At 36.0% G+C, this 144,179-nt stretch overlaps 4 protein-coding genes and 2 long non-coding RNA genes across 6 annotated transcripts in view; 2 read left to right on the top strand and 4 right to left on the bottom strand.

Annotated features, from left to right (window-relative positions):
- The window catches only part of LOC121407580 (dysbindin-like), a 14,753-nt gene extending 12,749 nt beyond the window's left edge, over positions 1-2,004 (bottom strand). Inside the window, exon 1 of the mRNA XM_041598721.1 lies at positions 1,895-2,004. The gene's annotated coding sequence lies outside the window, so the exon portion shown is untranslated. The remainder of the gene's footprint in view (positions 1-1,894) is intronic.
- Positions 2,005-6,292: 4,288 nt separating this feature from the next.
- Positions 6,293-43,096, bottom strand: LOC121409691 (sperm receptor for egg jelly-like). The gene is made up of 20 exons (XM_041601599.1): positions 43,024-43,096; positions 36,797-36,958; positions 34,814-34,921; positions 33,637-34,284; positions 30,815-31,365; positions 30,098-30,328; positions 28,877-29,060; positions 28,373-28,525; positions 27,515-27,704; positions 25,616-25,857; positions 24,734-24,964; positions 21,490-21,635; positions 20,937-21,149; positions 20,354-20,479; positions 19,504-19,671; positions 18,435-18,686; positions 12,171-12,273; positions 11,314-11,631; positions 9,961-10,109; positions 6,293-7,143 (listed from the first exon to the last, which is right to left on the bottom strand). Exons 1-20 carry the CDS (start codon positions 43,094-43,096, stop codon positions 6,877-6,879), a joined length of 4,515 nt encoding a protein of 1,504 aa, XP_041457533.1. The 3' UTR covers positions 6,293-6,876.
- A 17,258-nt stretch (positions 43,097-60,354) lies between these two features.
- Positions 60,355-61,376, top strand: LOC121409410. Its single transcript, XR_005969144.1, has 3 exons — positions 60,355-60,364; positions 60,753-60,872; positions 61,342-61,376. It is a non-coding gene; the product is annotated as an uncharacterized LOC121409410 (long non-coding RNA).
- A 13,414-nt stretch (positions 61,377-74,790) lies between these two features.
- On the bottom strand, positions 74,791-120,331 carry LOC121407579 (polycystic kidney disease protein 1-like 2). Its single transcript, XM_041598720.1, has 27 exons — positions 120,119-120,331; positions 116,756-117,016; positions 107,508-107,663; positions 105,331-105,435; positions 104,609-105,007; positions 101,873-102,423; positions 101,069-101,296; positions 100,483-100,666; positions 100,024-100,167; positions 99,388-99,580; positions 95,866-96,107; positions 94,909-95,139; positions 94,182-94,327; positions 92,996-93,214; positions 92,534-92,659; positions 90,792-91,001; positions 89,339-89,599; positions 88,568-88,673; positions 85,797-86,108; positions 85,222-85,370; positions 84,620-84,850; positions 83,645-83,925; positions 80,816-82,091; positions 80,091-80,358; positions 78,559-78,830; positions 77,022-77,163; positions 74,791-76,803 (listed from the first exon to the last, which is right to left on the bottom strand). The coding sequence occupies exons 1-27, from the start codon at positions 120,180-120,182 to the stop codon at positions 75,551-75,553; spliced, it is 8,010 nt and encodes a 2,669-aa protein (XP_041454654.1). The 5' UTR covers positions 120,183-120,331; the 3' UTR covers positions 74,791-75,550.
- Positions 120,332-123,254: 2,923 nt separating this feature from the next.
- LOC121407578 (catechol O-methyltransferase A-like) lies at positions 123,255-130,928 on the bottom strand. The gene is made up of 4 exons (XM_041598718.1): positions 130,650-130,928; positions 126,196-126,360; positions 124,063-124,256; positions 123,255-123,707 (listed from the first exon to the last, which is right to left on the bottom strand). Exons 1-4 carry the CDS (start codon positions 130,867-130,869, stop codon positions 123,399-123,401), a joined length of 888 nt encoding a protein of 295 aa, XP_041454652.1. The 5' UTR covers positions 130,870-130,928; the 3' UTR covers positions 123,255-123,398.
- A 9,683-nt stretch (positions 130,929-140,611) lies between these two features.
- On the top strand, positions 140,612-143,911 carry LOC121407577. The gene is made up of 2 exons (XR_005968928.1): positions 140,612-141,593; positions 142,114-143,911. It is a non-coding gene; the product is annotated as an uncharacterized LOC121407577 (long non-coding RNA).
- Positions 143,912-144,179: the final 268 nt, after the last annotated feature.

The raw sequence follows: 144,179 nt of genomic DNA, 5'->3' as shown, positions 1-144,179 counted from the left end.
GCTATTGGAAATTTTCACACATTAATAATGCGAGCACAAAGCGCGAGCAGACAATTTTTTATATTGTTATCTGAAACTGGATATTTATTTGGAGAACAAGCTGCGTATCTGAATAAACGTGTGTTTGAGATATTCGACCTAGAATTTGGGTACTCTAAATACCTTTTTTTACCATGAAAATCAATAAAGCGAGCGCAAAGCGCGAGCTAAAAATATATGATATTCAGATCTGAAAAGGGGTCACTTTAAGCTCTGTATTGCAAGCACTTTGTGGAAAAATTGTGAGGTGAAAAAGGATAACAGTTAAAACAGAGCTGATATTTTCAATTATTGTTGCTTTGAGTTTTGACATAGGACCGGGATATTCTATAAGGACATTATGTCATCATAAGAAAATGATGACTATCTTCCTATTTCTCTTCCTAAGCATGAGAGCGCAAAATCTATTAATATTATGGCCTGAAAACTGGACATTTAAAGCACTTTTGTAATTATGCATAAGATGCATGAGTTTAAAATCTATCAATGCGAGCGCAAATCGCGAGCAGAAATTTATGATTGTCATCAAATGGTGATTTTAAGTAGTTTGTTTTAGAATATTGAGATATACATAACTCACTAATCAAAGTGCAAGCGTGCAGCGCTAGCTGATACTTTTTGACAATCTGACCTAAATAGGGATATTTTGAGAACTTCATGGAATACAGGAAAATATTAAATAGGTAACTGACAAATCAAATTTTGTGAGCGCGCAGCGCAAGCATAAATTGGTAATATTCAGACCATAAAACAGAATTTTTTACACTTTTAAAAAATCAATTTGTAAATAAAACAAAATAATGAAAGTTCAATTTCCCAGCTGAAATATGTTTTGTATATTGACTTCAGAATTTGATATTTTAAGGTCCATATTGAGCAAGATATCACCTAAAAGGCAATGCGAGCGCAAAGCGCGAGCGAAAATTTTATATCCCGACATGAAAGATTAAACAAAAATTAATTTCAAAGTCTTCCCCTTATCTTATTCACTCATCTTCCTCCTCTTATGCTTGCCTTCCTTCTTTTCTCCTCTCTTTTCCCTTTTTCTTTTTTCCTTTCTTTTCCCCTTTTTTTTGCTCCGCCAATAGGGGGGGCCCGGGCCCCCCCCCTGGATCCGCCTATGCCTGCCTGTGGCCTTGTGGGGAATCTACAGGTAGGACTATGGTATGTCAATGTGCACAGACTCTGCCACAGAGCACATACTTTAAAAATAATTGAAATATCACTTTTGTGACCAAAATTACTAATTTCCATACAGTTGCAATTTATTTTTCATTAGTAACTTGGGAATAATTTTTGTATTCACGAGAGCGCTCAAAAACTTGAACTTTGGGCATATTTTTGTGTACGCCCTCTATTGGTGGAAAGTAATATGGCAAGAAAATTTTCATTTTTTGATCTCTATTTTTAATTAAGAAAAAAATTATTAAAAGAATCAAATTTAAATCAGAGCAAAGTTGTATGATTATAATAACTTAGTGTAATGGAAACTGTCAGTGTAAAAAAAATCAAGCATTTGCCCCAAAGAAAGAGAAAATAAGCCAAACATTGCCACCCTTATTTTGCCACACATGGAGATATAACTGAGAACAAGGTTATATCATAACCTTGTTCATTGAATGAGTGGTCCTAAGTTAAATAGGTTGACACAGCACAGCAATTGCCAGGCAAATAAAATGTACAGCATGCAGCACGAAGCATAACGGGTGGGACTGAAACTAGTAGAATTCTATTGCCAGATCGAGACTGCTGTTTATGCTACCGTAGCTTGAACAAACAATCAATATCAAACACTTTACTTTATATAACAAGGTATCCTTTCTCTACTTGAAATAATACAGCAAGAGAAAATTACCTGTCAATCGGGGCAATTTGTTACCACTAACCTCGAGAACTCCGCTACGACCGCGGTTACAGCGAGATCGATGCATGCACGATCGAGAGTTTCGTCAGCCAGACCAAAACCTTCGGTTTCTGTTAATACCGGTACTTGTTCCGCTGAACTCCTTTGGTATGGCTCCACTCACCAAATACAGAGGATAAATTAAAAGAAAGTTTAAAAACTCCTCGAAACAGACGGTTTCCAGCTGTCTAGAGCTTTGCATGCAGCGATGTACCTTAGATCTAAGTATTTATGCCCATCACATGCAGTGATTAACCCCCCCCCTCGATCGTCAAATTGAAGTTAAGGAATGTTAATTAAAGGGGTATTCCAGGCTGAAAATAATATGGTTCAAACAGCTATCAGTCAAACAAAACACTAAAAAATGATCCAAACTGATCAGTATTTCTATATCTATGCATGTGTTCATAAATATTTAATTAGCAAATTGATGTCATATCCCCCACTTGTTCTTTTGCATTTATTTTGTATGAAATTATGATTATTCAAATTCATCCCCAAGAATGAAAAATATTAGATTGACAACTGATAGAACTTGAAGTCTTATTTTTATTATAAGGGTGATATACATACATAATTCATGTAAAACATAAGAAAACAGACAGTGGGAAAATGTCATACATACACACACACAATATACACAGGACAGCGATTAGTAGAAGTAAACTTATCATATATATAGGTGTTTGTACTCATGAGCCTAGGTAATGAATATTCATGATTTTCATAAAACTATTCACAAGAAATTGCTTAACTTTATAACCCTGTTATTTGTAATCAGATTTTGAATGAAACTTTCACCATTTCGCACAATTATTTTTTTTCTGTATAGACATAATTACTTTCAGACCCAGAGTACCTCCGGTTAATCCCCCCCCCCATGCAAAAAAAAAAGAAAAAAAAATATATTGCAAATTCTTCAACCCTTTAGCAGGAACAATATTATTGAAGTAATAGTAGCAGCAGCAGCAGAATCGAAGTAATATATTATAGTAGTTGTGTTTTTTTGCCAGAATAAAAGGGGTAACAGTATAATAGCATATTTTTTAAATAAATCTAAAAACATTTATTAAATCAAATTCCTGGTGGATTTAAGAAAGGAGAATTCAGTCATTGAATTCATGGCAGCTTGCATATAATTTGTTGTGCCAAAATAATGCAAAAAATGCCGTAACATTATTATTTTTTCATGTGATTTTGATGAGAGTGCTCTGGGGCTGTTTTATAAGACTAGTGTTACCCTTTCATGTGCTATTGCCCATTATATGTAGCTGGCATAAGAACATGTTCCAGTCGTAGTTTTTAAAAAGGAACATAACTTACAAACTGTTTCATAAAACACATCCCTAGCTGCAATGGTTGTTTAAGTTATTCTATCAATTAACCATCAATATATACTTGAATCAAGTCCCCTTTTAATGATCAGAATCATATTTTTCCTACATGTTTAAGTCTGTAGAAGGAAGTAACTTGAGCACAAATATAAAGAGTATGCACACATAGCACTTAGGAAGTGTAGGCAAAAGGTTGCTTTAATTATAAATCAAACATCTTCGGGAGGGGGGGGGATTTCATACAGCTGTTCTTAAGAGCGAATTTAAGAACTGGTGAACCTTTCTTGCATGCCATCTCCAATGAACATATTGGTGCATACCATTTACCACAATTTACCAGTCAACATACAAACTACTTTATGAAACATCCACCTGGGCTTGAGTTAATATCACTATTTTTCATATTTTTAAAAATTTCATGACAAAACATGCATATGTTCACAAGAATATCAAATCATAACTTTGACACAATTTGTTTCATATAGTTTGTCTTTATTCACATTTTCTTCAACAAAGTTAACCAAATAACATGTCGGAATGGAAGGTATGAATGAAATAAGATATTGCAAATATTAAGTTGTCATTAATACAATGATACTTTATCACCACCAAAAACTACCTTAAAGCTTGTGTATAGTTTTCGTAAATCCACCAAATGCACCTATCACTATTCCAATTCATTGATAGCTAATATGAATGGATATGCCCTATAACAGTTATGATGTGGAGGATATGAAATGAAAATGTGTTTTACAGGATAAATTTTGCGATTTTACATGGAAATTTAACTTGATCGGGTCACCCGATTTGTCTGTAACTTTTGGATATCTAATCACTAAATTTATAAGATAAGTGCTTGAATGCCCATTTTTTAAATTTAAAACAAGCATCGCCGAGAGAGGGCGCTATATCCAAAATTTGAATATTTGAAATTTTCTCAGAGAAGTGCAGTTGGAAAAATATCTAACGGTCTCTACGCTTCAGCAAGACTGTCATATTAGATGATATTCGATTATCAATCACATTATTGACCCTTTACCAAAGCTATACACAGGCTTTAAATAAGGTGGTGAATCATGTTATGTTGTACAGCATAAAAATATTCATTTTAGAATACCTCTTGTCTATATAAGAATTGATCCGAACTAATGATGTCATAAATAGGAAAATATAAAAGAGACACATGTGGGATTTACAATTAATATTTAAAAAACACAATTATTCAACAATTGCATTAGAATCCATCTTTTGAAACAAAACATTAATGATGTTCAACCCATCAATCAACATTACAGTAAATTCAAGACAAACTTAATTAGATTTCATAGATTGGAGGTGGATTTGTCCCAGAGTTGTTCAACCTGTGATTGAGTTGATCAACCTATGGTATATCATTCCATACAATTATGACTGCATGGTTTAATATTTCACATAAAATGACACAATTTACACTTAAATATTGTTCTTATGTTTTCACTTTGCAAATTCATCATGACAGTTGAGTTACTTTCATTTTAGAAAGTAATCCATATATAGACACTATTATGCTTGATTAGAGAGGAAATTACAAAGATGTTTAAACACATGCATCATACTTATATAGACAAACTTTTTGAAAGCATATAATGTACATTCACATTTATTTGTGTTAACTTATAAAAGCCTGAACTTAGTAAACTTAACCCTGAATAATTTTGGCCATGTATGATAAAATAAACAGCCATAAATCTCAAGTCATTTGCAGCAAACAATACTTTGGAAAGAATGACACAGAAAAGGGTCAATTTTGATTTCAGTATGAGTATATTACTGTCCATCCTCCTCAAACATCTATCATGCAGCAAAACTGGAAATTGAATGTATATGTATCTATTATTTAGCAGACCCTGGTATTAGAGAATGGGAAGATAAATATAATCCTAACATACACCACACTACATTGTATGCTGAATATTCTACTAATTCTATCACTGGAAAATCAAAACACTAACAATTTGCATATTCATGAGAATGAGGATTAAAAAAACTCTTGTATATGTATGTATATATATACTATATTTGCACAATACACTGGGTGGGATTCTGATTGCCTGGTTTAGTTAAACCTGGCTTAACTCATTCACCAATTCAAAAATTATTCTTATCCTGCTGCAAAAAGTTGTCAAAAATAATTCAATGATTCGAAAAATTGGAAGAAAATGAACATACCAAAGTAGAATGAATTTTGATTATTTTTTGGGTACATTATAATTGCCATCAATATAAGAGATGTAGGCCTATTATGAAGCCCAACATTCCATAGAGGTGTGGTTTAAAATTCTAGTTTAGACTAGGGATAAACCTAGGTTTAAGAATACTACCGATTATGTTTACAGTATTTTACGTTAATAATGCAGGAAGAATCAAATTCTGTAGCAAACACTCAATACTCATTCTACATATGACAGTAAATGTAATAGCAATTTTAGCTTTATATCATAATACATCATGCATGGGTTGACTAATTCATGAGCATATGAATTGAAAATTTGATGAGCATAGACATCACATCTTTAAAAGCACAATATTTTTATAAGCATCTCAATTTTCCCTTTAATTTCCCCAAGTTATCATTTTCTGTATTTTGGTTTTATTCAATTTACCATTATGTAGAAAACAATTTTATTTTATAAAGTAATACTAGAAAAATACACCTTTCCTTCATCCATGCTATAATAAATTATGCTATTATTCTAATCTCATAAAAAGCTACTCTTGAGTTCAATACTTTATGTAGATATTAACACTATAGGGAATTAATTTGTTATCATTAACATTATCATCATTATCTTTATCATTAAGATTATCATTATTATTACCATTAATAATTTCATCATTAATTTTATAAAATAACAAACATTATAAATATATTACTATTAATACTGTTATTATTCTCATTATTACATTACCATTAATGATATTATTATAGTTATTATTTACATTGACTTTATAATTAACATTATCATAAATATTATATTACTGTTATTATCATCATTATTACTTTTACATGAATGCATCAAATGAAACTCAGAAAGTACTATATGTTTATATCTTTAAACACTTCCTTGTTGTAATAAGCTAATGTAATGAAATGTCTACAAAAATAGATATATGATCTTATGAAATGGGAAAATCCTTAAAAAAATGCTCAGATGTGGTATTACTATGCTCAACAATATTTTGTGTACAAATTCAATAGGATATAATGCAGCCAAAACTATCAGAGACAAATACTCCTGTTTGTTATTGCCCTCTTACACACACAAGAAAATGTTTACCCATAAAAAGTCACTTTAAATGTTTGCACAAAATAAGTTTTGTCTTTAGTTCTGCAGACAACTCATGAGATCATCAAACATGGATTCATATTAATATAACAAATTTTTGAGAGGTTAATAGTTCAAATAGATTCATATATCAATGGGATGATTTGACTTACCATTTCTGATCACTATAAAATTGATTGTGAGCTTCACAATCCGTGCCTGATTGATGCATAAAAATGGGGCAAAGCTGCTATTTCTTGTAATCAATGTTATAGTCACCAAATTTGCTACAATGCTACCTATCAATGAAAATTTTTATCCCAATCAAACATCCCATACATATCAAAATTAGTAAGCAGTATGAAAAATAGCCTATTACGACCCAAAGGAAGAAGTGCAAGCCAGGATGTTCGTCGTCATGATGATGACTGTGACTGCTTTCAACAGGCATGGGATCGTTGAAAATAGTGACTTGGCTCGGTGGGACAAGAACAGAGACTCCCAAGAAAGTCAGATGATTGCATTGGCAGTGGGTTGAGGAAGGATTAGAGAGAGGACCGACCTGTAAAGAATGAATGATAAAAAGCAAAATAACACTTGACTATCAGCAGGAACGGAAATGACCAGGCCCATTGTATAGTTAATAACATTTCATTTCCATTTTCAACAATTAGGGTGATTCCATACGTGTCGTACGGGACATTTAGAGAATATTTGACAGTTTTTTTACAAGAAAAAACTAAACATATTCCAGTAACTATAGATAATCATCAAGTACTACCAGAGTGTTAGAAAAACCAATACTTAACATGACTTGAATTCCCATCCTGTATAATACAGATTTTAAATAGTAATGTGTCGTACGGACGCAGAAAAAGTGGCTCTTTTAGAAACCTCAAGTTTGTACTCAAAAATCTTTGAGTTGAGCAGATAAATTTCATAGAAACTGAACTCAAATTGACATTCAATTACCCAAGAACAAACACATCTATAAAAGAAAGCAAAATAAACATTCATGAATAAATAAAGCAGGTTATAATTTTCGAGAACATTGTGGCGTACGGGACATTCAAAATGTGTCGTACGGGACATCTCTAAATTGAAGCCAAACTTTCTTACTTTATGTCTCTTTGACTTCTTCAATCACATTATTTGGCTGATGATAATGATAATCCTATCAAACTAAGATATTCATTACGTTAGAAACCGCTATTAGCTGAATATTTCAGTCAATATATCATAAACAAAATAATGTGTTGTACGGGACACTTCTGTGTTGTACGGGGCACTTGCGTGTTGTGCTGGGCAGCCTGAATAAAAAAAATGAACTTTTTATCAATCAGAAGGAGCATTGCCCCTAAATTCTTCCTTTTTATGAAAAATCTTTTAATAAGTAGTCATTCAGGACAATATAATTAAGTAACCTCAATATATACAATCGGGAGCAATATGTTATAATTTTTTCATGATGGGAAATGTACAAGTGTTCACAGCATTTTGTACGAGCTGAAAAACTTGAGGTTTTGTGTGAAGTTATATTTTAGTGAATTAATTGATGATTTCCAAACACTATTCAAACAATGAATGAATGAAACTTTGTGTAAATTACGGGGCTAAAATGTTATAATTTTTTTATATAAAATGTATATCTACATGATATATGTCACAACTGTCACTTGTAATTCCACAAAATATTTTTTTTTCTAAAGAAATGCGGTTCTACTTTTTCAAACCCATCTGCATTTCATGAAACCATATGGTTTGTCTTATTTTCCACATTTTTTTTTAACTTGAAAAAAGTAAAGTTTCAATACTGTATATAAAAAATAGTGATCATCAAGGGAAGTCCAAATAGATGATCATGATGATTGATATATATTTTTTTTTACATCTTATAATAATTCCAGATTAGAATGCAAGAGGAAGTCATTTTCCAGGCTAGGTTGAAATAATTATAAAGGTTTTCTTTTCATGCTCAATGAAAAAAAATTAACCTGCTCTGATCAGTGAAAATCACAAGTTTAGCTAAAGGGATTCACAAAAGAATAAGCCTACATGAAATCAATTGAAATGTTTAGAATCACCTATTTCATGTTCTATGGAGATAAACAAAGTACTTTTTCAGTTCACTTTATGTTAAATCAATTAAATGAAATTAAATATGCCTACTATTTATGGTTTCTGAATCCAAATCCTGCAATTAAATGCATTATTATATTGTGTGTCGTACGGGACAAATTTTAATAGGACAATAATTGAAAAATGAAGGGCATTAATTAGATCCTTATGGGATAAATCGATCACCCATGAGTCAAAGAAAGAGAAACTGATTTTATGAAATTGCATCATCAAAAATAAAATTGTAGGAAAAACTTTTGCATTGTCATGTGTCGTAAGGGACATTGCCAAATATAGGTTCTGAAAAATCAGGGCTGCCCCTATTATGGATCATGAAAATGTTGTAGATATTATTTGGAATATTCAATGATATATTATTCTATTGACCTGCAATATTTTCAATCTTCTCGTGCTTTGCAAATAATTGTTTCAGGCGGTGTTTGTACTTGACTATTCAATTAGCAAAATTATTGAAAATTTAAAATTCCATTGTTTCCCCCAATTAAAACTATATCTGTCTTCACTTTTGGTTAAAACTCATAATTTTCATAAAATTTAGGTATCATAGTAACATATTACACTACTTATGACTTATTGAAAGCATGTTGAAATTTATGATATTTTTGAGGTTCTAGTGTGGAATCGCCCATTACAGTTTTGTACATTGTGACAAATAAATAACAAAATATATATTTCAAGTATCCCTGTACCAAAAGGTTGGAAATGGAGGAAGCTGCTAAAAAGCAGAGCTTGTTGAGTGAAGCCTCCTAATAAATATTCTTGTAGTTACATAGCATATACAAACATCAATCCTAGATCATTCATTGTAGAGGTTTATATCGTCCAATCAATCACAAATTATCATATAAATAAGTACATAGATTATTACTATGACTGGCATAGAATTACTAAGAATTAACATTACATTCTGAGCAATTAAAATATTGATAGCATATGATGAACAAGATAGTCAATAATGTACCTATTAGAAAGAAGGTGTACGAAATTTTGAAGAAAAAGAAAAGGTAATGGCAAACTGATTTCAAGCTTAGAATGTAATTCATAATGTTAATGGTATACATCAATTGGTTCCATTTAAAAAATCTTGTTAACACTGGTCAAGAAAATATATCACAAACCTGCTTTCAATTAAATTGTTACTAAAAAGTAGATCTGATTATAATATTTGTTTTGGGAGTTTAATGAGATGGGGTGTTACCAACTAGATTTCAAATACACTACACCCATGAAGATCCCATACCTTGCATCCTTCGCTGTCCCATCCTTCTCGGTCTTCATGCCAAAAAATACACTGTAAGGTGTGCATGAAAACAGAGAGTGTGATGTTGTCATCTTCATACTCGGGCTGATCTTTGCCATCATGCAACCTTAACATGATCCCATTTGAGGCTGCATCAAACACAGACGGAAAAAAATGAAGATGAGCATAGAAGTTATTTCTTAAAATCTTTTTGATGATGCAGGCTTGTCTTCTAGACAAAAACTTCCTCAATTAATGGTGTATATAATTCATGAATACTTATTTCCTATTAATGATTTTTAATTCATTTATTATCACCATTAGAAATAATATTGGTATTGCAAACAAAAATGATATAAATCATTTATATATACTGTAAGTACTACCTGTTATTTCATTTTAATTTCATTCACTATCATCATAAAATGAACCGTGATTCAAATTTTCTGAGGCAATTGATTATTTGTTTATTATTTTATTGATTTTTCCTTCTTTTAAAGTGCAGTAAAGTTTAATTGCTATTATCAGTTTTAGTGATAACGGATAAGAATCCAAACTGATTGACTACTTGTAGTACAATTGTTAATTCATGATGAGGAAACTTTACATTGAATAGAAAAGCATCCACTCGAACACTGTCCAGAGGAAAGCAGTAATTCAATAAAATTAATGTGTTGATTTGTTAATAGTCATAATTATGTGGAATGATATAAAAATAATACACTTCATTTAGGGTATATGTACAAATTACATGCATGAGGACAGGAGACATTTGGAACAGTTCTGCTTTGGGAGTTTTCAAAAGTGTGTGTGTGCAATTATTCTAATGTTTGAGCAAATGAAGTGTATTATTATTATTTTCATTGTATGTTTTGCAAGATAATGATGTGGCTCCTTGTTATTTGATGAACTATCCTTATTTCAAAACCATCAAGGTCAATGAGACTATTCATTGGTACCACTCATTAGAAAATTTTCCTATTGGATTAAAATAAATGACTGGTCACATGCAGAAGTGTACGCAGGATTTTTTTAAGGGGGGTCAAGCTGAATGAAATGTTGACAACCAAAAGTTTTTAGGTCATTTCCTACCCCCCCCTCAAAAAATAATAATAATTAGTCAAGTAACCCCCCCAAAAAAAACACCACCACTAATTTTATGTTGTTTCGTACCTCAAAAAAGGTCCTCACAATTTTTTTAGGGGGGGGGGTTTGGGTATCAAAAAAATTTAAGGGGGGGGGGTTGAACCCCTGTAACCACCCTCTGTGTCTGCCACTGGTCACATGGAAGATTTCAGCCAAAGAGGATCCACATCACCACTTTAAGAGAAGTATATCATTACAGATACCCACCACTCAAATCATTTAAGGGGATATTCCATGTGTAATTAGCAGGACTATCAACTGGTGTATTATCAACACTCAAAATTAGATGACTTCCAAGACAGCTTGGCTCCTGAGTATTGTTAATAGCTGTACAGACAGACAGGACCACCAAGGGCTCAGTCTCAGCCAAGATTGTAAGGTAAAGGGCGCCCTCCTCAGGCAAGGACGAGTGGTCAATAATAACTGAAGCCGAGGCATTCTTCGTAAGGTGCACCGCAATGGGATTGGTCAAAAGAGTGTCTCTCATTGGTATTTGGATATCGATATCCGCAGTCAATTCATGGACTGTAGTTGATTGAAATGAATAGATAGTTGCTGTAATTATAGAAGTTTCAATTAGTAACGAAATTACTGCATCTATTTCAATACACTTTGTAAATTCTCCCAACGGGAATTAGAATAGAGAAATGATAAAAAAAGGCCAATAACACATTTTCAAACTACTAATTTTCTCCAAACAATATACAATCAACATAACTGATTAGTGGTTTTGTAAATTTCCCAACTTTTCCCATAGAAAACACACGCTCATTAATACAATACGATTTTCAAGTAACCCAAATATTTCACATGCGTAGATGAGAAGCATATATTGTAATAATAGAAAATTCATCTCGGCAAAAAATTTCCATGTTTACTTTTAGCAGGTGTTTGTGTATAATGGTGTTAGTTTGATGAATTTTAAGAAAACATTGGGTTTGCTCTGACTGAATTCATGAAGTGTTCCCTAATACAATCCACTTCCATAATTCTGAATGTAAATCCTCATCAGAGTGCCTGGAGTCAGTTTGGTTGGCATGACTGCAACGTTATTAATAACTTACAGTCTAGTACATGATCCCCCATCAGCTGAATCTCTACAATACTGGACCTGACAGAGTCACCGCCAGCTACCCAAGGGAAAGGGTTCCTACTCCATGCTGCCATCTGAAATTAAAAAAACAGACCTTAGAATATCATTTTATTGTGTCCACATTTAAAAAGCTAGACAGACGCCCGGGGGGGGGGGGGCACTCGACCAAAAAAGTGGTGGGGGTGTGCCGCGGGCGAGACAAAAAACGGGGGCCTTGGAGCGGGCTTATTGTAAAAAGGAGGGTCCTCGGAACGGGCTTCTGAACGACAAATGTTTGTGAAAACGGGGGTCCTTGGAACGGATCACCAGCGTGTGAGTGCGTATGCATCCCTATGGAACGGTCATGTGTGCATGATGCAGTTAGCGCGGCCTCCGCCGCGGGAGCTCTGCGGCCGCTTTTCACCAAAATTGCGGCTCATTCAATGCTATCGGAGCGGCGTAACGAAAAATATGCGAAGCTTTGGAGCGGATTTCTCTCTTCTTTTTCTCGATAAGAAGAAAATGCTATGCCTTGGAGCGGCTTTCTTTGTTCTTTTTCTCAAGGCAAAAATGCTATGCCTTGGAACGGAAATTTGAGTGTGAAAATGGGGGTCCCCTCTGCGGCACATACCCACTATGCATTATATACTGAATGCCCCCCCGGGAAAGACGCCAACTGAATTATACCAATATCATAGACCATATTACAAGGTTTCCAATTGATAAAATTTATGAGTTGGCCATAACAAGAAAAGATAAATACCTTGTTTTCTACATTTGATTTTCGATCTCAATGATTAAAATATATTGTGCAACTCTTAAATCTATTTCATTTGAATGTGTGCTAGAGAAAAATCTGAATTTTATCTTCAATTACTGTACTGAAAAGTGCTAAAAATGAATATCTTTTAAATACATGTTTTATAAGTGAGAGTGCACAAAGTTGGTAGATTTCAGATTTTTTTTTTCAACTTCATGCATTGGCGTAATTTTCTATCAACGCTGTAATAATCACTTCTTGCATTCCCCTCTCCCCCGTGGATCTATGGGGTGATGTATGCTCAAGCTGTCATCTTTCTAAAATAAAATTGACAAAAGTGCAACAAGTATGCAACCTAGACTACACTTCATTGCATATGATATCTAAGAATGGTGCTGTGAAGATCAGCTAAAACTCTTACTCAAGAAATTTGTAGATCTATATTCGTTTACCTGAAGACATCCAGATGGGTATGTTCTATGAAGGTACATAAAGAGCCTAGTTAAACTCTCATCTTAAACTGATGGAGACTGACTGCACATATTGATAATATGAACCATGTACAAATGTGGCATTTACATTTTGCTCCCACTTATAGATTTGTTGAGCATTCTATTTTATTTAGTAATTCATGCCCGCCTCCCCACTCAAGTCTCCCTCTCTTGTTCCCTTTCATTCTCTTCTTTTCTCGGCCCTTTTCTTTATATTTTTTTTATTGTATTGTATTCATGTCTATAGGCATATCCCGCCCCAAGCCCTAGCGTTTAGGGTATATGCCTTCTTCTTTAAACTTAACATGTACATATTTATATTCTTCATAATAAACTGATTTTTGAATTAAATCTATGTTTATGAAAAATGTAGAAATTTGTGAAATGAAAGAAAAGAAATGTTTATTTGAATTGAATATATATGCTGGCTGGAATCTATGGAAAATATGTGCAATAGCAAAAATCATTCAGTTTTAATAGGGTTCAGAAAGCAACAATTATTTGTTAAAACCATCATGGGTAAAGTAATCCACATGGAGTATACAGCTATCTAACGCTAATATCACATCTATCTTAAGAATTACATAAATCTTCACTGTGATACATAATTATTTGAGTAGAAGTTTGATGTGATGTGACCAAAATACTCAGGAAATCAATTAATCTTCATTATCAATATCAAACGCAAGAACATTCATACGGGATATGATCTCATAAGATGGAGAGGGCCATTCGCAAAAACTGCAATGTCACCAACTCGCTCATTTGGAGAAATAAATAATTTTGTATGAATAACATGATTAAAGTTGAAAACATTTTGGATATGTTCCTATCTAATGAAGATAGCATGAAGAATATTTATCGCATCATGAGGAATCAGCAAATACATTAAGATCATTATCACTGTGACAGTATGACCCTTATCTTGTCGTCTTGTTAACATCATGGTGTATCTAATGAAGATAACATAAAGAGCAGTAAAATCCTCTGCACTTAAGAAATCAACAATATATTACATTAATAGTATGTGACCTCCGACTGCAGCATAACATGCAGGTACCCCAAATCCATCTACCATCAAAGTTTGGTTGAAAAGTGACTTACGGTAGAGTTAGGTGTCATAAGAGAGCGTGCGTGTGTGTTTCAGATTTGTCAGATGTATATCAATCAGAAATGATTATTTACGTCTGGGACCGACCTTTAACGTCACCATCCGAAAGACGTGACCAGGGCTCGAACCTCGACCCTCTGCATCAATTTGTAACTTCCCCACAGCTTGGATTACAGGCGCACGCCACAACGCCCAGAGAGTCTTGCATGTAAACTTTAATGTTGACCTAAAAATGACCTTTGACCTTACCATGTGACCTCCGAATGCAGCATAACATGCAGGTACCCCAAATCCATCAACCATCCAAGTTTGGTTGAAAAGTGATTTACAGTTGCAGAGTTAGGTGTCATAAGAGAGTCTTGCATGTAAACTTAAAAGTTGACCTAAAAATGACCTTTGACCTTACCATGTGACCTCCGACTGCAGCATAACATGCAGGTACCCCAAATCCATCAACCATCCAAGTTTGGTTGAAAAGTGACTTACGGTTGCAAAGTTAGGTGTCATAAGAGAGTCTTGAATGTAAACTTTAATGTTGACCTGAAAATGACCTTTGACCTTACCATGTGACCTCTGACTGCAGCATAACATGCAAGTCCTGCAAGTCCATCTATCATCCAAGTTTGGTTAAAAAGTGACTTACGGTTACAGAGTTAGGTGTCATAAGAAAGTTTTGCATGTAAACTTTAATGTTGACCTGAAAATGACCTTTGACCTTACTATGTGACCTCCGCCCACACCAAACATAATAGGCTTCTTTGCTATACCATACTCAACCTTCATGCCAAATTTGAAGACGATCGGAGAAGAAATGCAGCTGATAGAGCGCTCACAAGGAAATCTCTGCGGCGGACGCGGCGGTGCGATGAGGCCAAAACCATAGTATCCTCCGAACTCTGTTCGGGGGATACAATTATGACCCTCATAAAGTGATGTTAACACTGTACGGTATGTTACTATCTAATGAAGAGTAGTAAAACTCGAAACTAAAAACCCATCAAATAGATTAAGCTTATTATTTCATCATAACAAAATTACCCTTATTAAGTAATGATACAATTATGGAGTATGTTAATATCTAATAAAGATAGCATAGAGCAGCACAGAATTAGTAACTAAAAACCCACCAAATACATTAAACTTATTATTTCATCATAATACAGGTTTTTACCAATAAATAATAATAAATGGGATTTGTAATGCGCCAAATCCACTCGGCAGAGTCCCAAGGCGCAGTGAAAGAAAGAAAGATAAAAGTACAAATATATTAGTAATAGATTAAATTATTACCATTATCAAGTCATGATACCATAAATGGAGTATGTTCTTATCTCATGAAGATAGCATGAAGCACAGTAGAATTGGAAACTAAAATCCCACCAAATACATTAAACCTATTATTGTACAAAATTATCATCCTTATTAAGTCATAATAAAATTACGGAGTATTTTTCTTTCTAATTAAGATAGCATAAAGAATAGAAGTAGAAACTAAAAACTCATCAAATACAATGAACCTATTATATCATAATAATGTTAACACCTTTATCAAATCATACAAATATGGAATAGGTTCCTATCTAATTAAGATAGCATAAACAGCGGGAGAGCTAGAAACTTAAAACCCACCAAATACATTAACTTCCTTTTTCACCATAGCAATACCCTTATAAGTCATGATAAAATTGTAAATTATCTCCTTATCTAATGAGGATAGCATAAAGAATAGTAAAATTTGAAACTAAGAAACCCATCAAGTACATTAAACCTTTTATTCTATTTCATAAGAACGTTATCATCCTTATTAAGTCATGATACAATAATGGATTATGTTCCTATCTAATGAAGATAGCATAAAGAACAGTAGAATAAGAAACTAAAAAACACGAAATATATTAAACTTGTTATTTCATAACAACATTATCCTTATCAAGTCATGATACAATTATCAAATATCCTTCCTCCCTAATGAAGATAGCACACAGAGCAGTAAAATTGGAATTAAAAATGCACCAAATACATTAAGCTTATTATTTCATCATAACAACATTATTACCCTTATTAAATCACGATATAACTATGGAGTATGTTCCTATCTAATGAAGATAGCATAAAGTCACCAAGTCACCAAGTACATTAATTATTTCATCTTAACAACATTATTATCCTCATCAAGTCATGATACAATTATCAAATATCCTTCCCATCTAATGAAGATAGCACATAAAGCAGTAAATTTGAAACTAAAAACCCACCATACATATATCATCCTTATTAAGTCATGATACAATTATGGAATAAGTTCCTATCTAATGAAGATAGCTTAAAGAGCAGTAGAATTAGAAACTAAAAACCCACCAAATACATTAAACTTATTATTTCATCTTAACAACAATATTACCCTTTAATCAGTCATGATACAATTATAGGGTATGTTCCTATCTAATGAAGATAGCATAAATAGCAGGAGAGCTAAAAACTAAAAACCCACCAATTACATTAAACCTATTATTTTATCTAAATAACATTATTACTATTATCAATTCATGATACAATTACGCACTATATGGAGTATGTTCCCATCTAATGAAGATATAAATACAGAAAAGTAAAATTAGCAACTACAAAACAAAACAATCTTCATTGTCATGACTCCATTATTGAATAGTTTCTCTCAAATAAAAATACAATGAATATTAATGAGATGGGATCATGGGACCCACACACTTGTCCCAAAATATCAACAAATCTGCATTTTTTTTCATTGTAAGTATGAAAATTGATATGGAAATAAGCCCATGTTCCTCTTTAAAAAAATTGGTGCCACAAATACCACCTTAGCATGAACAATACACCTCATCAAATCTGTATTATGACTATAAATATATTATGATTTCCATGAGTATGTTCCTTTCTAATGAAGATGCCACACATATAAGTATACATGGTGATTATTATCAAATGCATGAATTTTCATGATTCAACATATTAATAATTTCCTTTTTCCAGTAGGGAAAGGGTCTGATTGATTTTGAATTTTCTATTATTTGGTTGTTGTTTTTTTACATAGCTTATTGATGCAGAAATAAAGAAATGAGAGCTGAACAAAAACTTGAACAATTTTGTAACAGACCAAAAGACCAACAGACTTAACAAGGAAAGTAATCACTAGGTCTCTGCCGAACTTTGTTCAGGTGAGACAAAAATGATATACACACCTTCATCTGGATGTCAAAATGTTCTAGGGCATTCTATCATAGCAGTAATAACATGGACCGGTCAAACAAAATGGAATGCTCTCCAGAATGGAGGTAGTAAAGAACTAAGAAACATTGTTTGATGTCGGTGAACAGAGCAGCAGGTAGGAGGGCACCAGCCCCTACCAGGATCTAGCTAGGAATTCCGGCGGGTGATGCAAAACTGTTCTTTTTTAAATTATGTACTCGGTTGTATTTGTTAAGATCTCTTTTTTAAATTATGTACTCGGTTGTATTTGTTAAGATCTCTTTTTAAAAATTTGTTTATATTTGTTGTTTGTACATGAATACATGTATCCAAAGGAACTGTTGCTTGGCTAGTGCCACGAGCGTCTCTGGATGGTGTGTGGGTTTGATAAGATATCACAATTATTATCATTATTATTATTAACTGCTATATAAAAGTAGAAAATTATCATTATCACCACCATCAAAAATATCTTCTTCTTTTCAACTGGGTGTTGTGGCAGGTGCCTGTAATCCAAGCTATGTGGGGAAGTTACAGACTGATGCAGAGGTTTGAAGTCACGTCTTTCGGATGGTGACGTTAAAGGTCGGTCCCGGAAGTTTTAAATCATATCTGATTGATACACGTCTGACAAAACTCAAATACACACACACACTCGAGTAAGATTACCTTGATTCCGACAACTGAGTCGTGGACATGTTCCATACTGTGATGAATGTCGTCCTTTGAAGGCATTCTAAAGCTACCAGTGGTCTCTGATCCCCTGAAGGTTGTCTCAGCCAGTTTGTCCTTGCTGATACTCCCCACTGCTAAGCTCAGTGTAGGCGATGTTATGATGGTAGCTTCTTCACTGGGAATCTTGCCTGCAACTATAGCATCTTGGATGTCACTGGTCGTAGACATGGCAACTTCCATCAAATTCTGTAAGGGAAAATAATATTGGCATGAAACGGTAGCCTACATTTATGAAAAGCAAGAATACATTCAATGTTAACTATTGAAGCCACGACATAATTTGGTATTGTGGCAATATCAAAGTCTGCATTTTTATTATGTATACCAACTACAAATGGTGAGAATATTTATTTTTATTTATATAAGTCTTTTTTAGTAGGGGGGCTCCATCAGCAGTTGGCATACTTTTGTCCTTAGAAGCCCTACAACAAAAATACAAACATAACAAATATGGGTATAAAAGTGTACAATGTAAATTAAGACAAACAAACTGTAAAAAAGAGAACACTATGCCAAAATAAAAGACTAGATAAAGATTCGGATTGAGCATTTCTAAAAAAAAAGTGGAATGAATGCATTTGATAAAAATTTTAAGACCAAGGTATGTCTCACCCAGGATTTTTACTTCATAATTGATAATGATAATGTCAATTGAAAATATGTTCATGTATCATTATGAATATCTAAATTTCTTGTAATAAAGGAGATGTGTCATAAAGAATTCAATGCTTGAGATTAATAAAGTTAGTTTGAACTGAACCGCTTGTAGATAACAATGCCCCAAGCAATGACTGTATGAAACTATTTACAATGATGTCATCTATAAACATCAAATAAAAAGAATTTGGCAAAGATCAGATAATTAATGGAAGATTCAACAATGTTTTTCCATATTTTTATGATGAATGTATAGAAAAGGTTCACTACAGAGGATTTATCTTCAAATCCCTCGAAGTCACAGGATCAATAAAAAGAAATTAAGGCCTCATCTCAAAGGCATTACCTTATAATGGTCTTCTTGTAGGTAATCCTCTGCAGAAATTAAGATGTTTGACAGCCCCTCAATCAGAATTCTACCAGCAGACTCAATATTTTCTTGAGCTTGGGTGCAAGATCCAGATTTTGAATTCAGGAATGATGTCATTTCAGTAAGAACATTTACAGCTTCCATCTAGTTTGGGAGAGAGGTTCAAACATGACTTTAATGAGAGACGTTAAACTTCTAGGCTCATATTAAATGTAAACCATACTTTTATATAGAATGTACATTGCCAACTCAAGTGGAAATGATTTTAATCCTCTTGCGAAAAGTTGTCAAAAAATTATTTTGTTTTGGAGTGAAAAACAAATAATGGCCCATATTCTGATGTCAGGTTTAACTTTGACTATGGTCAAACTCTGTGCTAAATTATTGGATTCAATGCATATCAAAATTGTGTACATTCCATGTTTCCCGATGCTTAGTGTGCCCTTTTCTGATTCTGAAATGTAAAATCTTATTTGACTTTCCAAGACAATTAAGTATAATGCGAGAGTCAAAGGAGCTGATATATTGAACCTTAACTGTTAACGATTAATGCCACGATTGGCTATCCATACTTAAACCCCAAATTTAGACCAGAGTTTGAACTGAACCAAACTTCAGAATAGTATACAATACATTCCATTGAATTTTTGCTAACATTAGCTCAATCACGATTAATGTTGAATAAAGAAGCCAAAACCTAGCATTCTACAGATGTGTGAAATAATTTTTTTTTAGTCCCGGGTAAGACCCAGTCTAATTTAATCAGATGGCATTATCATTTTCAATTATTTCATTCTATCTAAATGATTATATCATCTCTATTTACCTGCACATCAGTTAAAATTTCTTGATTGTTTCGAGTAATACAAGCAAGAGCAGCAGAGTTCTGTAGCAGAGAGGTCATTGATTCTATTGGCATTGCAGCAATAATGTCGATGAAAGAAGAACGAATCTGTGAAAAGGAATAAGGAGGCTGTACTCATAAGGGGGTATTATACACAACTTGATACCAAAGTGGACAAAATATAGCTATAAGCCACCGATTGATGTTAGTGTCAACATTGCTATTGAGGTTGGCAGTGATCTAGATCATTTCAAACTAGATCATGAATGACCACACAAGTATATGGCTGCGAGAAGTATCTGTAGCAAACCTGAAAATGGTGGACACAGGGGGTGGGGGTCAAAAGAGCTGAGACCCTTTACGGTTTGGTGATATGTTCTAGAATCATATATTATTCATAGCAATGGGTTCACACTTGAACCTCATATACACACATTCTTCTGAAGTAGAAAGATGAGAGATGGGCTGGACGGATGACCAGCACTGGTCAACAGAAAATGGACTACAAATGGACGGAATTTGGATTTCTTTTGCACGAAATGATTAATTTTTTTTGCATCCATACCTCTGCTCTGCTCCCTCTTCCCTCTTCATCCTCACTAGTAGCAACCTCTTCTCCAATGACATTAAGAATTGATCCGAGAACATGGATGACCTGTGCAGCTCGTCCAATGTCTCCTACGGCTAATAATGCGTGCACACTGGATCCAACAGACAACCTCATCTCCAGGTATTCCTGTTCAGTTGGAGGTTGGGAAAGTGTGGTCGGAGGATAAACCTGGAATTTCAAAGACAAATTGGTGAGTAAAAAAAAAAAGAAGCTTTCTCAACTTGCTTTATGACTTTGTAGAGTGAAAGCAGGGGTGGATCCAGGATTGACGAATGGGGATTGGGCAATAGCATAAAAACACTTATTGCCCCACTCCCACCTCATCCATTCAAAAAATACCAACCCAAGGTTACCCCCTTATGTGTTAATCACTTCCCACTTCCGTCACTCATTCATATATTCTATAAAGATATTTTTACAAAATAAAAATAGGTGATGGAACTGAACAGTATACGCTCTGGCCATGTATATAAATGGAATTTTCAAAGACAGAGTAACATACACTCACATTTGCGGTAACAAATATTGTTGTACTAGCCCCGTAGCAATCTTGAGCAATGATTTGTAGCAGTACAGTGTAATCATAAGAACTATCTCCAACTGGAAGATATATATCATCTATGAGCCCCTTGCTCCCTTCATACAGAAGAAAACCTGTAGAGTAATTCATATATTATGCAAGTATCAGAAAAAAAAATCACCAAATATTATTATATTTAAAATGTCTTGATATATACCAAATATTAAATTACATTTTCTTACTGCAATTAACAATAAAGATTGAGCGGTATCTGATATTCTAACTGTGTAACATCCTCAGAAAAAAAGGTGAACAGAAAATGGAATTCAGTTCATGATTACCTGCATCCATAGACACATTCCATTATACATTTTCCCATGCTCTCAGATATGTTAGACAGATATACCACAACAAGGTTTATTTTGGATAATAGGGTATCCTAGATAACTTCCTTATACTACTATATATACAAATTGTGCAGATGAATATTGATTTTCTTACTTATTTTCTTTAAAATTCATTTGATATTTTGTTTTGCGAATGTAAAAGGAGTCATACACCCCCTCTCTCAAAAGTGTGATGAGTGGATAATCATAACAAGTGGAGCACCTCTGGCAGTCTCACCTGCATTACGCAATTCAATATAGCCGCAGTGAAAATGACTATTGAATAATTCATCAAAAAAAAAAAAAACACCATACATACGATAGGCAATCAGTGAAACTTAAATACTCTTAGGTCCAAGTTTCATGAACTAGATCCAAAAACTTTCAAAGTTATGATGGCAATTCAACAAATAACGCCAAAATGGCGAAAGTTCATTGACCTTAAATGACCTTTGACCTTGGTCATGTGACTAAAAAACTCACGTAAGATGTTCACTGATACTTGATTACTGTTATGTCCAAGTTTCATGAGCTAGATCCATAAAATTTCAAAGTTATGATGACAATTCAAAAGATACCCCCAACTTGGCCAATATTCATTGACCCTAAATGACCTTTGACCTTAGTTATGTGACTTGGGACTCGGGCAGGATGATCAGTATTACTTGATTAAACTTATGTCCAAGTTTCATGAACTACCTAGGACCATATACACTTTGTAAGTTATGATGACATTTCAAAAACTTAACCTTAGGTTAAAATTTCAATGTGGATGCCGCCGCTGTCGCCATCGCCAACATCGAGAAAAAGGCAGTGCCTTTAGTCTCGCTCTGCTATGCGGGCAGGAAAAAACAGATATGAATAATGAACGAGTGGAATGCCTCTGGCTGTCTCACCTGCAGCACACGGTTCAATATAGCAGCAGTGCTGACTTTGAAAACTACTCTAACTCGCACAAGATGTTCAGTGATACATGGTTACTCTTATGTCCACTTTTTATGAACTAGACCAATAAACTTACACAGATATGATGGTTATTCAACAAAAAACCCCAACATGGCCAAAGTTCATTGACCTTACATGACCTTTGACCTTGATCATGTGACCTGAAACTCGAACAGGATATTCAGTGATACCTGATTACTCTTATGTACAAGTTTCATGAATCAGATCCATAAACTTTCAAAGTTATGATGGTAATTCAACAGATACACCCAATTCGGCCAAAGTTCATTGACCTTTGACCTTGGTCATGTGACCTGAAACGCGCACAGGATGTTCAGTGATACTTGATTACTCTAATGTCTAAGTTTAATGAACTAGACCAATAAACTTTCAAAGTTATGATGGTAATTCAACAGATACCCCCGATTCGGCAAAAGTTCATTGGCCCTAAATGACCTTTGACCTTAATCATGAGACCTGAAACTTGCACAAAATTTTCAGTGATGCTTGATTACTATTGTGTCCAAGTTTCATGAATCAGATCCATAAACTTTCAAAGTTATGATGGGAATTCAACAGATATCCCCAATTCGGCCAAAGTTCATTGACCCTAAATGACCTTTGACCTTGGTCATGTGACGTGAAACTCATGCAGGATGTTCAGTGATACTTGATTAACCTTATGTCCAAGTTTCATGAACTAGGTCCATATATTTTCTAAGTTATGATGACATTTCAAAAACTTAACCTCAGGTTAAGATTTCGATGTTGATTCCTCCAACATGGTCTAAGTTCATTGACCCTAAATGACCTTTGACCTTGGTCATGTGACATGAAACTCTAATAGGATGTTAAGTAATACTTGATTAACCTTATGGCCAAGTTTTATTAACTAGGTCCATATACTTTCTAAGTTATGACGTCATTTCAAAAACTTAACCTCAGGTTAAGATTTGATGTTGACGCCGCCGCCGCCGCCGTCGGAAAAGCGGCGCCTATAGTCTCACTTTGCTTCGCAGGTGAGACAAAAAACCCCAACATGGCCAAAGTTCATTGACCTTACATGACCTTGATCATGTGACCTGAAACTCGAACAGGATGTTCAGTGATACTTGATTACTCTTATGTCCAATTTTCATGAATCAGATCCATAAACTTTAAAAGTTATGATGGTAATTTAACAGATATACCTAATTTGGCCAAAGTTCATTGACCCTAAATGACCTTTGACCTTGGTCATGTGACATAAAACTCATGCAGGATGTTCAGTGATACTTGATTACTCCAATGTCCAAGTTCAACGAACTAGACCAATAAACTTTCAAAGTTATGATGGTAATTCAACAGATACCCCCATTCGGCCAAAGTTCATTGACCCTAAATGACCTTTGACCTTAATCATGAGACCTGAAACTTGCACAAAATGTTCAGTGATCCTTGATTACTATTATGTTCAAGTTTCATGAATCAGATCCATAAACTTTCAAAGTTATGATGGGAATTCAACAGATACCCCCAATTTGGCCAAAGTTCATTGACCCTAAATGACCTTTGAACTTGGTCATGTGACATAAAACTCATGCAGGATGTTTAGTGATACTTGATTAACCTTATGTCCAAGTTTCATGAACTAGGTCCATATATTTTTTAAGTTATGATGACATTTAAAAAACTTAACCTTGGGTTAAGATTTGATGTTGATGCCGCCGCTGCCGTCGGAAAAGCGGCGCCTATAAGTCTCACTCTACTATGCAGGTGAGACAAAACACACAATGCATTAGAGAAATAATCACAATACCAAATTACAAAGTCACTGATTTAGAATTATTTCAAACAATAGCATTGAGCAAAGTGAATACATCAATTTTGAATTAAAAAATGAAGGAAATGTGGTCATTTACCCTCTCCTCTGCCCACAAATTCTCCATTCGCAAAATCCACACGGTTGAATGAAACAATTCGATATGTCAAGGGTTTATCCACACTGATGAAACCAAACGATATCACAGTGAAATCAGTTTGGAGGGCATGTCCTTCTCTGGGTGTCACAACAAAACAGCCTAGTGCCGGTGGAGCATTCAAGTTGACAATGAACTCAGCGTAGCCTTCAGAATCAAAGGTAGACTGAAAGCCTGAAAATTGAAAATAATAATTTCTGATTAAACAATATACTGCATATAGAAAAACCTCTTGTGAGATTCATACCTTTATTTAAAATAATGTTTAGAATGAATCAAACATAAAATGCTGCATTGTGATTGGATCATCAAAGTATTTACATTTCAAATTGCCTTCTGTGAGAAACGGTCATCCAGTTGACTCCTGAGTGACCACTGTGGTAAAAGGTCAGCCAAGCGTTTCCTGGGTGACCAATACTGTTACAGGCTTCCTTGATGCCCATTGCTGAAAAAGGTAAACTAAGCATTTCCTGGGTGACCATTACTGTAACAGGTCAACTAAGCATTTCATTGGAACCATTACTGTAACAGGTCAACTAAGCATTTCATTGGTGACCATTACTTTAACAGGTCAACTAAGCATTTTTTTGGGGACCAATACTGTAACAGGTTAACTGGATGCCTTTTGGGTGAATATTACTCTAAAAGGGCATCTTGGCCGATTCATGGTTGAATATTAATACACAAGGTCACCAGCATGAATCCTAGGTGACCATTCCTGTAAAATTTCATGTAAGGTGACTCCTGGGTGAGTACAAGATAAAGTCTCACTCTAGATATGTCAAGGGTAGTAGTCAATTGCACAGGTGACTACCTGTAACTTACCTGTAACTCGTAAAGCAATGCCAGTGCTTTCAGAAAAGGAATCAAAGGTATGAGGTTTGATGACCAGGTAGGGTTGGTCAAGACCTGTTGTAGTATTGGTAGATAAGTCACTGAAAACTGTGCTGCCATCTGATTCAACACTCCATTGGAAAGACACGTCTTCACTGTTACAGTTGCTGCATGAGGCATGCAGGACAAGACGCTCGACTGTTGATAAGTACGTGTTGCAATTACTGATGCATCTGTAAATGAGGACAAGAAACGGTTACGTCTAATATGACACCATTCTTCTTCATTCAGTCTGTAATTTTAATGTTGTTTCATTCTCGCATGTAGTGTCATTAGTGTGGGAGCTACTTTGACCTATGACACAAGCTAAGCACTTCATTTAGAGAATTCGTCGCACGCACCACGAACCGTCCTCTCTGCGCAGATACAGTGCGCTATCGCGCCTCGCGATTTCACCACGAACCGTCCTGTGTTACGATGCCCACTGTGGTGTAAATAATTCACTTCAAGAAAATGTAAAGGTACGGGATGAAACTTAATTTGGAACCTGAACTTTTAAACGAATACACCGGTGAACAATTTGCTCTCCTTGTAGGTGCACTTATTGGAGGTTTTAAAAAAGTTTTTCTTTCATGCGTTTTCTGCAAAACTAACTTTCGCATCAAAGTGCGCAGAGAGGACGGTTCGTGCTGCATGCAACGAATTGATATCAAAATTCATTTTATTCATATATTAAGAATATTTAATACATGACTTAAATTAGAACCATTCAAACTAAATCATTTTGTCTTTTTAGATGATGTTCACAGCTGATATATGGACTAGGCAAAGACAAAAAAGTTAATAAGTACATCTATTCATTAAAAAATGTTTATTAGTGAAAGACAACCAAAACTTAATTTCTCACACTGTTATCATGATAAATCAATTATTTTGGGAGTTTATATAGTAAAAGAAATAATATTCCTTACTTTCATTATTAATAGCAGGAAAAAAATCTCCCTTATATGAAGATTATTTCTTGGGTGACCAACACACAGTCCCCAACATTCTTAATTGATTCGCCCAAGCAGCCAGCAATTGCTCAGATAAAATCAAAATTAATTTATCCATCTTGATGCAATACATGCATTGGCCACAAAATAGTACTATCCTCCACTGAGAAAATTATTGCCCAACATCCTATCATTTTTTAAATACAACACTGTTTTTGTTATTAAAAAAAGTTTATTTCATTTTCGGAAAAGCAAACCTTATTTCATTTTCGTACTAACGAACCCTTTTTTCATTTCAGACTAACGAACCTTACTTCGTTTTTGGATTAACAACCTTCGGAATTACAAACCAAATTTCATTTTTGGACTAATGAACCTTCAGAATCACGAACCTTATTTTGTTCTCAGACTAATGAACCTTATATCCTTTACGGACTAACAATCCTTCAGAGTATTCAAATCTTGGGAATAATGAACGTCATCCAGGGTAGCTTTCCAAAGAAATAAGCCCCAAAAGTTTGGTCTTTCTAATGTTTTAATGACTTATGAATTACATGGTAATTCCATATCTTTACAAGAGTTTGTGATCAGTGCAATTTTTTTTCAAACATGACTCAACAAGGTTCATTGAAAAATATCACCTTAATAGCTTTAATTAGTTATGACATAATAAATTATTCCACATTGTGCTACATTTGTGAACACGCAATTCATATCGACTATCAAATAGAAAAAAATTGCCAATTTGAGGACCATGATGGAATCTTTAGATGGGACCTCCCATATTACTTCTCACTATCCTGTGTTTAATTAAAATTGAATTATTAGAACTGAATTTTATTGACTTCACAAAGAGTTTTGCCCAGTACGTAGTTTAACATCTTCAGTAGACTACCTGATTTGTACGTCTGGTAATCGCCCCGACTTCAAATGGATTCTTTGTTTTGTTAGCCCAGATACTCTTCCCTCTTTCAAAACATTGAGCCAGAAATCCATTGTCACATCAGCATTAAGCTTGTTGGCCATTACAACCAATGTTGATGAGGTTGAGTGCATTAGTATTTCACCTTCAAAACATGCATCATCTATGGGAAGCAAAAGAAAATGATTAAAAAAAACACACCACCAGTTATGAGATAGAATTTCAGGTACAATTAGTCAAATTTTAATTGCAAATTTTGTTTTTGCTGTGGATTTGTATTCATTTATTCTCTAAACATACTGCTTTTCATTGAACATCACATTCAAATATGTTGTTTAGTAAAATGATAATTTTTTTTTGGGGGGAGGGGCAGATTTGGGGTTGGGAAGGCCCGTTTTTATTTTCATTTTGTTATCAAATTTACTTATTTTATAGACAATGAGAATGCTTAATTGAATATGAACTTATATTAAGCTCTTCCTAAGACAAGTGGATATGGGTGCACTTTTTATATTAAGTTTGGCTACAAATTGATAAACTAATACCAGTCACACGCACGTTGTGCTTACCAAACTGTGTGTGTGGTATTACTTATTCAGCGCAAACAAACAAAAATACCAAAATAAGTACTAGGTAAATAACAACTAACATACTATTATGTATGTATTATGTATTAACATACATGCAATTATGTTAATATAATCTATGTTATTTATGTATGCCCTGCTTGTTACTCAGATATGTCCTGGGCGCTCCTTTCTTCTGTTTGTATACATTTTATTCCTTTGTTTGAACGATTTGAATGTTAATAAAGTGATGAATTACTACTACCTATATGTTGCATTGCTTCATCCATAGACACGTACATGGTTTCACCATCAACCATTAAACAATACCACACAAAGGTCAGATCACTGGATGACCCATCAGTCACATCAGGGTCATATGAAGTTGATCCATTCACTACCAAACTGGACGATACACCTATTAAGTTCAAATAAAAAATAATAAACATTTGATGTGAATCAATTATTGGCTTTTAAAAGGCAATTTACAGAGTGCATCTACATCACTATTGGACACAATCACTGCTTCATGCGTAGATGTATTGCACCATCTCCACTCCCTGGGGAGCATTCAAGCCAGGCTCCCTTTCTCAAGTGCACACACGCTATTGAGTTTGCATTAAAAATGAACCCCTTCGTCTGCTACATAGATTGAGAAGACAATACAGCAAAAGCACATGTTGGTGTACGATGTTTGATGAAATTTGAAATGGTCTTTGAAATTTTTCATTTATTCCATTCACAAGAATACAAAAGAAAAGAGAAATACCATGTGACCTTGAGGCTCCACCATTGATAACTGCTACTAACGAGGATGGCTGGATTTCCAATCGAGTGGCGATATGTTCTTCAACAATGATTTCCTCTGATGCCTTTTTACGTGTTTCAGCTTTCAGATTTAAACTATGAGCACCATAAGGCAGAATTCCCCCTGGAATCGTCACTTGATGTGTCTGATGAGTGAGTATAGAGTATTTCTCAAATCATTTAAAAGGGTTGTAAATATGTTAAAATACAGAACAGATTGACTGCAAACTTACCTCATTGGCTTGATGTAGTGAATTTCAAGGCACATATTAACTGTCCATGGCTTTGAAGAATTGATGACTATTTTCTCCCCGAAATGTTAAAAATAATCCCTGTAAGCAAAATAGCCCCCTGTAGATTACCCTTTGGTTCATGCCAAAAGTAATTCGGAAGGACAAAATCAGGAAAAAAATGGCTCCTATACAAAAACATTGATAAATCAAGTGGGTATTGTGTGAAAACTGGGAGAAAAACCAAAATTTAAAGACAAGAGAACCATACATGGATGTACAAAAACAATACACATAATTCTACTAAAACTGGTGTTTTATATACCTGCCCTACCATGATGTGGTAAAACAGTTTCTGATGACTAAACAGTGTGTCTTTAACTTTCCATTGAAAAACAATGTGTATATGAGCATTGGACACAAGTTGAGGAAGTACTTTGCTCCACAACATTTTTCCTGATCCATTGCCACAGTGTGTCATTAACATGACAATTCAGTTCCTTACACATATAAAATTTATCTTTTATGTTTTTTTTCTTCTACAAAATGAATGTGTGTGAAGTCTCATGAACATTGTGCAAAAACTGAGAGCATTTTGCTTTGCAACATTTTTCCACCTCAATTTATTACAATATATCATTATCGTGCCAAAGGAGTACCCTACACATTTGAAAATGTATCTTGCATGTTTTCACTCCAAAACCAATGTGTGTCAAGTCACCATTGAGCAAAAATTGAGCAAGTAGTTTTCTCCTCAAGATTTTTCTCTAACATATTTTTCAATAATATGACAATACTGGTATAGCAATGCAATTCCCAAGACTTAAGAAAAATTGTCTTTCAAAATCCCCAAGATTTGCAACATACCAATGGACAGACTGCCAGACCAACCGACCTTGATTCTAGACACACCTCCAAAGTTTGTTTGGCGCCCGACATTGATATGTACTTACATGTGTGATCCTTTCAAAAACAGTAACTATGGCACCGTCAACATCTGATGTGACTATCCACCACTTCAAATGAGTGCTCATGGGTTCAATGCACCGTTCATCAATCTCCATATGGGCCATGACATGAATATTGAAAGCCTTGAAGTGTACACCAGGATACAGACTATTACACATCTCTTTGGCCTCCACGGTCAGACTGCTGATACATGATTGCTTGACTGTCACATTCACCTGCACAGATAAAATTATAATCAGATATATAAACATTGAAGATATTTTGAATCTAAGGGTTTTCCTCACATATGGTCTTAAGGCAGACAAGAAAGACAATTACACTAGAAACAACTGTTCAGGAAACATGGACATTAGATGAACAGAACAATTTGGAAAAGAAAACGTAAGATTTTCATGTTGTGATTCATCAGTTACAAATCTATGACCCCAAGATGTCATATACCACTTCACATTCCACAATCTTGGTAGAAATTCTTTTATTTCACTGATTAGTCATCTATATGTATTTTAATCATTGTAGAACAAATTCTTATAGGACAGTCACCAAAGGGCAGTTCATGAAAGGTGTCAGCATTGACTATATTAACAGCTTGGATAGTTTCAGTAAAATCCTTTGTTTTGATGGCCTGAAAAGCTATGGTCTCTAAAAATCAAAATTCTCTTTTTGGTGAAACATCGAAGTCTGCAATATTGTATACAAACCTTTGCAGCCAAAGTATGGAATACCCAAGAAGAAACTTCATAAGTGCCGAGCGAGGAATATCTGTGACTGAGAAAACTAGCAAAATATCCATCCATGCTAGACACACTTTCTGTCAAGGCACTGGGGACGTCACTCAGAGACCACGATCTTGGGTTGGTAGTCAAGCAGGAGTCGGCAGAGTGCTCAAAGCAGAAGGTATAACTTGAATGCTCGACGATGCTGTCTGTCAGAAGGGCGCACCACATTACTTGATTTGTAAAGACATGAGTTGGACAGAGTATATGGGTGGTGGGAAGTACCGTTGCATTTGCCGTGGTTGTAAGGTTGTAAGTCTTTCCAATGGCAGTTGCATCAATGGTGAAAACTGAAGGTATGGTTAGAGAGAGAAGCACTGCATCTTCAGAATAGACGGTATACTCAAAAGAGACACCTGACAGAAGGTCTGTGATGGACCAAATGATCTGAGATGAAATCGGTTGAAAGGAGCCAAAAATAGATGCAATAACAAGGATGGTGTCGTTGACCTGAAACATGTGATCAATGCTTGACTCTGCAGATATGGAAAGATCAACAAAGGGAGATACATGTAGAGTTGAGACTGAGATTTTTTTTTCCTGTTCACAAAATACAAAAAAAAAATGCAATCAAAGTGACAATACATCGTCACAACATCATAAAGTTCAATGTCAGTCAAAATAATATGAATAGAAGATAGGATACTATCTGAGATGAACTCAAATAAATTTTGCTGATAAAGTAAGTTAAATGGAGTGCCTTGCCAAGAATAAGTCATGCTTAGTATGTAACTGTTGAAAGCACATGAGGAATTGACAAATACTGTTTCCTGTTCAATATATGGCAGTATGAAAGTTATTCATTGAAAATATAGTTAACTGGCTTAGAAGTAAGATTTTAACACAAGACAATGATGGACATCACGGAAAAGGGGTAAAAAATTAACAGTTTCTTAATTGTGACCACAATCAGATTTACAGTACATTATTTTATCATTGTAATTCCTTCTGTTTTTCCAAATTTAATATCACTAACGTCCCCATTAAACGGAGATTTACAACTTTTTTCATAATTGAATCACATTTATAATTAACAAATAGCACATTTTTGCATAGCTTAGATCCTCCCATTGCTGGAGTATGCAGTATACAAAATATACATCTCTAAAAATGAGTGACTAAGTAGAATTTGAAGAAATATTCATTTCAAAGAGCAAAATCATGTTTTCCATCAAGCTTATTTTTGCCATTTTAAATGACATCCTAGTCAAGGAAAATGACAAAAGAATCAAAGCACAGTTTGTTTACTTGCATTTCTACTCTTGTCAGCAACAGATTAAATTAGATAAAGTATTAGTCAAGGTTTTATGAAAATCCATGAAATAGCAGAGTTATGATTTTTAAAGTTTGAAATTTGTGATGTCATATACGCATGTTATATAAGTTAGATAAATTTTATAATGAAGACTACAAATATTTTTCTTACAGAAGGGGCTATGGAATGATAAAGTCTGATGAAATTCACTGCAAAAATATAATCACAATTCAATTTTTTTTTAGAAAATGGCATTTTGGGGAAATTTACATCACATGACATATGGATGAGCTGCTCGTCTGTTACATCAAGAATTAAAACGTTAAAAATAAATCTCTTATTCTTTCACAGATTTTTATCAAATCGTCACCAATATTTTATTTATCTGCACTTATTAAATTATCATGGAGAACTTCCCCTTTAAGTCAACTTTACTTGTTTTATCAAACTATGGAAATACAAGTATTACAATAAACAAACTGAATATCTTTACTTCTTGTTCACTTTTCAACACTGAGGTGTCGCATTAAAGAACAAGTGGAATGCATCTGGCAGTCTCACCTGCATTCCATGATTCAATATAACAGCAGTGCTGACTTTGAATAGTTATTCACAAAAAATCATATGATGATAAAATACTATGTTCAATGACCCTAAATGACCTTTGACCTTGATCATGTGAACTAAGACATGTGCAAAATTATCAGTGACAGTTGATTACCCTTATTTCCATGTTTCATGAACTAGGTCTGCAAACTTTCAAAGTTATGATGGTAATTCAACAAATACCCCCAAACATATCAAGATTTTGTTGACCCTATTAAAATGACCTTTGACTTTGGTCATGTGACCTGAAACTTACATAGGATGTTCAGTGATACTTGATATATTTAAAAAAACCTAACCTGGTTAAGATATCAATATTGATTCCAACAACATGGTCTTTAATTTCTTTGACCCTATGACCTTTGACCTAAACTATTTGACCTGAAACTCAGACAGGATGTTAGGTAATACTTGATTACTCTTAAGTTTAAGTTTCATTAACTAGGTCCCTTTACTTTCTAAGTTATGACATTAAAAAAAATTATCATTGGTTAAGATATCAATGTTGACTATGGCGTTGCCATCCGAAAAGTGGCGCCTATCATCTTGCTCTGCTATGCAGGCAAGACAAAAATTGAATTTTCCAGAAATGCATTTAGATTTATTTTTCTAATCTAAATATTGCTAATAAAATTACTTTTCAGTACCTATTCATAAGTTTTTTCCCTTGACTCATCTTTTTCTGCAAGAAACATGAATTTAGAACTATAAATTTTCATCAAAAAACAAATGAAGATCTCAGCTTTAAAATCATCAAGTGGTTTGAAACATAACTGTAATTGTGATGTAAGCTATAATAATTCTGAATTTTGTGTTTCATGGGATACACTGTATTAACAATTATCAGGCAAACTTCTTTGTAAGTTAAGAATGTCAAAGTTCTCACCGACACTTGGAAAAAGCAGAAATTCGATTTGTATTATATCACTGAAGCTGCTTGTTCTACCCGTAGCAAAAGAAGTAAGATCAGGAATAACAGCTGTAATACTCATCCCTTCTATTGTGGTGGCAGGAATAGCAGTGGTTACTGGAATAGTAGTGGTGGCAGGCAAAGTAGTGGTGGCAGGAATAGTAGTGGTGGCAGGCATAGTAGTGGTGGCAGGAATAGTAGTGGTGGCAGGCATAGTAGAGGTGGCAGGCATAGTAGTGGTGGCAGGCAAAGTAGAGGTGGCAGGAATAGTAGTGGTGGCAGGCATAGTAGTGGTGGCAGGCATAGTAGTGGTAGCAGGAATAGTAGTGGTAGCAGGAATAGTAGTGGTGGCAGGCATAGTAGTGGTGGCAGGAATAGTAGTGGTGGCAGGCATAGTAGAGGTGGCAGGCATAGTAGTGGTGGTAGGAATAGTAGTGGTGGCAGGAATAAGAGTGGTGGCAGGAATAGTAGTGGTGGCAGGAAAAGTAGTGGTAATAAGTTGATGACGTTTTTTGCAGACACTTCGAAAAAAATGTGTGCGAGTACAAAAGTAATAGTACCAGTAGCTATTTGTGTGTCTTTTAGCAACGCAATCGCGTTTTGCATGTAGCCATCCGTGTCCAGCTGCCAATAGAAAAAAGGGACCATCATCAAAACACAGATATTTAGAAACTACTTCTTTAAATACTCAAGTTAAAATCTTTTCAATATATTATTGAATTATATCATTACATTTTTGACAGAATTTAATGTGATACCCTCCATCATTGCCAGAACAAAAAACATATACTACCCACCCAACTTCTATTTTTTTAATGAATTAATGAATTTGTAACCATAAAATCTGATATTACGATCATCATCACTCTAATATGCATGTACAGGAATGAAGATTGAGGTAGATCCCTCCAATAGTTCTTCAGTTTTCTAGTTCTCACTTACAATTCTGTCAATGCCAGACCAAACATACTACCCATCAAACTTTTAATAATGATTCAATGAACTTGCAGAAGATCATCAAATTCATCATCACTCTATGAAGTTTATCCCTTAAATGGTTATTAGTTATCATTTATGTTTGATAATGGTCTAGATGTGACCTTCAACCTAATGACTGCCAAATCTAGACAGAAACTGTTTCTACAATATTTACTTGTATTGCCAAAAAATTCAAAATCCACAGGAGTTCCATCAGTAAATTTCAATACTCCTTCATTCTCCATGTCGGTTGCCCCAATCCACACATAGTTGTTGATAAATCCTGAAAAAGATCATAAAATCAATATCATACATGTACTTGGTGGGTGTTTTATAAAGCTGTTCGTAGGTTAGGAGTGACTTTAAGATCGACTGGTGATCCTTTATGGTAAATGGTATACACCATTGGTGATTGTTTGACGTGTAAGAAAGGTTCACCAGTCATTCTTAAAGTCAATATTAACTTATGAACAGCTCAATGAAACAGCCCCAGGTTTGTTCACGTTACATGTGAAGTAATAAATAAAGTTCAAATATAGGGTGTCCCACTCAGATGCAGCAAGATAGCCACATCACTGACTGGGATTCTGGGAATGATGATCATTTTTGTGTGGTAAAAAAAAATGAACATGGAGCAGTTTACAAAAACCCATGACAAAGAAGGGGGAGGAAGCTTTGGAAAAAGGTAACATAACATGACATGACACGACACAACACATCTTTTGGCATAAGAAGCCGTGCTGTGGTTTTTTTTTTTTAAAGTCGATACGACAACTTATTAACAAAATAAATTATCGACTCTGATATTGACTCATGAATGCAAGAATAAAAAGGTGTCTTTAGTCAGATTGCAGTCCTCTATGCTAATGAGCAGATCAGCAAGATTCGTCAAAATGTAGCTTTTGTGACTGAATCGTCCTCCCAACAAATTCTTGGGAATTGTGAGACTTACTTTCTCAAAGAATTTAACGAAATCCTAAAGACAAGTAATATCAGGCCCCAATAGATGCCTCAAATCAGAATTTGGGTGGGTGTGTAGTGTCCTTGACCAATCAGAGTGCAACATTCTTTTCAAGCTGATGGAAAGGTGTTCTTGACCCCATTAAATCACATCTTCTTTTAAAAAGCATAGATCCTCTGCTCATGACGTTAACATCATTTGGGCTCAAACAAAATGATTTAAAATAACAAGTTTTGCCAAGAGAAATAATCATTTTATAGCATGTTTTATATCGATAGATTCACCTACACATAACCAATGTTTCGGATAAATGCAAACACATTATTACAGAAAGAATGATTCTTCTTTATAATGATAAAGATAAATTTTTCTCAAAGCAGCAATGACTGAATTAAAAGAAGTGTTTTGATCCAAACCAAGTTCCTTTAATATACACATTTATGGTCATACATATCACTTGGATGAAAGAAGCTCCTGTTTCATAACTCTACTGTCTACATTCATTAAACTATAAGAGAACTAAAAAGACCAATTGGTTTAAAGTAACTAGAAAAATACCAGTGACAACATAATATACAGACAAGTAGTCCTGAAAGAAAAAAAAGGTAGGTAAACTGAACAAAATGAGAATATTGGAATAGACTATAATTTCTGTCTTAGCAAGGATAGGAAAATTAATATAAATAGAAAGCACAACAAAATAATGAATGATAAAGTCTCAAAAGCTACATTTTCTTTTAATGTCAACATATCTACTAATAAATCTTCTTTGAAGATAATTGGAGATAGAACCTTGATTTTTCAAAATACTTCAATAATATAAGCTGACAAGATCAATGATCTTGACTCCTTGTCCATTCTACTAAGATCCAAGACCTTGTTTTCTTTCCCTGATATAATTTGACAAGATCACAGACAACATCTTGACTTTTTTGTGATAGCCATCTCATCTTAAGTGCAATCTTTTCAGCTTTCATAAAGTTAGCAATAATTCTGTAAAATATTTCTTAGACCAAAGATACATTAATTACCATTTTGATGCAAAAGTTTTTTGGCTGAGTTTTGGAACTGATCAAAATCATGTTGTTGATAATATTTAAGAAAAAACATTAAGACAATAACATGCTTTAGAGCACCTTTGGGGCAGGCCACTGTGAAGTGTGAACTGAGGTTTTTCAATTCTGAGCCAAACCTTACCCATTATGAATCCATCTTCCTCTGAACTGTGTATGCTAGTCAAATTAGCACCTAGACTTATGCACGAATCCCTGGCTTGGACCCAAGTTAGGAATTCTAAATGATAGAAGTAGCAATGTCCGTTAGCCGAATCATAGATCCATCTTCTTTCACAGCCATACTCTGACACAAATGCACAGACAAAGAATACATGCAAAGAGAATCAGCAAACATTTTAAACATCAAATCTTACTTGAAGATCTATATCTATCTACTATTATCATCTTTAGGGTGCAGAGGGGGAAATAAGTGATGTATTACTTTATGTCTACTTTCAAGGTAAATAAATACAAGGTATAAAATCTAGCAAGATTATGGTTTTATCTTAAGATTTAACATTTCAAGTTTTAATTCAAGAAAATGTGGCTGGGTTTGCTACTTGTCAGAATACAAATAGCTGGATTCTCCACTCATATCTCTGTAATTTAATTTTCTTTTCCATGAAGAAGATTAACATTTATACTATATCAAATTGCAAATTAAGCGATTACAAAGGCCTAATGGTAAACATGAAAAAAAAAGATCTAACAGTGTTATACCTCTACACCTTTAAATGGCTGCCCACTTAAGAATATATTACTGCGGCATGGGGAATAGGCTTATAATTCATATGGAAAGCCATTAAACTCAAATTTTCAAATGACATAAAAAAGTTGGAAAACTATATAGATCGATTCATGCTTGAGAATGAATCAGTGAGCAAAACACTGCCCACCTAACTAGTAAGAGTTAAAGGGGTACTAAGAAATGAAAATAATTGTATCTAAATAAATAAAGTAAAATTCACTGAGCAAAATGCTGAAAAAAAAGTTAGAAATAAATATTTTGTGAAACAGTTATGCTTGTAGTCATGAATTTTCATCACGTGGACTGATGATGTCATGTCCCCACTTCCCCTTTGCTTATCTTATTTTTACATGAAATCATAATTTCATATTTTTATGCATGTGTGTATTAAAGATCCTTCTCCTATATAATGAAATAAGTTGCAGCAATGAATGCATTAAATCATTGTCAATCCCATATATTTAATTCTTGGAAGAACAAATTTTAATAAAAGTAAGTTCATATAGAGGTCTAACATAAAATACAAAAGAACGAGTAGGGAAATGACATAAATTTGCTCAATTAATATTCATGTCTTCATGAAGATATCGTTGGCTGTCAACCAAACCATCATATCACACAGTGCAAACCTATTTCAGAAAAAATAGACTTGAATTAAAGTTAACTATATACTCTATTTTCCACATTTGCTCCTCAGCCTTAAAACAAATGCTTGACATTGGTAACTTTACTTTTACACAAAACCAAGAATCAGAGAAAATATTGCAAAACAGCTACATGCTTGTAATTTTGGTTTGAGTGGTTTAAATAGATATCCCTGTACAAAAATGCCATAGGGATACAACAACCCTGACCATGATTTCAATATGCGCGATCAAGCAAAACATTGCATCACTCTTTCATGTGCAAAGTCAATGCAGTGCAGATACTACTGTTTGGCTGATCTTGCATTTGCATATTAAGTACGGGCAGCTTTTGTTTGCTTTGCTACAGTACATGTTTCCTATGGGATTTGTGCATTTTATCAAAAATTTGTATGGCCTCACTGTGAAAATCCCCACGTATAAATTTGCGACCTAGAACTTTAATTATGTATAAAATAGGACTTGGAGTATACTTTCATTTAAAAATATCAAAATCGATTTTTTTTTTTTTACCAAAATTAGCCGATACGATGGTACAGATGCGACAACACTAATAATGCAAATCTTTACATGTAAATGTCATAACTATTTTGCAGTGCTGTCTCCAGCTTTTTTCAAGGGGGGGGGGTGCTTTTGGGTGAAAAGAAGAGACAAAAATTACCAACTCCACCAGGGGTGCATCGGCGGATCCAGGGGGGTGGCGCAGGGTGCGCGCGCCCCCCTAATATTTGAGCGGTGCCAAAGGCGCCGCTCAAAATAAAAAATAAAAGAAAAGTAAAAGAAAGAAAAGGCACCGCTTGGAAAAATAAAAATAGAGGAAAGAAAAGAAAAGGCACTGCTTAAAAAAAATTATACACTGATATAACAATAGCAACAGTAAAGGAAAGACTATCCCCCAGCAAAGCACAATCATATCATCTTCATTATCTTGCCTTTTAACTACCCTTTTCCCAACTTCGCCGGTAGCAGTGCGCTACCTGCATCTCACTGGCGCCAATCAAGAATAATCAGCGCCACCTTAATCTAAATCGGCGCCGGACAAGAATACTCAGCGCTATTTGGTTATAAATCGGCGCCAGTAAAGAAAAAATGGCGCTGCCCGAGTTCTTAACCGGCGCAGATCAAGAATAATCAGCGCCACATAAATCCAAATCGGCGCCAGACAAGAATAATCAGCACCACCTGGTTAAAAATCGGCGCCAGCCAAGAATAATCGGCGCCTCCTGGTTCTAAATCCGCTACAGTCGATTATGAATTGCCGCTGCCTGAATCTTACGTGATGTCGGTAAAAATAATCAGCACTACTTGTTTAAATCGGCGCCGGTCAAGAAAAATCAGCGGCACCTGGTTATACATTTTATTGTTGAACGGTCATAACAAATAACAAAAGCTTATCGCATGCCCTTACAGAGTGGACTGCGGCAGGACAGTTGCCCACAGATGTCATGAAATCTTTAATTTGTTATTTTAAAAATCCCAGAATCATACAAAAGTGTAGAGCAAGTCCTTTAATTTTGATCCTATTTTCTAATGCTTCAGTAAAAAAAGGTCAGTCACCTTTCTTCTTTACACATTTCACATTGTGTCACCTCTTTGGCCTTAAGTGCAAGACAGCTACTATAGTGTTTTATAAAGATGATTCGATATTTTAGTCCAAAACTTTGCTAAAACCCGTTGCTTATACCGGGAGTGTATAATTACACAACCAGACGTATATAAGTTAGACCTTAAACCACTAAATATAATTTTTAATGTATAAATACAGTTTGTCAATACCTTTGTTTTAACGTTTACGCCACAAAATTTGATTTATTTTCATCTTCCTTTAAGTGAGATATTATTCATCTGATCACTCTTGAAGAAGTTTAAAACAAAGATAACGATACCTGTAAAACTGGAGAACTATTTCCAAAGCTCTGTCTTGAAGGATATATTTCTGAATTCAGGTCATAAGCATTATATCCAGTTTCATCAAAGTAATTAGATAAAAATTACTCATCATTTAGCATCACAATATATATAAATACCAAATTCTGTATATGTGCCTATACATCATGTACATGAAAATGAATAATAATTTATAAACCTGGATGTGTGATGCATTCCAAATGATTCATGATGTAGCATCATTGTATATGCAGAGGCGTCGATCCTGGGGGGGGGGGGGGCAGGGGGATCACCCCACCAATGAAAATATGGGGGGGGGGCAAACATATCGTTTTACCCTCCCCAAATAATTACGCATGTGCAAAAATGCAATAATGTTACACAGAAATCAGCAAACGAGATTGAACTACACAACTCGTTCTTTATTTAAAATCGTGCTCAAATTGCATGTCCGCTTTTCAGATTGGTATATGAAAAATTTCAGCTCGCGCTTACATCATTTCTGTAGAAAACCCCATACTTTTCATGATTAAATAGGTGAATAGAATGTCCCGTTTTCAGTTCCGAACCTCAAAAGAACTCCCGCTTTGATTTGCAATCATCTTTTGTTGGATATAATCTTGTTCTTTATTAAAATCGTCCATTAAACTGTCATTTTTTCAGCTCGAAATATCAAAATTTTAAGCTCGCGCTTCGTGCTCGCATCTATTGTTTTTTTTTTTTTAGATACACATCTTAATCATTGGTATCAAAAAAGCTTAGAATATCAAGCTTTCTGGTCAGAATATTAAAAATTTCAGTTCACCCTCGGCACTCGCATTATCTGTGTAGTGAGATATGTATCCTCATGAGTTTCTACAAACAGTCCTAAACAGGCACCTTTTCCTGTTTTCATGTCAGCTAGTGTACTATAAAAATTTCAGCTCGAGCTTCACGCTCGCGATAATTTGTCGGTGAGATATTTGTCTCTATCTCATGAGTCATATAGATAAATATATATATATATATGCATGTGTGTGTGTGCGAGTTTTGATAGGGTCAGACTTTACTGACCCCCTTTTTTCAACATTTTCTTTTATGGGGCCGGTGAAGTGAAAAAATGTGCGCCGCTCGGCAGTGCACCCCCCCCCCCTTTCGCCAAAAGCTGGATCCGCCTATGGGGTGGATCCAGCTTTTGCCAATGGGGGGCCTAAAGATATTTTGACTCACATTTCCCGCAATTGGCTGCTAAAAGCTGAATTTTAATTGTCAGGGTTTTTTAGGGGGTAATCCTAGCTAAAAACTGAAGTTTTTAAAGTACATCTTTCCTTTATTCATACATGTCATAAATCCCATAAATTGTGCAAGCATGAGGTGTGAGCTCAAATTTTTGGAAATTCAAACCTGAAATCAAACATTCTCGGCAATTTTTAGAATCATTATCAAACTGCGTTTTTCACTCTAAATTTTTGATAAATTGACCAGAAAAGGGACCATTATGGGACAAAATTTTTGCTATTGGACCAATGAAGTAAATGAGCACAAACTGAAAGCCAAGTTCTTTTGTTGATTTTAACCTGAAATAGGACATTCTAAATCTAAGCAGTAAGCACTTTTTGTAATCTTAAACAAAATGGCACCCGATGATGGGGAAAAAAGTCAGTATCGTGGGCCTTAATTAGGTCTAGCGGGCCCTCAGTCTCGCAGGCCTTCGATCTCGCAGGCTGTCACGGATCCATTCTAGGCCTAGACACTATAAGTATAGATCTAGACTGGGCTAAGATCTATAAAATAAAGTTAGACTTAGGCCAGATCCAACTAAAAAGTTAGATCTAGGTCTAACAGTTGTTAGATCTAGATAGTCTACTTAGACCTAGAGTCTACCGGTACCTAGTACTAATGCCTAGTTTAGAGTCTAAGTTAGATCTAGACTAGTCACTAGGTCTAGAGACTTAGAGTACTAAAAATTTAGTCATAGCCGGTTCTAACGTGCCTGGCTTGGCTTAGCCTTAGGTGAGGGTTCGTATAGATCTAGGCTCCACTACATTACCGCTACCCTCAGCTCTAGGTGGAGCATATGATATAGGCTAATAATAGGGTAGCAGTAACGTTAGAATCTAGTGATGTAGTGGAACCTAGGCTAGGGCTAGGCTATAATAAAGCCCAGGCCTAGCCCTGGGCTAAGGCTATAGATCTAGATCTACCTAAACCTAAGGTAGACTATACGAACCCTCGCCCGACTGAGGTAGTTCTAACATTAACAGATCTAAGTTAGATTTAGAATCTAGACTTGCTCCGGGGACCTTGACACATCTTCAGACAGTACACAGTGTTCGGGCTGCCGCTGTAATGGATTGAAGGTCTATCGTGACACGCAAATCCTGACAACGAGGCACAGACTGGTACCTCAAAAAAAACAAAATATAGAATCTCTAGCCTAGGGCTAGGCCTAAGTATAGCCTCGGTCTCAACTGGCCATTTTGTTTTTAATTTTGAAAGGAGAGGTATCAGAGCTACCAAGTCTCACGCATTATGCGTGAGACTCAAACATTTTGGACTCTTGTTCATCCCTTCAAATCTCTGTCTCACGCAATCACAGCCTATCGATCCCCAAATACATTGTACCGGTACACAATGTCTGTGATCTCACTCAGATTCACAGAAAATCTCACGCATAGCTGGTCTTTGAACTTGGCATCTGTGAGGTATCGCGACAGAACTTTTCATTTCAGCCAACACGTACTGTCTGAAGACGTGTCGGGGTCCCCGGGGCAAGTAACCATGCCATGGTAGGCCTAAGTGCGAAGTTCGTGCAGGCTCCACTCCACTTCCGGTACCGTACCGCACTACGGTAGTACGGTCTACGCTCCACCTAGGCTAGGCCTAGATCTACCTACACAGTCTCGAAATTCGGGTAGGTGGAGCGTAGTGTAGCGGTAGGCCTAGGCCCTTGTGAATTGGAGCCTGCACAAACTTCGCCCGAGGTAGGGTAACCCAGGGAGCTCCTTGCTTGGCCTGGGTTAGCCTAGGGCTAGAACTAGAAATAGATCTAGGTCTAGGCCTAGATTCCTAATTTTGTTACACTTAGGCCCTACAGAATCATGGTCTCACCTGCTGGTCTGGCATTCCTAAACAGGATGGCAGTAACAAATGATATGAAGACGATGTCGAAGGCGAAGCTCATACTCGATCTCTCGCCTCGGTTTAGCAACTCAACTGTCTAACGTCGAGTGAGTAACGTTGACCATGCCATGAATCATGCATGTCGATTGTCTTGCCGTACCGTACCTCCGGTACCGTTCTCATACCGGTATTAGTCTAGGCCTAGGCCCTAGCCCTATTAATTTCAGATTCGATCAGCCTCAGTTCTCAACTCAATCTCAGGCTGCGGAGAGGTGATCAGACACAGTCAGATCAATCTATGCATAGGGCATAGGCCTAGTAGTAATACATGTAGGGCCTTGCTTTAAATTGAAAGACCGAAGACATTATAAAAGACAAAGTCAATGCCAGCGCTGGTTATCTAGACTCAGTACAGTCAGCATCAGGCTGGCTAGCATGCCATGGCGTCGATGTCACGTCGGTATTTGCTGCTATACTAGGCTAGGCCTATAATATGCTGCGATCTATACGCGCGCGCGCATGACCCGAACTACTTATGCGGAGAATCAATGGTCCACTTGATCTCCGCACCCAACGTGGGAAAGGTGGTCTAGCCATTTTTATCAGGAAATCTCTGGTCACGGACTGCTGGGAAATCAAGTGCCCGTCGCCTAGATTACTTGCTGCTCACCTGAAGGTTAAGGAATCCGCAGAAACCTTCACCATTGTGAGTTGCTACTTACCATGTGGAGTGTCCAACGCAGACCAAAATGAATACCACTCCTGCCTCTCTCACCTTTCATACCTTCTTGAGAGTACTAAGAACACTTCAGTCATCATTGTGGGAGACATCAACGTGGATGTAATTCACCCAAACACCAAGAAGACGCTGACTATCCTCCAGGAATTCCTGTCTCGAGAGAACCTCTGTTGTCTCACCTCTAGTCATTTTAGTCAAGACACCTACACTTTTCAATCCGACGATGGAGACACAAGTCGTGCATTGATACTATCCTTGCCCCTTCCAGAGATAAACATCTTTTTAGCAACGTCTCAACCGTGAAAGATGATCCAACCAATACCTCTGACCATCTTCTGATCACTGCATTCCGCTCGTATGGAGTCAGCCACTCTGATGGTTGCACTTCACACTCCTATACTCCCTCTTCGATCCAACGTCTTAAAGTTAAATGGCAGGACGTGGACCAGGCTACTATCGAAGAACTGTACACAACCCCATTGGAGAAGATATCTTCGAATCTCTTCTGCAGTATTAGTAACATAGATCATATCCCTCTCTCAGAGGCTGAGAATCTACTGTCTTCACTTTCTGGTTTCATGGTCTCGTACTCTGCGAATCTACCGCACACTTTCCCAAATGGGAAGAAGAAAGGGAAGGCAGAATGGAATGCTGAGGTTAGCCAGGCCTATAAGCTGGCTAAGGAGTCCGGAAGACCTGGCTTTTGACTGAAACCACCAACAAGGCTCAAGCCAATGTTGACCACATCAATGCAAAGAAGTCCTTCAGAAAGCGTCTTAGACAATCCAGGGCGCAGTTGAGGAACAAGCTTCTCTCTGAAATTGAATCTGCCTCTGCGTCAAACAACAAGCTATTTTATCGCCTTGTCAAAATGAACCGGAGTTCGGACTCTTTGCACTGTGAAGTTGACCATCTCTCCTATGGTGACCACGTTTACAAGGGTGATGAAATGCTTCTCGGTTGGCAACATTATTTCACTGCCCTTTCCTCTGGTGGTTCGAATGCCTCCCACATAAACTCCGCTCAAGATCATTCGCCGGTAGTCTCCTTACCCCAAGATGACTCCTCTGCTCCTGAGATAGGGCATAGCATTCAACTCACATCACAAGACCTGGATGAGGCTATCAAGCACCTGAAGTTGGGCAAGGCTGCTGGGGAGGACAATGTCTCCCCTGAACATCTGAAACATCTGGGTGACACAGCTCGCCGTCTTCTTCTTGCCCTGTTCAACACCTTCCTACATCAGGCCTACTGCCCAAAAATCTTTAAGCAAGGCCTTATTCTCCCTCTTCACAAGGGCAAAGGGAAGGATCCACATGACCCAAGGAATTACAGAGGCATTACTCTCACATCCGTCCTTTGCAAACTTCTAGAACACTGCCTTAAACCACACATGATCCGTCAGCTCTACATCAGTGACACCCCCGATGAACTCCAGTTTGGCTTCAGAAAGGGATTTTCATGTGCTCTCACATCAATGTCACTTGAGTTGATCATCGAACTAAACACTGTGCAAAAACTCCCAACATATCTTGCTCTCTTAGATGCTGAGAAGGCCTTCGATACCGTGTGGCATAGGGGGCTCTTTGAGAAGCTAAAGTCCTCTCATCTAGACACCAGTATTCAGGAAATGTTGGAATCTATGTACCATGGGATTGAAAGCAAGGTCTTCTGGAAGGGTGCAGCCAGTAACCCAATCCCCATCACCCAAGGCGTACGTCAAGGGGGGGTTCTGTCTCCCCTACTCTACACAGCGTTTGTTGATGGACTGATCAAGGAGCTGCGAGACAAGAACCTCGGCAGCTCAATAGACGGCCGGTTCTCTGGCGTTGTTGTTCTTGCTGATGACGTCGCACTGATAGCCAACTCCCCAGATGAGCTTCAGCTGATGCTTGATGCCACATTCAGCTATGCGGAGTTCTGGCATTACAAAATCAATCCTTCCAAAAGTGCAGTGATTGTCTTCAACAATGCTAAGCATCCCACAAAATCTTCCTGGACAGTCAACGGAAGTACTGTTGATGCAAAAACCAGTCATCCTCACCTTGGAATTCCAAAATCCGGTTCTCGGTCTGATCCTACTGACGGCATCATCGGAACTGGCCTTCGTGCATTCTATTCCCTCAACCATAACCCATCTGGCTCTGGTGCATATACTGGCGGTCTCTCCCCCTTGCTGATTGCACACCTTTGGCGAACTTTCTGCATTCCTAGGATGTTGCATGGCGCTCCTATTATTAAACTCACTAAATCCATGCTACAGAAACTCGACAAAGCCCAATTGCATCTATTTAAGAGGGTTCTTGGAGTCCCAATAACAGCGGCGGACGAGATTGTATATCTTCTCACCAACCTCTTGCCTCTCTCCATCCAGATAGATCTCGATAGATTGCTCCTTTTCGGCCAACTCTCCAATCTGGACCACAACCGCTTCGAATACCGGACATTTCTGGCAGCTCTCGGAGCATGGACTCCAACTATCCAAGTCATCCAGGATACGTTGAGAAAGTATGACCTCCCTGATCTTCACAGTACTATCCTGAAACCACTTCCTTACTCCACCTTTAAGAAATTGATCAAGTACAAGATCTACACTGCCGTCAATGATCTCGTTGCCCAGGGCATCCGTGTGAAGTCAACTCTCAAGTTCTGGATTGATCACATACCACCCTCAGTTAATCTCCTTTATCCGAAGTCCTCACATTCTCCTGTAATCCGTTTCGCACTCATTGTGAGAGCCCAGCTACTCTCATCCACATATCTCACTCACTGTCGCCTCCACACACTGGGAAAGTCCTCCACTCGTACCTGCCCCCTTTGCGACTCATATGATGAGACAGTTGAACATTTTGTTGGATCTTGCTCCGCTCTTGACCACCTCCGCCAAGACTTCATACTCAGAGTAAAGGAGTGTCTCACTGACTTCCCACTTTATCTAGACGTGTATACTGCTGATGACCCACACCAATTCACCTGTGCTACCTTATTAACCCATCAACCTGGTCTCCCATCCGAAGTCAATAACTGTCTGCTCCTTAAATCTCTCTTTTTTCTACATAAAATGCATGGCTACCGTTCCAACCTGTTGCTGAACCTATGATTTACCTGACTGGGAATTGTTCTATTTGAATCTTAGAATCTCCAGAACAGTGGAGGGATCACCTAAGAGAGAGAGGGGGGGGGGGGTCTACTCCAGACGTCTAGTCCCGTCCGATATGCGACCCGACCTATATTTTTAATGGGCCAGCGCGTGCTAGTCACGAAATACCATATACGATCGAGTGCGCGTCCGGTGGGGTCACCAGCCCCCGAAGCTACCGCCATTTTGTTTAATCCATTAGAAGCTAAAATAAGCCCCATTAATATTAATTTCGTACGATGCTCCATCGTCAACTGTGGTTTTGTACGTGTATTAGACAATACGCACACCAGCGCAATGACAAAGGTCTTCTTCTTCTTCTGTATCCTTCCTCCGCTGTATCGGAGATCCGCAGTTTGATACTGCATTAATGGTAGCGTTACATATTTTGACGTGAGAGTAAGGTAGATCGAGAGAGGTGAATCTTATGCAAGAAATTTAAGACAAGTAGGTTAAGGTCGTTTCTGGAGGAATCTGCTAATTCGACGTCAGGTAGAAACAGGACGGAAGTGGTAAATTGTTGTGGTTCTTGATCATTGAAATACACAGAAAAATACTGCAGTTCCTCGTCTTCTTTTATTAAGTGTAGAAGTGTTTTCCTGTGTGTGCTAAACGCTGGGCATTCTCCAACAAAATGTACAACGCTTTCCAGTTCGGAGTGGCAGAACTTGCAGGACGTTGTGGTACTTTGATTCAGAGAGAATAATCTTCTATTCGTTGGGTATGTACTGCAGGATAATTGAGCTCTGATGGATATAGCTTCCCTCAAGAGAGGGCTGGAGACTTGCTTTGGGTAATAATTCTTTTTATTACGTTGGGTCATGCCCGACCATAGACTTAGAGAAGATTTTTTAGCAACTGCAATTTCAAGGGCTGCATAGTGTTGTTTATAAATTTTTCCCATTGCTAGCTTCTTCCATACTTTATATGGAATGCGCTCTCTAAGGATGTTAGTGAGACTTGGAAGCTCATAACTATTGAGAATTTTTATCCAGCGTCTTACCAATGGTGTATTGTTTGCTATACCATTCAATAGGATTCTTCTTTCAGTGCGCTCGTCTGAAAGGCTTGCATATTGCCCAAGTAAGAGAAGAATTTCATAGTCGATTCGCTTATCCATTGGAAGGATATCTAGCAATAAATAAACAATTTCGTCAGCCGCACTCCTTGGCAAACCAAGCACTCTTTTAAAAAGAAAAGATTGAGCCTTGTTCAGACGGGACAGCATGTAGTTGGTAAGTTGGATAATCTGAATCCCATACAGCATTCTTGGTATACAGAACATTTTCCAAAGATGAGTACATATTGGTGGCAGCAGGCGTAGAGTTCCTTGCTTTGTTCCAGTAAGCGAGAAGAAGGTGTTATATCCCTTTGATATGATTTCGCTGGTGTGATCAATATTACAATTGCTTTTTATTATGCCAAGGTGTGGGTGCTCTCTGCTTTCCTTGATCGTCATTCCTCCCATTTTCCACTCGATTGAACTTACACTGGTTGATGTTTTTTTGTTTATTACTACTACGGCACTTTTTTGTGGATTAATTTTATATCTCCAGGCACAGGAATAATTGAAGGTGAGGTCCAGCATTGATTGGAGTTCACGAGGGCATGTACTGATAAGAGCAACATCATCTGCTAGTACTATCACTCCCATGTAGCAACCGTTAATAGAGCATCCTAGACGAGCATTCCTTAGTGATTTGATCAGGCCGTCGATGAAGACTGTATATAAGGTGGGAGAGAGCACACTTCCCTGTTTTACACCTTGAAGGATTTGAAAAGGAGAGCTGACTTTTCCTTCCCACATGACTCTACTGGTACTACCATTGTAGAATTCTTCCAGTGTAGATAACAGAGATTCATGGAGGCCTAGGTTTTGAAGCTTAGAAAATAGGCCTTTATGCCAAACGATGTCAAATGCTTTCTGTGCATCAAGAAGAGCAAGATATGTTGTGCATTTCTTGGCAGAGTTCAGTTGGATTATTAATTCCAGTGAGGATGCAGTAAGGAGGCAAGATTTGCCTTTCTGGAATCCAAATTGTAACTGGTCTGGGACATCATTTATTGCAAGTGGAATTTCTAGTTGAGATTTGATGAGCATTTCCAAAACTTTACCAATTGTTGAAGAAACTGTTATGCCTCGGTAGTTTGAAGGATCTTTAACATCTTTTCCTTTTCCTTTGTGAACTGGGACTATAAGGCCGGACTTCAAAGGTTCAGGAATATACTTTAGGGATATACATCGATTGAAGAGGGCGAGGAGTAATTTCCGAGCTATTGGGCCAAGATATATAAGATGCTCAGGAGATATATTATCAGGTCCTGCAGCTTTTTGTTTCTTGAGAGAGTTAAGAGCTTCATCTAGATCTTTTGAAGTAGAGGGTTGAAGTGGTTGATTCAGATTGTCCTGGAACGGGCGAGTGGGGAAGGCTTCATCTATTTCAGGCGGAGAAGAGGCATTTATATAATCCGGTTTAGCAAGATCTGAGAAATATGTGTTGAAGCCATCTAAAACTGCCTCTCCTTCATACGTTGTACCCCTATAAGACAGTGTGTCGGTAGACCGAGATCCTTTGGTGCGTTTGACAAGCCTATAGAAGAGTTTGTCATTGCTACCTTTAGCATCCTCAATTTCTGAAAGGAGATTATTGTGACACATCCTCCGTGCTTGCCTGATGCTACTTCTAAAAAGACGTTTGGTATATATATGCTTGATCCAGAGAGGGTCCTTGCCTTTTGGTTTCCCGCTGGCCCTCCAGAGACGCCAATAATGTTGAGATTGTTTATAACATGCCTCTACCTTTTTTGTCCACTCTCTTTTCCCTTTCCTTTTTCTTCTCTGACGGCCCTTTGAGTGTGGTAGAGTTAGTGATACCTTTAGCATTTCTTTGCTAAGTTGATCAAGCAACAAGTCAATTTTAGTCGGATCCAAACACATTGTAGGAAGATTATAGAAAAGTTTCTTTGATATTTGTTCCATAGGAAGAGTATAGAGATGGTGCCGCTGGTCTGCACTGCACTGATGCCAAAATATCTTAGGACGAAGTATAGACTTTCCAGATCCTCCAGTAATGCGATCAGGTATATCATGATCTACTTGATAATTGGCTAAAAGTGGTAGTGAAAATGTCACTTTAACCGGTGTGTGGTCAGAGGTGTTTAGAGGATCATCATGCTCAATAAGAAGGTCAGAGAAGCAGTTTTCTAGTTTTGCAGGTATTATAAAGTCATCAATGTATGAATGTCGTAAACCATCATCTGATTGGAAGGTGTACAGCTCCTTTTTATTTTGGAGAGATGACAAGTTAATCATGTTCTCACTAATCAGAAATTCCTTTAGAATACGTTTTGTAGGTTTCTTGCACGATGCATTTGTCAGATCAGCATTCAGATCTCCACCAAGTATAATCAAGGCCTCTTTATGAGTTGTTTCGATGTGGGATATGGTAGAGAGCATATGATGATACTCAGAAATACTATTGGCATCAACATCACACGGAAAGTATCCATTGCAGATAATTAAATGGTTGTCAACTTGGCAAATTTATTAATGTATTCATTTTGTTACGCGCTCGTGACGCGAAGGATTCAGCGAATCGAGCAAGCGCAAATCTGAGACGATACGTTGCGCTTTATAAAGTATCGATATCACAAGCGATATCACTTAAAAACAAAACAATGTTTGTATTGCGTCTTATAGGCCTATGCTAATTCTAAAAGGGAAGATGAAGAGTAGATCAAGTCGCGATTAGGTAAAAAGGTGGAGGTGGGGTGGGGGCAAATCATGGTTATTACAATGATGGTATTCATTTTCACTGGTTGAGTATGAATACTGAAAAAATAACTTTCACCACTAAAAGAGTAATTTCTTGTTACAAATTTAATTTGGAGAAGTAAAAAAAAATCTTCATGGATCCCCGTGCCTGCTTTCTTCTGGCGTCCGTTTCATAATGAATTACACTGAGCTATTTAAACATCGCTATTATTGTGATAACCGTGGGACCCAGGACCAAAATCCAATTGAAACCAGTTGGATTTCCAACTGGTTTCAATTGGTTTCAATTGGTTTCAACTGGTTTCAATTGGTTTTAACTGGAATTTAACAATTTCCAGTTGAAACCAGTTGGGCAACTGGAAATCCTTACTGGAACCAGTTGGGTAACTGGAAATCCTAACTGGAACCAGTTGGACAACTGGAAATCCTAACTGGAACCAGTTGGGCAACTGGAAATCCTAACTGGAACCAGTTGGGTAACTGGAAATCCTAACTGGAACCAGTTGGGCAACTGGAAATCCTAACTGGAACCAGTTGGGCAACTGGAAATCCTAACTGGAACCAGTTGGGCAACTGGAAATCCTAACTGGAACCAGTTGGGTAACTGGAAATCCTAACTGGAACCAGTTGGGCAACTGGAAATCCTAACTGGAACCAGTTGGGCAACTGGAAATCCTAACTGGAACCAGTTGGGTAACTGGAAATCCTAACTGGAACCAGTTGGGCAACTGGAAATCCTAACTGGAACCAGTTGGGCAACTGGAATTTCTAACTGGAACCAGTTAACTGGAACCAGTTGGGCAACTGGAACTTCTCCTAACTGGAACCAGTTGGGTAACTGGAAATCCTAACTGGATCCAGTTGGGTAACTGGAAATGATTTCCAATTGGTTTCCAATTGGAAATTTTCCAGTTACCCAACTGGATCCAATTGAAACCAGTTAATTTGCATATTTTCTGCCAGTGTGCACAAATTAATGTTTTTATGAGATTCATCATAATTTACAATATATCTGTTGATTTTTGTTAATTTGAAGTACCACACTTTTTTAAGATAAATGTTTGGAATACTTAGCAGTGAAAACCATGTTCATAAATGTTATAGATTATAATTAGAATAGATTAAAAGATAATTAGTACACCACTAACTGTTACCAAATTGCATCAAATAAAAATACATATATTTGAAGATCTTCCATATAAATATGTACATATGAAAGTCTGTATTTTATCAATGCCCTTTACATTGGTATGTACAGGCATAACACTGCTTCTGTGTTGACATGAGCAATAGTTAGTGCAAGTGTTAATTAATTTGTAACTAATTAAGTTCATTCCAACTGGAAGTTCCAATTGGATCCAGTTGGAAATCAATTGGTTTCAACTGGTTCCAGTTGAAACCAGTTGCCTCCAATTGTTTTCAACTGGAACCAATTGAAACCAGTTACCTCCAATTGGATTCAACTGGTTTCAATAGGGAAATTGGAACAACTGGAACCAATTGGAAACCAATTGAAACCAATTGCCAACTGGTTCCAGTTGCCCAATTGGTTTTAACTGGAACCAATTGGCAACTGGTTTTCAATTGGAACCAGTTGTTCCAATTTCCCTATTGAAACCAGTTGGCCAACTGGTTTCAATTGGTTTTGCTCTAATTGGTTTTAACTGGATTTTGGTCCTGGGGAACCTTGATTATGATTGGTATTCGTAGTTACCATACTTGTAACTCATGATGAAACGGGCCCCAGTTTATCATGCTCAATATGTTTCCTGTCCCCTTTATTCTCCAGCATTTCTTACTCTGTTTTTTTTCCCTTAATCATTTTCCCACTCATGTTCTTTTGTGCCGCCCTTCTCCTACATATGAAGAGCTCACTTTTAAAAGGGGTTAGGTCCATTTTTAAAGTTGATTTTTATGTCTTAGTAGCTCTATAAGATGATACCATAGAAAAGTTGAAATTCCCATAAAAAAGTGAACTAAAAAAAGAAAATTCACTTTTTTCAAAAGGGGTTAGGTCCATTCATAATTTTTCTGGAAAATAATATCTTAAAAAAATATGAAGATAAGTAGATTTCTTTTATACCCAATTTTGAATTTCTAATGGTAGGGTATTATGAAAATTCATTTTCTCATAAGAATATTGCAATATGGGAGAATAAAAAAAAAAAATTTCTTGGAGTGGCCCTAGCCCCTTTTGCAACTTAACTTTTCATATATTTCCTTCTTATTTTCCCACTTGTTATCTGTCTCCTGGTTTCCAAAAATCTCGTCTTATTTCTCTTCCACCCCTTTTGTTCCTACTTCCAACACCAGCTCTCTCACCACCCCCTCTAAATTATCTCTTCATAATTATGTGCCCCTCCAATTCTTTCTCATCTCTTTTAAACCCACTTCTCATCACTCTTTCCCTCTCTCGATCTCCGTCTCACTTCCAAATCCCTTTCATTTTAGCTCGGTACAAATACTATATGAACACAAATGAAAGACATGAAGGAATTTTCTGGTTAGTGGTGAATTTTATTAATTATCCAGAAAAAAATCACATTATCAGAGGATTAAGCTTTACCTTTTTCTTAAGCGTATGTTAATAGTTTGAACCAAAATAAATATGTTTTTGTATGCTGGGGGGGGGGCACAATTCCCCCTACTTTTTGAAGCACTGAAAAGTGCCTTTTTATGCAAGAAAATGCCCCCTCACGAACGTGTACTGTGTCCCTTTCACCTGATGAGAACCTGTTTTAGGTAATACCAATTAGTGCTCTTCCTTATATGCAATTTTTCACCCAAAAATGCCCCCCACGTGTTCTGTGCCCTTCCATCTGAGAGCCCGTTTCATGTAATACAAAGTGCCCCCTCGCCTTCTTGAAAGTGCCCTTTCTTGAATCACTGCCCCCTTTTACCCAAGAAGAGCGCTTCTAACGAATTTGTTCTGTGCCCCTTTCACTTGAGAAGGATCTGTTTTATGGCCACCATGACGAGTGCCCTTTGAAACAAGAAAACAATATTTTCAATTCTATAATATACTTCTGAAGGAAATCCTGTGTGCATTAGGTTTAATAATTCATGTGAGTGGGGTATATAAGCAGGTTCATACAGATGGAGGGGGGGGGGCTTGAAGGACTCTTGCCCATAGGCAGTGGAAGCGGTGGGATAGGGGGACCTGTCCCCCCTAAATTTGAGGTGGGGGACAGTCCCCCCTCCTACATTTGAGAATCTTTTTTTTTTGCTCGTCAATTTTTTTTCCTGCGTCCCCCCTAAATTCAGGTAGACCCCCCCTTAAAATTGTTGTGCCCCCCTTAAAATTGTGGTTGACAACCTTTTTTTTTGCTGGAAATTTTTGTGGTCCCTTTCTAAGATTTAGGTGGATAAATTCAGGTGGACCCCCCTAAATTTTTTGCCTTCCGCTGCCAATGCTCTTCCCCCCAAAAAAAAAAAAATCACGACCAAGGGGAAAAAAAGAAAAAGGAAAGCAAAGGGTGAAATATATCATTTTGAATATTTTGTCGAAATCTATCACAAAACTGGATATTTGTTTTTAAAATGTCCAAATTTTGCTTGCTCGCAACTTTTTAAAAATTTCACATAAAACAGCATTTTCCCTGTGCCCCCCCCCCCCACTTTCAAGCAACTTCAATCCGCTGCTCCTATTTGTATGTTTATAGCTTCTCTTTTTGCAACCAATTTTAGTGAAAATCAATAAGAAATTTCATATGTCATGAATTTGGGTTGTGATAATTTTTTTTTTTTAATTGGACTTGGAAAAAAAAAACCTTTTCCATCTTCATCACGTGGTTCCTAAGTCTTCAATGTTCAATAGTTGGATTTCTTGAATGAAAACATCTGTTACACCAGTCCTGCAGATTGAAAAAAATAGAGAAAGAAAATCAATTAAATTGTCATGATTTATAAAACAAATGTTTTAAGAAAAGTGAGACTATGCATAGGTATATATGTTTCTTCAACACATACCATTGGAAATCTTACTTCTAATTATAAAGTTGTACTTCTATAAAGCATATCACTTAAACATGTTCTCTGCAGTTTACATACCACTCTCCATTCTAACTACATGTACTCTTCGAAAAAATGACAGAGATTTCTTGTAAATATGAATATATAAATTAACATATGTAAATTATATGAATAGTCAGAATTAAAGTTGATATGTTTTGTTGCACAGAATATTTTGATCTGTAATTAAAAACGACACTAACTATAATCTAGAAACAAAATTGAAATGGGTTTTTCAAAGGCAGGTCTATTTGTTGCCAAAAAAATGTTAACAACCTCCATTATAAAAAATAATCACTAACTCACTCACTCACTCATATAACTGCTGTAGTTTGTATTTCTCTCTGTGGTCCAGGCACTGTTCTATTAGGCCTACTTCACCAATTATTTATCATCATCAATCACCTCCATGGAAATTGTCAAATTGCATCATCCTATTAGACAAAATGTAAAACCAAAAAAAAATTGTAAATCTACAAATATGAAATATGAATATCACACTAAAGAATGAATAAAATGAATTTTATAAAATATAACTCATGAAAAATAAATATTGCTTTGTTTATAAACAAATAGGAAATAAAAAGGCAATTTAATTACTAGTAGATCAAGGACATGTCCTAATTTTATAAATTTGCCCAAAGTACATAACTTTTGACATTGGTTCTACTTTAGACTCGAGAGCCTGTATATTTAAGAAGTGTATGTTCCGTACAGATCCTACCTCTTTGTGGCTCAGGTTATTTTTATTTAATGTAAACATGGTTAACATTCAATGCATGTAATGTATCTGTAATTTTGAATGGGTTAGTTTAACTTTTATACCTGGATGAGAACTTATGATCATCATCTTGAACCATATAGGTAGACCTCTATACTGTTTTTCTTGTCCTTCAAACTCAACCTGTTTTTCTTCAAACTCAACCTGTTTGTGAAAGAAAAGAGAGTACAATAATAAGAAGTGATATTTTTCATGGCCGTATGTATAGGGGAGGGATTTGGGTAAGAGATGAAATGTGAAAACCTTCATCAAAAAAAGAATTGCATGACATCCTTCAATTTTATTTTAGAAAATGCACAAAACGGCCATAGGTAATATTGGTTACTTCTGGCCCTCGCTTTCTGAATTTTAGGTTTCTCTAAATATTTTCAAATGTCTGCCCTCCCCTTGCCCGGGGACCCCGACACGTCTTCAGTACGTGTTCGGGCTGCCGCACGTGTTCGGGCTGCCGCAGTACCCCTCCCCCCAAAAAAAAGAAACATCTGCATCTTTTTATTTCCGAATCTTATTTCATTTGACTTTAACATAATTTCATCTCATGCACTAGGTCTAGATCTATTTGTAAGAAAGTATAGATCTAGTCCAAGACTCAGAGCTGTGCAACAGCATTCGCGTATCTAAATTACTCGTAGGTCTAGATCTAGATAGTAACGATGGACTCTCGATCTATCTAGACCTAGAAAGTAAAGCTTTGGTTCTAAACTGAGATCTAGGCCTATATGGATTTGATGTCTTTTATTCCTGGCTAAAAGTTTAAACTTCATTGCCATTATTGACCAAGATTAGATCTAGTCCTTGGTCCACTGACACTGACAGGCATACTCGTACATGTAAATGGAGTCGTTTAGGCCCAGACCTAGATCTAGGCCTAAATTACAGACCTAGATCATAAGCCCTGGGCCTGGGGTAAGTGTCGCGGGTTGGGAAAGTATAATTTAGATGACTCGATTTGAATTAGGTTGGCCTAGAATTAGAAAGCATCGATGAATAAAAGTGAAGTACCGTAGGCCTAGATCTAAGTCTAAAATAATATTGTAGGGTGGCTACTGGAGTTAGAATAGTTAGGGTTCACTACACAGGTGTATATAAATTCCACAGAGAAGTTTTCTTTATTCAAAGCTAGGGTCCAACTCCCCGAGAGCACATGTCCCACTGCACTTTATTTCTGCTGCCTTTCCAAAAACTATATCATCCAATTCACATAAACATCAACCAATCAAAAGGTAGTGTGTCCTCTGGGTGGACACACTCTTTCTATAACACATGAAACATAGGATAGATCAGATAACCAATCAGGAAGTAGTGCATGCAACATAAAAGAAATCAATAGCCAATCAGCAAGAGGTGTGTATAGTGCATCAATGTGTGTGTAACCGAACATACAGAGAATCAATGAACTGAAGCACATAATCCAGGTCAACTCCATGTCTGGCTAAACAATGAAGTGATATTTACAAACACTGAGCAAAGGTATTGAATTGCATCTCACATTCCAACTTGTTTATAGAAAGTTCTCTGACCTATAGTATACTGAAATGAATCTAACCTGTACATGAAAGTTCTCTGATCTATGGAAATAAGGCTCTACAATATTAATAAGAAGCAACAGTAACACTAGGCCTAGATCCTCTGTTAACCAAGTTAGAAATTAGATCTAACGTTAGGCCTATCTAGATCTAGGTCCTAGATCTAGCCTATTGATAATAAGACAAACATGCATGCAGGGCAGCATATATTTCGTATACAGGAATAACCGTCGTTTCTGGGGATTTATTCAACAATTTCTGACATTTTTTTTACTATTCGTGAGTGAGCCAACACAGTTCAGCGGAACAACCAAAATAGAGAGACTGAAGCTTTTGGTCTAGGAGTCTAACTATAGACCCTATTTATAAATAACAATAAGTTAAAATGGGTGGGGGCTAAATGAAGAAGCCTGAAGTTATGCAAAATAAATTTGATATCTGAAACTGAAAGTGAGGATTGACACAATGACAGGCAATATATCTACATCCACACTCCACTTCACAGTTTATTCCTGACTGGGTTTCGATCTACTGAAGATAGATGCAGATCTCCCTCTAGATCTAACGTTACAGTGTACAAAAAGAAGCTTCATTCTTCTTGCTTTAATCAATCGTGGGTTGGTCCTTGTTAATTGGAGGTGAACCAAACCGGCCCGAAATTCTCTCGATGCCCAATCGGCTAGGAGCCCGTACAAAATACATGTGGTTAACACAGCGGCATAACCGCAACACTGCAAGCAACATACAGGCTGCACTGGGCGACGATGACAATCTAACTTCAATTTCAAAGACCAAATTCTGCTTTCCTTTAACAGAAAAATGATAGTAAACTCTCTAATTTGGTAGAGAAATAACCTAAGATCACAAAATACAGTGTGAAATTTGTAAATAGTCCACTGAATTCATGTGGTTATATCAATTTATACGTACTCACCGGAGTGTTCGTAGGTCCATTTTTGTGTGGAAAGAAAAGTTTCAGAATGAATAAATTAGATGACGTAGTGAGGTCAAATGAATAATTACTTCTGTAACACGATACCACTAGTATCGATGACAAAGAATCGGGGAAATCGCGTATTAATGACGCTCTTAGCCAATGACAAGGCCGGAATATGAATATATTTACGCTCATGAATGTCAATGGGGGCTTATTTTTGTCTTCAAATGATCGCGGTAGGCGGAGTCTCATCTCATTTGTTTTGTGCTGAACGCGCGCGCAGCTTTCGGTCTAGTAATATATTATAAGGTCTTTGGGTGCAAAGACCTTATAATATATTACTAGACCGAAAGCTGCGCGCGCGTTCAACACAAAACAAATCAGATTAGGCTCCGCCTACCGCGATCATTTGAAGACAAAAATAAGCCCCCATTGACATTCATGAGCGTAAATATATTCATAATCCACCCTTTTAATTGGCTAAGAGCGTCATTAATACGCGATTTCCCCGATTCTTTGTCATCGATACTAGTGGTATCGTGTTACAGAATTAATTATTCATTTGACCTCATTACGTCATCTAATTTATTCATTCTGAAACTTTTCTTTCCACACAAAATGGACCTACGAACACTCCGGTGAGTACGTATAAATTGATATAACCACATGAATTCAGTGGACTATTTACAAATTTCACACTGTATTTTGTGATCTTAGGTTATTTCTCTACCAAATTAGAGAGTTTGCTATCATTCTTCTGTTAAAGGAGAGCAGAATTTGGGCTTTGAAATTGAAGTTAGATTGTCATCGTCGCCCAGTGCAGCCTGTATGTTGCTTGCAGTGTTGCGGTTATGCCGCTGTTTTAATCACAATTCACATGTATTTTGTACGGGCTCCTAGCCGATGGGGCATCGAGAGAAATTCGGGCCGGTTTGGTTCACCTCCAATTAACAAGGACCAACCCACGATTGATTAAAACAAGAAGAATGAAGCTTCTTTTTGTACACTGTAACGTTAGATCTAGAGGGAGATCTGCATCTATCTTCAGTAGATCGAGACCCAGTCAGGAATAAACTGTGAAGTGGAGTGTGGATGAAGATATATTGCCTGTTATTGTGTCAATTTTCAGTTTCAGATATCAAATTTATTTTGCATAACTTCAGGCATCTGGCTTCTGCATTAAGCCCCCACCCATTTTAACTTATTGTTATTTATAAATATAGTTAGACTCTGTCTTAGAAATAACTAGACCAAAAGCTTCAGTCTCTCTATTTTGGTTGTTCCGCTGAACCTAGTAAAATGTCAAAAATTGTTGAATAAATCCCCAGAAACGACGGTTATTCCTGTCTAAGAAATAATATGCTGCAGCTCTGCATGTTTGTCTTATTATCAATAGATCTAGGACCTAGATCTAGATAGGCCTAACGTTAGATCTAATTTCTAACTTGGTTAACAGAGGATCTTGTGTTGCTTATTATTTTAGACTTATGCCGTTACGGTACTTTACTTTTATTCATCGATGCTTTGAAATTCTAGGCCAACCTAATTCAAATCTAGTCATCTAAATTATACTTTCCCAACCCGCGACACTTACCCCCAGGGCTTATGATCTAGGTCTGTAATTTAGGCCTAGATCTAGGTCTGGGCCTAAACGACTCCATTTACGTGTACGAGTAGGCCTATGCCTGTCAGTGTCAGTGGACCAAGGACTAGATCTAATCTTGGTCAATAATGGCAATGAAGTTTAAACTTTTAGCCTGGAATAAAAGTCAGAGTCAGACATCAAATCCATATAGGCCTAGATCTCGGTTTAGAACCAAGGCAGAGCTTTACTTTGTAGGTCTAGATAGATCGAGAGTCCATCGTTACTATCTAGATCTAGACCTACGAGTAATTTAGATACGCGAATGCTGTTGCACAGCTCTGAGTCTTGGACTAGATCTATACTTTCTTACAAATAGATCTAGACCTAGTGCATGAGATGAAATTATGTTAAAGTCAAATGAAATAAGATTCGGAAATAAAAAGATGCAGATGTTTCTTTTTATTGGGGGGGGGGGCTGACATATGAAAAAATTTAGAGAAACCTAAAATTCAGAAAGTGAGGGCCAGAAGTAACCAATATTACCTATGGCCGTTTTTTGCATTTTCTAAAATAAAATTGAAGGATGTCATGCAATTCTTTTTTTGATGAAGTTTTTCACATTTCAGCTCTTACCCAAATCCCTCCCCTATACATACGGCCATGAAAAATATCACTCCTTATTATTGTACTCTCTTTTCTTTCACAAACAGGTTGAGTTTGAAGAACAAGAAAAACAGGTTGAGTTTGAAGGACAAGAAAAACAGTATAGAGGTCTACCTATATGGTTCAAGATGATGATCATAAGTGCATGCATCATTTCGCAGATTCTCATCCAGGTATAAAAGTTAAACTAACCCATTCAAAATTACATATACATAACATGCATTGAATGTTAACCATGTTTACATTAAATAAAAATAACCTGAGTCACAAAGAGGTAGGATCTGTACTGAATATACACTTCTTAAATATACAGGCTCTCGAGTCTAAAGTAGAACCAATGTCAAAAGTTATGTACCTTGGGCAAATTTATAAAACAAGGTCATGTCCTTGATCTACTAGTAATTAAATTGCCTTTTTATTTCCTATTTGTTTATGAACAGAGCAATATTTATTTTTCATGAGTTACATTTTATAAAATTCATTTTATTGATTCTTTAGTGTGATATTCATATTTCATATTTGTAGATTTATGATTTTTTTGTTTTACATTTTGTCTAATAGGATGATGCAGTTTGACAATTTCCATGGAGGTGATTGATGATGATAAATAATTGGTGAAGTAGGCCTAATAGAACAGTGACTGGACCACAAAGAGAAATACAAACTACAGCAGTTATAGGAGTGAGTGAGTGAGTTAGTGATTATTTTTGATAATGGAGGTTGTTCACTTTTTTTTGGCAACAAATAGACCTGCCTTTGAAAAACCCATTTCAATTTTGTTTTTAGATTATAGTTAGTGTCGTTTTTAATTACAGATCAAAATATTCTGTGCAACAAAACATATCAACTTTAATTCTTACAATTCATATAATTTACATATGTTAATTTACATTGATATTTACAAGAAATCTCTGACATTTTTTCAAAGTATACATGTAGTTAGAATGGAGAGTGGTATGTAAACTGCGGAGAACATGTTTAAGTGATATGCTTTATAGAAGTACAAGCTTATAATTAGTAGAAGTAAGATTTCCTATGTTATGTGTTGAAGAAACATATATATGCATAGTCTCACTTTTCTTAAAACATTTATGTGTTATAAATCATGACAATTTAATTGATTTTCTTTCTCTATTTTTTCAATCTGCAGGACTGGTGTAACAAATGTTTTCATTCAAGAAATCCAACAAGTCAACATTGAAGACTTGGGAACCACGTGATGAAGATGGAAAAGGTTTTTTTTCCAAGTCCAATTTAAAAAAAAAATATTATCACAACCCAAATTCATGACGTATGAAATTTCTTATTGATTTTTATTAAAACTGGTTGCAAAAAGAGAAGCTATAAACATACAAATAGGAGCGGCGGATTGAAGTTGAAAGTGGGGGGGGGGCACAGGGAAAATGCTGTTTTATGTGAAATTTTTTAAAAAGTTGCGAGCGAGCAAAATTTTGACATTTTAAAAACAAATATCCAATTTTGTTATAGATTTTGACAAAATATTCAAAATGATATATTTCACCCTTTGCTTTCCTTTTTCTTTTTTTTTCTTAGTCGTGATTTTTTTATTCTGGGGGGGGGGCAGAGCATTGGCGGCGGAAGGCAAAAAATTTAGGGGGTCCACCTGAATTTATCCACCTAAATCTTAAGAGACCACAAAAATTGATGAGCAAAACAAAAAAATTCTCAACAAAAAATTTAGGGGGGACTGTCCCCACCTCAAATTTAGGGGGGACAGGTCCCGCTTCCGCCGCCTATGGGCAAGAGTCCTTCAAGCCCCTCTCCCCTCCAGCTGTACGAAACTGCTTATATACTCCACTCACATGAATTATTAAACTTAATGCACAAAGGATTTCCTTCAGAAGTATATTATAGAAATGAAAATATTGTTTTCTTGTTTCAAAGGGCACTTGTCATGGTGACCATAAAACAGATCCTTCTCAGGTGAAAGGGGCACAGAACAAGTTCTTTAGGAGCACTTTTCTTTGGTAAAAGGGGGCAGTGATTCAAGAAAGGGCACTTTCAAGAAGGCGAGGGGGCACTTTGTAACACGTGAAACGGGCCCTCAGATGGAAGGGCACAGAACACGTGGGGGGCATTTTTGGGTAAAAATTGCATATAAGGAAGAGCACTAATTGGTATTACCTAAAACAGGTTCTCATCAGGTGAAAGGGACACAGTACACGTTCGTGAGGGGGCATTTTCTTGCATAAAAAGGCACTTTTCAGTGCTTCAAAAAGTAGGGGGAATTGTGCCCCCCCCCCCCCGCATACAAAAACAAATTTCTTTTGGTTCAAAGTATTAACATACGCTTAAGAAAAAGGTAAAGCTTAATCCTCTGATAATGTGATTTTTTTCTGGATAATTAATAAAATTCACCACTAACCAGAGAATTCCTTCATGTCTTTCATTTGTGTTCATATAGTATTTGTACAGAGCTAAAATGAAAGGGATTTGGAATTGGCAAAATTCAAAATGAGATCGAGAGAGGGAAAGAGTGATGAGAAGTGGGTCGAAAAGAGATGAGAAAAAAATGGAGGGGCACATAATTATGAAGAGATAATTTAGAGGGAGTGGTGAGAGAGCTGATGTTGGAAGTAGGCACAAAAGGGGTGGAAGAGAAATAAGACGAGATTTTTGGAAACCAGGAGACAGATAACAAGTGGGAAAATAAGAAGGAAATATATGAAAAGTTAAGTTGCAAAAGGGGCTAGGGCCACTCCAAGAAAATCATTTTTTTATTCTCCCATATTGCAATATTCTTATGCGAAAATGAATTTTCATGATACCCTACCATTAGAAATTTAAAATTGGGTATAAAAGAAATCTACTTATCTTCATATTTTTTTAAGATATTATTTTTCAGAAAAATTATGTATGGACCTATTCCCTTTTGAAAAAAAGTGAATTTTCTTTTTTTAGTTCACTCTTTTTATGGGAATTTCAACTTTTCTATATGGTATCATCTTATAGAGCTACTAAAAATCAATTAAGACATAAAAATCAAATTTGATTAAAAATGGACCTAACCCCTTTTAAAAGTGAGCTCTTCATATGTAGGAGAAAGGCGGCACAAAACAACATGTTAAAATGATTAAATGAAAAAAAACAGAGTAAGAAATGCTGGAGAATAAAGGAGACAGGAAACATATTGAACATGATAAACTGGGGCCCGTTTCATCATGAGTTACAAGTATGGTAACTACGAATACCAATCATAATCAAGGTTCCCACGGTTATCACAATAATAGCGATGTTTAAATAGCTCAGTGTAATTCATTATGAAACGGACGCCAGAAGAAAGCAGGCACGGGGATCCATGAAGATTTTTTTTTTTCACTTCTAGAAAATTGTAACAAGAAATGGCTCTTTTAGTGGTAAACGTTATTTTTTTTCAGTATTCATACTCAACCAGTGATAATGAATACAATCATGGTAATAACCATGATTTGCCCCCACCCCCACCCCCCACCTTTTTACCTAATCGCGACTTGATCTACTCTTTTCATCTTCCCTTTTAGAATTAGCATAGGCCTATAAGACGCAATAAAAACATTGTTTTGTTTTTAAGTGATATCGCTTGTGATATCGATACTTTATAAAGCGCAACGTATCGTCTCAGATTTGCGCTTGCTTGATTCGCTGAATCCTTCGCGTCACGAGCGCGTATCAAAATGAATACATTAATGAATTTTCCAAGTTGACCTTTGTCATTGCGCTGATGTGCGTATTGTCTAATACACGTACAAAACCACAGTTGACGATGGAGCATCGTACGAAATTAATATTAATGGGGGCTTATTTTAGCTTCTAATGGATTAAACAAAATGGCGGTAGCTTCGGGGGCCTGTTTGGGGGTCACTCAATACCTTTCGCAATCTTCACCGACGCTAATATTGGGGTCCCCTTACACAAAAGTTAACGCTTAATCATACACTTGATTTTTAAGATTGATTGTACATTATAGTCAATAGAATCAAACGTAGAAAACTGCTGTACGATCAATGCTAAACTTTGTGTTAAAGGGGGGTTACAGGCCCTACAGATCTGCTTTTCGTGTGCAAAATCCTTTCCGCGACACCCGCACTATACATACATGTATATTATGACTGATGGCTGGAGATATTCGAAATGCGGGACCTAAAATAGATTATGACATGGATAAGAAAGTGGTTTTTCAAACAGATCGAGTACATATTGAATGAGGAAAAACTTACTGAATGAACGCTTAGATATAATAATAATAATAATAATAATTGGCATTTATATAGCGCTTTATCAATCTACGACTGTTCAAAGCGCTTTACAATTATTATTACCCGGTCACTGGATTCATAGCATTCCAAGCAGCCTGTTAGGCGCAAACTTGCTAAACCAACCACAATGACGGTTGTTTCCTACCGGTACCCAATTAGCACCTGGGTGAGAGTGGCAAAGTGCGGATTGACGCCTTGCCAAAGGGCGCTAGGCCATGGTGGGATTCGATATAGATCATTACAGTCCATCGAATCGATATTGCATTTAATGTGGATTATTGGTGGATCACTGGCAATTGATTTCATGGGTCAGATCAATCTCTCTAGCCAAAACCATTTCTGTACACAGCATATACATGTACAATACGTTCAAGCACGGACCCTATAGGGCCCATGGGGTTTGAGCTAACGGGTTTCTTTGTTCTATTGTGTACGCCTTCTACACAAACGATATGCCTCTAGCACACGATGTAATGGGCATTATGTTTTACTTTCCCCAGAAATGGGGATTAGATTCAAATTCCGGGGGGACCACTTCCATTGATAAGTGGATACCAGGCGTGACAATGGAGTTTCGAAAAGCACCCTAAACAATGGAAGTAAGTCTTTTTCATATTATGAAAATGCATCTCTTAATTAGTATTTGGATTGTGACACCCTACAAGTATTGGATATGTCAGTATCCCTTTTTCAGCATTTTAAACATCGTTTTGACACCCTTATAACGCTACATAGGTCTATACGTAATGTACTTCCCACTCTGTCCCCTTTTACGCGTGGTTGCTCTTGGTATCCACTAATCAATGGAAGTGGGCCCCCGGGCGGCCTCTCGAGCTCTAGGAGGAGTCAAATGTGGCTTTGGAAAGTCGTCCTCAATCGGATATATCGCTGTTACCATAGTAGCAACCAGAATTTTGCACACGAAACGCATATTGAACGTTTCCGTCGCAGATGCGAAACGAAAAAAAAATCTCATGTCACACAATTTGCATTGCCGGCTAGAGTTTTACGACGGGCCCAAAAAGTCTCTTCCAAAATCAACTACCGTTGTAATTAGCGTGCGCGTCCTCAAACGAAAGGTCGGGAATATGACTTGGGGACCGCATGACCGTTACCAAAATCGCGGGAAAAGGGGTCAATTTCACGGAACGTCCGCGGACAGAACACTCCTCGAAGTAGTGAAAATAGGGGTGCTCACCGTCCTCGATCTGATGGAAATAGGGGTCAGGAAAAAGGGGAGAACGATTACGGGAAGTAAAATCCGTCGCCGAGTCACCAGCCGCAGGGGGCGTGGGCATCATGCACTGTATCTTTCATGGACAACTCTACATTTATTTTTACAAAGAATTCTACTTTTCTTATTTTTCAAGAAAAATAATGTTTTTTTGGATTATTGTATCAGTATGACTTGGCTCTTGGTCATCTTTAAGGACTGAGCACTCTGACGCCTGTGTTGCAATTAGCTCTAATGAGGAAAGGGTGTTAAATGAACTGTCCTTGAAATACGGTAAATAGGGGTAAATTTGCGAAATGGGCAAAAGTGTCCTTACAATCTTATAATTAGGGGTGTTTCAAGGTACCATAATCCCGCAATTTTGTCCTTATTTTGCCTGAAAATAGGGGGGTAAATTTCACAAAATGTCCTTGAAATTGACTGCAATAGGGGGTCACTTGCATACGTGTCCCCCTCTGCGGCTGAGTGACCCCACCGGGGTGCGCGTACAGTATAAAAAAGTCACAATCTGGTCATTTTTACGTTTTTGTACACAGCTGAAGCCCACCAGCCCCAACTCCCGCCCCCCCCCCCCCCCGCTTCCACGGCCTGATAAAAATGATATGCAGTGAATGTGAATGCACATTTACATAATGGCTACAGACAGAGCTTCCATTTGAATATTAGATGACAATTATAGAGCCTAATTTCAATTTAGTAGAAATGCGAGTATTAGGCCTAAAGTGATTGCATTGGTTTGACTTTTTAAAAATCTGAGTTAGAAGCAGGGCAAGTCTCACGCATTATGCGTGAGACTCAAGCATTTTGGACTCTTGTTCATCCCCTCAAATCTCTGTCTCACGCAACTATCACAGCCTTAATATATTGTACACAACGTCTGTGATCTCACTCAGATTCACAGAAAATCTCACGCAAAGCTGGTCTTTGAACAGAAGGTCACATTTGTCACCTTTGTCTGTGATATGTTACAAAAATGAAGCCCAGAAAGAATTGCGTTCGAAAATAATTATTTAGTGCTTCAAAAATTGAAATATAAAGTGACCGGAAACACCATCTTAATTTCATCCCACACACTTATGTGTACTATTTAGGTGTCTATAAGACGCCTATTTATAAAATCGGGGTTTGCCATGTAGTTTTAGCTTTTCATTCTCAATAATGGTTGTTTTCAGGGTTTATTAGTTCTAATACATGCACTTGTACACATGATTCATCTTGGTTTGAGAATTTTTTTAAATCGGCTGCTCACAACAATACTTTTAACTAGTAATTATCATTTCAGAAGACAATCTTAAGTTTATCAATAATAAATGCATGCAGTATTAACTGTAATTCCAAAAAGGCCGGGACTCACATAAACTCACATAACAGGGGACTCGCATAAACAAGCGATGCTTTCCAGTGAGTTCCCTTTCTGTTAGGCCTATTCATATTCTGATTTGTTCCTAACTATTTTGTAAATTTGTTTGAAATGAAGAAGAATAAATTATTAAATTCAATCAATCAAAACGTTACTGTATTGCCTCCATAAAAGTGTTATCACAAAAGTCACTCAGTTACTTTTGTGATAAAATTAAATTGTAGAAAGATTGTATTTATAATAAACAAAACATTTAAGCCATACCATTTTCAATTACAAAAACCCATAAAGCTGTACCCTTCCTTCCCTTTTCTTCCCTCTTCACTTTTTTTCTTCTTATACCCAGCCTTTCCCCTTTTTTCATTTTTTTTTTTGGGGGGGGCAACCGTCCCCATCGCCCCCTCGCTACGCGTCTGAAGTTACCCTAGAAAATATAGATTGGTTTCAAGTCTTCAGGCTCAAGTTATAATAGATTGTCCGAGTTGCCCCGTCCCCCTACCAAATCATGGCATCGCACCCAACACTTATACAGAGCGCGCAAAGCGCGCTCCCTATATAGGGATGGATACAGCTCTATGGAGGGGGAGTTCTCCCGCGCGAAGCTTCGGTGATTCATAAATTAAAATGAAAAGGAGCCATCTCTCTTGCCTCTCGTACCTATATCAGCTCCAGTTCAGTTGACTATATTGTTATTTTGAACCTTCTTAAAAAACATGTGAACGCACAAAAAAGGGATAAAATGGAGGAAATTATAATAATAATCACTCCGCGCGAGGCGCGGAAGCTAAAACGTTTTATCATTTTTTGCAAAGAAAAGAATCCCGAGAAGAGGTATTCTCTAAGTCATATTGAATGCTTCGATCCCTTGGAAAGATCAGGTTTGATTACCAACAATTTAGCCACAGTGCATGTTTAACTCGCACAATAGAGGAGAAGAATGGTGTATGCCGGGAGGAAGATATCCCCCCCCCCGCAGAGCAAATCGAAACCCTGAAATTTCAAAGGGCGGAAGTTTCATCAAATGCAAATATCTCGAATACCTCTAATTCAATTGATTTTCTAAGATTATTGAACTTCATTACAATAGGAAAATGCTGCTCAAAAAGTTGAAACTTCTGTGATTTATTGAAATTATATGAAAAAGGGTATAATAATGATTTTTTTGACTAATCCTGAAGTGCTTCATTTTTAATGATAAAGAAACTTAACTGTCATTCAAAATTTCAAACTGAGGGCGCAAAATAGGACAGGAGATGAATGTGCAGAGAAATGACATGAACTTTTGATAGAATTTGATAAAAAATATTGTACTTTTTTTATTTAATACGACACAAATTTCATATCTTCCTCTTTAAAATAGAAACCTGTTTGCCCTCAAATTATGGTTGTTTATAGTAATGGGCTGAAAAGCAGGAAAAGTTGCCTATAATTATGGAGGTGACGGCAGAAATTGATATAAAGATTTGACCAGCCCGGAGCCGACCCGACCAGAAGTTGCGCGATCAATTTGAAAAAAAAAATCATACTCTACGACCTAACCTTACTCTAATTCCATGCCCTCATGTATGCATTTGAACTTGAACTGGCAAGAAACACGTATAGCTGAGGTGGAAAAACAGGGTTAGAGAAAGTGTGAGGGAAACAAAGCAGAGCTGCAATGTCATTTTATCCTCGCGCAGCACGGAAGCAAATATAAATTGAGAGCAAGAGTGAATGGGTTTTTCTTTTTAGAAAAAGAAAATTAAAATAAATGAAACACCGACAAAACTTCCTTTCTTCCCTTTCCTCCCTTCGCTTTTCCTTTTCTCCTCTCTCTTTTTTCTTTTGGGGACTTTTTTTGGGGGGCGACCGCCCCCACCGCCCCCTGGCTACGCGCCTGGCCCATGACATCTAGATCTCATTGTAATATCTTTGGACAATAATAGATCATGCAAATTTGTCTAACTTTAAATTAAAAAAATATTGCATGTTTTGAAGATCGAGCAACAGAAATAATGTAAATGTTAAGTGAGAACTACAATGTAGGCCTAAAGTGGGATTGATGATTAAACATTAAATTCATCAGCATCCCACATAGGGTTTCTATCAAAGATTATGCGTGCCCAAAATTTCTTCCAAATTTACACAAAACCACAACCCCCTGGTATTTTGATATTGATCAAACAATTATGGTGTCCCATGTCTGCACACTCAATCAATTTACACAGCTATGAAGCTCATGAAGTTCTATGGAAGCAAAAAATCAAAATCGGTCAACAAATAAAGAAGCATTTTTGTGAATTTTGAAAAATGCGCATAAATTAGCATATTTAATGAATTTCAAAATTCTGTGTAGAAGTTTTGAATCCCCCCTAGTGCTATCATATAAAGCAAACAGAATTGAAATCGGACTTGAAATGGCGAAGTAGTAGCATTTTGAAATTGTGGACGGACGACAGACGACGGACGCAACGCCATGGCATAAGCTCATCTTGCCCTTTGGGCTGGATGTGCTAAAAAAGGTCCACACTTTCAAAGGGGGGAGGGGTACACTTAAGTAAATAAAAATTATATTTACATTAAAAAGTTTGATTAGGGCTCTAAAATGGGGGGACGCGCTGGCTGTGCCCCCTCCCCTGGGATCTGCCTTCTACCCAAATTTACGTTCCAAATCCTTTTAAATTGTCACGCCAGGGGGCCAAGTGTGACATAAATCAATATGCTTAATATTTACAATGTTACAGGGCCAAAGTCACACACTTATATAATATTGGATGGCCTTGAAGTTAATACAAGGAAATATTAAGTTGGACGAGCTTCGCATAAATATTGGGCTAAGCGAGTCCTATATTTCCTTGTATTGACCGAAAATGGGACATTCAGTATTATGATTATTATTCATACAGAGAATTTTAGCAAACAATTTTTAACTTACCCTCCCGCCCTGAGACTCTGACTCTGCTGTATGATGGGGGGGGGACCTAAAGCTACGCACTTTGTTTTCAAACAATAAAAACTGTCCCATTTTTAATATTTCAACAAATTATATTTCACTAATTTGTGAAACATTCTAAAGATCATTAACCAAGTAGAAAATATCACAAAAGTCACGAAAATCCCGTCGTGTTTTTCGAACACCTTGATTTCGCCGCCCGATGTAGAAGGGGTCCTAAAGCTACGCACTCGATTTATCATGCAAAAAATAGTCAGAGTCTAAAATATATTCAAATTATCATAGGATAAAATGAAATTAAAGCGAATATAACTCCAAACTTCCTAACAGTTGTTGGTTTTCTCTGCATTTAGAGATTTACTGCAGCCTCTGCAGAAAAAAATTAATAGGAATTGTTCATCACTCTGCAGTCACAATTTGACACACAGAGTGCGTAGCTTTAGGACCGCGCAGCTTTAGTACCCCTACCATACAAACTTCGGGGATTCCCCTTCTAGTCCAATATTTTCAATATTGTGTCACCTCGGAAAAAATATTAGGCGAGTTCAACAAACTTTTTAAGTGGATCGAGTGCATCAACAAAATAACACTTGTATTTGGGCTCTAAAATTGTCTGTATGAATGATAATTTTATCTACTCCCCTTGTTTGGAATCGCAATATCCATGATATGAGCCTTCTTAAAAAGAATGAGGTCCTACAGAAATATTACTGTAATGAAATATTGTGAAATATCAAGTGAAACTTCTTTAAACTGTTTTTTTTTTCAAGATGCACAACCTTTCAAGCTGGTATTTTAAGTGAATAGACAGTAGTGAGTGATCGTATTACCGACCGGCCTAAGCTTGTATTACCGAACATGCGCATCATTATGCGTCAAAAAATAATCTCATACTAGTAAGCTCTCTAACCTTTGCAACATCCTTCCAAATGGAACTTGAATAGAAAAATGATGAAAAATGATCAAAAACACAATTTCGAAGTCTTTATATCCTCAAACAAACAAATGTGGTCAAAATAGCTCATCAGTGACTTTGTTGTTTTCCCAACTTTTCCTATAGAAAACACACGTTCGGTAATACAATACCTTTTTCAAGTGACCAAAATATTTCACTTGCGAAGAGGGGTCCGATTGGAAGCTGATGTCGTAAAAATGAGAAAAACAATTTCGGCAGAATTTCTGCATATTTTGTAGGTATTTGTGTATTTATGGTGAAAATTTGGTGAATTTTATTGGAATAATGTGTTTGATATGATCAAATTCATGAAAAGTGTTCGGTAATACGATCCACAACCATACGTATGCACAAGGGTGTGACAAGTGGTCACAAATAAAAAGATCTGAAAAAGCTGAAGAGTGTTGAAAAAGTCTAAAATAGAAAGAGCTCGCATTCTTTTTTACCGAGGAAAACCAAAAATAAACTGAAAAAACAAAAAAATCTGATATCAGCTAACGATCTAAACACTCACAACCCTGGCAGATCAATGAGTATCATTCATTAAAATTGTTTTTTTTTAAATGATCTTGCATTATGGAAAGTCTCTATAAACAATATCAAATTGTAAATCATTTTATCTTTAACTCACCATTTTCAAACTTCCATGCAGGGTAATGTACCTGACATGGAGACTTAAAGCTTTACTACAGGGCTGAGAATTATACAAAAATAAAATTCTGCACAGTTTAATTTCTTTCTCATCATGCAGTTTCCTGCCTTTTAGTTAGAAGACACCAAGTATTCAGATCTTAGAATAATATCACGGTAAGACTAGCAAATTCAGAGTTACAATTTATCTGGATTCCTTACTTTTGTGAATGATATTCTGGGGCGGTATTCTGAACATTGTCTTTTCTCCATATTTTATCTTATCTCAGAGATATGACAAATCGGTATTCTGGTGGATGTCGAACTTTCGTCACAAAAATTGTCATAAATTTCGTCTCTTCTCTTAAGCGCACCAAAAATACGCGGCTTTAATGCGCGTAATCCTTTTATACAAGCAAAAGATGTGACAAAAGTTATGACAGGAGGTAGCAGTCATAAATTTTGTCATATCTTTGTTATATATTTTAGTACCAAATATCCCGACACCCTGCCGACTGAATGTCAAGCATATAATATCATTTAGATTAGATTGTGGTATTGGTTTCACTCATCATCCATGACAATTTTTAAAATTATTTTTTCATGCTACAATTAGTTAGGCCCTATCTTTTAATTCCTCCTTTTTTCTCTGTTTTCCTTCTTTTTCTACTTCTCCTTTAAAATCCTTCACAGCTCCCTGTCTCTCTTTGTAATTAAGTTGCCGGGTAGTTGCGCGATGCCAGCAACAGAATTGGGGATACCCCTTTGGGATACCCCCTACCTGTCACGGGGCATTCCTATTGGCTAGAAGGGCTCCCACTGGGAACTAACGATGATTTTGATTGGATTGCTTTGGAAAAGATGGGCGGGAACTTTGAGAGATATGACAGGGAAAAGACAATCATAGCGGTGTCACATCTCGGAGAGAAATGACAAAATTTATGACAGTGTTCCAGAATACCACCCCCAGGTTTTTCTCTTATTTTCTTAATTTTGATTCACCACAATTGTGTTTCTTAAATCAATTTGTGTGAAGTATACCTGGATGTTTTAAATCCAGACTGGTCCTTTGTCCGGACAAGACAGCGATTTCAAGCAATACTTCATAAATTGTTTGGATGTCAGACAATATTACAGAGCACAAACCTTCACAATCATTTGTAATAATTGATGAATATACGCTGAAAATCTCCATGCAAAAGATGATGCTTTCATTTGCTCAGGTCTCCACACATCGGACCGACCTAAATATGTTTCTGAAGATCTCAGCGACAAGCCTCCCCTATCATGATTTTGTATTCTCAAGAAAAACAATAGAGCAACTATTAGTAATAACCTTTGAATATGAACGATTGCATTTATTAGAAAGAAAGTATGGAACAAAGAAAACAACTTGCAAGCTCTTTGTATTAATGATTATTTCTAGAAAATGTAGTGAATAAATCATTCTATTACTTATTACCCCGTTTATGTGAACATAAATGTGACACTGGGGATTTCATGTAAGGACTTGCCAGATTGTTTTATCCAACAATTACCACAGTTAACAGTCAGAAAGCTGTGCCTCTCAGCCAATCAAAACCATGGAAGTTAATTTGTCAGATCTGACAAGTCAGATAACAAATGTTGAAAAAACGCATCCCAGAACATATATACTTTCCATCAGTGCCCCCCTACCCCTAGGGAAAATGTAACAAATTTTGAACGAGACAAGAGATAATTTTTTATTAAAAAAATGCTTCTTCAATCAGTTCTAGTAATGCATTTAATTTTAAGATACCAGTGAAAAAAACTTGGAAACATTAAAGATTTTCTTTAGTTGTTTTTTTTTTCTGATGAAATTCACAATGATTTTGTTTTAACTAAAAGCAAACGATATGAAAATCCCAACAGACCAAAGTTTTCATAAAACATAATACAGTGTAATAAGATTTGGAACTCATTCTGCTCAGCAGCACAAAATGTACATATAACACTTTCAAATAAAATACATTATACATTAAATCATTCTTGTCAAAATTTAAAACAAAAACAGTGATTATCAATATGAAAGGCACAATCCAAACAATGGGTGTCAATTGAAATACTTTTCAAAGTTTTAGTCCAGCCTGTCATTGTGATAGAGAGCATGGACAGCTCCATTTGTTTAATACACAAAAGACTAATATCTTTTTCAAAATTTCTTCTCAGAATGATATTCTTCTCTAATAAAAAAAATTGTGTTATCTAGTTCACTTTATAATTTGGATAACCACAGAGAGAAGACAATCACTGATACTATTTATTCAATAAGCAAGATGAGGGATAATTGTCTCCAGCAACGGTAATTACCTTCTTACCGAATTGCCAGTTTGCAATATGAAAAAAAAAAATCTTATTTTCTACCTTCACACATTTATTGCCATATGGTTGGATTACATTTTAAATTCTTAGAATTGTACCAGCTTCTGTGCATAAATAAGAAGTCTTTTTATTATTGGTAGCTAGCTATGCTAAAGCTGAGGTAATAATTGTGAAGTGCCAGGAGTGTCACATATGACTAACATGAAAGTATGGTCAGTTCCCCCATGTCTGCGCGGTCTCCCAAGTCTGCGCACCCGCGTATCTGCGCGATTTTAGTTACAGAAGATACGCAACGTGCACGAACTTTACACATGCACTACATAGACAGGTATTCATAAAAAAACCGACTCAAAATGGTGGAAAAATAATGAATTCAGGGCATTTTATGTGACAGCCTCAAATACAGCTTTTGTCATCAAAATCCTTGAATCGTGTGCAAAGTGAATGAGTGCGCAGACGTGGGGTACCATTTTTTTTTCAATCTGAAAATGACTGCCCGAGATTTTTTCCAAGAAAATTATATATTTCTTTCAAATTTTTATGAGATATTTGGCACACTAACTCATTATGATGTAAGGAACATTATCAACTGAAAGATTATGTGAAATAAGAAGAAATTCATGTTAAATCTTAACTCAAATTGTTAGGTGCGCAGACTTGGGGCCCACTATCATACCAAATATCATTATTAGTATATTACTCAATACTTTCCAAGCAGAAGACAAGCTTTACAGAGTAAATGGGCAAGAAGACGGACGTTCTATTGTGGTTAATTTTTGACTACACACAATTTGAAATTTATAGCAAGGCTATTCAAGATAATCACGTCATCAAAATCTCTTCAAAAAAATCTGTTCATAATTTGATATCCTTCAGTATGCATGGATTTGATCCATCCAATGGTACAGTATAGGGTGATTGATGTTACGAGACTTGTGTTAAAGTCCATAATATAGTTTTGGATTGTGTAAGATGCGAGTAACTGTCCTTTTGACACTTCTATACCTCCAACAGTATTCAGATCATGATCTTAGTTAGATGTTGACCCATTAAAAGTTTGTTTAATACCTTTGACCTCTTTATCTTCAAAGTTAATCAGAAAATTGTCCCTTTTCTATGTAAACATGAAATTATTGTGAAATTAACCCAGCAAATTGTTTTTTTTGTAGTATAGTTCTTGCAAGATTGGAAGTGGGAAAGGCAGACAGACATATGAAAAAGATATGAAAACAATAGTGCTTATTGCATCGCCTTTGGCGGAAGGAAGTTTATGAATAATACATCCAGCAAGCGTTAGCAGGCAGATGCAAAAATATAAGAATAAGAACAAATTGTATCAGGAAGGGGCAACAAAATTCTTCATTTGTAATGAAGATTTATTAAATTCTACTGATCTTACTCAGTGAACAATAAAATAAAAACAATAAAATGAATTATGTTTGTAATTCTATTACAAAAGATGTTTAACAACTAGCAATTAATTGGCAAGTTTTTCTGAAAACTGTGTCTAAAAATGTAATTCTGATAGTTAGAGAATAAGAAATCATTGTCAATTTCATTATTAATAACATATATAATAACGCACAACATGATATCTAAGTTTAAAACAAATGAACATATATCACTGCAGTTGCTTGCTTTATATATTTCTAATCCAGTCCTATGTGAAACCTTTCTGGGATACCCAGCAAAGAGAATATCTTTGACAAAAGCAGAAGACCTATCATTCTGTTCCCTGAAGGTGGAGGAGGATTTCTCCTGATGGTCACCATGCTTTCATTGAGGGCAGCTATCAAAAGATCTAAAAATAAATAACAACCCCAGTACTGGAATATCAGAAGAGTAAGCGGACCAATCGTTCGATGAACGGACATCAAGTCATCATAGACAAAATTACCTGGAAGTGTGGTGAAGAGAGTGATTGCTGATTTGGTGATATCACGATAGTGGGGAAGGCTACCAAAGGTGATGGACATGGGAAAAGCAAAGGTAAGTACTAGGACTAAGAGCAGAAAGCTGAATGCAGTGACTTCATGGTAGCAGTCAGACATGACAGCAGTGAGAAGATACATGCGAGGGTTGAGACGCAAGAGATAAAGAAACTTGACACAGCTAAGAATGATGATAACTGCAAAGCTATATCCTAGAGCATTGTCACTGCTAGCTGCAGAACGGAAACTTACAAAGCGAACTGATTCGTCTCTCATTTTATGGAAGAGCTGCTTGGTGATAATGTAGCGGTAGGTGTATAATCCTGCAGATACATAGCAGTTGACAATGATGGCAATTTCCAACAAGTTCCATTTGTCACTGAGGTACTTTCTGATACCGATGGGCTTGTACCTGAGGTACTCTCGATACATGACAAAGAAGAGGGCCAAAACAAAGAGGATTTCACAGATGATGACAAAGAGTTTATAGTTTGCAGCGTAACGGTGCAGCCTAACTGCTTGTACCTCGGGGAGCTTCAGCATTCCACCAGATGCAGGGGTCTCCATGAGGAATGTAACTACACAGAAAAGATTGGTGTTTGCATTGTATGCTGTCCACTCTGCAAACAGCGCTCTGGTGCGAGCATCCAACCACCTTGCATTCACCATCTCTGCCAAGGAATTCACAGCCTCTTCGTAGTCGGCGCCCAGTACCCAGATGTAGCCACTGTTTGGAAGGACCATTGTGTGGCCCCACATTCCTGTAGATCTGTCTGGGTAGAAGTGCCAGGGAGAGTAGTTGGAAAGACTCCACTCTTCCACTGTCTGAGATGAGTTCAAGAAGGCAGATGTGTTAACTATGGGCTGACTCCAAGATGCATTGTATAATTCCCTGTCCGCTGAATCCGAAGTAAAAGGGGCTCGGCAGTCATTGATCAGGTCTACGAACAAAGGGTGAGTTTTACAGGAACCTACAAAGCAAAAAAGAAAGTGAAAATGAAAGCGAGGACGCAGTGTGAAATGAACATTTCTAAAGTTGCATTTTAATGATATAAGGCACTAATTTTGTACTGTACATCATCATTCAATCAGTCAGGAAGTTTTGATGAAAAGCATGTTCCAGCTTTTTCTATCACTTCACTTTTCTATCTGTCTCAAATGAGATGAAGACTCTTACTACATGACTTACTTGGTTTAACCCTGATTTGCCTTAGTCTCAGACCCCCACCAATCAATGTGGATTGCTTCTCGGCTCCCCATCTATCCTCACTAAGAAGACTAGGCAGGAGTGTTGAGTTAGCCCACGTCAGGAAACTACGGAAGTCATTCATCTTTAAAATATAATTAAAAAACTATTAAGGAAACAAGTGGGTTTTTAATTCCTTTCATTTCATATATCTTTAATCACTAACAACTTGTAAAGCTCATCAATATTTGAATGAAGTTGCCCATGTTGTTTAATCTTTTATGATTAAATGACACAAGTAAATTTGAATTTAAAAATACAAATAATGTCATGATTGAAAACTCTAGTTTAAAATATTACACAATTACAGCTAATGTTTATTTCTACACCTACCAATTCTCAACAAAGTTGACGAACAATGTCATAGCAAGTAAGCCTTATTTCTGAATGCATGAATCAATTATCAGTTAAAAAAACGAAAAAACAATCATGTATAAATGGTTTCCAAAGACTTTTCTACAGTCATACTGTATATAATTTCCCAAGGCAACAAAAGTTTTCAAAGACAACCCTTTAACAATAAAAGAACAAGGCAAACGCCAAGCGTTGTCTCGCCTGCATATTGCAGTCATGAAGAGACTGCATGTCAAAACTATAGGTCATGTCATTTGTGGAACAAACAGAAAAGGTCATGCCATTAGTGGAATAGATGCAAAAAGCATCCGAACATACAGTACCAGTCAGATATCTTTAATACCTGTTTCGAAGCTACAGAAAGTTATTGTGTGTACATCACAGCACAGTGCCAGTCATAGAAAGCTCATTGACCTTTGACCTAAATCAAATTCAACTCACATTCAAACTTGACCTGCACCTTCAAAAGATGTATAAATATGGCAATCCTACCTCAATGATATAGAAAGTTATTGTGTGTACAGCACAGCAGTGCCAGTCATGGAAAGTTCATTGACCTTTCACCTCATTCAAATTCGACTCATATTCAAACTTGACCTGTGCTTTCAGGAGATGGACCTCTGGTATGAATTTGGTGATCCCACCTCGAAGCTGTAGAAAGTTATTGGGTGTACAACACAATTGTGCCTGTCATGGAAAGTTCAATGACCTTTGACCTTTGATATGATTCGAATCGACTCATATCCGAACTTGACCTATACCTTCAGGAGATGGACCTCTGGTATGAATTTGGTGATCCCACCTCGAAGCTGTAGAAAGTTATTGGGTGTACAACACAATTGTGCCAGTCATGGAAAGTTCATTGACCTTTGACCTTATTTATATTCTATCTTGACCTATGCCTTCAGGAGAGGGACCTCTGGTATGAATTTGGTGATCCCTTCTCGAAGCTATAGAAAGTTATTTGGTGTACAACACAATTGTTGATGACGACGCCGCCGCCGACAATAGTGATACCTACGTCTCGCTCCGCTACGCAGGCGAGACAAAAACAAAATCAAGTTATAAGCAAGCTGATCGTACATGGTGAATGTAACAAAATACTTTCTAGTAAAATTGGACTCACCAATGCATAGTCTTTATTCTTGTGATGGAAGAAGAGTCCCTTTGTACCTCTGGTCATCCAGTACGCCTGCCTATCTCTCTGACTGTATGTGATAGTGATGAGCAGATAGAAGAAACATAAGAAACCAGCAATCTGCCACAGCAGGGAATACATGCGAGCCTGCAGTTGCTTGTTCTTCAGGTGGGAGTTTATGGTGGAGGTAGCTGGGGGATGGTAATGGGCGATGGTGTTCCTTCGTTTCTGAAGTGCTCTGCGAGTCTGTGTAGCATCATCTAAAAATGATAGAAACAAATTATCAGTATTATCATTATCATCATTTATTTGGCATAATCAACTTATATATATTAAGAACACATACAAGTAATAGTGTAAGACGAGTCACACACACATGCCAAAGGAAAGAAAAAAAAAAGATTAATCAAAAAACCATAATACACGAAAACATATAGCAAACTGAATGATCAAGCATTATGGAAATAGTTCAAGATCATCAAGAATTTAATATAGTAAATAAAAAAATCAAGAATAGAATCAATATAGTACCAAAAATTGACTGCATCACCTGGGTACAAGTAATAAAGCAATAGAACTGAGAGTATGTGTACCTAAAACTGAGACAAAAGGAAATGGAGGTATATAATAACATTTAAAAACCATGACGAAAACCTCCGTTCGAGAACATTATACCCCAGATTTTCCATGGACCTACTCCATGGTTTTTCTCAATCAATTCTCTTCTCCTGTACGATAAACCCTACTGCCCAAGTAAGTATCAAAACACCTGTTTCTTGACCACGGTCCGAAGATAACATACAGCCCGAGCCTGGTCCTGGCAAAGCATGCCGCCATATTTTATTCACTTACTTTCCTTATTTTGAGGTCGATTTTCTTCGTTCGAAATTTAAAATGGACTAACATTGAATTTCTGAATACAATATGCCTTTGAAAACGTGATTAAATATCGAATACAATAATTTCATTCTGAAGGTCCTACTACAGGCAGAGAAGTCTTACGCACAGCTGTTGTTTATCATTTTGTCCCTGGCTCAATGGTCATAATCTGGCCTGTGGAGGTGAAATTGAGATAGCAGGGATTACCTGGCCAAGCGGGATTGATCAGGCGGGTGTTTCATAAAGTTGTTCTTAAGTTAAGAGTGACTGGTGATCCTGTCTTGCGGTAAATGGTACACACCATTGGCGATGATCACCAGTCGTTTTTAAAGTTGCTCTTAACTTACGAACAGCTTTATGAAATGGCCCCCAGGGATCTCAAATACAATTTGGGGTCTAATACCGCAGTTTGCAGTCTGAACTGAGGTCTTTCTCTAAACGGGGGTTTGACGTAATGCCTCAAGGCATCTAATATATACTTTTAGGTTGTTATATTCAAACTAAGTTAGAGACTTGCAAGACAATTACATCCCAAAGGTTAGGTCAATCTTGAAGATTTTGAAGTTTTTTACACTAATCAATTACTGTTCAGTATAGTGTAAAGAAATACTTTTCTTACCGTACACCTATGTAATGCTTACCTACTTGGAGTTCCTCAATGTCATCACTGAAGTCTTCTTCTGGTTCAATCTGCTTGAAGATAAGTGAAACAAAGATGGCAAGGAACAGAACCTTGATGGGCTGTGTGATGAAGATGCTCTGAAAGGTAGCTATAAACAGAGAGATCAACCAGTCGATGCTTGTTTGTTTGCCATATTTGAGGCCATAAAGCATTGTGATGTAAGAAGAAGCGACCACGGTTGCAAACACCAACAACCATGCAATGTACACGCATGCATGTGGAAGACCCTGCAAAAAATGGCATAAAAGAAAAGAAGACAAAAAATGGTTTTTCATTTACATTCATCACTTGTCACAAATTTTCTTTTTCAGCAGTCACAGCTTAATCTTTTCTTTCTACTTGACTTGTCTTACATTTTTCTGTTATGGTTATTTGAATGCAATCCCTAAATGTCAAACGCACATCCCAATACCGTGCTTCTGAGTAACTGAAATCAAGTTGGGGTTATTATTTTTTAGTCACATATGATTTATCTCCATGTATGGTAAAAACGTAACAATTGTGGTAAGTTTGTTAATATGTCAGTAACCTAGTAGCAGGTGTAATTTATAATGGCATGAATAATATAAGACAACATACAGATCGTACATGAAATACATCAGGCAATAGCCTTTGATGTTGAAGAAATCATTCTTCACATTTGACACTAAACAATATTGTTAACAAATCAATACATATATTCACCCTGGTTCTCTGTTTCAGCTTAATCTTTCCTTCTACCACAGAATCTGATAGCAGAGACTCATCAGGTGATATGGGAGGTGTCTCAATATCCAATGCTGTCATGACGATGGTCTGGGCTTCCCTCATAGCTTGTTTGTGTTCTTCAGGGTCATAGAACCTGTCTGAAGATATGACTGATAGATCCTTGACCATTTCCATCAACCGTGAGTACAGGTAGAAGTTATGGGTGAAACCATCACATTTCTTTCCCATGAGATCAGAATCGTAGTCATGGCTATTTTCTTCAATTCCCTCTTTCACGTAATTAGGTATTTGTTTGACTGACTGAGTGGTTGTGTCGTCAGTAGTTTCACTCCGTGTTCTATCGACTTTCTCTAGCCCTCCGTGTCCAAATACCTCTACACGCTTTGAACTCTTGTCACTTCCCCATTCTTTCATGACTGCAGAGACGGATCGAAGGACAAAGTCTTCCATCTCCTGGTGGAATAGCGTACTATTCAAAGAAATGCATGATGGCAGAGAAGTGGTAGAAGAAGCAGATGAGGCGTTTACAGGGTTGTTATCTTTGGAAGATGTGGAAGAACTATCACCTCCACCAACCCAATGACGAGAAGTCCTTTCTGGTGATTGTTGGGAAGAGACTTCTCTGTCTTTATGTTGGACGGATTTTGTCAGGCTTTTTAATGTCAATTTATCATCAGCAGACTCCCTTTCCGAATCTTCCTTCTTGGTCAATTCAATACTTGAAAGTGAATGGGCAATTTCGGGCTTCAGTTTTACCATGTATTTTTCTTTGTTAGCAGCTGTTCGAAGTTTGATACTTGGCCTGATGTGTCTGAAGATCTGCACAATGAGGAGATTGATTGGGAAGGCGATTAGAGAGCTCTCAATGCCGATGATGATCTCTTTGATGGTAATTCTAAAAGTGCCAAAGTCCATGACCTGATCGGCTGGATCATTTGGGATTCCGTAGAACATAATGCTTGTCATCATAGAGCACATGAGAAGGGACAGGCAACAGAATGCTCGCTGCAGACAGGTGAAGTTACTGTGCTTTGGACGCATCAGAACAGACAACCACAGATGGCCATCACGCAGATCACGTACAGTCCTGGCAGTGAACAGGTGTCCAAACTTGTGCAAGTCTTTGGATGATGCAATATGGAAGGTGTTGTCAAGACCAACCCCTCCACCTCCAATCATCATCCAACTGTTGCAGATGAAGTAGTAGCGCTCGTCACTCTCCAGATCATGGACTACGCAATGGCTCACATACCTTTGGGATATAATCAAATTAACTGCATGTGTTAATTTCATTCAATCTTGTTTCCATATGAAATTCTCATTAGCTCATGATTCTGGTAACCTCATGATCTAAAATCCAAAAACTATGAGTAAAACATTATTCTTTAAAGAATAGATTCTTTCTTTGAAAATTAAGATGGAAAGTTTAAAGGAAAACTTGTGTACCGTAAGTAACGGTGTATTAACCGCACCTTTTTCTCGGCGGGATAGAAGCAAAAGTCGGGGGTGCGGTTTATACACGGTGACGGGTCCGAGCCAGCCCGCCGTAACCCCTCCCGTACATGTACGATGTCTGCCAGTTCACAACACGTCGAGTGGCCGGGCGTAGCCGCCCAGGCAATGTCGTTTAGAGGGGTATGAGCCGCGGGTAATGGGAAGCGAACGATCTTAATTAAATGATGTCCATAACAAACGCACCCACCTTCATGACACTAATTTTGACTTTATTCTCGATTCAAAGTAGTGAAGTTCCCTGGCTAATTTAAAAGGGACGCCAAGCAGACTCGGTAATATTTTTGTCATCGATGAGCGAGAGTTGAGTGAGCTTGCTTAGATTGCGTTGGAATGTGGTTATAATGCGACTTAAGCTGGCGCTATTCAAAGTCCCGTTTCGCGCCAGCTTTTTTTGCCTTCCTGTTTGCTTTTCATAAGATACCATGTAAACCATGCACGAGAGAGACGGGACGAAGCCGAAAAAAACAACTGGACAAAATGTCAATTTCTTTGTTTCTTGAATCTTCCTGTAATCCCGTATCCAAAATTCATGCTAAGACATCAAATTTTCGAAAGTGATTGTGAGGTTGTGATGCAAGAAATGTGAATGTTTCTTCCTCCTACGCTGGGAAAGACACAGATCATAATTTGATGTACTGGCATGACTGGTACTGTATCGTAGTTTGCAATGTAATGGCAGTGCTATGTGTGTGCGTGTTCACTGTGACTGTGAGGTGAGTGAGTGTGTAAGTTGCCAATATTGTCGGGACCATTCTTTCTTTCTAACATTTGTAGATGAATTGATCAAGAACAGCAGATTTCCGCATACCAGTGATCTCTTTGGATACTTTGAAATATTAAAAACTTCGATTTTGTTTCTTCGTACCTCAAATATGCATGTAAATGTAAGATTTTTTTTTTTTTTTTTTTTAGTCCAAAGTTGGGGGTGTGGTTAATACACGGGTGCGGTTAATACTCCGTTACTTACGGTACATTTTCATTGATGTGAATTGATGTGGAACAATCCTCAGAATAAATCTCACGAGCATAAGTAAAAAAACTGTGTCAGAAATTGCTCTGCACAGTTTTTCCGCATTTATTATCAATGTGCCATTAACATGCCAATGCGCTTTCCCAACACATTAAAAAGATATATCATGCATGTCTTCACTCCATGACAAAAATAGTTGCAGTCTCATGAGCATTTGGTAAAAACTGAGGAAATAATTGTCATCAATAATTGCAACAGACTTCCCAACCACCCAAAAGAATGTACGCCGATGCCCTTCAAACTTTGCATGAATCACCTACCAGTGAGGACTAGTGCCAGCATTGTTATGCCACAGCCTTAAAGATTGAATTTCTCCGAGACCTTCTGCAGTGGTCAACAAGAACGAATCTGTCGAACCTCTGGTCAAGACAGGTGAGAACCTGTCATGCAGGACGTGTGGATCGCTGCGACCATTCTTGCCCATCAGAGTTAGTGTAACAGTTGCTGTTGTGCCTGAACCACGGCGCATCCCTGTGACTATGGTGACATCATAACGGTAATGATGGAATGGGTCATTGTCATCCAACACAGTGACTGCAGCCTGATCAATAACCACAAAATATAAAAAGCTAAACAATATAATGATAATAATATACTAGTATAGTTGCACTTTGATGAGTTTATTTGAGTTTAGTATTCAACACACATGCAAGGCAAAAAAAAGACAGAAAAGAAAAAAATTAGATACTAACAAATAAAAGAAAAATATTGATACACTGAAATACAGAGTAACAGCTACATATGGGTTATAGTGCACATTTATGTTTCAAGTTGCATTTTACGCTGCAAACATCATACACGACACCCCTAAACATGCATACTAGTTCATACATACATGCAAAATACAGTATATGATCTGAGGAGTGTTTCATAAACATTTTTGTCCGACCAGATCTGACATCTTCTTTCTGAGGAGCGTTTGATGAAAGGACTTGTCAAAAACTTCCATCTTATCCGACAGTTACCATATTAAGAGTGCTTCTAAGCCAATCAAAATCAAGGAAAGATGTCATATCTGACAACTTGTTGGACAAAAATGTTTATAAAATGGTTCCCAGATTTTGATTGACCGAGTAGAAATTTTACTATGGTAACTGTCGGATAAAATGGGACTTGTCAGATAAAATGTCTGACAAGAACTTTCATGAAATGCTCCCCTGGACAACCTACGTAACAATGTAGTTCTTCTAATGTGAGATTTTTAAATGAAGATTTTGGTGGTATGTTACACTTACTCTTGCAGCATCTCGTTTATCCTTCCTCCTTGCCCATACCGCCACTAAGACAAAGCCTGCCAGAATACACATCACAAAGCTGACCACAATGGGGTTATCCACAAAGGTCAGGAATAACTTAGCATCCTGGAAGATATTGATCTTGTTTGGTGGAACAAAGAGTGCTGACCCAAAGAAGGTCAGATGATTGCAGAGACAGTGGGTTGACGAGGGCTTAGAGAGAGGACCGACCTGGTAAGATCATTCAGGAGAATGGTGTGAAGAAAGATAATTGGCACAAGTTAAAGAACTAACTAGCTGGAAAACCTTTGTTAAAATCTCAATTCAATTCCTTTTTAAGATGTAACATAAAAGACACACACACACAAAGTTTGGAATACTGGCAGCAATACAGAAAAAATGGTTCTCTACTATTTTGATGAATTTTCCACATTGTAATAAGAAATGAAATTATAAATTACAAAACTGAAAATATGTGCAATTGTTTGCTTTGTTTGAAATGTGAATCACATAAAACTTCTAAGTGAGACAGATTGAACAAATTTGTAAAAATCTCAGAAGATTTCCACAATTTTCCACAAAAATTTATGTCAGTACCATACCTTACACCCTGTGCTGTCCCATGACTCTTCATCTTCATTCCAAAAAGTACATTGTGATGTATGCATGAAAACAGAGAGTGTGATGTTGTCATGTACATAGAGAGGTTCATCTATACCATCATACAGACTTATCATTATACCATCTGCAACTGAAGATCCACAAAAAAAAGAAGAAAAAAAGGCTACAATGTACATAGTAGACAAGTATAGACAAATGTAATATGCATACAAATGAGTTAGATCTTTACAGATCAATTACCTATGATTTCAAACTCTGGCTACAACATAATATTTAAAGATCACGCATGGCATCATTTCACAAATTAGTTAGGTTGCTTGATTTTATTAAGGTCTAACATTAATTCAAGTTGAGAATTCACAGTATTGATCCCAAAATGAAATATATAAAGACTGTCTGGATGATGTCAAGGAGTAATTGTCAATTTATTTAAGGATTCTAGAGACAGTAATTTTCTGTAAACAATATTTGAAGATTCTGCCTTGAATCTGGTATAATGACATGGAACAACTGTTAAGAACATTTTTTAATTGATTGGTTCAGTCTAAGAACTCACCTTTTAGGTCAGCTACAGTGATGCTCCATGTAAAATTCACAACACTATCCTCATCGGTGGCACGTACCACAGTAGCATTACCAACACAGCTGGTCTCATTGATAGTAATATTGGTAATGCAGACTGTAAGGACTACTAAGGGTTCATTCTCAGCTACGACTCTAAGGTGTAAGGCTCCGTCCTCTGGGAGCGATGATTGGTTGACAGAGATAGATGCGGAGAACTCCTTGGTGATATGGACAACCATTGGGTCACCTATAAAGGGTTCTTCTACTGGTAGGTACACACTGATGTCATCAGACAGGTCTTTGACTGTAGGTTAACAAAATATGACTATACATGTATATGGTGTACCACGAAATGGTACTAACCAAATCAAAAAAAGACAAGTGGAATGCCTCTGGCCGTCTCACCTGCATCACGCGGTTCAATATAGCAGCAGTGCTGACTTTGAATACTACTCTAACTCGCACAAGATGTTCAGTGATACATGGTTACTCTTATGTCCACTTTTTATGAACGAGACCAATAGACTTACAGAGATATGATGGTTATTCAACAAAAAACCCCAACATGGCCAAAGTTCATTGACCATACATGACCTTTGACCTTGATCATGTGACCTGAAACTCGCACAGGATGTTCAGTGATACTTGATTACTCTTATGTACAAGTTTCATGAATCAAATCCATAAACTTTCATAGTTTTGATGGTAATTCAACAGATAAACCCAATTCAGCCAAAGTTCATTGACCTTTGACCTTGGTCATGTGACCTGAAATGTGCACAGGATGTTCAGTGATATGATTACTCAAATGTCCAAGTTTAACGAACTAGACCAATAAACTTTCAAAGTTATGATGGTAATTCAACAGATACCCCCGATTCGGCCAAAGTTCATTGACCCTAATATGACCTTTGACCTTAACTCATTGAGTGCTTCGTGCACGCTACGTATCCTACTATAACATGCCACACTCGTGCTCGCACGCCTACTATTGACTGCTTTGTGCTTGCATTGTTTCCTACCCTCGCCTGCTTCGTGCATGACTGCGCACATTCGGAATTACAATCATTGTTACGTCGTTTTGCATTGTATTGCGCATCGCATGCACGCCGTAATTAGCACTATTGTGTGCAGTGCGAACTCTGCTTTCTGACAGATCAACTAACGTGGTTTACATTCAACTTTTTCGAGTATTTCTACATTTTTTATAAGATATGGCTCCGCCTCTGAGAGGAAAGAGACCTAGGTTTTTTGATCCATACAAAACACTCCAAAAATGGAACTACTTGATACAACTCATATTTTAGTGGTAAAGATAATAACCAATCCATATAATGAAGACACCATTATAAGGGGTATGAAATTTCCTACAATTTTATTGCACAATATTTTGTGGATAAACTAATCGTTAGAGAGTTACAAGCAATTATAATCATGACTATTGAAAGGAGTGAGTACGACTCACGATCCCAAAATCAATGTGGCACAGGGGGGTATTGTGGCTGGCACAGGGGATTAGCATCGGATTAGCACTGTGGCATTGGGTTAGTAGTGTGCGTGGCATGCTAAGAGTTAATCATGAGACCTGAAACTTGCACAAAATATTCAGTGATGCTTGATTACTATTATGTCCAAGTTTCATGAATCATATCCATAAACTTTCAAAGTTATGATGGGAATTCAACAGATATCCCCAATTCGGCCAAAGTTCATTGACCCTAAATGACCTTTGACCTTGGTCATGTGACGTGAAACTCATGCAGGATATTCAGTGATACTTGATTAACCTTATGTCCAAGTTTCATGAACTAGGTCCATATATTTTCTAAGTTATGATGACATTTCAAAAACTTAACCTCAGGTTAAGATTTCGATGTTGATTCCTCCAACATGGTCTAAGTTCATTGACCCTAAATGACCTTTGACCTTTGACCTTGGTCATGTGACATGAAACTCTAATAGGATGTTCAGTAATACTTGATTAACCTTATGGCCAAGTTTCATGAACTAGGTCCATATACTTTCTAAGTTATGATGTCATTTCAAAAACTTAACCTCAGGTTAAGATTTGATGTTGACGCCGCCGCCGCCGCCGTCGGAAAAGCGGCGCCTATAGTCTCACTCTGCTTCGCAGGTGAGACAAAAATGAGTCTTAGGCACAAGAAATCTGCATAGTCCACGGTTTTGTACCATGGTAGAATTGAAACTATCTTTGTAAAAAGGGGCCTCATTGAAAATATATAATTTTTCGTTCGTTGTTGTTGATCTTTATGATAGGTATGAATATTCAAAATACAAAACGATTTAGCAAAAAATAACATATATTCTAACATATCAGATTTAAAGACCTACCATTTGAATTATACACAGTTTCTATAACAAAGAAAGCCAGTGTTGTTATAATTTCTCCTCTAGTTAGTTAATTCTGCCTTTGTTAAAAATAGAGCAAGCCAATTGGTTCAATCAATGAAATATATATTCTATATCTAACAGTCATATTTAGAGATAGGAGAGTACCTGGAGACTCTTTTAAACTATTGTTTGTAAGTTACCCATGACTGGTGACCCTTTCCATTAGTATATATCATATACCCCAGATTATCATTATTGTTGATTGACTCCAAAGGAAGGATCATCAATAGAATGTAAAGTCATTTGTAACTAAGAAACTGCTTTATAAAACACTCACCAGAAGATTATCCATAGCAAATGATTCTAGCCTTTATCATCAGGTAATGAGAGCTAATTTGCAATTATTTTTACCTTGTAATGCATTGTTATCCACTTTCAACTGTATTCCAATGATACTAGAGTTCAGGGAATCACCACCAGCTCCCCAACTGAAAGGGTTCCATCTCAGAGCTGATGTCTGCAATGGAGCAAAGATGATGCAATATGTGCATTCAAAAGCAATTTCATAGTAGTTTACCAATAATTTGTAAACAAATATTTTCCAACATTACTCCTAGGTGTTTAAGATTGCATGCTCGATCTGTAATGAAAATCATAAGTCAGAAAAAAATTGTAACCAGTGGTATCATTACGAATGGGATAATGATGACAATAATTGTTGTCCTTACATACTCTGCATAATAGAAATTGCTTTTATATAATCATTATTTTTATCATTTTATCATCTTTTAAGCCTTTCTGAATTTTCAATTGCTTCATATCTAATGAAGACAGCACAAAGGAAAACCAAACAGGATTTTGACTGAAGGGGTAAGAGAAGAAATGTACATTATATTCGGCATTTCTTTTGCAATGGTGAGAGAATACATTAAAAATAACCATATTTTTTCTATCCACACTCAACATGATTGTGTCCGAGAATATTTGTACAATTCTATGTAAAAAAGAAATTTTCTGTAGCAGTAATAAAAAATGTGGAGCAAATTGCAATACGATGCCAGGAAAATTACTAAGGAGTGAAATTGAAGGTCTCCCAAATGCAATATTTTCATTCTTTTCAATCACAAGAAAAATACAGAAAGATGGATATGAGCATTTAGCATGGCTGATTTAACTACTCACCTGCAAGCTAACCACTGTCCCATTAACGTTGCTTAGAGTATCATCCAACACACCTTCTTGAGATGGCATTTCAAATCTACCGATACCATCATCATCTGAACCTCCAAAGGTTGTCTCAGCCAGCTTTTCCTTGCTGATACTCCCCAATGCTAAGCTAAGTGTAGGAGATGTTATGATGGTCGCTTCTTCACTGGGAATCTTGCCTACAACTATTGCATCTTGGATGTCATTGATTGCTGATAGGGCAACTTTGGTCAGGTTCTGGAAGTTTTAATTTTGAAAAAGAAAAAAAAATTGAGTCCAACTCATGTACATGAAATTCAATCATGAGAATGCAGATAAGTAACATCCAAAGGGCATGTTGGTAATAAATTAGTACACATGTTTGCCTCATGAACATTTATAAAGTTTTTTTCTAATGACAATCGAATTAAACAACAAGTGGAATGCCTCTAGCGGTCTCACCTGCATCACACAATTCAATGTAGCAGCAGTGCTGACTTTGAAAACTACTTTAAAATGATTATTCACAAAAAACACCATTCATATATAATGATACAATACTACGTTCTTTGACATTTGACCTTGATCATGTGACCTAAAACTTGTCAGTGATACATGTACTTGATTACCCCTATATCCACATTTTATACACTATATCTATACACCTTTAAAGGTCATGTGACCTGAAACTCGCACAGGATGTTCAGTGATACTCGATTGCTCTTATATCCATGTTTTATGAACTAGACCAATGAACTTTCAAAGTTATGATGATAATTCAACAAATACCCCCAACTTGGCTAGAGTTAATTGACCTTACATGACCTTTGACCTTGATCATGTGACATGAAATTTGCACAGGATGTGTAGTGGTACTTGATTCATGTTTCAAGTTTCATGAATCAGATCCATAAACTTTTAAAGTGATGATGGTAATTCAACAATTACCCCCAATTTGGCCGAAGATCATTGACCCTAAATGACCTTTGACCTAGGTCATGACCTTCGGTTAAGATTTGGTGTTGAGGCCGCCGGCAAAAAAGCGGCGCCTAGTCTCACTTTGCTTTGCAGGTGAGACAATAAAACTAATAATACATACATTAGGTCTGCCAATATCATCACTACAATATGTACTGCCTCTATATACTACTACAATACCATCAGCCAGATCTTATCAATCAAGATTATAATAAGCTTTTAATAGTAATGACAATCAAATTATAATTAATGATAATTGTTCATATATCTACAGAGCCTTTTCCAGAAGATACAAAACACTTTGAGATGCCATCCCTGGTCAGCATTAGAGATAGAATGTACACAAATTACCAGATAGCGATAGTAATATATCAAGTCCAGTGCATATATTATGAATGATAAAAGTAACACAAATAGTAAAAACACGCTAATATTAATAGTAATAAACAAGAATAAAATGACGATGACACACCTTATTGGGTGTTGCCTCATCTTCAGCTTCAACTGGAGAAGTGTTGTTAGAAATGTGAGTTTGAGTTTCCTTAGCGGCACTGAAGATATTCGACAACCCCTCAACCAGAACGGTACCAGCAGACTCTATAGTACTTTGACCTTGAGTATGAGACCCAGATTCAGCTTTCAGAAAGGATGTCATTTCAGACAGTGCATTTGCGGCTTTTACCTGTAAATTCAGGAAATCATGATAAAAAATATCTGACAATAAATCACATCATCTGACCTAAAACATAAAAGCAGGTTAATTACTAGATTACATTGATTCATTTTTAAAAATCCATATCAGAAAACCAGGTCCATATTTATATAATATTGACTGGCCTTGAGGGAGATACCAAATATATTTCCCAAACTAGTCTCATATTGCCCCGAGTCGAAAGACGAGGGCAATATGGGTCTAGTGAGGGAAATATTTTTGGTATCTCCCGAAAGTAACGCCAGTCAATATTATTATTATTACCTGTTACCTCTTTCTGGTACATTAAATTAACATATTGATAGATTATATAACTAAATTGTTGGACTTTATCTTGGTCAAGCCTCTAGTGTCAATTCTGCACTTTACCATTATGACGTACTTACAAGGGCTCGGATCCAGCGTTGTCTTTATTATGACGTATAATGTTGGTGCGCGGATCCTTATGAAGCGTATCTCTTTATACGCATCCACAAATGCGCTGGGGATTGATGAGCTCGGAATACGGATATTATGGACCGCTAATTATTGTACGTAGGTGCAGTAGGAAAATTACTCTTTTCGGGGAGGAGGGGTGTACGAATATTATGGTCACTCGTCATTCAGCTGATCGCTGACCGAGCCATTGTGACATAGTTTATGTTGAGTTAATCAGTTAGACAGACAAAATACGCATTTATATCATGTCTCCAAAATGCCTCATTCAGGTAATAATGATAAATATTTGACACATAACCACATTAGTTAGATAATTTTCATGGGACCTTGCGCTATCACTTAAAGGAAAAAAAAACCTTTGGGAACAAGATAGCTTGTGTGAAAGCAGAAAAATCAAAGAACAGATCAACAAAGTTTGAGAAGAATTGAATGAATAATAAGAAAGTTATGAGCATTTGAAGTTTAGATCATTATTGTAATGTACATATATCCTTTTGGCAATGCGCCAAAAGTTGCATGATATCACATGTGAACAACTTTCCCACTGCTTTTGTATATATTTAACTTAAAATGCCTCCTTTATCACATCTATTAGTAGCTCATTAATTCTTTCTAAAGGAGGACTTATGATACAGATTTCCAAATAATATATTATGGATGAAGAGTTTGTTTCACCATAAGAAAGAGCAAAAGAGACATTTTGGGGGTATTTTTATAGTCCATCACAGGAAAAGCTGTTCACATGTAACATCAGACATATCTGTCGCATTGCCAAAGGGAGGATCTCCATAGCATTCGTGATTGCAATATTCAAATGCTCATAACTTTCTTATTATTTGTCAGATTTTTCTCAAACTTTCTTTGATCTTATTCTTTGATTTTTCTCTTTCAACACAAGCCGACTGATTCTTAGGGTTTTGTTCCCCTTTAATCATCGACGAGATTTAGGTATGAAATATATCAGGTACATGTACACACTTTAGCATGACTTATAGTCAGACTAACTCTATGTGAACCTCCCCCTTAGCATTTATCATTGAGTTCAAATACTTCATTGCATTCACCTGTACGTCAGTAGAAATTTCTTGCTTGTTTTGAGTAATGACAGCGAGGGCAGCAGAACTTTGTTTCAGGGATGTCATGGACTCTACTGGTATAGCAGCAATAGAGTCAACAAGAGTAGAGCGGATCTATATACACAGTATAAAAAAAGAAAATAAATATATCATCAATTATGATAATGTTTGTCCCTCAAACTGTACGTTGAAGTACATGGTACCTTTTATCCATGCACCTATAAATAATGAATAAACAATGTAGAAATAAAATTATGGCATTTATTGTAGGGAAGGAACACCACAAAACATCTCAATTATTTTGAAATACACCATGGTGGAACATCTTGCAAGAAATGATAAAAACAAAATGTAGTAGATTTGAACACCTTTCTCTACTAGAACATTTATATTGATAAATTTAATATAAATATATAATAATGATAAGAATAATTTATATATATATTCCACCTCTGATCTGGTATCCCTCCCTTCATCATCAGCAGCAGCATCATCATCCCCATCTCCAATGGAATTCAGGATTGAACCAAGGGCACTGATCAACTGCGTAGCTTGTCCTGTATCTCCCACTGCTAATAACGTATTCACACTGGATTCAACAGACGATGTCATGTTCAGCAGTTCCTGAGTCATGTTTGCCCCTCCAGTATCTATGGTAGGAGGGCGGACCTGATATAAAAAAAGAGAATATGATTAGTATTGCCTCAGATAATATGCCTAAACTTGACCTAACTTTGTTTAATTACTTACTATATTTATAACTGGAGAAAACTTGATATCCCAAATCTTATTTTGCTAATTACATGTTCACACTGAAATCATCAGATAATGTTTAACATAGTTATCATTAGCAGTCATGCTACACCCGGCAACTGATATTGGCGGAAAAACTCATGTTATTCAAAATTAAGAGGAAGTAATTGAAAAGTCCACAATTACTATGAATTTACTCTAAACTATTACATTCCATTGATTATTTTGCATTCAAAATATGAATTGATTCTAGACAATGTATGTAAAATATGAGACTGGATTGCAGTAAAAAAGGAATAAATCAAAAGTTACATATTAATCCCATTTGGGATATTGTTTCCTAAAATTCAGAGGTTGTAGGTTTTGATAAACTGAAAGAAGTCCATGTTTACAAGAAAGCAATCATGCCTTACCATTAAACACTAAAATAAACACAAAACAGAATTAACAAAAAAAAAGAATAAAAAGAAAAAGCAAGGCTGATAGCCTCAGTTACAGGTGTGTGATTAAAAACATTCTATTGGGAAAAGAATGCCAAAAGTTAGAACAGAGAAAAGCAAGTTATGTAACATTCCTAATTATTATATGCTTATTTTATCAGTACAAGTCTTGAATTTTATATGTTACTGTCTATAGGGACTGCCTCGACAGAACATTTGCTTTGTTCTTTTGCAGCTTCCCATTTCATGTTCATTTTTTTATACATGTACTGTAATTATCCTTATTCAATCTTAGCCCTTTTCTTAAATTTTACTTGCATCTTGCTATGTGTCTTTGTTTCCTTGTTTTTTTTGTTTTTCTTTAATGTGTTTTTTAATGTTTTTTGTATGCTCAATGTATTTTAATGGACGTGAATAAATAAATGAAAACATTCTGCACTCACCATACATGTAAAGAACACTGATGTACTAGCCATGAAGTTGTCTTTCACATTAACCTGAAACAGGATAGTATAATCATGTGCACCATCTCCAACAGGGAGATTGAAACCATCCTGTGATGACTCACTGCCTTCATATAGTTGAAAACCTGTGTATGTTCAACATAGTAATCAGTAATGGTTTATATATGATTCTACAATTTTGACCTACCCAAATTTTAAACAAACAGTGTCTTATACATAATAATCCTAATGTAGTAGGTCATTGCAAAAATTAAATTCTTAAAATCAAATAGATTGGAATTGGGAAATTAATCTCTCCAAACCAAATGAATAGTCTAAATGTAGATAAAAATCTGAACATCATCCACATGATCCATCAATTTAATTCTTGTTTAACACAAATATCTCTTAAGATATTTTACAAATATTTTCATATTTGCTCTACCCATTTCAAACATTTGTGCAACATCCACTTTGTCAAATATATGTATTCCTTGAAAATATTACACTTGGAACACGTAGATTACAGTCATTTTATTGAAGATTAATTCAACAATTTGCAATGGCATGTCATTACTTTTTTTTTTCTTACAATTATATCTTTATTTCTTTTAATCTAAAGCTGTTTGCAAAATTTATTTAATAGATATTTACACTAATTATATACTTTTTATATACTAATTATATACTGAGATAATTTTAGTGATCACTGTAAATTTAATGATACCTTCTCCAACACCAATGAAGTCTCCATCCGCAACTTTGACATCACTGTACGACATAATCTCATAAGTTAGGGGGTTATCCACATCAGTAAATCCTTGACATGTCACAGTGAAGTCAGTTTGTAAGGCATAACCTTCTATGGGTGTAACAGAACAGTTGCCTAATGTGGGTGGAGCATTGAGTTGGACACTGAATTCAGAATAGCCGCCTGAAGTGGAATTGGACAGGTAACCTGAAATTGAAAGCAATTAAAAAGTCAAGGAATTCAGTTTTTAGACACATCTTGACCTCAGCAAATTTTCAAAGCAACATAAAAAGTACATATTTGTCTCTGGTTCTAACTTTCTATCTGTGTTGTTTGCCGTTAACTATTTGTTCATTTTAGAAAATACACATGGTTTAGCCAAGCTATACATGAAATGATATGTACATTTTTTAAAAGCAAATAACAAATGTGTTATCAATGTTTAAGTTACTGGTACTTGAAATGAGGATTTGACTGTGATAAATCTATTACAATATGATCTATGTACAGCTTTCATTATATCATAAGTCCATTTGTGAGGTGTTGTGGATCAGTGGATAAGTCCCAGAACTTTAAACCACAAGGTCCAGGGTTCAAATCCCACCACAACACTTGCGTCCTTTGGCAGGGCGTTTATCTACATTTGCCACTCATTACCAAGGTGTAGTAAATGGGTACCCAGTAGGAAGGAATTCCTTGAATGCTCGATGCGCATGACTAGGGTAGCCGTGCTAAAGCTGGGGTAACAGTATGCAGCACTTAGAAACATTTGTATTAAGCGCTATATAAATATTGCATATTATCATCAAAGTACTTCAAATTCAGCAAATAGAATTGAAAATGGTGCACAACATTTAGAATCAAACAATTGCAATTTCTGACTCATTCCCCTTCTTCTAAATCACAATTGCTACCTACCCTACCACTACTTACCTGTAACTCGTAAAGCAATGCCAGTGCTTTCAGAAAAGGAATCAAAGGTATGAGGTTTGATGACCAGGTAGGATTGGTCAAGACCTGTCGTAGTCTGGGTAGATATATCACTTATAATTGAGCTATCATCTGATTGAAGACTCCATTGGAAAGACACATCTCCACTGTCACAGTTGCTGCATGAGGCATGCAGGACAAGACGCTCGGCTGTTAATAAGTATGTGTTGCAGTTACTGATGCAACTGTAAATAAGGATAAGAAAATTGTTACATTATTTTTTTAATTTCAGATGTCATTTAAACCCTTGTCAATACCCTAAAATAAAAAACATAGAGCAATGAAAGACTACCCCTATACAAAAATGAACTGATAGCTAGATAAGCTGCACTATCTAAGATAAGCATATCTATGAGATGTACACTCATCAGACCAGGGGCCCATCTTACAAAGCGTAACAATTGATCCCATCAATTGCAACTATGGAAAGCCAGCAAAGTCAACATATTTAATGCTCGTTTTCTCAAATTCTTTTCTAGATATGAATGCATATCCATAAACTCATTGATTTCTTGACAGCTTGGTGTGTTCTCTTTAGTTTATAAAGGACATTTTGCACATTTCCTGTAGAAAAATGATGGATTTCCATAGAGTTATAATTGATTGGATCAATCTAACTCTTTGTAAGACGGGGCCCAGGTGTGGATCCAGCCGGTTAGATGCAATAGTTTTGGGAGGCCGGGTATTGTTAAAAAACAAAATGGCCCCTGCAATGGTATTGTGTCTAACCCCGCTGGGTCCGTGCCTGCCTGCATCAGACCACGATGCATCCATAACACAAATAATCTACATCTAGAGAATGAGAAAATGAAACAATATTCTGGGTTTTTTTAAAGAACACTTTTCATAATATATTTATGTTTGTTGATTCAAATATTCACATAGCTCCACATCATGTAATAAATTAAAAATGTAATAAATGGGTTCATATCTTCTTTAGAAACCAAAGCAAGTTTCATTGATTGTTTTGGTCAGCAATGTTAATTAGCAAGTTTTATCTCAACCACTTAGATACAATGATAATAGTGCTGTATTGTTACTAGGCCCGTTTCGGGTACACGTGTACACGCACGGTCAAGTCAGTGCACGTGTACTAAATTCCATCACCGTGTACACGGTAGCATCTGCATAAACAAGCTCACAGCCTCACATTAAATCTTAGTTCTCAGACACTGCACATGTTTTAATTACTAATATGTCAACATATTTCAATTAATCCAGAGTGAGTTCACTTCCAAAATCGCCAATTTAATCCACATTCTTTCTGGAGACTCACGTTTTTGTACCACGAAATCGGCACGAAATGGGTCTGCTCCGGTCTCAAAAGCTCGAAAGCGTTGCTCAATCACACTCAGAGTCAATTTGAGAATCACCAATTGCGATAGCGATCATCGCTACAACTTACGTGTTATACGCTCGCACACAAGCCTACAAACAAACGCTCTTCAAATTGGCAACATAATAATGAAAATTAATCGATAACTTCAGTTACACTTATTCTGCAGCGATCTGTGCATGCATGTACGGTACAGTATACAAAATGCGCATCCACCGAGCGTCGGCGATAGCTAGGGCCCTGCACTGATTTTCTTTTGCATTCTTTATTAATTTAATGCGCTGCTAAGCCAAGTAAACTTTTAATTTGCACCAATTTTTGTGGATTGATACTTCAAACTTCTCAGGTAAGCTTTAAAACCGTGACTTAGGCTATATAGACCCCTTTTTATGACATATTGATGCGGGTCCGTGTCGACATGAAAACAGAACTCGCTCTCACAGTGTTTACAACGTGTACACGACCGAAAAACACGCCGTGTACACGTGCATCAAAAATGGACTTTCAAAACGGGCCTAATTGTTACCACAGTAATATAAAAGTTTAATAAATATATTGCTAGATTCATATCTCCAGAAGACAGCAACTGCTTTTTGAGTCATCTTGTCATTGTTAGTCCAATACAAATTTTCTCAGCTAGTCAGATTACATATTTATGTTTGTTGGTTCAAATATTCACATAACTTTACAAAGAATCAATAAAGATAAAAGTGTGTTCATATCTTGTATAGATATCAATGACAGATATATTCATAAAGCATTTGGTCAGTGATTTTCACTATAAACACATTTTTTCTCAACTAATTGGATACAATGATAACAGTACTATCTTATTACCACAGTAATACAAAATCTTAATAATTTCTATCTATATATTCACATCTACAGAAGACAGCAAACTGCTTTATGAAAAATCTTGTGATTGTTAGTCCAATACAAATTTTCTCAGCTAGTCAGATTACATGTATATATTTATAGTTGTCGGTTCAAATCTTCACATAGCTTAAAGTCAACACAAATAAAAATGTGTTCAGATGATACCCTGTATAGATATCAAAGACAGATATCTTCATTAAGCATTTGGTCAGTGATTTTTCACTACAAACACTTTTTTTCTCAACTAATTGGATACAATGATAACACTATATTTATTACTACAGTAAAATGAAATTATAATAAATGTATTTCCCATATTCACATCTCAAGAAGACAGCAAACTGCTTCTTGAGACATCTTGTCGTTGTGAGTCTAATACTAATTTTCTAAGTGAGATTATATATTTATATTTGTTGGTTCAAATCTTCAGAGCTAAACATAAAGTCATCAAAGATAAAAATGTGTTCATATGATTTCTTGTATAGATATCAAAGACAGGTAATATCTTCATAAAGCATTTGGTCAGTGATTTTCACAAGCAATTTTTTTCTCAACTAATTTGATACAATGATAATACTATATATGATACTACATTATCATGAAATATTGATAAATGTATTTGCTACATGTATATTCATATCTCCAGAAGACAGCAAACCGCTTGAGACATCTTGTCAATTGTGAGTCCAATACAAATTTTCTCAGCTGGTCAGATAATATATTCATGTTTGTTAGCTCAAATCTTCACAAAACTTTACAATCAATAAAGACAAAAATGTGTTCATATCTTCTATAGATATCAACAACAGATATTTTCATATAGCATGTGGTCAGTGATTTTTGCTAGCAAATTTCATCTCAATCGATTAGATACAATGATAGCAGTACTATATTATTACCCCAGTTACAAAATCGTAATAATTTCTATCTATACATTCACATCTACAGAAGACAGCACACTACTTCATTAAACACCTTTTCACTGATAGACCAATATTTTTTTCCAGTCAGATGTCATTACTTGATCACAGTTAGTGGAATCAATATCTTTTTTAATGTTTCCTTTAGGGAATACAGCCTGCATGCAACAAATGAAATACTTCAAAAGAAGCTGAGTAATGATTTCAAGCAGCCCTTAAACATAAAAAATTCCATGAACTTAATATCAAGTCCGAAATTATGCATTCATATCTAAATTCTAACAATCATGTAAGATAAAGTTTTTAAATGATTTGATGTTTTCAGTGACTTACTCTATTTCTATTTCTGGCAAAAGCCCTGGAGTCAACAGGATGCTTTGTTGAGTTGAACCGGATGCTCTTCCTTCTTTGGAAACAATGAGCCAGAAATTCAGAGTTACATTGGCTTTCAGGATGCTAGACATAATTTCAACCTTGGAAGAGTGTGAGTTTTCCAAGATTTCTTCATCTTCAAAACAGGCATCATCTATGAAAAGAGAAGAAAAAATGATAGGAAATATTCAAGTTTATTTTCTCTGAATTGATCCTTGTCAATCTTATTTTTGATAATGCAAATATGTAAACATTATATTCTTCTTTTAATCAGTAGGTTACATTAAACAGTGATATCAGAAGATACCATCTTGACATTAAAGCAAATAATTCATTCATTGTCTAAAAAAAGTCAAGCCATTGGTGGCTGCCTCGGATTATCTACTGTGAAACCCAAGAGATGGTGGGACACAACTATTGCTCAGCGGACTAAAATCTTATGATATAGAATATACTGTAGTTAATGCACCTAATTTATAGATAAAGTGGCGTACAGCTCATTTGCATGGTATGCCATATTTCACCCCCCCCCCCTCTCTCTCTCTTTCTAAAAAACTGCAAATGAATAAGAGAAAAATACAGATTGTTTTCTTGTACCTGTATTTTGCATAGCTTCATCCATAGACAAGTACATGGTTTCACCATCAACCATCACACAGTACCACACAAAGGTCAGGTCAGCGGATGACCCATCGGGGTCATATGAAGTTGATCCATCTACTATCAAACTGGAAGATATACCTACAGATAAATGAGAAATTCAGACATTCACAAATTACAGTGACTTCCAGTCAAATATATACACACAAACAACAGATGGTACAAACAAGTTTAAAAAGCAAGTGTTCATGAAGGAATACTCCAGGTTGCAAAACAAATGTAAGAACTATTTAGCCAAGTAGTGTGACATTAACTTAGACAGTGGAGGGTAGGGTAGTCCTGTATGATTCCTGCCATTATTTACCGATTGGAGCTGAGAGCTTTTAACTTGTTTTACTTGTATTGAATTGATTTCTAGGGGAGGGGATAAAAGTCAAGAATTTCTGATGGAATTACCGTGAGATCGAGAAGCTCCACCTTTGATCACTGCTACCAATGGAGATGGCAGGATTTCAAGCCAGGTAATGATCTGTTCTTCACCAGTGACCTCTCCTGACGTTCTATGATTCATCTCCACTTTGAGATTCAAGCTATGAATTCCATAAGGGAGTGTTCCTTGTGGAATTGTCACTTGAGGGATCTGGTAAAAGCATTGAAGAAATTACAATTACAGGGTTTGTAATAGCTTTTGAATTATTTAGTTAACATGTACAAAAACATGTAAAAGATTGTCTTACAAGATCTACTGAATAAATGTTTGTAATGGACTCATTATAAAAGCATCCATAATGTTTGACCTCTCAACAATATTTTTCTTCAGATCCTACAGCAGAATATATTGTATTCATTTAGGCCAAATTCTAGAAGAATGCAATTTTGATTTATGATATTTATTTGAGATTGCATTAAAAGAATATTTAGGTGTATATATACATTTTAGTTTGTATTTATAAAACATGCTTCATTTACATTTATTTTCATATCACATACTTTATACCAAGTAATCAATTTCAACCATATTGTCAAATAATGATATATTTACATGTGTGATCTTTTCGAAGGCAATCACTGCAACATCATTTTCGTCAGATGTGAATATCCACCACTTGAAGTCAGAGGTCATAGGGTCATTGCATTCTTCATCAAGTTCCATGTTGGCTGAGATGCCAATGTCAGATGCTCTGAGGAACCCAGCTGGATGTGTGCTGTTGCCATTCCCATTCACAAATCCAAGTTTCCTTATACACTCAGGTTTCTCAATCACATCTACCTGCATATGATGTACAATGACATTTTGTTCTTATGCCTTACACTAAGTTGGACTATCCCTGACAAAGAAGATATGCAGGAGAGAGCACAAGACTTATCTTTAAAATAGCCTACCTCAGTCAAGCCTACAGAAAGCGCACCTGGAACATTTATCAAAGGACTTGTCAGATTTTTTATTAAACATTTATCATAATGACAGTGATTCTCAGCCAATCAAAATCAAGGTCATCAGACCTGACAGCTTGTCAGACAATAAATGCTGAAACGCTCCCTACATTAATCATAGGATGAATATTAATCAGATTTAGACTGTCATATTGTCACATCTTCTAACTGATACCCTCAACCCTCCATCTCCATTATTCATTTCTAGTTTACAGTATTCATTCATTACTTTCCCATAAATATGTTTCTTGCAATGTAAATTTAACAGTGTAGTTTGTAAAATTGCACTCAATCAAAATCTAAACAGGATTAAAGCTGAAGTCTTAACTAGAAAAATTATATGCAAATGGAAATGCAAGTGTCAAAATAAACAGTCTTACAATGGTTTAGATGTATAAAGATGGATACTTACTTGAACTGAAAAGGCCAAAATTTGAAATATCTCTGCTGTTATCGTATGAGATCCAATTTCTGAATACAGATGATTTTGAAAGCTGGCAAAAAGTCCCTCCATAGAAGAAGTGCGGTCTATCAAGGGATCTGGGATGTCAGCTAAAGACCAATAAGTTGGGTTTGCAGTCGAGCAAGCACTACCATCAAAACAGAAGGTATAGTTGGAATACTCAACAATGTCATCTGTGAGAAGAGCACACCAAACTTCTCTGCCAGCATAAATATGAGCAGGGCAGAGAATGTTTATTGTGGGAAGTACTGTTGCATTCACAGTAGATGTGAGGTTGTGGGTGGTCCCGACAGCAATTGCATTAATGGCAAAAAGTGAAGATACTGGGAAATTGACAAGCACTGCATCTTCAGAGTAGATTGTATGTTCAATTGATTCACCTGATAGATGGTCTGTGATAGACCAAATAATCTGAGCTGAAAACGGTTGAAAGGGGCCAAAGATAGATGCAATAACAAGGATTGTGTCATTGACCTGGAAGATGTTATCAAGGCTGGATTCTGTGAATATCAAGTAAAAAAAGACAAAAATATTATTACAGCAGCCTTAGATTCAGACTATGTATGATGAACATAATTATGCAGCATATACAGGTTTTTAATTTTTTTTTTTTTTTTTTTTTATTCATTTTCCAACACATGGGCTGGATAGCCCTCTTCAGCCTAGCGGCTGTTCTTCTGAGGGGTCCAGATATTAAAAACATACAAAGTAGATAGATTACAAATGAAAAATACTTTACATACGTGAAAAATACATTGTAGCAAACAATAAAATACAAAAACACATAACAAAAATCATCAAATTATTACCATTAAAAAAATGGGGAAAGGGGGAGGGGGGCATGCAAACAGGGAAGTTAATCCTTGAGGTCATTCAGTACGTTTGATAGGCCTAGAGTGTTTATTTTCCGTCTAAATGTATTTAATGGGGTTTCGAATGGAATGTGTTTTGCAAGGGAATTCCACACCTTTGCACCTCGGAAAAGGAAACGTCTTTTTCCGAATTCGGTTTTGGGCAAATTTAATGTTAAGTGCATATTACCGGATCTGGAATTATAATTGGATTTACGGTAAACAAATATCTCTTTTAAATAATTGGGACCTAAATCATTTAACAATTTATACATTACTATTGCCAGCTGTTTAGTTCGGCGAATCTCTAAGTCGTCAATGTTTAAAGTTGAAAAAATAGATTTAGTTGGAAATAAATAGTGAACTTGTAGAACGGTTCTTAGAGCCCTATTTTGTAAGGTTTGTAATCTTTTACAATTAGTCTTTGAGGTATTTCCCCATACAGAGGCACAATAGTCAAAATATGATTGAATGACCGATTTATAAAATACCATTGCAATTGTTTTACTGATGTAAGGTCTTATCCTCTTAAGAAGATATAAACTTTTTACAGCTTTTGCCTTAACATGCTCTATTTGCTTATTCCAACTAAGATTCTCATCGATGAATACACCGAGGTATTTGCAAACACTTACTTTCTTAATAACCTTTCCATCAATTTTAATGGTAGGATTTTCGATTTCTTGATTCCACTTGCAAAGTCTCTGCTTACTGCCAATTACAATAGTTTCAGATTTATTAATATTAAGTGCTAGTTTGTTGCGTTTTAACCACAACGAGATGATATTCAAATCTTTATTGATTTTTTCATAAACTTGATAAGGGTTAGTACCTGTGTGAAATAAGCAGGTATCATCGGCGTAAAGAGCCAACTGAGTATTTTTCAGTAAGTTAGGTAAATCATTTGTGTACAAACAGAAGAGAATCGGGCCTAATAATGTACCCTGGGGTACACCGCAGGTTACATTTCTAAGGCTGGAAGAAACACCATTGACTTGAGTATATTGTTGTCTTTCGACATGTAAATAATTTTCAAACCATTTCAGGGCTATTCTTTCAAAGCCATACATTTCCAATTTTTTAAACAAAATAGAGTGATCTACACTGTCGAATGCCTTTTTTAGGTCAATCATCACAACTCCTACGATTTCTCCCTTATCAATAGCAGACATCCATTTATCAGTAACATTCAAAAGGGCACTCTGTGTAGAATACCTCGGTCTAAAGCCAGACTGGCATTGTGAAAGGATATCCTTTTCTTCAAGATATTTGTATACCTGATTATAAACAATTTTCTCCATGACCTTAGACAATACCGATATGACTGAGATTGGTCTGTAATTGCTTAAAGAATTTTTATCTCCATCTTTAAATATTGGAGTTACTCGAGCAAGCTTCCACTGTTTTGGAACATAACTAACATTCAGTGACAGATTAATAACATATGTCAATGGAGCTGCAATAATATGGGCAATATAAGGAATAAATCTAGCTGGTATTGTATCGGGTCCAGTTGCCTTGTCACCCGATATTGTGGGATTCTTGTAAAATTCTATTAAATAGAGACAATATGATAAAGAAAGTAACTAATCATATTTGGTTTGTGAACATCAGCAACTATTAATGGTGTTGTTGGGATAAAGTTGACCTTGAAAGTACATTAACTACATTAATGCACTGTAAGTAATTATGGTCACCAAGCAAAAGCGGAGGTAATAATATTTAAGTCCTTTGGAAGCACATAGAGATGTTATATTCATAATGTGATGTGCGCTACACAAGAACTGTTTATTATTATTAATATCATAATGCTCATCACAGCTCGAACTCTTACCATAGTTGGAGTACATAATCAGCTCCACAATAATGAAAGTAGGTTCAATAGTCGGCACCACATGAGCTGACTCTGAAGAAGCAGAAATTGTTGTAGAAGGTTGGGTTGTTGCTTTTCCGGTAGTGCTTGCCGTTGTAGTCCTTGCCGTTGTAGTCCTTGCATGAATAGTAGAAGTTTCATGGACAGCAGTGGTAGCAGATGTAGAGGTGGGAGGAACTGCGGTAGATGCACGATGAGTGGTAGTGGCATGTTGACTTGTCACAGGATGAACAGTACTGTTTACAGCATGGGCTTTTTTGCACACAGAATGATGTGAACTCAAGCACCCCTTCCAAGTCCATTCTCCGTGTGGACTTTTAATTTTAACACAATCACGACTTTCATCTTGATGGCTGTTAGCTATGGAAAAAAATGATATACTAGTATTCTATAGTAATTCTGAGAGCAATAGGAAAAGAAAATGACAACAAATTATTTGATAAGAAATAATTCCTGTACAAAGTTGATTTCTCTGAATGAAATTTACCAATATGACTTGGAAGAGTGAAAGATTTTTTTTTTAAGAAAAAAGTAATCAATACTTTAAAGCAAATCATGTACAGTAGCAACTTTACAAGTATGCTTCACTTACTGGCCAACAAGTTTTGGATTACTATGATATTTGTATCCCAAGCTAAAAAAAAAAGATGAGTCACAGCATTTCCATTAATTCAAATGATTACCAGCAAAATTTTCAAAGTCAATGGGGGTTCCATCTGAAAAAGTAGTATATACTCCTTCACTTTCCACATCAGTTATTCCTATCCATGAATGACTTTCAATGGATCCTGAAATAAAATGGAAAAAATCATATTTGATAGTGAAATTTGGTTAACCTGGAGTATAGATTTTTTCTTAAACTTTAAAGAACACATTTATTTATATTTACACATATGGTTGTAAAAACAATACAGCAATATAGAGAATATAAATTTATATGTGGATATGCCAAAAGGGCTTCCTCAAACCAGCAATGATAAGTTTCTGATGGTTTTCTGCTTTTTATTCAAACAAACTTCATGCTACATACAGGGTCAATTTTTCTTTAAAAATAAACAATTGAAATTTAAGTTTATTTGTTTTGAATGAAAGAAAAAAAAGGAATACATTCAATGTAAAACGATATTGATTTTTTTCATTTTTTACTGATTCTATAATAAAACTCAACATAAACATACATGTAGATCCATCATGTTTGAAGTAAAGCTTTGAAATTGGGGACTAGAATGTTGCAGAATCTACTTAAAAGTCAAGTCCAGAGTTAAAAGTGAAATTGACAAATGGTAACATAATAATATAAGTTTTATGTATATTCACAGTGGACTGGAAATATTGTATATTCAGACCGTAAAAGGGGACAATGACTTTAAGTAGCCATGAAAAAGAAGCATGTGTCACTAAATAAAACATATAAGTTCAAGGATGTGGTGTATATTGACTTCAAAATGGATGTTCTAGTACAAAAGGATTATACAGGCATATTTCATTAAACAGAAAATGCAAGCACCAGAAATGATGAACACACAGGCCCTAAGCACATTATGTTCCATAAAGTTATGAAAAAAATATTTCTTATATAATATATATATATGTATATATATTGCTCAAGAAAAATTAACAGGTTTTAGGCTTTCGTGTGCTTTTCAACCAGCCTCAAGACCATGATGTCATGCTGTGTTAGAAGCAGGGGCAGATATCTCTCCCAAAAGGTAGGGGGGACAAGAGGCTAGAAAATTTGACAAGCAAAAAAAAAAGTTATCCCCCCAAATTTAAGGTGATTTCGACGAAAATAAATTTGACAAGCAAAAAAAAAAAAAGGTTATCATCCAAAAAGTGAGGTCATCTCGTCCTGAAATACATGTTTTATTTTGAATGATTTTTTTCTTACCATCATAAAAGACCACAAATAGTAGAATAGAATAGAATAGAATTTATTGACTCTTACGACCCCCTTCTGGGGTATGAGAGTACAACACATTTACATGACATGATAATGATACAAAAGAAAATAATGTATACAAACATATGAGTAGGAGGGACATTTGATATTGTGTCCCCCTGGGATTTCCGCCCATGGTTAGAAGCATTGAGATTCTATAGGTTTGTACACAGAAAAACTTTTCTCCTTTTTTTATTACGAATTTGATTTTTTCATTCATTTACAGAAGAAAATGGCAGAGACAATTATTCAGCTCTCAGATAGATGGCAACCTACAACTCTTCACTAGTCTTTGTGATTTTTTTGTTTGGCTTGTATTGGGTCTAAATTGCTATATTACTTGGTCAGGAAACATTCTTATACATAATCTGAATGCAGATAGAACCGGAAAGCTGCATCAAAAGCAAAGGCAATAAAATATGGCAAAAACTAGTCTTAAGCTGCAGATTTTATCAATCAACCTTGCAGGAAAATATATTTATATCTCTATGTGATAGAAGCAAAGAAAACAAAATGTGTAATCTGAAAGCAGAAAAAAATCACCTGGTTTTCCTATATACAAAACTATGGTATCACAATGCTTCTAACATGACATCAAGGTCTTGAGGCCTGTGGAAATCACAAGAAATCATATTTTTGAAGCAGATAATTGGAGCTATTGGTAAGCAAATACTCAGCTGGTAAGCAGTGAAAATGCATGAAGGCTGCATTTGCTGTGTTTAGTGGTTTACAAGCTTTTGATTGGTATATCATTTGTCATTTGGGTGTTGTGTCTGGGTATTCCAAAAATTGTATTGCTTTCATGAAGTTTCATTCTAATCTCTTAAATAGTGACAGGCATATTTTTATAATACTTTATCACTATGCTTGCTCTCTCTCTCTCTCTCTCTGTTTCCCTTTTGCTTCACTCATAATTCTTACCAAGTATGAATGAATTCTCCTCTTCACTATGTATGCTGGCTAAGTCAGCACCAAATCCAGAACAATATTCTCTTGCTGACTCCCAAGATTTCCAACTTTCCTTGAAAAGATAACAGTTTCTGTCATTATAAACCCAGTCAGTTTCACAGAGAGAATCTGAGGAAAAAGAGATTGGGGAATAGGGTTGATATGTATTACTTGACAATTTTTCCATAAAAATGACAAAGATAAAATATTATTACGACAATCAATTTCATTATACATTAAATAAGGACACAAATAATTGAGGATACAGTGAACTGTTCAATCATAAAAGGGTTAGCTGATGGTTGAAGGTTTGCATGGTGGTATAAACAATCGCAGAAATGGTTTAAGCTACAACATGTGTAGAGTCCAGAAAGGACAAAGAGAAAGTGAATAAAAGTAGAAGTGAAATGGAGAGAAGACAAAGTGGAGGCTAAAAAGTAAAGTATCTATTTGGAATTGAGTGTAGTTCTAAAAAGAACTGTAAACCAAAAAGATTAGAAAGCTTGCAAAGTAGGAGAGATGAGAGGCTGGCTTGAATTTGAGAGAGACCTGAGTAGATGAGAGGAAGATGTATGTATGTATGTATGTATGTATGTATGTATGTATGTATGTATGTATGTATGTATGTATGTATGTATGTATGTATGTATGTATGTATGTATGTATGTATGTATGTATGTATGTATGTATGTATGTATGTATGTATGTATGTATGTATGTATGCATGTATGCATGTGTGTATGTGTGTGTGTGTGTGTGTGTGTGTGTATGTGTGTGTGTGTGTGTATGTATGCATGCATGTATGTATTGTTCTAACTTAATCTTTGCTTTGTTAGAAACAAGTTTTAACACAAAATAATACTGATCAACTTGTCCATTCCCTCATGTCTACTTGTTTTGATTTTGATAACTCCCTACTCAGTTTTCAGACCTCCCAATCCATTCAACTGGAAAATAGGGCTTTTTTTTAAATATGGGAAAGAAACTATATTTCCCATTGGATTGTTCAGTAAAGTTATTACGAAAAATAGTATGGAAAAAGTGCTAAGAATGGTGAAAGTTAATGATCCTTCCTTCAAATTGAGAGTGGTTGACAGAGCCGAGTCTTCCTCAACAAAGGACATCAAACACTAATAAGCCTTCAGAATTCTGCACCTTAACACAAATCTAACAAAGAAAGCTTTTGACAAAATGCCTGTTCCTCAGTCTTTTTACCTTTGATGATCTTCAAATGATTTTGGTTTTCCCCTGTCATAAGAGGACGTCTTATCAGAATAAAAAATTCCTGGAGATGCATATATAAAAAAATACATACTTTTTCTCAGATATATACATAAATTTGAAATAAGATGGTGCCATCTGATCCTATGCAAAATTTTCACTAACAATTGTAAGAGGCTGTGAAAAGTAACCATTGAATAGCAGGGGAAAAAATACTTGGGGCTTTGGGAGAATTTGCCCTGAAAAGACCAGAGAGCCCTGGAAAAACTAGAACTATCACTGAAGGTGATTAATACCCCCACAGTATGCCATTACCATGGCAACAGTTTCAAACACATGGAGAAAATATGTCTTGCCTAGTATTACCCCAAGACCACTGTGTGAGCCAAATATCATGAGAGAAGTTAAAAACTTGTGAAGTAGTTCGAACTGCAAGATTTTTGCCTGATCTTTTGACATATAATATGTTGCTACCAGAGGCGTCGATTATGGGGGGGCAGGGGAGGTGATCGCCCCAACAATGAAAATATTGGGGGGGCAAACATATCGTTTTGCCCCCCCAATAATTCCGCATGTGCTAAAATAAAATAAGATTGTAATGTTACAGAGAAATCAGCAAGCAAGATTGAGATACAACTCTTTCTTCGTCTAAAATCGTGGTCAAAATGTCCACTTTTCAGATTGGAATATCAAAAATTTCGGCTCGCGCTTCGCGCTCACATCATTTCTGTAACAAAAACCCATACTTTCCATGATTAAATAGGTGAATATGGTCCCGTTTTCAGTTCTAAACCTCAAAAGAACTCGCACTTTGATTTGCAATAATCTTTTGTTGGAGATATATATCTTGTTCTTTATTAAAAACGTCTATTAAACTCAACTTTTTTTTCAGATCGAAATATCAAAATTTTCAGCTCGTGCTTCGCGCTCGCATTAATCTGCTGGCGAGATATGTATATATATATATATATATATATACATGTATATATATATATATATATATAATATATACATATATATATGTACACACATATACCGTATAGGCATATGTGTGTGTGTGAGTTAGTTTGTTTTGTCTGATCGAGCACCTTTGGAAAATTTATTCATGATTTTGCCCCCCCAATCTGAAAAATGGATCGACGCCCCTGGTTGCTACCATGGCAATAAGATTTCCAACACAAGGGAAAATATGCCATGCACATCTATAACTCAAGACTAATGGGTGAGCCAAATTTCATGGGAATAAGTTGAAAACTGATTTCATTTTTCATTTCATTTATTTTTTCCATTTCCAACAATCATTTACATTTACAATAGTTTTGTTACATACATCTTGATATAATTATAATCAATAAAACAAAGAAACTTATTATGTATAATACTCAAGATAACAGGTCGGAAACGGAGGAGGCTGCTAAAAAGCGAAGCTTGTAGGATGCAGCCTCCTATAACATACGTATGAAGAATATAAACAAAACACAAACACAACATGGTAGAAATTTGAACGTAAACTATCTGAATGAATAGTTTAAAAGAATAAAAAGAAAGAAATAGAAATGAGAGAAAATAGCAAGATCAGTGGTCTCCAGATTCTTGCCCCAACACTCACAGCGAATTTACGGATCAACAGGAAAACGAAAAATATCATATTTCACAGCTCGTAGTGCTGAGTATATATATATGAAAAGTATAATGTATGAGTGATGAAGAGTTAAAAAAACTAACGAGTATCTTGGAGAAACTTTTTCAACTTAAATTTAAAAGAATTTAGGCTTGGGGAATCTTTGATAGTATTATCAAGAGTGCCCCAAAGTCGAGGGCCTTCGAAAGTGAAGATGGATTTGGCAAGAATTGTCCGGGGTAGAGGAAAATGAAATTCCTCGGATTGACGTGTAGGATATTTATGAATAGTTTTGTTTTTATTAAATGAAGAATCAAAGATTGATGGTAGCATATTATTATTTAATTGATACATAAATTGACCCAAGTTATATTGATATAATGTTTTTACTTTTAAGATTTTATTGTCAATAAACAATTGGTCTGTGTGGGATCTCCAGGACATATTAAAAATAACGCGCAATGCCTTTTTCTGTAAAAGTAATATTCGTTCTAGATATGATGTATGTGTATTTCCCCAGACAATTATCCCGTAGTTTAGATAGGGTAAAATTAATGTTGAATAAAGCATTTTTAGGGAGGAAGTTGGAAGAAAAAACTTGACCTTATTTATAACACCAATATTGCGTGATATTGTACGGCATATAAAATCAATGTGTGTTTTCCAAGATAAATTGTTGTCTACTATCAGACCTAAAAATTTTGTTGTAGTGACCACTTCAATGTCAGCGTTGTCCAATTTAATATCGTATGGTAATTTATCTAAAGAATTGCTGAAAAGCATACATTTCGTTTTTTTGACATTGATTGACAATTTATTAGATCTTATCCATTGTACTAGCTTCTCCAGTTCAATGTTCAATATATTGACTAAAATATCGGGATTAGGATGAGAATAAAGTACATTTGAATCATCTGCAAAAAGAATATAAGATAACATTGTCGAAGAATTGTGAATGTCATTTATATAGATCGAAAATAAAAGTGGGCCCAGTATGCTGCCTTGAGGAACACCCCAATTAACCTTTAGTGGAGAGGAATTTTGTTCGTTTATGTTAACAAACTGTTTACGGTTTATTAGGTAATTCCTGAACCACTCCAAGGCCTTTCCTCTGATTCCGTAATTTTCAAGTTTGTATAGTAGTATTTCATGATTTATAGTGTCAAAGGCCTTGGAGAGGTCCAGAAAAACACCTACTGTATGTTCAAAGTTATCAATAGCTTTTGTGATTTTTTCAACAAATGAAAGAGTGGCATGAGAAGTACTATGCTTTTGGCGGAATCCAAATTGAAAATCAGAAATTATGTTATATTTATTCAAAAATTCTAATAGTCTTGTATATATCACTCTTTCTAGAATCTTTGATAGAGTAGGCAATAAAGATATCGGTCTATAGTTACATACATTATTCTTATCTCCTTTTTTGTACACTGGTATTACCTTAGATATTTTCATATTGTCGGGCACGACGCCATTAATTAAGGATAGATTAAATATGTGTACTAAAGGATCAACAATATATTCAATGACATTTTTTAATAAAATATTATCAATACCATCATGACCACAACTCTTTTTGTTTTTTAAGTTATTCACTGTATCTATTATTTCATTCCTATGTACTGGTAATAGAAAAAGAGAATTAGGATTTGGTCGGTGAGTGAAATCGGTAAATTTCTTTTGTGTTAATGGTATATTGTCGGCTAGATTTTTTCCGATCTGTGAAAAATATTGATTGAATATGTCAGCTATCCGGGCAGAATCATGAATTTCGATATCATTGTGTTTTATTGTTTTTATGTTCGATTTTACGCTATACTTATTCAAGGCATTGTTTATAGTTTGCCATGTTTTTCTTATATCATGCTTGAAATGAATTAATTGGTTTGTGAAGTATTTTCGTTTTTCGCTGCGCAAAATTTTTGTAAGGGTATTTTTATACATGGTGTATTTGCGATGCGACTTCTCTGAACGATTTATTTTGTCGGCATAGTATAAGTTGTTTTTACGATTTATTGACCGTAATATTGATTTCGATATCCAAGGAAGTCTTGGACTCTTTTTATAATTGTAGCATTTATTGACTAGTGGTACGTGTCTATCTAAGTGTGTGGTTAAATTTTTAATGAATATATTATATGCAGTATTGGTATCTTGCGAACCGAACACCTCAGACCAGTCGGTGTCTTCTAGACCTTCTTTCAACCTCGCTATATTATTTGGCGTTACTTTTCGGAACTTATGCTGCGGGGAATGATTTTTTGTTAACCTAAACGGGACTCTTGAAAATATCGGAAAATGGTCTGAGATATCAGATAAAATAATTCCCGACTCGGGTAAAGGAGTAACATTACAAAAAATATTATCAATAAGGGTTGCAGATTGGTTAGTAACCCGGGTTGGTTTTGTAATTAATGGTAAAAAAGATGAGGATATCATTATGTCCAAAAATTCTTGTGAGGCATTATGATTAGTATTAGATATGTCTATGTTGAAATCTCCTGCTATATAACAATCTTTATTTATAAAAACTGGATTTCGTAGAAAATCTTGTAAGTATTCTAAAAAAATATGTGAGTTGGAGTTGGGAGGTCTATAAAATACCGCTAAAATAATGTTTTTAGATTTTTGGATTTGAATTTCAATAACGATAGATTCAGCAACGGCATTGAAAACTGATGAAGTATGAACCGCAAAATTTTTACCTAATTTGGAGTGCATATGTTGTTAAAGCCCCCTCACATCTGACCAAATGAAGGCAGACGAAGGGTGACCAATGGGACAAATGCACAAAATGCACGCAAATTCATCAAACTCAAATAAAATTTCCATCAAATCATGCGATCAGTAACCATTGTCGAATTTTATCAACGAACGGTAAGCAAAGGATAACAATTTTTTTTGCTCACCTCTTTGAGTAAATTGCAGTCGAAGGCGAGCGAAGGGTTGATATAACCCAATCAGACGAACGAACAGTGAGCAATGGTTTGATATGGCGTGCGATTAGAAACGAAGACAAGGACATTCTTATACGTGTGCACTCCTTGGGTGTAAAAAAGCAACCAGATTCATCTGGATTTCAGTATGGCCAGAGAAGTCATCCACGTAACATGCCTACAGTGAAAGGACAAGGCAAAGGCAGAGGGAGGTATGAAAGACTGCATCTACCGCCTACCGGGAAAAAATCCACAACCTCGGGATGCTCACAACCACAGTCTGAAGTGCCGCCTCCTCCTGACAGTCCCACAGACTCACGATCTACCGGTCTACAGTCACAGCCACGGTCATGGTCTCCTACGCCCACACGGTCTCCAACACCGCCTCTACACCAAAATCAAGAGGATACCGCCAGTAATGTCAGTGGTGATGATGAGGCACCAACTAGGCACCAGCACAGGGTAATATTATAATTTGCTAAACAATTATTGAAAGCTTGTGATGTATCTATTACAATAATTTATCATATTATATTATATATAAGCTTTTTTCTACATGTCTTTAATAGTCAGTGTGGTGGCAAGAAGAAACAGGTGGCAGAAAGAGGAGGGACAGCAATGGGAGGTCAAATTATAGAAAGGATATTCATTCAGGAAATGAGGAGGGGATGGTTGAGTTCCTCCAAGACCATTGGTCCCTGTGGGACATTCGCAACAAAGACTAAGTAAACCGGGACGTCACCAGTCTTTGTTGCAGCAATAATCCCAGTCTGTCCAGGTCTCAGGTAAATATATCATACCATAATAGTCACAAAAAGTTAAGAATCATCTGTCATTTATGATAAGTTGATGAAATGTTAAGCTGTTATTAATTCCAGGCAAAAAAAAGAGAGCCATAAGTCTCTGAATATGTTTATAAAACATTGATTTTACATGCTGAGTATAATTTTTTGAGTTTGCATCCCATTCAACTTGTCCATGGATGTTCAAATTACTCCCTTTTATGAATGTTTGACCCAATGCATCTGACAGAAGATTGTGTAAAGTAAGCGATGAGACACATGCAATACAACAAACTTTGCTGAACAGTTATCATTAGGTCTTCAATAAAATGTGGTTACACATACATGGTAACAAGAAGTTACAGAACAGAATTTACTTGTGATCCTTAACTTTTTGTGAGTAGTTTATTTCAATGCAAAACACTGAATAACCCATATGATATAAATATAATACAATATTTTTGTACATTCCAGTCACTGATATCGAGGGCTGGTGGAAGAGGATGAGGGATATGTTCACCAAGCTGGCAAAGACCAAGTCTGGTGATGCTCTGGAGGATCTGCCCTATAAGCAAAACTAGATTCTCACCAAGTTCGCATTCCTGTGGGAGAGACCCACCACAAACCTGGATCCTGTGAAAAGTGTAAGTATTATAATGCTACAGATAACATTTCGTGGACATCCAACAATGTGGTTTATTCTGTCACAATAGCAAACCCTACATTAGCTGATCACCAAAACAAAGAAATAAGATGCCAAATGTCCACCTAATTTTACATATAGAGTTATATCTAAACTATATACATGAATTTATTATGTTATGTTGAATAATTGTTTATAAATAGTTTTCATATTTCATATATTTCTGCTTCATTTGCCATTAATCTTTTCAGATAAAGTAGATCATAGATGCCAATGCTGGGGATCTAGCCACTGCAGTGAGAGAGAGAGAGAGGCTGCAAAACAGGGAAAAGAAGCTGCCAAGAAGCAGGGCAAGGGCAAGTCCAAGGCAAAGAAGCAGAACAAGGACCCGGAGGAACTAGACCTGGAAGCCCTGCAACAGGTTGCTGCTGAAAGCGCCACCACTTTGGCTGCAATCAAGGAATCCATCGCCAAAGCTACAGAGCCAAAGCCAATGAACTCCATCGGCAACTTTGGTATCTACATGTACCTCATCAGTGAGATGCAGATGATGTCTTTCTGATAAATTTTCTTTAACAACGATTTCTATTCATATAATACACGCATTTCCCCTCATTTTCACTTACCATTGACGAGAACTAATGTTGCTAAAAAATTCATTTTTTTCAAAGGTCTACTCATTTGGGATAACCTTCGTTTATAAACCTTCCTTTCTGTTTTCAATAGGAGACTAAAATCAAATTTATTTTTAACTACACTACTTGATTCATTTTCTATATTACAGGCTTTATCGTTACTTTGCTTATGTTACATATTTTGTTTTTTTAGGTGTTGTATATTGTAAGTTTTTTTTTTATAATTTGTATTTTGTTAGAACTATTGGTAGCAGCACCAATAAGGCTTCTCTGCCTTCTAAGCTGTCTCCTCATTCCATAAATTATTTCTATTTCTTGTTTATTCCAATACGTTTGTAAATGTTATTTTTAATATATGAATGAAATAAATGCATATGAATGAGTGAATGAATGAATAAATGAATGAAAGGGCCGGTACAAGGTCTTCAAGAGGGAGGTACAGGTTCTCCTCATTTGAAGTTCTACTGCAGATGAGGAAGAGGACGAGGAGAGACCAGCACGAACGCCTAAGAAGTCAGCAACAGCTCAGAACTCGCCAAATTATTCGTCTGGTCATGCGCTCACATTCGCAAACCATAGTTTGTCTTAGTATCTCTTAGCCGTGTCTTTGTGTATGTATCGCTATTAAAATTTAGTAAAAGTTTGTATTGGTTTCCCTTCGCATAGAAGATGGCAAACTAAAATCTGTTTGTCATAGTATCTTCGTTTACATGCGCAACTCATATTTTGTCATCGAGTTGCTTCGTTAAGGGTTCTTTCGAGATTGGTCTACTTTGGCAAAAGCGCGATGAGAGACTCTGCGCGACAATAACACACAAACAATAACAAACGATTACCGCAGACTAAATAAGAGATGTGATTTCAAACTGATGAACAACAATTTAATTCAGAAGGTGTATGAACCCAAACACGAAGGGTAAATATGATTCACTATCAGACGGTTACTATTGAAAACGATTTAAAAAATGCCTTTCACCAGCCATCGCAAGGCAGATTTCAGGCAATATGGTTAGGTGTAAGGGGGCCTTTACAACGGCAACTCAATTTCCGACACACACAAAATACATATCTTGGACATCTTTATTTCAAACCGATGCATGAGCCAAATTTCATGAGAGTTGGTTAAAAACTGAGGAAGTAGTTCTAACTGCAAGTATTTTACCTTATTTTGGCCATAATATACTGTTACCATGGTGAAACAATTTCCGAAACATACAAACAATGTGTCTTGCACATCTTTACCCCAATACAATATGTGTGCCAATATCCAATAGGGTCTATTACAATTAACTAAATTGGGCTGGTGAGCAAAAAAAGTAGCCCCAGATTTTATCTTTATCCCTGAATAACAAACTAGAAAAGACTCATTAGGTTTAGAGGTACCTTCACATGTGTAGGTGATATTTAGATACTTCTGAGTTCCTGGGCATGGATCCCCGAAAAGATTATTTCCAGCTTCCACTGTGCATTGTGACTGATCATTGCAGAAAACCAATGCAGGGGCCACATCCAAGACACAATCAGTTGTGTAGCTCAAGCCACAAGTGGATGCATCAGTTCGCCCATAGACAGAGGATGAGATACTGATAAGATTTTCACCACAGTCTATTACTCCATCTTGGTTCTCACAAATAATCTCAGTCTCTGTATTTAACAAAAACAAAACAATCGCAAACAAGCCTTAGATTTATTTATAGGGCAAAGCCACTTTTCTAGAGGGCACATATCTTCTTTTGCTTCTTGTTCTTCTACCTCTCTTGCTTCGGAGATTAGCAGATAGATCCTGCGTATCAATGCACAACAAATTTCCATGGCCAAGCCCATTCGCCATTGGGGGAAAAAAATCATATTTCAAGTTTGGCTGCATTCTCAATCTAAAAAAATAGTATGAAAAAATTACTATGATATTAGCTTTTTCAGGTAAAGATGAGTGCAAGTGATCAAAGCTTTTTAATAATAATAATAATAATGATACATAGGATTTATACAGAGTCTTTTCCATTTTGACTAAATGTTCAACGCTCTTAGATTTGAAGAGAGCAAAACGTATTATAAGTGAAGAGTACTTAGAGAAGTACAAGAAAAGATACATTATAATTGAAGAAAAATTTCTGTCTTCAATTCAGACCTATTTTAATGGGCAGCAAGTCTCAGTGATTTTACACTCTGCATTCTGTATTTGAGATTTCATTGCAGTATCTTCCCAATTTCACTTCAGAATCAAGACTTTCTCATGTGAAATGTGACACAATTCAAAAGAGTGAGATCATGAGCTATCATGATTTCAAATGTCCTTCTGAATCAAGCAAGCTCGGTTCAGCAGTCTTTTTTTCAGGTTCTCAAGACCAACACCATACTTGAAATCACCTTTGTGTTCCGTACATGTCTAAAGGGGCATCGCAAGAAACTTGCAATCAATTGCAAACTTGTCTAGTTTTGTTCCCGAAATCAAGCATATGCCATGCAATTAATTGCAAATTTGCAATTTTGATTGCTAATCTGCTACATGAAACAAGGAGAGTAATCTGATTTGCTATAATTAAAAGTGATCAACAAATTTTAAAATTGCAGCAGAATATTTGCAATTGATTGCAAATATTTTCTTGCAACACCCCCTAGGTCTCCAAAAAAATTTAGTCTAGATCCTGATGACGTTAAAATTTTAACAAACTTCATATAGATCTAGATTTATTTAGAGTCTAACTTAATGTTAGATCCATCCTAGGTTTATGCCTCTGATTTTAGATTAGAAACATGAAGACAAATGATTGACGAACCCGACGTCTGCTCTTAGGCATAAATTTTTTTGGATTTTACATGTAGATCTAGGCCTAGATCTAGTCTGCTATGCAGACTCCTTGAATCAGCTGTGGTACACACACTGCAGATGTGGGTCTACATTTGTAGACTAGCCTAGATCTACGATGTAGGTCTAGACTAGAACCCCTATATCTAGATCTACTTTGAAAAACTGGTAGACTAATGAGGGTATTCTTAAATATTTTTTTTCTGGCTCTTCTAACGTTAGATCTAAAGTTTGTTTCTCCTATTGAAAGTGAGATTTTATGAGATATCGAAGAGGGTGAGGCAGCAAACACTTTTCCCCAGGTCTAGATCTAATGTAAACCAAAAGCTTCACTCTCTGTTATATTGTTTGTTCCACTGAACTCTGTTGGCTCCACTCACCAATTACAGAGACCAGAGTTATAACTCAATCTGTACAGGGACTCAATAATGGCCATATGTTTACATATTAAGTTTGGATAAACCAGGGAAGTGGGAGTTGAGCGACAGCCGAAGTAAGTCACTCTTTTTTTCCTTCTAAGTTTAATTTTCCCGTTTTGGTGCATATCAGGCCAAAACTTTATGTTGGTCCAGTTCTTTTTATATATTTTTATATAAAGAAAAAATTAAAGAGCCCTGTCAGGGGATTTTGCATTGTTAAGCCCCTATAATGGCGGCTGCAAGATCGCGAGCTGTGTACGAGGAGAAATTGAAAAAAAATTTCAAAAATGTTGAAAAACTCCACGAAAAAAAAACGGCTGCCAGGTGTCTAACTCTATGGCTTAGCAGACCCTACCTCTGGCGAAGGTTCGGCACTACACTTCACTACCGCTAAACTCTGCTCCACCTATCTAACTAGTTAGGTCGAGCGGAGGTAGTGGAGCCTATTCCGAACTCTTGCCTGAGGTTAACCATTAACCAAGGGAGCCCAGGAAAGGGCTTACCGTGTATTTAGCCATAGACACAGGACTAACTGTTAAGCAGAGATGCCAAGTTCAAAGACCAGCTATGCGTGAGATTTTTCTGTGAATCTGAGTGAGATCACAGACATTGTGTACAATGTATGGGAATAGGCTGTGATAGTAGCGTGAGACAGAGATTTGAGGGGATGAACAAGAGTCCAAAATGCTCGAGTCTCACGCATAATGCGTGAGACTGTCTTGGTAGCTCTGGTTCAGGTAAAAAAGTTCTGTCGCGATACCTCTCCTAATTCTTTCTAAATTCATAACAAAATGACAGATCGAGATTTTGTAGAAAAAGTCTAGATTTTTCGCTTTTTTGACAGAGGTTCCAGAATCCAGTCGACTGGAAGTGGAACCTCAAAAAACGTCTGTGCCTCGATGTCAAGATACATTACTGCAACACGTTCTAATCGTGGTAGGCCTAAGTGCATAATTTCTGTTTTCACAATTCAGTTTGATAAATATTTTGACCATAAATTAGCCTAGTCCCTTGTCTATATGATCAAATACACGGTAAGCCCCTGGCCTGGGCTTCCTGGGTAATAGCCTGAGCCTGAGGTAAAACAAACCCCAGCCCCGCGGCACAGTGCATGCCGTGGGATTGGACCCTGGCCTTTGGATTGGACTTACACATACAGCATTTTTAATGCCCTATTCCGAAGAATTCAGGAAATTTCCTTTAATTTGATGTATGATTTTGCTTTGATCCAGCCGGGGGGATTTAAAGTCAAGAAATAAGGCACTTTTGGGCTTCTGGCCGCTCACCTATATTAAGACTAAGTGCATAATTTCTGTTTTCACAATTCAGTTTGATAGATATTTTGACCATAAATTACCCTAGTCCCTTGTCTATGGCAAAATACACGGTAAGCCCCTGGGCTTCCTGGGTAAGCCTGAGCCTGAGGTAAACTAAAACTAAGTTAAAAACAAACCCCAGCCCCGCGGCACAGTGCATGCCGTGGGATTGGACCCTGGCCTTTTGGCTTTGGATTGGACTTACCTGCGCCAGCGGTGTTGACGTCCACCTTAACGATGAGCAAAATGAAGAAAGCAACATTCCACATGGCAGTAGAACACTCCACAACGCACTACGAAATGATGAGCAATGTCGTTTTCCAGGCCAAGATATGTGTTTGCACACTATCTGCAGTACTTTCAAACCAAATGTTAGTGTTAGTTGTTGTGGTCCAAAACACCAATTGACAAAATCTTGATCCGGTAATTTGATTCACGATATAGCATGCATTATCGATTTTGACGTGAAATTTCGATCGATCGTTGTTGATCGAGATCGAGGGTGTGTGTGTGATTGGCGGTGATTGGTCCAAAGTTTCTGGTTGTTTCCGCCGAGCTCGAGCCTCGGCCTTAATGCAGGGGCGAATCTAGACAGCTGGCAGCCGTCTGTTTCGAGGAGTTTTTTAACATATTTTTTTTGACTGAAGCCAACGAAGTTCAGCTGAACAACCAACAAAACAGAGACCGAAGCTTTTGGTCTAGGGCGAATCCAGCCTTCGCCAATAGGGAGGGGGATTTTTTTTCAGCCATATTTTCCCCGATAGGCTGCTCGAAGATGATTTTTGGTTTCTTTGAAGGGGTAGTCCTAATAGTCACTTCTTAGCTTTATTTTAACGTAAATATATAATATCTATATATGTATATATAATTATATGATGCGAGCGCGAAGCGCGAGGCTAAATTTTTTGAAATCTTATGTATTTTTCCTAAAATTTGAACATTCTGGGCAATGTTTGTTATCCTGAAAAAGACGTGTATGCAACTTAATAATTACAACGAACGCGTTGCGCGAGCAGGAATGAATTGATGGAAAAGGTACATGTTAAAGACTGCATGCAGTTAGCAATGAAGACGTTACATATTTTTTAAAAAATTCAAATAATGCGAGCGCGAAGTACGAGCTGAAGTTTTTGGACACTTTTACCGATAGAATGGAAATTCTAAGCATTTTTTTAATTCAAGCACAATAGGTATACAACTAAACAATTGATGCGAGCACTAAGTGCAAGCGGAAAATTTCGAGATTTAGACCTACTGAACGAGACACTCTATTCATGTTATGTAAACCATGAAAAGGATGAGTAATTGGGGATCTTCCTTACATTAATAATGCGAGCGCAAAAAGGACTGCTTGCACTTAGCCATGAAGACGTTACATATTTCAACAATCAAATAACGCGTGCGCAAAGCGCGAGCTGAAAAAAATTGACATTTCTACATAAAGAATGGAACATTTTAATAATTTTATGTAACCGTTTGTTCCCCCAAAATATTTTTTTTTTGGGGGGGCAAGTGCCCCCCCCCCCCGCTTCCGGCGCCCTTGATTCGTGAACACATCACTGATTCTCTATTCTCATATTTTCCCTATCTTTCTCCCTTTTCTTCCAATCCCCCTCTCTTAAATTTCTGCCCGTCTGTCTCGCACTCCCTGTTTTTCATGATGTAAATGTATTTTTTAACTCTTACTCTGGGATTGCTCTCGATAAGCGTCCTTGGCTTCTTTGGCAATTCCTACATATTCAGATTACATATTTTGTTCTTCTTTTGTTGTTTTTGTATTTTGGTAGCTTTTGATACTGGTATCAATTGAATTATGCTTTATATACTATTTATAAATGTTTCGCTGGAAAAGAATCTAAAAGGAAAATAACGATTCAAAGGCTGTTTAATATATTGTTTTACCTATTAAGATATCGTTTACAGATAGAAGAAAATGTGAAATCCAGAAAACGATGTATTTCCCTCCAGAAATGGAGGCAAATGTTAGCTCTGTGAACATATTTTGTTTGATGAATAAAGAAGACCAGCAATGGTTATTTTACCCAAAAAAAAATGTATTTTGTCATTTTTAATTAATTCTTGTTTGTATTTTTATTATGTTTTTATATTGTACAATTTGAATTTGAATATGGAAATAAATGAATTGAATTGAATATCCCTGACATAGCAGTCATGGTCAAATAAGTGGAAATGACACACAATGATCTATAATTGTCTTAGGCGTTCGTTCATTTATGTTTATTTTTTATTAGAACACATTTAATCAGGTAAAAAGATCAGCATAAAACTGTTTTTCACCAATGACTTGATGAAAACATAAAGAACAAAAATCATCATATCATACATGAAAATAAAGTAAAAAAATCTAGATCAAAGATAATACTTGGTAACATAAATAAACAAATATTGTTACTTAAATGATAATATGAATCAAACGAAAATATTTTAAGTTATCAAAAGGGAACTGTTAGTAATTAAAAACTACTAATTGCATAATTTATTCGCTGATAAAAACACTGAAAAATTAATAAATTGTTCAATACAAGCATTACATATTTCTTTGCTAATCATTTAAATATATTAAAAATTGTAATCTGAGGAAAAGGAAAAGTAATGGTAAATTTGTACACATACGAACACATCCACTCTAACAGTCCACATTTAAGATGACGTCATGAAATCTTCGGCAGAGAGTAAGCCATGCGTTTTCAACGTTAGAGAAATTGATTTATTTTTTCTAAAGAAAACGCTCTGACTGGAAGTTGTGAAAGTGTATACTGTGAACCTGCCATAGTTACATTCCGTAACGTATTAAATGTCAATTCCCTGCTATAATGAAAACAGTCACACAGTTTGATCACAGTGAGTTCATATAGTGGATTTGTGAAAATATTCACACTGTTAAAATGCTCAAATTAAAGAATTTTAAGATATTTTCTCACTGTGGACACCTGGACAGTGTGACTGTTCACAGCCGTGTTCACATGGTCGACTATTTGAATACATGATTCACTCTGTTGAAATGCTCAAATCTAACAGTGTGCGGGTGATTTCACATAGTGTTCCACACTGTGAACACATAGTGTTCCACACTGTGAACACTCTGTGGCACACACTGTGGGATATTGTGTTCTCTCCAGTAAGGCCAAGAATGTTGCATTATGAAGATTTAAAGTACACTGCAAAAACTCCGGTGTTGATTTAACACCAGCCTGGAATCTATATATGTCCACAGCAGAGAAGTGTTGAAGGAACACCAGTTTGGAATCAAACCGATGATGTTTTAATACTAATAGGTGTTGTATAAACACCTGTCTGGTTTTAGACCAAAACGAAACTGGTGTTGTTTAACACTTCTCTGGTGTGTACATATTATATAGATACCAGGCTGGTGTTAAATCAACACCGGAGTTTTTTGAAGTGTAGTGCTTTTGATGCTGCAGGGTTGTATCTATTTCAATATATTCATACATTAAACTCATCACTCAAACCATCACAGATATTTCAAGACCATCAATCATAGCAGTATTCTGCAGAGGGCTCTCGATGAATTCCGAAAGATACTTCGGTGAACTCCGGACGTATTCGAGATAGTCCGGTGCGCCACTCGTAATGACATTATCAGCTATAACGACGTTTCCTGGTCTAATCAAATTTTCCTTTTCCATGAGTAATAAATCGGATTTATATACACTTTTCTGGTGATCGAAGAAGAAGAAATCAAATTCCGCTTTCTGGGATTGGGCACCAAATTGTTTTATGACGTCATGTGAATAGCCCTCCATAATGTGGATCTATAATAACGAAACAACCAATGATAAAAATAGTTGATTAATATTGGCCTTCCATTGGAGAATAATAATAAAAAATCCAGGGAAATGTGTTTGTTTCATCATATATTTTCACCAGGCCATTACAGTATACCAGGAATGCAATGATATACAGATGTGGAACGCCTCTGGCAGTCTCATCTGCATCATGCGATTCAATGTAGCATCAGTAATAACCTTGAAAACTATATTCACAATAATACAATTTATTTAATGATTCAATACTACGTTAATTGACAATAAATGACATTTGACCTTGATCATCATTACAATGACAATTCAAGATTCTCGTGTGATATCGACCGTATTTCTACATTACCGTATCATCCAAGCCGGTAAATTCAACAATTTTTCTGCAGACTTGGGCATACTGTCCATTCGGTTCAACACAGATGTATCGTGCTCCCTTCGGTAGGTTCCTGGCAGCGTTAATAGCTGAGTAGCCAACAAAAGTTCCCAGCTCCAGACACGCCAATGGTTGTCTCTCTTTAATGATGTTTCCAATGATTTTTGCTTTAAATAGAAAACAAATATTTTATATCATGTATGAACCGTGATCCATAATGTTATATTAAATATAATGAAAAATGTATAAATATGGGTATATAATATTCAATTTATTGCGGAGACTAACATCTCTCTTTTGAGAGAGAGAGGCAATTAAGAACTTCTTTTGGTACTTGGTAATATTGTTAGTTAGTGCATGCGGTGTGAATGTATTCTATGGTGAATTAGTATGTTATCCTACAGTTGGGCATATATTACAAGACTATAGAGCTTGAAATGTTGAATTCCGCTAGCCAGTGAGTAGATATGAGGGCTGCTTAAGGTGGCGCTATTAAAGGACAAGTCCACCCCCCAAAAAAAGAGAAAGATTAATTTCAATGGAAAGAGGAAAATCAAGCAAGCATAACACTGAAAATCAAAATCAGATGTAAAATAAGAAAGTTGTGACATTTAAAAAGTTCAACTAATTTCACAAAACAGACATATCCTGGTCGGTGTGCAAATGAGGGAACTGATGACGTCTTCCACTCACTATTTCTTTGTTTAATTTTCTCGTCATTGTCAATTGAAAGAAAACTTGAATTCCTCCATGAACATGACTGAGGAATTAGCATTATTCTGGTACTATATGGTTTAGTCAAGTTTGCCCTTATTGTCAAATCTGTAAAAAATGACATATTGCATAATTCAAACATAATCGACTGTCTCATTTGCATGTCACTGAGTAAGGTGTGCATATAACTGTTTTGTGAATAATAAGCGAAACTCTTAATTTCAAAACTTTCTTATTTTACATCTAACCTTGATGAAATTTTCAGCATAAAAATGCTTTTTTGATTTTGCTCTCTTTATTCAAATCAACATTTTTCTAGGGTGGATTTGACCTTTAAGGCTGCTGGTTCGATGCTGTTTCTTTGTAACTTTGGAGCGGTTTCTTAAGACCTATCTTCATTTTGATGAGATTGTACGAAATGAGAACGTTTAGGGAACAAGAGTGCAAGGGGGTACCTCCTTGAATTGAGTTTACTTTCGCTATTTATTTTCGTTAAGTCCTCATGTAGGCCTACTACACATCCGGGCTTAAAGAACAAATCCACTCCAACAAAAACTCGATTTGAATAAAAAGAGAAAAGTTCAGCAAGCATAACACTGAAAATTTCATCAAAATCGGATGTAAAATAAGAAAGTTGTGGCATTTTAAACTTTCGCTTCATTTCACAAAACAGTTACTTGCACATCTCGGTCGGTATGCAAATGAGGAACTGATGACATCACTCACTCACTATTTCTTTTGTATTCAATTATATGAAATATGAAATATTTTTATTTTTTCGTCATTATCATGTAAAATGAAGTTTCATTCCTCCTTGAACACGTGGAATTCCATTATTTTAACATCATTGTGCTTCATGCAAGGAGGTACTAATCGTCAAATTCGTAAAATTGAAATATTTTATAATTCAAAAATAAAAAACAAAAGAAATAGTGAGTGAATGACATCATCGACTCTCTCACTTGGATGTAACTGGCTCGTTTATATAAATATTTTGTTAAAAATAAACGAAACTTTGAAATGTCATAACTTTCTTATTTTACATCTGATTTTGATGAAATTTTCAGCATTGTGCTGGTCTGATTTTTCTCTATTGATTCAAATCAACATTTTTATGAGGTGGACTTGACCTTTAAGGACTCTTGCTTGCTGAGGGTGTTAAGAATGTTTTATACAAAGAGATATATACTAATAAGTATACATCTCTATGGTTTTATGTGACAGTTATCATCGTCTAACTTAGCCAATTAAAATCCAAAGGAAAATTCCCAAGGATCCTATAATTATACGTGTAATGACAATCCCTTAATATTCAATGTCCATTGCCGAAAAAGTTGATTTATTTATATGCAACCATAGCATAGGCCGTATGCTGCAGTATGTATAATTCACCTTTTGCTGGTCCAAGGCACCATGTCCATTGTCTTTCGTTATTGAAACGATCAAAGGCTGACATCACACTATCAGGATTACCTCTCTGCGCATGCTCAGTGATATATTGATACAATCGATCCGGAAGTGGTCCGTACCATCGATCGTACAGAGTGCTTACAATACCTGAAATGAAGATCGAAAATAACTGTATATCAATATTCCATGTAGAATAGGCATAAAGGGGAGGGTGCTCTTGAATACCCGGGGGGGGGGGGGGGTAGGACATCACCCTTTCCATCTTTGTTTGTTTTTTTTCTTGTCATTTAATACATTTTGTTAATATTTCATTTGGTAATTGTTGAAACGCATCAGTATTAATTTCCGGTAACTTTTAAGTTTGATGTATAATTTGTATATATTATACTGGACATGCAATTATTTATATATGTAATGTAAATAATGTATAATTTTAGACTTATATATATAACCTCTGTAGGCCTAAACTCCTCTTCAACTCTTGATTCTGAGTGTCTAACTAAAAAAATCCTCATAGCGATATTTAAGTATTAATGCTAGATCTGTTATTTATTCATTTATACTTACTACAGACAACTGGATTAGTACCCCCCCCCCCCCCCGCCCCTGTTTTGTCGTGTGTACTTACCTTCCTCTACCCTACTCTAGTTAGTTGTTCTTTTTTATGTTATTACTGTATATATATGTATATATACTTTTTTTTCTTGCTTCTTATCTGCTTTTTTTTTCAATGCAGACGTTTAATTATATTGTATCATACATATTTTGTTGTTGTATCAAAGGTGATCTGTGCTTAACAAGCGTTGCTTCTATACAGACCACCTCTTTCCCATATTTTCGATATCTTTTTAGCTCATTGTCCATAAGCTTTTATTCCTGTTGTGTTTTTTTCTTTTAACCTTATTGATATCGTACATGTATGCATTGTATTTTGGTTGTGGAAAGAAATAAATGAACTTGAACTTGAATTGTATTTCGTTATTCATGTGTCAAATAATTTTGTACAACTTGTTTATGGAATGTGACTATGTATTTTGATTTGAGAGAATACAATAAAAAAATCCTTTAAAAAAATGAATATTCACTAGACCTTGACAGGAGTGGCACCTAGGCAAAAGGGGTGATGTCCCATCTTCCCCCCCCCCCCCTGACCCCACCCAGGACAAAATTCCAATTGAAACACATTGAAAACCCACTGAATTTTCAATTGTTTTCAATTTGGATTCAATTGGTATCAATGGGTTTCAATACTGAATAGGTCCAAATTAGACACCAATTGAGGTCCTATTGTAGGGTCATTTAGTCTCAATAGGGCCATAACTGGCATTCAATGTGGGGACCAATTAAGAACCAATACCCATTGAATGTTCAATTGGTTTCCATTTGGATTCAATTGGTATCAATGGGTTTCAATAAGTCCAATGGGTCCAAACAGATGATTTCCTATTTTAGGGTCAATTTTTCTCAATTGGGCAAACTGCATGGCCCCCATGCATTAGGGGGCCAATTGGTCCCATGGTTTTTGGTCCCAATGGCCCGTATTCTGAAGTCGGGTCTAACTTAAACTCATGTTTAAAGTTTTGGTTTAATTATGGACAGCCAATTGTTACATAATCACGAACAGTATATAGAGATACTAGATTTCAGCTCATTCGACTCTAAAATCATTCATAATTGTGTAGAAAGTATAAATAGATGATTGTCTTCACCATCGATGAAACAGGAAAGAGCACAGTAAACATAAGAATCATACAACTCAGTAGTAACAATTTTGATACTTTTGGCTTCCCATACTTATACCACAACTTTAAACCTGGCGTCAGAATACGGGCCAATGTGTCTTAAATAGGTCTTTAATATTGGTGGAATTGAATTATACTGGGACACTGCAAATGCTCTTGGTTTCTGACTCATTTTCTTTGGACCCACTGGTCCACTTGGTCTCCGGAATTTTTTTTAGTTGGGACCAATAGCCAATTGGGTTCAACTGGGACAAATAGCCAATCGGTTTCAATTGGGACAACTCACCGGTTGGTTTCCATTTGGTTTGAATTGGTATTCAATTTAGATCATGTAATCCGAATAATTTGCATAATATACGCGTAATAAATGTTATTTTTTTGCAATGTACTTTTTAATCATCTACTTTTTCCAGTGATACATTACTTTCAAGAAACAAGTATAGAATGAGTAACAAACAATGAAATACCTATTAATTAAGTGCATGAGTAGAACACTAACCATAACCAAACCATATCAAGATACATGTACATGCTTTAAGCAACTGCTTTTCACCAGATGTAGTAAAACTTTGCACAATATCTCTGCCCTTAACATATGCAGACAGACAGTATGTATGCTTCTGCAGTAGCGTGAGCACATAATATTGGTGGAATTTCCTCATTTTCTACTGAGATAATACTAATTTCACTTGTGCCAAAAAAGTTATCATTGCTCCCAGATGAAACCGATTGACTGCATTTGGTTTCAATTGGTGTCCAAATTTACCAATTGGGGACCAATTGAGATCAATTGGCTTTATTTCCAGTTGGGACCAATTGGGACCAATAGTCAGTTGGTTTCAATGGGTACCCATTGTTTTACTGCATGTACTCTAAATTGAAACCGATTGCCAATTGGTATTCAATTTGGATATTTAATGGGTCAATTGGAAATTGTCCTGGGCAGTCATTAAAATATGGCATGCACCGCCCCATTCATCTTGACAAAGAAGATATATTGTGTCGATAGGCAGGGAGATGGTATTTTGTAAATTCTTTCTTTCTGGATGACGAATAACAAATGAAATCTTTGTTGTGATAGATTGGTATGTAAACGTACTAGTTTATTGACAATGTAGGCCTTTTATTCCGCTATGGATCAGATGCGCTTCCGTGCCAACAGTACAATAGGAAAATAACAAACAATTCAGCTGCGCTTGGTCAGAGCTCGTTTTACTTTTGTCTGCACAGCATATTTTCTTAACTAAAGAGATATGTTTTTAATTTTGATTTGAAGAGAGTCAAACAACTTCTAAGACGACGAATGTTGTTAAAGTTCCTAAATTTTAAGCCTAGCCATGTTTAAAAAGTAGAATAAGATACAGAAGAAAAGAAAGATATAATTTCTAGGAAAGCTCGTGATCCTACATAGGCTAGATATCGAAACAGCAAGGAAAAGAAAAAACAGAAAGTGTGAATTTCTTGTAAATGATACTGATGATGTTCACTACCATACATTGTGGGCATTGAGATGGTTGAGATATCTATTAACGAACGACAACAAAATTCGAACCTCGATCTTCACTACTAGGTTTTCTAGTCATTCAGACAAGCACAAATTTTATATCCATACAAACACAAATTTGCTATCCTTACTTTAGCCATACTACTAAGACAAATCTACTTATCCCATAAAGCTACATCAAGCTACATTTTATAGGTCATTTTGTGAAGATTATCGATATTAAGTACATAATTTACCATAATTCATAAATACATAAAAATATATAGATCACCTGTTTCTATATTACCTCCCAAATGACCATTAGAGCTATTTAACTTGACATTAACATATTTCATCTTCAATTTGGACCTCTTCAACAATATTTTGTTTATTTACTTTGCCATTTGAGAATTCGTATACATCTTTATAAGCTTTGTTGAGTTTTTGACTGGTTTCGATATTGACAACAAATCATGCTTCCTCCTCCTCCCTTATAATTGGGAGGCGACCCCGAGGGATGGGGGAGTATACGCGTGCCCCCCCCCGCCCCGAGCCCTGCATGGGAACAATATTTTTAAATAGGGGTGCTGGAATTTGTATAGAAAAAATGACAAGCAAAAAAAAAAAATTTTGGTAAATAAGAAAAAAACTGACAAGCAAAAAAAAGGCAAAATTTAAAACATCGACGCGTTCCTAACTGAATTAAGCATAATTATAGTTGTATTGTGAAAACCCCCCGAAACTTTATAGTAGTAGTAGTAGTAGTAATAGTAGTTGTTGTTGTTGTATCGAGTAGCAGCAGCTACTACCATTTCGTCCACTCACCACATGGTCTTTTTTAATTAAGTCTAATGCCATTCTGTCCATCAAAATTTCGTCTAACAACCATTTGGTCCAATGCAATCATCATGACCATTTCGTCCCAGAACCATTGGTCTTTGTTACATTTTCATTCATTTGTACACTTAACACTAGTCCATGGTATATGGACTAAATGGCTATTGGGCCAACTGGTTATTAGACGAAATGGTAAGTGGACGATTTGGCAATTAGAGCATGTGGATAGTTGACGAACCGATGGTAGACCAAATGATATAGTAGAGTAGACGATATGCTATTGGACGAATTTGGCAGTAGGGGAATTGGAAATAAACAAAAATTTCCGTCTGTATTAAACATGAACAAGTATAGTGGATAATAAACTTTCTTACCACTTGGTAAATACAATGAATCAAATACAGTCACACGAATAGCATGGAACCAGCCCACTTGTAGTTCTTTCCTCTTATTATCTTCAGCCCTAGCTGTTCCCTTGCGACGACATGGCTTGCTGTCTTTCGCAAAACTCCGTGAGCCGTCCATCACTTTGCTCATTCTAGAAAAATGGACAGTTACTTCCAACAAGTTTTCATTATTATACTTCGAACTCATACACCACCGGAATACCAAAATAGATCCCCTTGTATTGTATCACTAATCTATGCATGTATCCCGTGATTTATGCCGGGTGAATAATAGCGGCGTAACAGAGGTCGGTGGCCAGGGGCGGGGGAGGGAAATTTCCTGTTCATATCATGGTATGAACAGGCTTAATGGTGTAATGAGGTGAAGATTTTGAGAGGGCCAGACAAAAGCTGCTTAATAATGTCCCGAGAGAGCGAGAATAAAAATCACATTTTTATCAGAATTTAAATCGGAGATATTTTTTGACATTATATTCAGTAAAACAAATCATATATCCTACACTTTTCTATAGCTTTTTCCCTCCTATTTTTCTTGGTTGTATATTTTTGGGGGACCATGGCCCAACCCTTCCATACTCTCTATACGGCAGTGCGATGTGGTTGGGTTCCGTCTGGAGCCACCGGTCATTTATGTGTCACGCCACTGTTGAAAAACAATGCTGTCTATCGCTGTGGATGAGGGTCAGTGATTTTTATACTACGCGACACGGTCGTGTCAGGGGGGGGGGCACTTCCATTGACTAGTGGATCGTGGATACCATGCGTGACCAAAGAGTCTCGAAAAGCACCATAAACAAGTATTCTGAAAATGCACCCCTTACAAGTATTGGAGCGTGAAACCCTACCCTTGACAACTCTTGGAAACAGAAATATACTATTGGTAAATGGTAAGAACCTCGAAAGTACAGCGATATTTTAATTGCTATGTCACGGACATCATTGAGTGTAGTCGGTCCCACCTCCCACACCTCGCGCAAATCGTACTCTTAACACGTAGTGTAGTGTTGACTGTGGGGCAAAATAATATCCTTTTCGTACTAGTGTGAGTGGTCCTTTTTTAAAAATATTTTCGTCTTGTTTATAACCTCACAAATTTGACCCTGAACACGTAACTTTCATCGCGAAATAGGCCTAGACACCTTTTTTTTTTTTTTTTTTTTTTGGGGGGGGGGGGGTCACGCGCATCACTCGTCAATGTGAGTGCCCCCCCTCGGTGTTCGTCCGTCCGTCTGTCTGTCCGTCCGTCAAATAACTTTTCCTTGTAGACGCGATATTATAGTAAAAAAGATATTTCAATCGAAAACATCTTTTGTCAAATCTGCTCTGTTTGAAATTTAGTTGGGCAATATATTTCTCATTTTGGTAATAATTGAGCGTTTAATGATATACTGACAAGATGAACTGTATTGTTTATCTTACAATCATGTACAGTTTTTTTTACTATAATGAAAATACAATTATGTGCATAATTGTTTTTATCCAAAAAAAATCCGTATATCTTATTTTCAGCTGAAAAATTTAATATCTTACTGTTTTTTTTTTACCTAATCCAGTCCTTTAACTTTTCCAAATGTGATTAATATTCTTGCGCTCCGTTTATATGTATATAGATGCAAAATCGTTTCGATTTCTTCCCGACAGATGATACATTCATTTATTTACTGAAACTAATTTCAATTTGAAAAGCAAACCATTTGTAAATAATATACGTTGCACAACCCAATATTGAAACTATAATGTTACATCAACTGAAATCACAATGAGCAATAAGATTCCTACCTTTCATCGTTCAGACCTTAATATGCACTTCTAAGAAAGCTTTTGTTTTCTGTTTCTCATCGTTTCAGTAAAATTGAATAAATATGCGAGCATCCCTTTTTATGTTTAGTAATAAATAATAGCACATCTGGAATTAATGGTTGGGGGGTTTTACTGAATGTGGATATTTTGAAGGCTCGGTTGATAGCAACAAACAATGAATGATAAAAGATAAAATTTGATTCGACATCATAAAGATCCTGAAAATCATTCAGAGATCAAAAATGCCCTTCTTCATCCAAACTATCGTTCATGAATTAGAGAATACCCCTTTTACTCCATTATTGGCAAATTTCCTATTTTGATATTGTTATTATTCCATGAAGAATGTGAAGATACATTAACATGATTGTTATTATATGTAGTTAAAAATTACTATAAGAAAAAAAACGTCTCGCTCCAGAAAGAGTTATAGGTCTGTTTTGATAATTCTCGAAAGTAATGACTACCCATATATGTCATATAAAAAAGAAAATTTTCTTGTCTTGGCAAGGATGACATAAGAAAACAAAGAATGTAAATATCAAATGACCCTTTTACAATTCTCCTAATCCATAAAACTTTTAGCGATTGACAGTGTAAATAAATGTCTATCATTTCAACCCCACCATTTAATTATGTTTGGGTCATTTGATTCCTACAAACTTTGGCCGTTTTTTTTTCACCAATATGAAATTATAAAATAATGAGTTTGAATCCTTTAAAACTTGTCACTAGGATTCGGAAGAGACATAATGAGGTAGTTAAGTTTGAAAAAAAAAAAACAAGGATATAACCACTGTTACTCTTACTAACACAGTTAGATATCTTTTTTAAACACGATGTTATTTGACTCTTCATTTCTATTTTTTTCGCTGTTAATACCATCTCTTGCAAATCCGTATATCAACTACTAGATCAATAAGTATCTTATCTCTTTAGTTTTTGTTTAGCCCTATCCTAATCGCTCGTGTCTTATGAATATTTATTTTTAATCCAGATATCGCAGCATATTCATCTAAAACATTTAATCCGAAGAAGTACCGTTTAGCGTAAGTAAAGTATCATCTGCAAGGGAGGAAATCCCTCCCCAAAGGTAGGGGGACCAGGGGCTGGAAAAGTTAACAAGCAAAAAAAAAACAAAAAAAAACAGGTTATCACCAAAAAAGTAAGATTATCTCGTCCAAAATACATGTTTTATTTTGATTTTGAATGATGTATTTCTTTCCATCATAAAAGACCAAAATTAGTAGAGGAGACATTTGATATTGTGTCCTCCTATATACTATTTTGGGTAAGGTGGACGCATCCCCCTGTCTTCCCTGGGATTTCCGCCACTCATTATTTTAAGAATGCAAAAGTGATAGCTGATTATTATACATTTGTGTGAATCAATTCTGTTTTAAGACTCATAGTTCATTCACAACTGGTTTTCGTATTGATGATTTTTCTTTACTTTTTTTTTTACAAGGTTATTAAAATTTCTAAAGAGAATATAAATCAAAATGTTGGAGGGTGAAGTGAAATAAGGGTTAACTCCAATATACAGGGAAAATTTGAATGCATTGATCAAAATATTGTTAACACGCACAAGCTAGCTTGAATTAAACTTCTGAAATGATTTGTTTTATGTGAGTTAAAAATTCAGGAGAAAATCACATCATGTTACTGTACTATCAAACGACATATTAGTAACTTATGTATTTCAGTCGAATCTATATATCAAATGGTTAACATGTAAAGCAAAGAAGTTTTTCCAGTGAGAATGATTCTGGACTACACTATTAATGTATAAGAAATACCACAATTACATCGCGTGCTCCATGTTAGAGTATTTAACCGCTTAGTTTATAGCATGAATATAAAGTTAAGTTTGAAAGTACTTGAAGTGACCGATATAAGATATAATCCTAACAAATTTGGAGTGTAACTCATAAAAAGTAAGATTATTTAGTTAGTGTGTAAAAGTAATAGTTATAAACTTCAAAATTGGAAGTAGAAATAGATTCACATCTCTCTAAGATATGAAAATGCCCGCAGCTCGAAAATTATTGATTTATATGATATTATATGATTGATTATTGATTTATATGATATTATTGTTGAGTAACACTTAGCTGTTGCAAATCATAATGTATACTGACACTGCATGTTCTCAGACATCTCAAATTGCCCAAATCGTACTGACGATTGTTTGTAAAAACCAAATATCGTTTTATAAAAAAAAAAATTGTTTCCAATTAGTAATCAAACATTTCATTTATTATTTTCTGAAAATGATGATTTCATTCAAATTCAAAGATATTTCCGTTTATTAAGATAAACATTGATAAAGCGGAAGATACATGTATCTATATTTTTTTTCTTGTGTTTTTCATACTTTGTTATATTAGGTTAAGTTGATATATTTTTATAGAATAGGTTAGTAATTACTACTACTGCAGGAGTGTTTAGGAAACTATAATTTAGTAGAAGGTAAATTTAAGTTTCAAATATATTATTTTGTATGAATTTTGATTGTTTTACCATATTGGACCATTATTTCAATATTTTTGTAAAAAATGTGGGAAACCCACATTTCATAAAAAAGGGATGTTGTGTGATATATGGCATATCTCACATATTCAACAATATGTCAGTACATAATCAATACTTAATCAGTACTTATACAGGAAGTTTAACAACTCCAACTTTCTTAAGAAAGTATTATATACTCATTCTTCTTCCAGCTAAACTTTTGACGCACACACATTTTATGGGTTTCTTATTCACTGCATTTCATGTTCTCACTGAAAGGTCCACTCCCCCAATTCAGAGTAAAGTTATGTATGACGTACAGATTGTTTTAGTCAAGCGTGCAAGGTTGACCAAAACCTGTTTGGAATTGGCTGTAAAGAGTCTTGACCAGACCAATATAAAAGGGGTTCACTTCTGAACCCAAAGCAGATTACATAAAAGAGTTTTACAGATATAGAGATTGGAGGTTAGATTAGAGAATGGTTTAGAGATAGAGCTACAGAAGAGTTTACATTTTATATTAGATCAGTTTGCAGAGTTTATTTTATATACTTCAGAGTACAGTCACCATCAGACTTACTCACGTATTTGACATCATCATCATCACCATCATCATTATCATCATCATCAAGTTTTCAGTTTTATTAAACATATATGAGCTATACATCTTGCATTGATTCGTCTAATTTAAGTCTGGTTGAAAGCAAAAGTGCAATATTGATCCGACGACACCATAACAATTAGACGTGTGCAAAACAATCATTCATACGTGATTATGTCCATGTTTCATGAACTGCATGTTTAGATCCATAAAGCTATGATGCCAATTTAAAAACACCCTCCAACATGGTCGAAGTTTTTTACCATAAAAGACCTTTGATCATGGTCATGTGACCTGAAACACGCACAGGATATTCCGGGATAAATGGTTACTCTTATGTCCAAGTTTCATGAACTACATTGTAGATCTCTGAACTTTTAAAGTTACATGTATGACAATTCCACAAATACCTCCAATATTATCAAAGTTCGTTGACCCTAAATGACCTTAGACCTTGGTCATGTGACCTGAAACTCACAAAGGATGCTCAGGGATACTTAATTGCTCTTATGTCTAAGTTTCATGAACTAGATCCATAAAATTTCATGTTATTTAATGTTATGATGACTATTCCACAAATACCCCGAACATGGTCAAAGTTCGTTGACCTTAAATGACCTTTGACCTTGGTCATGTGACCTGTAACTCGGCATGATTTTCAGTTATACTTCAGTACTCTTATATCCAAATATCATGAACTAGCTCCATATACTTTCTAAGTTAAGATGACATTTCAAAAAATTAACCTTGGTTAAGATTTCAATGTTGACGACGCCGCCGGAAAAGCGGCGCCTTTAGTATCGCTCTGCTATACAGGTGAGACAAAAATGATTTGGATGGGGTGGGTATCGCATCCCTTAAGTCTCTCCCCCATTCGTGGCGCTCCCGAAAAAAAGTCTTGACAATGAAGTGAATATGGTAACTTTCTTTCTTTGATGTTATAATGTATCTGATCATCAGTATCTTTGTACATGTAACTTCTGTCACTTTCCTTCAATATCAATTTCTGTTCCCCCTCTCCCTCTCTTACTATCACCCCTTTCTGTTTTCCTTTCTTCCAAAGTTTCATTTTTATATATTTCCAGCTTTTCCAATGTGTCTTTCACTGCATGATATACAGATTTGTTCATCATTCAAAGTTTTGTCTCAATCAGGAATATCATATTGCATACAAATTCAAAAGAATTAATATTTACTTTATTAATTCAAATAAATCATACTCCCTTGGATTTCAATATTTTTTCATAAAATATATTTGAAGTTTTAGAACAAAATTGCCTTGAATAGAAACAATTTCAAAATTTTCATGGCCACACATGTACAACTACAAGATGGGGAAACTCTGCACTTTAAATTTGACATGGTTGGCTCATGATGGGCCAAGTTTGGTCACTTGAATCAGAATTTTCAAAATCAGTTTGAATCAGCCTGGTTCATAACTGATTGGAAACAGGTGGGTGTTTTATAAAGCTGTTCCTAAGTTTAGAGCGACTTTGAGAATGGGTGATCCCTTCTTGTGGTAAATGGTAAAGATAAAAACATTAATTGACAATGGTTTAGAGGGTAAGAAAGGATCACCAGTCGTTCTTAGTGAATGAACAGCTATGATAACACCCCAGGCCAAACAGGCATGCATACAGCTCCACCTTAATCCCCCATGAAAAAAATCCCACCAAATCTGAGCTGTGAAGGTTTTTCATAATGATCCAATGCAACATGGCATTCAAAATGCTGAAATGTTACAAAAATTTGTGATGTCATCCCTTAAGTTCTCTAGTATCAAGTAAGTACTATCAGTAACAATGCACTTTTACTGCAACATTTGCTATAATTCAATGAATTAAACTTATAAGAAATACTAGTCCACCCTTTCACACAGTAAAAAAATTGTAATTTGAATGATGATTCCAGTGAAAAATACAGCTAATGACGAATATTTGACAAATATTTAGCACACATGAAACCAAACTAGAACATGATCAGAATCACAAACACTAATCACAGTCACGATAACAATAGCAATCGTCATTACAATGATCATTCAAGATTCACGTGTGCAAAGGCCCAGTGTCACAGCAAAAACTTTGGGCGTTTCATTTGGCCATTAACATTTACATTCTTAATAAAGTTATCAACAGGCCACAGAATAATAAGTTATGAAGAGGTCACAGAATATAAAATAAAAAACTCTAAAAAAATTAGGCAATTTTTGTTACGGTTGATTTTGGCATATTTAGCATGGAAAATGATGCTTATTCAAGCTCCGTGCATGTCGTGAGTTTAGTATATGAAGTCCATTGTTCTTGATCCTGTCCATACTCCATACAGTGTAGGCTTGGAAATCGAAATTAAAAACACTGCAGCATCAACTAGAAATTAAAGGACAAGTCCACCCAAACAAAGAGTTGGTTCGAAAAAAAAGAGAAAAATCTAAGAAGCATAACGCTGAAAATTTCATCAAAATCTGATGTAAAATAAGAAATTCATGAATTTTAAAGTTTCACTTAATTTCACAAAACAGTTATATATATAGGCACATCCTGGATGGTATGCAAATGAGGAGACTATGATGTAAACCACTCACTATTCCTTTTTATTTTATCATATGAAATATTCTATTTTTCTCCTCATTGTCAAGTGATACAACGATTAAATCTCCCTGAACATGTGGAATTAGCATTGTTTAATACTATATGGTTCAGTCAAGTAGGGCCTTATTGTGAAATCTATAAAAAATGAAATATTGTATAATTCAAACAATAAAAAACAAAAGAAATAGTGAGTGATGGACATCATCGACTGACTCACCTATAGTTGTGCGTATCACTGTTTTTTGAAAAATAAGCCAAACTTTAAAATGTCATAACTTTCTTAGTTTCAATCCGATTAGGATGAAATTTTCAGCACTATGCTAGTTTGATTTTTATTTATTTATTCAAGTCAACATTTTCCTAGGGTGGACTTGACCTTTGAATATATATTGATCCATAGTTATTGATTATCGTGAATAGGAAAGTTCTAGAAAGTGTTTAAAACACCACTGGTAATGCTTGATGAAACACCTGGGCCCCGTTGCATAAAACTTTTGCCAGACTTATTTTTGCCATAGTTTTTCTATGGCAAAAACCTTAGTTTTTTGCCAGAGTTTCAAATTCGGCCAAAATTTCATGGCAAAAAAACTCTGGCAAACTTTTGCCAGAGTTTTTTGATTTGCCAGAGTTTTTTAAGACTGAATAAACTTGGACGAGGATGAACGCCGATATCGCGATCGGTATCTGCGGCTGCTGAAAAAATCTTGGAGACTCCACAGAACGTAAGCTTGATACTTTTTTAATGAAATGTGTTCATATTTGCTATTTTTATCGTTATAAGTCGATGAATCATTTGCAAAAATATCTGGGTATTGTTTTTAATCCGTGCTCGCACCGTGAAAGTGAGATTCACGATTTTTTTTACACGTTTGAATCGTCCCATTTTTGTGTCGCAAGCGGCTGCGGGGTTAGCGTCTCGGCCATGTCTATTGCCGCCCGAGCTTCGGCATAGTGATGTGACCGCGCCGGTCGCACTTGGTGCGCAAACAGCTGAAATCACCAAATGCATCGACACGTTTGGAAAGCTTATTTATCGATTTATCGTATTTCTCTTGCTATGATCACATATTCTACATTATAATTGGTATCAGTAGATGAAAATTTCATGTTGTTTAAATCAATTTTTCATGTTAGAATTGAATGTTGCAAACTTTGGAGTTTACTCGTTCGTCACCAAGTCAAACAAAAAAACTTGAATTGAAGTTGGTTAGATTCTAGGTCTAACAACAACACTCACAGTTAGATCAAAGTTTCAGATCTAACTTTAGGCCTAGAATCCACATTCTAGATCTAAATTAACTTTTTCTTAAAGAAGTTGAGACTTCAGTCAGTTAGCTTGAGGGCTCCACCGCGAAGCCCCCCCCCCCCCCGAGCCTGAGTAAGCCGTAACTCAGTAAGTAGTCATCTGGGAGCCGCTTGTTTCGAGGAGTTTTGAAACATTTTTTAAAAATTTTCTCCTCGTACACAGACGGCTCGCTATCATGCAGCCACCATTAGGGGACTTGCAATGCAAAATCCCCCGTAGGGGCTCTTCAATTTTTGTCTTTAATGAATAAAAATTTTGAAAATTAACGCTACCAAAATGCAAGTTTATATTCCCTCGTGGCATTAATTGCTGAAAAAACGGAGAAAAATGAAGTTAAAAGGAACAATAACAGTGACTTACCTCGGCTGTCGCGCAAATTCACTTCCCCGTTGTATCTGATCTTAAGTACATAGACATATGGCCATTGAGTCCCCTGTACAGATTGCGCTAGAACTTCGGTCTCTGTATTTGGTGAGTGAAGCCAACGGAGTTCAGTTGAACAACCAACAAAACAGAGACCGAAGCAGTTGGTCTACTCAGTAAGGTACATGCAGGCCCTTCAATTTAAAAAAGATTCGTAGCCGTAAAGCTAGAGCTCGATTGATTGTTGGCGCATAGACTCTGTTACCAGGCGCAGATCCAGAGCCTGTGTCTTTACTTAATACAGGGCACGAATTGGCACTATGCACTAGGGCCTACAGTGCTGCGATCCAAAAATTTTGACAACTCTGAATGGAGGCCTTAATGTCTCCCTTAAAAAAATTGAAATAAAATAGGGGGGCACTCGTACCATATGACCCTCTTCCCCTGGATCTACTATGACCCCACATGAATTTGCGACACCACGATCATGAACAACAGTACTTAGTAATGCTACGTAATGTGCCAAGAATTTTGAGGGGGCCTGACAGTCTGACACTGACAATGGCATCGGGGGCAATTTTCTTCGTGAGCGATCCAAAACTTTTACCTTTGTTTTTTTTAGTAAAAAAAAAATCGAAATTTGTGTTGGATTAAAAAAATAATATATTTCACTCCTTTGCCTTTCATTTGTTTTTTACCCACTTTATTTTGTTTTTTAACATTTTTAGAGGGTCCATACTCCATACTTATTTATAAGAGTTAAGAATATGTTTTATATGCATCAAGAAAGAAATAAAGATCACTATCTCTTAAATTTTATTTTGTTGTAATTGTCATGCAACTAATCCAAAATATCTAGAATTTTTTACCTCCACCCATCGGAGGTTGGGCCGAGGGCAGGTTTTTGGGTGTTCTGGCCATCATTTCTTAACTTATTCTGATAAGTAAAGAACAGTTTGATTTCAAACTTTGTCCAAGTATGCATGTAGGATTGATGATACTTTGATTATTTTGAGGGTATCAAGGTCAAAGGTGACATGCCTTGTTCACTGAATATACATCGTTCCTGTGATAAATGAAGAACCCTTTGATGGTTCAACTTCAACTTGGCAAATATACATTTGGGAGTAACAATGATCAGGTTATATTTTGGGGTCACTAGGTCAAATGTAAAAAATTCACCAGAGATCTTTGGAAAATTTGTGTGTTTAATATTTTTATTTTTTGATGTGGCAATAGTGGATGCATAAATTTTGAAACTTACAAATGTACCCCCATGATTCTCAACGGGTTAAGGATGGATTGGGTGTCACTGCTAAATTCTAAATAATTAACAAAGTGTTCTTCTCCCCCCCCCTCAAACAAAATCGTTGGAAGTACCATGTATATATGCAAATCATAACCTTTTATTTTTTGGTTGTCAACATTTTCTGGACAAAAGTGCCCCTCCTTTTGGAAATTTCTGGATCTGTGCCTGGGGTGAGGCGAGTCAAAATCACCCTTCATAGTTTATTAATGATGTTCACTCCACTTTTAAGATCCTTCTGCCTTGATCCCTGTTTGCAATTATAACATTTATAATTTTGGCATTACTGTACTTTGTTAAATCTTTAGGAGGTGAACAGTTTGGTAAAGTGAAGTCAAAATGGAAATCGTGCTGGCAGTCATGAGGAACAAGGCCAAGCATTGGGTCCATCCATGGCCAGGAGACAGAGACTGAGACATCTGAGCAACTGGTTAGTTTTACTGTAAAGATTTATTACACTGATGCATAACAAAATTTAAAATAAATATATCAAAGGATCTTTTATTTATTTTTGCTTTTTCTATATTCTTTCATTCATTTTCTTGAGAAATGAGCATAATTTTGATTGAAATTTGTATAAGATGGATCTCCCTATAAAAAATAGGTAAACTGGTTTACAGTGTACAATGAAAAATTCACATTATTTAAAACCCAGAATATTAATCATCTGTAACCCATAGAATTCCTTTCATTCATTTTGAATTAATTAAATCTGTTTGTCAAAGGGGACAGTTGTTTTTTTCCTCATGAAAATTTCCGCAAGGTATAAGTAGCTTCAACTACTATTTATTGCCAGCTTGAGAGATTTCGTTCAGAGTTTGTAAATGATTTAAAGTTTTTAAAATGAAATAAGAAATGTTGAATCATAGTAAGTCAATTAAAAAAACCAATGCGGAATGGTTGAAGATGTCATTAAAGTTAAGTCAAAGATTCTTTTTCTTGATGTGCAGCTTTCACATAAGGCAGCCTGCTTCTGGACATGGGGAAGCCAGAGAAAGAGAAGGAGGTTGAGGGGGAGCCTCAAGCTGTTCCCGAGGCACCATTGACATCCAGGGTAGATGGGATCTACCGGTAGTTGATTGTGTAGGACACCAAGATGAAACCCAGCGTAAGAGAAGGTGCCCTTCCTGTTTTGACCAGCACACCGAGTACCAGGAGCATGGATCTGCTGCAAGTTCAACAGGAGACTCAGAATGCAGCAAGCTATGCTGCAAATATTTTAAATAAAAAATCATCCATGATGATTTTAAAATTATCCTCAATTGTTTGCAGCAGTTTGTTAATGGAAATCAGAAGTAATGTTGAATAATTCAACTTCCTTTTTTTTTGTTCGTATTTTACTACTGATGTCCATTAACATCTACAATAAATATTACCCGTGTTCTAAGCAAATCTTGCTGAATTTTAAAGAAGGCATCAACTACTTATTGGTGCATATACTCCACCTTTTTTTTATGATGTTCCCTTGTTTTCCTGCTGAAAAGCTCAATGCAGCTTTAACTTAAGCAAAATATGAACAAAAATCTTTATTTGTAGAAATCCATACAGCAATATCTATATTACAGAGATTGGGCAAGATTGTTTCATTGACAGTTACTAATTAAAATAATTAATTTCATTTTATTTATGATAGTTTCTCAAACAATTTCCATTGAAAATGAAATAAATGAAATGTATGAGAAATTTTAAGAACAATATTCATCAAAAAGAATCGTTTGCTGCTGCTATTGTTTTTTTTTTAAGAAGCAAATTTTACATTTTAAAATAAACCAGGCTATGTTGGCTTTTATGAATTCATCTTTTCTGTCAACTCTAAAAATAGTAGCTTCAATGCCACATACAATTTATATTCTTCTGGAATTAATATTTAAATTATTTTATTAGATGTTTTCATCATCTGTAGAATTTTTAGTAAAACTTGAACTGCAGAAACACTTCAAAAGAAGAAATGAGTAGACTGAAAACCTGTTGAATATTCTTTTTAGAAAATGAAGTAAAATCACCTTGAACTTTGGAAATTTCCAAAAGCATATGTTTGAGCAAGTAATATGAAAATGAGTTTTGCTTAGGTCACATTACGGCGAGTAGAAATAAGCCGTTTTATGTATTATTATACGAATCACCTACATGAAGCTGGTACAAGGATGAATAAAATGGCTGATTTCGACTAGCCGTAAGGCCACCGGCCGGCAAATGTGACCTAGGCATAAATTGCTGATGTCATTGCCTCATAATTTTATACAAAATAATGGCAAAGACTACATCCTTTAGGATTGAGAAAGTTAAACTTGAACTTTATTCTCATCTCAGTAGATAGAAGATAATGTTATTCATTCAATACTTGAATAAAATTTGAACAAGTGCCTTGCAATGCAACATAAAAATTAAGGTTCTGAAATCTTAAAGGGAATCCCTGTGCAAGAACAGTTTTAAAGTTTATCTATACTTGTTCATCTTGCATGTCTGTTATATTTTCTGTCAGCATTGTTTGTGGATCCCACACTGGTGTCATAAGCCATGGTTCTTATATATATATCCTGCATTGCCCAACAGGATGCCTTGCAATTCGCCATCTGCAAAAGGTTATCCAATGGCACTGTTCTGTTGATTTAAAAGGAAAGGGACCTTGTCAACATTCAATCACATCTTTCAATATGCATACAATGGTATGGGATACTGTTAGCATTGAAATTAAAATATGAATTGATAAGAATTATTTTCAATTAAATTCAAACTATTATTATTGTTCATAATGAGTTCTTTGAACTGTCACTCTGATTGTTCTTAATAAGTGATTGCAAATAAAATTATTTCAAATGTATAATTCTATGAGAAATGAATTGTTTAAAGGAGGATGAATTGCGAGAGAAGTGATAAAAAAGAAATAAAGTATTGAGAAAGAGACATCTGAGTTGTGTGACTGTAATTTAATTGAGAGAAGAAAACAATTCTTAATAAGTGATAAGTGTTCCTTATTCTCAATTGCTAATTAGATTATTTTAAACATATGATAATT

Source organism: Lytechinus variegatus, chromosome 2 (genome assembly GCF_018143015.1).
Source record: "Lytechinus variegatus isolate NC3 chromosome 2, Lvar_3.0, whole genome shotgun sequence".
Classification (NCBI taxonomy): Eukaryota; Metazoa; Echinodermata; class Echinoidea; order Temnopleuroida; family Toxopneustidae; genus Lytechinus; species Lytechinus variegatus.
The sequence above is the reverse complement of the archived record's forward strand: the minus strand, read 5'-3'. Positions and strand labels throughout refer to the sequence as shown.

Coding starts and splice junctions, on each gene's coding strand:
- LOC121409691 (XM_041601599.1), bottom strand. CDS start 43,096: ATGAGCTTCGCCTTCGACATCGTCTTCATATCATTTGTTACTGCCATC. Junction 30,329..30,814: donor TCCATACTTTGGCTGCAAAG/GTTTGTATACAA, acceptor TTATCTGTGCAG/GTGAATGTGACAGTCAAGCA. Junction 25,858..27,514: donor TTACCAGACGTACAAATCAG/GTAGTCTACTGA, acceptor CCTCATTTACAG/ATGCATCAGTAATTGCAACA.
- LOC121407579 (XM_041598720.1), bottom strand. CDS start 120,182: ATGTGGAATGTTGCTTTCTTCATTTTGCTCATCGTTAAGGTGGACGTC. Junction 92,660..92,995: donor GGAGGGATACCAGATCAGAG/GTGGAATATATA, acceptor CTGTGTATATAG/ATCCGCTCTACTCTTGTTGA. Junction 88,674..89,338: donor GGACAGTGGTTAGCTTGCAG/GTGAGTAGTTAA, acceptor GCTCCATTGCAG/ACATCAGCTCTGAGATGGAA.
- LOC121407578 (XM_041598718.1), bottom strand. CDS start 130,869: ATGAGTTCGAAGTATAATAATGAAAACTTGTTGGAAGTAACTGTCCAT. Junction 126,361..130,649: donor TTCATTGTATTTACCAAGTG/GTAAGAAAGTTT, acceptor TCTTCATTTCAG/GTATTGTAAGCACTCTGTAC. Junction 123,708..124,062: donor TTACCGGCTTGGATGATACG/GTAATGTAGAAA, acceptor TCGTTATTATAG/ATCCACATTATGGAGGGCTA.